Source organism: Balaenoptera musculus, chromosome 1 (genome assembly GCF_009873245.2).
Source record: "Balaenoptera musculus isolate JJ_BM4_2016_0621 chromosome 1, mBalMus1.pri.v3, whole genome shotgun sequence".
Classification (NCBI taxonomy): domain Eukaryota; kingdom Metazoa; phylum Chordata; class Mammalia; order Artiodactyla; family Balaenopteridae; genus Balaenoptera; species Balaenoptera musculus.
In genome coordinates, this window is record NC_045785.1 from 31,402,867 (window position 1) to 31,547,045 (window position 144,179).

The 144,179-nt window shown below is 42.4% G+C and overlaps 6 protein-coding genes and 1 pseudogene across 6 annotated transcripts; 2 read left to right on the forward strand and 5 right to left on the reverse strand.

Moving 5' to 3' along the window:
* Nucleotides 1-26,913: 26,913 nt before the first annotated feature.
* On the reverse strand, nt 26,914-42,234 carry RRAGC (Ras related GTP binding C). Its single transcript, XM_036849641.1, has 7 exons — nt 41,907-42,234; nt 39,994-40,197; nt 38,827-39,026; nt 36,130-36,244; nt 35,015-35,157; nt 32,585-32,733; nt 26,914-28,425 (listed from the first exon to the last, which is right to left on the reverse strand). Exons 1-7 carry the CDS (start codon nt 42,141-42,143, stop codon nt 28,274-28,276), a joined length of 1,200 nt encoding a protein of 399 aa, XP_036705536.1. The 5' UTR covers nt 42,144-42,234; the 3' UTR covers nt 26,914-28,273.
* Nucleotides 42,235-45,363: 3,129 nt separating this feature from the next.
* LOC118893989 (MYC binding protein) lies at nt 45,364-52,328 on the reverse strand. Its single transcript, XM_036849667.1, has 5 exons — nt 52,131-52,328; nt 51,864-51,936; nt 48,224-48,272; nt 47,854-47,983; nt 45,364-46,588 (listed from the first exon to the last, which is right to left on the reverse strand). Exons 1-5 carry the CDS (start codon nt 52,212-52,214, stop codon nt 46,544-46,546), a joined length of 381 nt encoding a protein of 126 aa, XP_036705562.1. The 5' UTR covers nt 52,215-52,328; the 3' UTR covers nt 45,364-46,543.
* A 1,153-nt stretch (nt 52,329-53,481) lies between these two features.
* GJA9 (gap junction protein alpha 9) lies at nt 53,482-55,869 on the reverse strand. Its single transcript, XM_036849648.1, has one exon. It carries the CDS (start codon nt 55,024-55,026, stop codon nt 53,482-53,484), a length of 1,545 nt encoding a protein of 514 aa, XP_036705543.1. The 5' UTR covers nt 55,027-55,869.
* A 5,054-nt stretch (nt 55,870-60,923) lies between these two features.
* On the reverse strand, nt 60,924-114,463 carry RHBDL2 (rhomboid like 2). Its single transcript, XM_036849654.1, has 8 exons — nt 114,353-114,463; nt 89,199-89,465; nt 84,503-84,651; nt 80,560-80,672; nt 68,362-68,462; nt 66,636-66,696; nt 62,249-62,310; nt 60,924-61,492 (listed from the first exon to the last, which is right to left on the reverse strand). The coding sequence occupies exons 2-8, from the start codon at nt 89,442-89,444 to the stop codon at nt 61,313-61,315; spliced, it is 912 nt and encodes a 303-aa protein (XP_036705549.1). The 5' UTR covers nt 89,445-89,465; nt 114,353-114,463; the 3' UTR covers nt 60,924-61,312.
* Nucleotides 84,785-85,858, forward strand: LOC118899757 (annotated as a pseudogene).
* Nucleotides 114,464-119,148: 4,685 nt separating the features above from the next.
* On the forward strand, nt 119,149-120,807 carry LOC118893978 (peflin-like). The gene is given in 1 exon segment (XM_036849659.1): nt 119,149-120,807. A coding segment is annotated over 1 exon segment (873 nt). The 3' UTR covers nt 120,022-120,807.
* An 11,663-nt stretch (nt 120,808-132,470) lies between these two features.
* On the reverse strand, nt 132,471-134,117 carry LOC118896013 (bMERB domain-containing protein 1). Its single transcript, XM_036853717.1, has one exon. It carries the CDS (start codon nt 134,115-134,117, stop codon nt 133,605-133,607), a length of 513 nt encoding a protein of 170 aa, XP_036709612.1. The 3' UTR covers nt 132,471-133,604.
* Between the last annotated feature and the right edge of the window lie 10,062 nt (nt 134,118-144,179).

Here is a 144,179-nt window from a genome sequence, read left to right on the forward strand (position 1 = left end):
AATGGAAAAATAAAATATGGGTTATCAGTTCAATGAAATATTCAGCCAGCACTGTCCCTAAGTGTACGAAGTGCTCTGTATCTGTATTGAACGAGTGACCAAATGGAAGGTGAAAGAATGACTTCAGCTGAAAGCCGTCCATCTACATTCCCCTGGGTCCCTGGAAAACATCTCTAGGCACAAGCAAAGCCCTACACTGAAGCATCATAGTCACCGCAGAAGGAACCCTGGTTCCCCCGCCTCCTGGCTGCGTGAGCTTGTGCTGCCCTCTTGGATCACGCTTACTCACCTGTCACAGGGTCGTCAGTGCCTGCCCACTTCCCTCCCAGGGCTGTGCGACTCAAATGAAGTGTGGCAGGTATTAAGTGCAATCTTCAAACTCAAGTGGCCAAGGAATCTTTTTTATTTTCTTTAAGTAAATATAAGTCCAGCTCTGAAGACCCAGCCCTCTAAACCATCGGAAATTTATCAGGCATGGACTGGGGCTCTCCTTGCCCCAGGGGTTGTTCCGGGATCCTTGGGTCTTGGGCAGCACCAAGCCTCAGAGAGGCCCTCTGGTCACTACCTGCCCTACTTTTTCCAAAGGACATGCCCGGGAGGCCCAACCTCACAGCCCCTTCAGCCAGACAGCTCTGCTACCCCCATGCCACATAGCCAGCCTTCTGAGGTTGTGTTGTCTCTCGTAGAAATGGGTCCCCGGGATCCCCTTGGAGGAACCCACTACCCTCTCCCATTCCAGGTTCATGAAGGCTCTGTCCTGTCTCTCTCTCTCAGTGCTTTCCAAGGCAATCCCTACTCTCTAAGATAGCCAGCATCACTTTTTCAAGGAGCTTTGGCTTTTACAGAACAGGAGCCCTCTCTGCAATCAGCTCCTGCTTTGCCCCGTGCAAGAGTCCCTGAGGCAGAGGAATTCGAAGGGCCAGGCTATTGGCTTGGAGCATAGGGATTGGAGAATAGGAAAAAAAAAAAAAAGTACAATGCATTCATATGTCAAAAATAGATCCTGCCACAAGCAGGCACCAAAAAAGCTCTAATAGATTGTGAAGGGCCATGCCTTGGGTAGGACTTACACAGCTTAAGTGGGGCTTCAGTTACCTCCACATGGGGACATCATTTGGGAAATGCCTGCCACGGTAGGCCATTAACAAATAATAATTTGTGGAAGGGATGAAAGAACAGAAAGGTCTGATTTCTTCAGTCCCAAGCAGCAAGCTTTTCTGACTTAAGCAGGGCCTTCAAAATCCAAAAATCAGGCTCTTGACACCCAGCATCGGCCTTTGGGCTCTCTTTGGTTTCCCTGTTGTTCTAGATCAGGGGCAGGATCTTCAGCCTGAGTGCCAGTGCTGACTGCCCCAAATGGGCTGCTACTTAGGAGAAAACATCTTGCTGAGCCATCCTGGGAATACCCACACCCATCCTAACATTGAACTAGTGCTTCCAAATGCCAGGCACCCTCCTCCCTTCGAGATGGTGTTTCACTTAATCTGCAGGAGAGTCCTACTGCACTCCTCTGTTGACACTGAGAAAACTATAGCACAAAGCGATGGGTTCAACCTGCATCTGTCTGACTCCAGAGGCTGTGTTCCTAACCTCCCTCACACATACTACCTCCAGTTGTTTTTAAAAAGTCTGGAAATGTACCCATGATGGGAGAAGCACATTCAGTAGCTTCTAGCAGGAGTCTGGGGAGAGGGTCACTCAGCACTGGCCCACAGAGAACCAGTAGGGGGCTGAGTCACAACAGCCCTCGTGTGTGCGATACTGGCCCTCACGTCTCGGACTGCCCTGTGGTTCTGGGGCTCAGAATACAAGATCAAATGCCCAGGTAGTCCAAAGCATGTCATACTTCTGTTCAAACATCTTCAAGGCTTTCCCATCACCCCCACAACCAGACCCCTTGGCCTTTTCCAATCTGCTGTGGAACAAGCATTGGTCTGGAGTCTGGCGATGTGAGCTTTGTTTTCTTCCTGGGATCTTGGCTTCCTCCGCTGTGAAATGAGCGTCCGCATCCCTCGGCCCTTCCAGCTCAAATGGCTTGACTCCATGGGTACCTCTGCAGCCTCATCTCCCAGAAAGTCCCTTTGCATTTTAACCAAAGCACTTTCCTTGCCCTGGAATCCTCATGCCTTTTCTCCCCTGGGTCTTTGTTTATGATGACCCTTCCTGTAAAATCTTCTTCCCTCCCATCTCTGCCCACCCAAATCCTCCTCGTACTCCTAGCTCCAGCCCTAACATCTCTTCCTCCGAGAAGCCTGCTCCGATCCCCAGAGGAAGCATCCCCTCTGAACTCTCCCAGCACAATGTCTGTGGCTCTCCCTTCTTCTTATGGGGTTTATGCCATCGCAAGAGGTACAATATTTTTTGGGTCAAGGATGCAGGTTTGGGGACTTCCCTGGCAGTCCAGTGGTTAGGACTCCGTGCTTCCGCTGCAGGGGGCCCTGGTTCAGTCCCTGGTGGAGGAACTAAGATCCTGAAAGCTATGTGGGGCAGCCAAGAAAAAAAAAAAAAAAAAGATGCAGGTTTTGAGTCAAACAGACCTAGGTTCAAATGCCGGTTCCCCAGACTGTTATGATCTTGGGCAAGTGACTTAATGGTGCTGAATTTCACTTTCCTCACATGTAAAATAGCAATAACGCAGCATCTCCCTCAGAGGGTCATGGTGAGGGTTAAATAAAATGATGCACGTAAGAGCTCAATAAATAGTTGGTATTAGTATTGTCTTTCTCTTGATGCAAGCTCCTTGAGGGCAGACATAGCATCTTCCTCATCTCCTTAGAGCTCAGCACAGGGTCCTTCCTGAACGTGGTTAAACATTTTTAGAATAAATGAAACAATCAGAAGTAGTTTCAGGCTGTACACCTATGTTCAGAGCAGCATTATTCACAACAGCCAAAAGGTGGAAGCAACCCAAGTGTCCATCAATAGATAAACGGATAAACAAAATGTGGTATTTACATAAAATAGAATATTATTCAGCCTTAAAATGGTAGGAAATTCTGACATATGGATGGATGAACCTTGAGGCCATCATGCTAAGTGAAATAAGACAGTCACAAAAAAAAATGACTATATGATTCCACTTATACAAGGTACCTAGAGTAGTCAAATTCATAGAAATGAAAGATGGAATGGTGGTATCCAGGGAGGAGGGGAGGGAGGAATGGGAAGTTGTTGTTTAATGGATACAGAGTTTCCATTTTGCAAGACAGAGAGCATTCCAGAAATTGGTGGCACAACATTGTGAATGTACTTAACATTATTGAACTGTACACTTAAAAATGGTTAAGATGCTAAATTTTATGTTACGTGTATTTTATCACAATTAAAACTAAATAAGATAAAATAAAATCAATAACTTGTTCAGACCTTTAAAAAATAGTACATTTAGCCTGAATCCCTCAAGAGTCTCAGTAGGAACAGAGCAGCTGAAAAGATGCGCTTAGAGTTTAAAATGTTTGGGTATAAAATCTGTTTTAATGTCTGTGAGCCACTCATATATACATATGCTCCAAACGAGCACATTTTTCTTCTCCTTTCTGCTCCGAAGGGTGACATAGAGATCATCAGCACAGGAGGGCTCTGAACGACCTGCTGATTACAGGATAATATTCATACAATGGGGTTAAAAGCACTGGCTGAAAAGTTCTTTCATAAAACCTGCTACATGAGAAGAGAAAATAATTTATGAGAACATGAACAATTAGCACTTTGTAAAAAAGAAATAATGCACTTAACTTGATCCCTATATTTAACATCTATTACAGATTATCCTCATGAATGAAACTCGACCTGGAAATTAACAAGGGATTTAAATTACATTATGCAAGCGAAAGATAGAAACCAAGAAGCCAGTGCACCAGCTCAGGACTTCCAATATGCGGCTAGGATGGCATCTGTACAATGAAGCCTGACCATTTCTTCACATTTCTCTGAGCTGCAAGATGTTGCTGCAACATATAAGAGCATTTGTTTCAGCCCCAAAATCCCATGATAAAAATCCCTAGGTAGCTGCAAGCACAAGGTTGGCACCCTTCATTTTTAAAAATAACTTCTAGGTCATTTTTTTACTGATAAAGCTAACCAAGAGATTCCCTTTAAAAGGATGTCTGCACTGCTTCTAGATCTGACTCTGGATCATTTCCATAGAACCATTCAAGTGAATCTATAGGGCAAGGCTAGATCAGAAATTGTATTCTGGGTCACCTAGTTTCCTCCAAGTTACAGAGCATTTTATTCCCCAAAATGAGCAGCTCAAAAGGTGTGCAATGGGTCTTAGAAAACAAGTGCGGACTATAGATATTTATGTGCGCTTTTTTAAAAATAGTTACCATGTACTGAGTCATACTCTGTGCTAAGCAACCCACAACCCACCAGGTCAGTTTTATTATCCCCATTTTACAAATGAGAAGACTGAGGCTCAGAGAGTTCACTTACGTTCACATGGGCACATCTGGGATTGGGACCCAGGTTCCTCTGTTTCCAGAGCTCACTGGCAGTCACTACCCTTTACCGTGGGGGGCAGAGATGATGGCAGAAGCATAGAAACCCTCAAAGAAGACAAGTACAAGTCCCCCCCCCCCGCCAACCCCTGGAATGCCCCAGAGCCTGTATCTAGAACCAGAGGCTGAGCTCTCTGTTTGTCTCCTGATACAAAGCATCCTGCTGCTTCCCAGGGGACATGTCAGGACCATGGGCTCTGATGCTGATTGCTAACAATTGCCTCATTGGGAGGAAGCAGAGAGCTTCCTGCCATCGTTCAGACCCCCTGCAAGATAGGGTCTTGTTCACAGCCTCATGGGAGATTTGGCTTTTTGTTGTTGTTGTTGTTGTTTTTTCTATCACTGTCACTCTTGCTACATCCAAGGTTTTCTGGTTATTGTTCCTAGTGCTGGATCTGGGCACAATTTACCTCTTTGCTGAGAGAAAAACTTGGCTCTCACAGTCCTGGCTTGGTGTGTGTGCATGCAGAGCCCAGCCTTCCCCATTGTTATCTTGGGAAAGAAAAAGCAGATGTTAACCGTTACCCCTTGAGAATTCACCTTGCTGTGCTGTAAAAGTCTGCATTATTAACATTCCAAAATCCTTCCACTCTTGTACGCATCTTAGATGGGAGTGAATTTTTGAGAATTCAAAAATGTGGAGAGGATGGAGGTGGCAGAATTTTATTAAATTGGCCCAGGGCAGTTTTGAAATTTGAAAGTTTCTCACTCTCCATGGCTCTGGGCCAACTCACAGCCAACTCGGCTGAGCAGCTTGTACAAAGGTTTCTCGTTGGGTAGCCCTCTCCATCCTCACAGAGGGTGAAGGGCAAGTACAGTGGGTACCCAGGGAGGACAGACTTGTCCAGCTCCAGCTGGGCACACTGGAAAGAGGGCACAGTGGCAAAGGAAGACACTCCATAAGACTTCACAGTAAGTGCATTAAATATTAGTTAAATTAATGGATCCTTTTTTTAAGACAAATAATTCTAAGGCAACTTCTCTTTTATATAAGCCAGCAATGAAACTCAGCGGTTTCTTCCTCCTCTGATCTGGCTGACCCATTGGAAAGTAAGAGATGGGGTTTTTTGTTTTTGTTTTTCACTCTATTTTGAAAAAAAGAGAAACAGGAAAACCAAACAGCCACTCTATTGCAAAACTGTAAAATAATTGTAAAGGGTATTCCACATACAAATGTGCTTTGCAGCAAAATAACTGCAAGTTTCTGTACAATAGAGCAGAGTGATTAAGTCCAGGGCTTTAAAATCGGGAGGACCTAGGCTGAGTTCTGTCCTCTGTTCCTTTCCAGCTGTGTCACCATAAGCAAGTTAATTAACCTCTGAGCCGCAGTTTCCTCCCCTGCCAAGTGGGGAATGACAATAGCACCTACTTATAGTCTGCTCAGAGGATTAAATAAGATAAGGGAGATAGAGTACACAGCACCTGGCACATACTAGGTGCCCAAGAATGTTAGCTGCCTCATATTATTATTTTCACCATCATTATTGTTGGTGAGGTCGTTTTGAAGTACACTGGCCCCCAGATGCAGTAGCATCCCATACATCCTGCCCTGAAGCCAACAGCTGGGATTGGTTTTGCATCATGAACTAGACCCAAGCAACTGCAAAATAAAGGCCCCTTCCAACAGGAAGAGTTTCTCCTCCTCAGCCTCACCCCACCCACACCCCCATGGTTTTGATCTCAGAATTCCCAGCTACTGAAGATTTACTAAGGACATTTGGGGGTAGGGAGAAAGAAAGACAAAACAGAGTCTATTCCTGTAATTAACTGCTTAACTAGAGCTTTCAATTAATGGAATAGTTTAAAGAAGAGAGGAATGGATACCCACCATCTCTGATCTGTCTTCTCAGAGGTAAGTTGTTCCCTAGCCCAAGCGCAAAGTGCCACCTCAAGGAAACACAGGTGAGTCCTGGAAGGAAGACCCACGTGGGTTAGTTGTAAATGGCGGGGTTGGGGGGTGTCAGCGGAGCCCGGAGGGGGAGATGGAAGTTTGCGCAAGACTGCCACAGATCGGGATGAAACCGAAAAGGATGGTCTCATTAACGCGAAGTAACCGGCCAAATTAACTGACCCAGGGTCCATATTCCCCGAGCATTTGGGGAAAGAGAGTTTGCCAAAAGCCGCAGCGCCCGGTGTGGGAGGCTGAGCGCAGCTCCCTGCAGAGGGAGCTGTGCTGGCGCTCCCCCGCCCGAGTAGACAGCCATCCATCACTCCGGGAGAGGCAGCGGCGGGGACGTGAACTCGGTCACCTCCTCCCCCTCTCTCCTCCCCAGCAGGCTCCGAGGAGCCGAGGCGGTGGCGGCAGCGCGAGGAACAGAACGCGCTGCAAACTGCTTGGCTACCCCTTTGCAAGACTGACGCCGCCGACACAAGTTTTTCCATTTCCCCAAACAGCCTCTCCGGCTGCCAATAAAGACGGCGGCTCTAAGCCCAGGCACGCGGTCAAAGGGGGTCTTATCCAGCGGGTTCGGAGAGGCCCTCTCCACCTGGAGCGTGCGCTGGGGCCTCCGGGGACACTCACCTTCCCCCTCTGTCTGCTGGCGGCCACGCCGGGGACCCGGGCCGATTGGGCGGCTGTGCGGAATAATTACCGAGTCATTCGATGGCGGGTCTGATAGGTGCCAGGTCCAAGTCCCCTTCGAAATCGAATTCCGCCGCCTTCTGCGTCCGGCGTGGGCAAGGCACGGTTAACGCCCGGGATCCTACATTCGCAAGGGTTCTGGGGCAGGTGTGCTGTGAGCCATTGTGGCCCAAGCCGAGTCGGGCTCCATTAGAGAGCGGCTCTCTCATGGAAATTGTGGTCTTAACAGAGGGGTATGTGGTGGATACCAATTATTCGCACCAATCTACACCGCCTGGCAGGCCCCTTTCCCTGCCTGACTGATGCGATCAGGGGATGTTCTCAACACCATTCTCTAACTCCACAGACCTGTCCTCATCAGACCTGACCTGCAGGGCCTGGATTGGGGAAGGCATGGCCTGGAGACCCACAGCGAGGAAAAACAATGCCCCTTCAATGCCTGACCCAACTCCTAGGACCTAATGACCCATGCATTCTACCCAGAAGCCTCAGATGCCTCTCAAAATCAATGCAAACTGCAGAACTTTGCAAGGACTGTCAGATCTAAAGTAGAAAAGTCATTTGAACAGGTCTTACGGCAGCAAGAGTCCTGGTGTGGGACACCTGGATGCCTGGGAGCGACCTTGACAAAGATCTTCCCCCTGGATCCTCAGTGTCCCCACCTCAAGTGCCATGATAAGGCCCAATTTCCCAGAACCTGAAGCAGATCAGGTCTGTCCCTGACCAGGGCATAAAGATGGCCGCTAAGCCAAGACAAATTCAGGTGGAGCCCCCTTCCTCCTAGAAAGCAGAGAAGCCACCTAGAGAGAAGGAACTCGACTGCAGAAGGGAGGGGAGAGGGTGTTTGTAAACCTCACCTGCCCAGGAGGCAGCTCCCAAAAGAGTAACACAGGACCCTGAAGGCAGAGCCCCTAGGACTAGGACTTGGATCCCCAAAGAAAGAGGCCAATGAAACAAATCCATGAATTCGTATCATACACTCCGGAGACATCAGGACGGACCCCAGCCCCCTGGGTCCCACCTCCCCCCTACTCTGGGAAGGACAGTGTTTGCCCCATCACCACGGCCACCTCCTCTGCACAAACAAACCTCTCTCTCCAGTGGCTGGGCCCAGGTCCCGAGGTGTGCCAGCCAATCGCTTTTCCCCAGAGGTGCGGCCGTGGGGATGGGGAAAGGAGGGGTGACTCAGCCAGCCACTGTGCGTCTTGGGTGGGGGAGCGTCGCCGTGGCTAAGAGGCCGTCAATGACTGAACCAGGGTCACTAGTGCGAGGCTCAGAACGCCCAAGTCTGGGGCCCAAAGAAGGGAGAAGGCTTAACCGTGGGCCACTTCTAAAGAGCCCGGATCAGGATAGGTCCGGTGGCACCCCTGCGGGCCCTGCACGCGCATCCCCGGCTGCCAGAGTTGAAAGCGCCGCCACCCCGCGGAGGTCCTGGAGCCCGGGCCGCTGCGCCCTCGCACCCCGCGCCGGGAGAGCCCGGAACAAGTCCCCGCTCATTCCAGGCAGGGGAGACTGGACTGCTTCCAGCAACCCTCTTCCTTTGGTCCCTTGGACTCTGTCACCCCGGGCTTGCGTGCCCACGGCAGCGCCTCCCACGGAGCAGCCCGCGGGGCCTCCGGCCGGACCCTCCTGAGCTTGGCTGCGGCCTCCGGTGAGGCCCCGCCGGCCGCGGCGCGAGGCGGAGACCAAGGCTGCCATCTAGCGGGCGCGGCGGGTGGGCGCCGTGAGGGACCCGAGCCGGGCCGGGGCGCCGAGGGCTCCCGGGGTCCACTGCAGCCGAGACGGGTTTGGAAGCCAAGCATTCGGAGCAAACTTCAGCACGAGCTGTGTGACCTTGGACAAGTCCCCGACCCTTCTTGAATCAAACCTGCTTTCCTGGTAAAACGGAGAGGGTACGATTTCTCCGCTCAGGGTCGTCGGGAAACACGAGACGGGGAGAGAGGCGCATCCCCCTTCCTCCAGGCCAGTCCTCCGCGCGCCCGCTCCACACCCCACTCCTGCCCTAATGAGTCTTGAGCAAACCCAGTCCCCCAAAGACGGCAGAAGAAGGCGGCGCCACGGAAAGCCAGCAAAGCAGGAATCCACACTGAACAGCAGGATCCTTTTCTAGGAACTGTAAACCCAGAATTGTAAATAAAATGCTAATGATTTATTCGTGCTCAAACTCCGGGGGCTGCGTCGCAGCTTTTGAAGACAATTCCAAGGGAAGCTTTCCAGGAAGGCGGGCCTCCCCGCGGCGCCTTCCAGGGCTCTCCCGGGGGCTTAACAGGCAGTAGTTCTCTGCGGAAAGCTCTGAACTGCCCTTGACTGAGCCCTGGATGGGGTTAGAGGAGGACTGGTCTTTTTCCTTCAGTCTACACCTGAGTCAGTCCCCCTCAGCACACATTCATCATTCATTCCACAAATATTTACCCATCACCAAGTACCCACCAAGCCCTTAGCTGAGTCCTGGTGGTCAGAACAGATGTAGAATTCACATCTGGTTGGGGAAGGTTGACTTAATAAATGATCCCAGAAATAACTCCATGCAAATTACAGTAAGTGCCTCAAAAAAAAAGAAAGAAAGAAAAGTATAGATTTTTAACTTCCAGGATGGATTCCATAAAAGTTCTGGAAGCTTCCAGGGGCTCTGGGGGGTGGGGCTGGGGGTTGATCCTGTAATGCGTGCGCCTTGAGAGTCCTAAATATTTTAAGGTATTTCTTCAACGGATGGGCTTTAAAACAAATGAACAAACAAACAAAAATAATTCAGCAAGATGCATATATACATCGGCTGCTGCCATGGTAGCCGTCGTGATGCCTGACCTGGCCGGGTAAGGCGGGGGTCACTGAGCCCATCAGACTGCTGTCCAGCCAGCCCAACCCACGAAGCAGCACAGACAGCCTCACTTTCAGCTGCTTCTCCCACCAAAGCAAGGAGGCTCAGAGCCAGCTGGAGAAGCTTCGGTGGCTACAAACCCTACAACTCAGAGCAGGAGACCTGGAGCAGCCTCACCCAGCTCTCCAGAGCTCCCTGCAAAAGCACATCGCAGGCTGTGTTTATTTTTAATAAGACCTCTCTTCCCCACATTCCCTTTTATGTAATTTCTTGAGAAATGGTGAGTTTCTGGTTAACACTGACCTTTCTAAGGTCTTTTTGAATATAAGACACAAACGTTACTAAGGATGATCAAGATTCCTGCCTCCGTCACTAAGCTGGTTTTTGCATTTGGGAGACCTCCGTCAGCCCACCAAGGAAACAGTTCCTTCATGACTGGTCACTGAAGACCCTTTTGTAGAGGAGATTCAGGCATCCTGCAGAGGGCTGCTCTGAAGAACCTTTATTCTTGCCTTCAGTGGACAAATGTTATTGATATCCTGCTGTGGACTGACTCTATACTGGGTCCTGGGAATGTAAGACAGATAAAACAGCTCCTGCCCCTAGGGGGCTCGCAGTCTGTGTCACCCTCCTCCTTTGCAAAGCAAGGAATTCTGGGATTCCCTTCCCTGGCCTGGCTGTGTGGAGATCTGGACCCCAGCACAAACCTGTGTCCTTTAAATTAGTGTATGTTTTGAGGGAATTCATAAAACAATCAGGTCCCTAAAGCTATTTTTTTAAAAAAAAAGGATGGCATATAATCAGGAGAGCCAGAACCAAAGCCCAAAAAACAACCTCTCTGGGGCACCCTTGTTCCAACTCCCACCCTCTAGGCTGAGCTATATCACGCTTATTTCACAGGGCTGGGTTCTGATAGGTTTCTTTAAGACAATTTCCATGTAAAAAAAGTACGAGCAATGAAAATGGATGAAATTCAGCTACGGGAAACAACATGGATGAATCTCATAATGTTGGAGCCAAGAAACAAGACACAAAAGAACACATACATACAAGATGATTCCATCTATCCAAAGTTTAAAAGTAAGCAGCAATAAGCTATTTGGGTGGGAACATTATGCAAAAATGCAAGGAAATGGTCAAGGTAGGATTACTTCTAGGAGGGAGGGGGTTGAGATAAGGAAGGGACATACAGTGGGCTTTGGGGGAGTGGGTAATACTCTAGTTCTTAACCTGGATTGTGGCTATAATAGTATTTGCTTTATAAATTATTTGTCAAATCGTGTCTGTGTTTTATTCACTTTTCTATGTATGTGTGATAGCTCACAATAAAAAACACACTCAAGAAAAAGGAAGAAAAGGAACGTCCAGCCTATTTTTTAAATGGATTATAATTTTTTCAAACAGAATTCTTCAGTTTGGGTGTCTCTACCCTGCCTGAATTCTCTATAACTGCTGTATCAACCTTCTGTTTGATTCTCTCATGTGACTGCAACAAGTTCTAATCCTGACTCAGCTTTATAGACACAGGGATGGGGAAGAGCTCAGCCCAGGAGACTTGACTTCTAGTTCTGACGAGTTACTAATTCACCATGTGACCCTGGGCAAGTGCCTTCCCTCTCTGGGCCTCAGTCTCCTCGAGGGCACAATGAGGGAGTTAGAGGAAATGATTTCCCCAGGCCTGTAGTTATGTGAGAGGTACCTAGTATGTTGGATGATGTTTTCTCTGTTCTAGAAACCCCCTTGCATCTCCCATGGGACCCGTACCCTGGAGCCAAGCAAATCCCACAGTGATGTCACATTGCAGAGGAAGTGAGTGGTGAGTGCACATCCTAAAAGCAAGGCCATCAAACACCCAAAGTGGCTGTCTGAAACTGCCACAAAGGCTGTTCCTGGGGGGTGGGCACCCCACCTCTCACCACTTCCCTGAATCCACACCCAGAGAATCACAGCACCGTCAGTTCTCAGATGCCTCCCCTTGGCGGAGGCAAGAGCTGCCTTTGGGCTTGATGGCCCTTGGGGACATGAACACCGCTAAAATCCCATTGATTAATCGTGTCCCACCCTTGGATCAATGGCTGGCATTAGACGAGCTTAGCACAGTTTTATTACTCTGACTGGCCTCTTGCAGATGTTATAGATGAAGAAATAAAATGAGGAGGAGAGGGAAAAAGGACAAAATCATTAGTCTGAAAGGAGCAAAAGAGCATCTTCTCTATTTTGTATTCAGATTTAGAGCTGTACTGGGAGCACACACAGCAATCCATTTTTATGCTGTTTCCAGAAGTTCAGTTCAGCCTCCTGACTTCCCACTTTACCTGATAGCTAAAATCCCAGGAGCATCTGGTCCATAGCTATGGCCAGCCTGGCCTCTGAAGCCATTCCAGGACCCCGCCAAACACCTAAGTTCCCATTCATTGATTCGTTCATTCGTTTCTCAAAAGGGCAGAAGGCTTTTGCCTGATGTAGGGAAACAGGCCTAACCCTCCACCAGATAATCCATCTTGAAAGGGTCTTATTTGCTCTGAAGGTACTGGTCCTTCCACAGGACTTGTAGAGAAACCTGCTACACACACAGTCGCCACCTTGCCAAAGCTTTGGTTCCAGCAGAGGAAACCCACGGCCTCTGCTCACTGAAGCTCTCCCGAGAGACGCTTTGAATTAAGACCAGAAATGCTTTTAAAAGACTTGGGTCCCTGGCTTCTAATGATGACCTCTTCCTTAATTTTGTGATGGCCTCATCTGCCTCCTTCCATCATCTAGGTAGCTATAAAAAGCTAAACACCTCCTACTAACCCCATTAGGATGAAAGCGGAGGATTTTATTATTCATATTTAATAGGAAGAGGCTCAAACTCCCCCAGGAAGTGTAAAAGGTAGGGTTTTGATGTATCTGATGTGGAGAGGTTGCAACAAAGCAGAACCCCGGAGAATGGGAAAGCCTTGTTGGAGGACGAACAGGAAAGACTGGGGTGACCGGCTCTGCATGGAAGGCAATGATCTCAGGCAGCGACCGACTCCTCCAAGATGCAGACTGATTTCAGAACCTGCCTGGGAATCCAGGAATAACCCGAATCCCCTAGAACACCATCTCCTGATAATTGTCTGTTAAACATTTGCAACTCACACACAAAGGTAACTAATCGGAATGGTTCCCTCCAGGACCACGCTGTTCATAACAGTAATAAAGCCCCTGCCACAGACAGCATCATTACCCAAACGCCATTAATGTCAATATTCATATCAAATGCCATCTGGAAAAGGAGCCTGCAAACCTAAACCCCTCCTACTCTGGGATTTTGCAGCCTGGTGGGGTGAGGGTGACCCACAACCCTCCTCCTCCGCAGCCTGATGCTTAGGACGGGCCTGCCTGGGAATCCAGGGCCCCGCCGGCAAGCTGATCCCAGGAGGGGACTGAGGTATACAAGGAAGAGCAGGACACGAAGGGTAAAAACATCTAATTTATTCACTGCCATTGACTTTTCTTCAAGTCTTAATTATGAAGATGCAACCAACTGCTCCTTCACATTGTCATAATAGGAAACTGATTGAGTATTTATACAAACCTCGAAGGGATCATTGTTTGGAAGAGAAACAGAACTTAACCGCCCGCCAGTCCTCGGGGTTGCCTTGCAGACAGCGTCATATCCAGAACCCTATACTTAAGTTGAAAGAGCTTTCTGCAGGGAGTAATTAGGTGACCCCAGAACACAAGTTCTTCCTGGAGAGGGAGGCTGGGTGCTTCGGGCACAGCTCAGCTCCTCCTCTGGGCTGTATCCTGTTTCCCCAGCCACTGCATCTGTGTCACTGGGTGGCCTTCTGAGAACCAGGGACCACTGGGCCATGAGGCCATCATCCCTGAGCGTGGGCATGTGAAGGCAAGGGAGAAGGAGGGAGCCTTGTAGGTGTGGGCTTGTCAAAGTGGTGCTGAGCACAGGCAGAAAGAAATACAGGAGCAGTCTTCAAGGAGATCCTCACAAACCACGCTGAACCTCATTTTTCCCTCTGTCAACTGTATCTATTATGATTATAAATATGTATAACTGAATCAATGCATACCTGCTGCACAGGGTTATGGTGAGATTTTTTTTTTTTTAAACCCCACATTTGTTTTATTTATTTATTCTTGGCTGTGTTGGGTCTTCGTTTCTGTGCGAGGGCTTTCTCCAGCTGTGGCAAGCGGGGGCCACTCTTCATCGCGGTGCGTGGGCCTCTCACTATCGCGGCCTCTCTTGTTGCAGAGCACAGGCTCCAGATGCGCAGGCTCAGTAGTTGTGGCTCACGGGCCTAGTTGCTCCACGGCATGTGGGATCTTCCCAGACCAGGGCTCAAACCCGTGTCCCCTGCATTGGCAGGCAGATTCTCAACTACTGCGCTACCAGGGAAGCCCAGCAGGCAGATTCTCAACCACTGCGCCACCAGGGAAGCCCCTATGGTGAGATTTTGAGTGAAGCAGTAGTGGTGCTGATGATGATAGTGATGATGTTGATGGCTACCATTTATTGAGTTTAATATGTGCCAGGTACAAGGCTGAGTGCTTCATGTTTTATCTCATTTAATCCTCACCACAATCATGTGAGGTTAAAAAGTATTGATCTCCATTTTATACAAGATGAAACAGAGGTTCAGAGAACTTAGGTAAGCTACCTAAGCTTACCCTAGCTAAATAACCTAGTAAATAAGAGAGCTGGAGTTTGAGACCAAATCTACCCAGCTCTAGTGTCCAAGCACTTGACCACTATTCTGCCCCCCTCCCAAAAGCATTTTGTAAGCTCTGATATACTGAGCACAGGATCTTGAGTGAGAAGGCCAGGTTTCCAGTCCTGGCTCCACCGATTCCTAGCCGTGTGACCTTGGGTTTGTCACTTTGCCTCTCTAGGTCACAGTGTATCTGCCTGCCTCACCGAGTGGCAGTGATGCTCTCAGGAGATGAGGTCTGAGACTAAGTGCTCTTCCTAATGGGTAAAGCACCGCACAGATGAAAAGAGCAGCCACGACGAGCCTCGCTCCTAGGAGAGCAGCGTGGACCAGCAGGAAACAGCTGGGAAGCAGTGCAGCAACTGCAGAGAGGAGTGGCTTTGGGGAAGCACCAGGGAAGGAGGCTCTGTTTGAGCCCAGTGTCTGAGGCAGCCTGAAAGCAGAATGACCGTTTCCAGCCACTGCGGGCTCTCTAGAGAGCAGACAAGGGCCAGGGAGATGTGAACTGGGCCCCAGGCGAAGGACAGGCCTTTGGTCCCTCAAAAGCCTATCTGGGGACAATGCACTCCCAGAACCAGGGGCCTGGACAGCGGGAACGGGAACATAATTGCCCTTAGCAGCAGCCGCAGCAGCTTTCATACTGAGACATGACTGGCTGGCAGCAGCATTTAGAACTGCTCTGACAGGTACTGTCTCAGGGAAAGTGAAAAATGTATCACAAGGCAGGAAGCTCTTCTCTAACCCCACTTGTAAATCCTTTTGCAAGAGATACAGGACTCAATAAAATCAAAAGACAAAACAAAAAGAAGTGAGCTTCCCAACATTGGAAGCATCCATGCACAGCCCACCAGGGCTGTCCCAGGGAGGAATTCCTTCATTGAGAGGGAGGTCTTCAGTCCCAGAAATGTACTTCTATAGCCACCCTTTGTAATCACCCAGCACAAAGTCTTCATATGGGAGACAGGGACAGACTTGGAGAGGAGACACAGCTATTTTCTGGAAGAATCGAAGTCTTTGACACCAATACAGTACTGTTCCCACTCTATGTAGCTCGTGTGATAAAGTCGAATCATCCCATATCCCCTTTCATTCCCTGCATGCCTCTTGGGGCCAGCATGGTGGACTCGTGCCAAGGATGAGGTAAGTTTGGAAGCCAGGACAGGACTGGGGTTCCCTGGCCTGGGAGAGCAGAAGACACCACTGCCAGAGGCGAGCAAAGTCAGAATGCAGCTCAGACTCCAGAGCAAAGAGACAGGTCCAGTGCAGCAGGTCAGGATCTAATGGGAAATCTGTGTAATTGCACCAAATACCAGCCAGCATTTAGAGCTCACCTTTACAGCCAATGAGGACGTGACTCGTGGCTTGGTCAGCCCTGTTCAAAAAAAGACCTGGGTAGGATGGGTGCTTGGAGTGAATAGGAGCAGTTCCTGCCACCAAGTACCCAGGTGCCAACACCCTGAACTTGACCACCCACTGGACCCTCTGAAAGCCTTGGGCACATCTTCTTTGACTCCAACCTAATACTGCAACCCTGGCAGAGGGAACTTTTTCCTTTTCTACTTTTCCCTAATGCATTCAGGCAGAAAAGTCATTAATACTTCACAAGGAATGAAAAATCAAAGGAGGAAGACAATTTTTTACTGTATTTTTTAAACATTTGGGTAAGAAAAGTCAGATGTCAATAAAAAAATCCCCATTTACATCTTTTAAAATACGAGCAATTAATATTTTCCACGGAGGTTCACGCTCCCTCTCTTCATTCTGTTTGCAGGGTATTGTTAAGCCATGCTTTGTAATTTGTTGCATGTTTAAATATTCAGTCTGTATTTCATTTGGGCTCCACATTTAATTCAGCCAACATGTTCATTTTAAGATCAATACTGTCATAACTATGTTGAAAAATTAAATTATTGTAACTTTATTTACATTTCTTAAAAGTACTGTGAAAATTATTCTTAACCAGGACCTAATCAATGTTAGAGTCTAAAAATATGCCACTCTGCATGAAGCTATAAAAAGATTAATGTACATTTTTTTACAAGAAATTAGTAGCTTAATGAAGTGGATAAAAACGCTGTCACAATTTTTATTGGATCTAAATTGCATAGTAGTGGAGGTACAGTAAGTGCCTTCTACATAATGACATAATGAGTCATGACTGGTGCTGGAAGGCTAATTTGCCCTTAACTGACACAAAACCAGGGAATTAACATCCCAGTCGCTCTACGCCAATAGCAGATGCATTATTTCATTGCACAGCAGGGTTTTTAACTAAACTCTTAACTGTAGAAATATTGATCTATTCTTCTGTGAAATGATGAAATTGGAATTTTTTAAAAGGACATCTTAAATTATGGCTGCTGCAGTGACATTTGTTTTCACAGTACCACGTCTGCCGACAGAGCAGATGCAACAAGAGAAGTTTGATGAGGTTCCTACCTGTGTCACAGAGTCTTTAGTCAGAGGAGAGAGGAAGGGGAAATTTCATATGAGAGCAAATGCTGGAGTTTGAGAAAATGACAGGCCGTCTACAGGAGCCCCAGTTCTGGAGAAAATGTTCTTGGGCATTGTCTCAGCCCATGAACTGGTTTACTTTGAAGAGTGTTTAGTGCTTGAAAGTTGTTTGGGGTAAAACATCACCAAAACAATGATATTCAACTTAAGTCTGAAATAATAATTTACTGGTTCAAGGTAGTCTGGGGGTAGTTGAAGGAGCTAGAAACCCTTGTAGGAGACAAGTATAAAGTTAGAGACACTGTACTACCATGGTTTCAATTTTGTCATACATTCATTCATTCTGCCTTTATTTATTGGGCACCTACCAAGTGCCAGAGATGGATAAATACAGTCACTTCCCTATGAGGGCTAATGATTGCTTCTGTCAAACAGTACAATGTAACATATTTATTTGTTTAATCAAGTGAATTAAAATTCATCTTGCTTTGAAAGTTTTGCCATAAACCTGGTACTAACGGCAGATACTTTGAGCTATCACAACCCAGGAATTTAAAAGAAAAAAGAACAGTGTACCGACCAGCAGATATACATCTGACACCTCTCACGTGTCTCTATTGACATTTTTGGTTAGCATCAAAAAATAATAATAAAGATTGGCAAAATCAGATTCTTCGTGACGGAGGAGCTGGGACACCAAACCTATTTATCTCAATTCAACAAGCTTACATTATGGTCATGATGTAAGCCTGGGCACCCAAAGTAACTACATGTGGTTGGATCCAGTGGGTCTCAACAACACTAACGGACAGTGAGTCACAAGGGGACAGCCTTATTTAATTGGTTTGGGATGGACCTGGTATCGCTATTTTTTTAAATCAGCCTCAAGTGATTCTAGAGTGCAGCTGGGGTTCAGAACCACTGCTAAAAAGGCATACAACATAACAACAGCAGAGACTGCTCAGACCACACTAAGTTGGAGGACTTGACGATCAGGCTCTGACTAGGAGGGAAAAGGAAGAGAGCCACACGTGGGCCAGGTGAGGAAGTACAAAAGAGGAGCAATTTGATGCACTGGAAACTGCAGACAATCAATTTAGTCCCCCTACTCTGAGTCTAGGACCATGCTCTACTGCATGTTAAAAACCACTAAACTTCTCTTCCTCATCTTCCCTTCAATAATTATAGGATATTTTTAAATGCATATATATATATATGGTTAATTATAAAAAGGATACATATTCATTGTAGAAAAATTGGAAAACACTGTTAAAAAGGTAAAAAAAGGAAGAGGCTTTTTAAATGTTATTTTAAAGATGTATAAGAATCAATCAATTTTAAACCATCCTAAAATTGACTGCTAAAGTATGGAAGATTCTGTCCTTACACTCTCATCCAGCATCATCCCTTGAAAAAAATGTCCATTTGATAAAGAGAAAGGGAAGCCCATTGTTTTTTTAATTTGCATTTCTTCTATTACTTGTGAGGTTTTATGGTTTGTCATGTTTTGGGCCTCTTCTTTGTGTGTGCATGCCACACACTAATATTTTTTCCTTGTTTTATTTTGGAATGTGTTTCTTACTGATTTGTAAAATTATATTAAGAATATTAACTTTGTTGAGAGTTCCCTGGTGGTCTAGTGGTTAGGATTCAGTGCTTTCACTGCCGTGGCCTGGGTTCAATCCCTAGTGATGGAACTGAGATTCCACAAGTCGCTCAGCGAGGCCAAAATCTATATATATATATATATACATACATATATAAACTTTGTCTATTACACATTGGCAAGCATTTTTTCTAGTTTAATCCTGTTTTGTTTACAGTACATTTTGACATAAAGAAGCTTTCCATTCTTACGGGGGTGGGGGGGGGAAACAATAAACAGAACTCCTTGTTAAAGGAGTTCTCTAGTATCTTTCTTATTTCTCCTCCATACCCTCTTTGAGTGTCGACAAGCCCCTGGGACTTGGAATTAGAAGATCAACATTCCCTTACCAGCTGTGTAATTCAGGGCACCTGACTTCACTTCTCTCTGAACCTCTGTTTTCCTTCACCTGCATCCCAACTTCTGTCAGGATGAAATTCAGCCACCACTCTAATGGCAAGAACTTTGCTATCCTGTTAAATGATACATCCTCAGGACCTAGAACAGAGCCTTGTACTCAGTAGGCACTCAGTAAATATTTGTTAAATGAGTGGAAAGCATCTGGCCTGGACCCTGACCCAGGGCAGGCAATCGGTACATAGTGGTCACCCACAGCAAGCCCAGACATCACTGTCTTGAACGGGTCAGAATTTGTATCTCCTAGTCCTGCCATTTACATTTTTTCCATTATTCCCCAGTAATGTATGTATTGAGTACATAGTCTAAGGACAGGCCTGTTTTGAGCACCCCTGGTGGATACGAAAGAGGGCTACTGCATAGACTCTGCCTTTAACTTAGTGATGGCTCTTGTAGGATTTCATTATACATATAGAATAATTAAAAGAGGAGATGAGATGGGCCAGAATGTGGGCCAGGAGTCTTACTGAGAAGTGAGATCAAGAAGAGAAAATCAGGACCAGGGAAATCTTGTTAAAGGAGGAGGTCCCCAGCAAGGGATGTGAAGGATGAAGACACTTCCGACATACAGAGATGAGGAGGCTGGTAAGGCCAGGTGGTAAACCATGATCCAGGCTTGCTTTGTTTCCTAAGAATATTGGCCTAATGTGCTACTTGACCACAAGGCAATTACATTTTATAATCATGATTTCCCTCACCGGGACTATTTTACTCGCTCATTGGCACTCACACCATCTGCTAACGTACTGGTTTCAAGAAAAGCTCTCCTTTTCCACTTAGAATTGGAAACCCAGGGAAAAAATGTGAAATCCAGAACACTCAGCCTAGTCAGGTTTTCATTTCTGTTCTAAATCAGCCTCCTAAGTGGTTTGTGTTCAGACTCACAACTGTTCTTCACCTTTTTGAGTGCAGACCCACTGAAGAATGAGAAGAAAAGCCAGGTTCATTCTGTCCAGTTGGTACATGTCATTTTGCACACAAATGCAGGAGCCCTCGAACCCCTGGTAGCCCACCCAATGACTCCTAGAGTCATACAGTGAACTCCTTGCATCAGAAGTTGGCCCCAAAGAGTATCCAGCAAACCCCAGGCTTCAAATTCTGTAATTATTATAATCTCCTTGGCCTGAAGAACATTATTTTTGGCATATTGCAACTGGCCACAAAATCTGAACCTTTCTGGTTCACTCCTTTCCAGAGATGATTTCCTTTCTCATTCACTACCTGCCTGAGTTCCTAGCTAAGAATCACAACCCACATAGTGTGTAGGTGTGTAAGTTAGGATAATACCAACTGCTATAACAAATCAAGTCCATTATCTCAAAGACTTCACATCAGGGACATTTATTCACAGTTTATGTAACATTCCAATGCAACTGTCTCTTGTTAGCAGATGAGCCTTGCAGAGTGTGTCCGGGAGATCCAGGCTCCTTCCACATCAAGGCTCTGCATTTTCAACACTGTTGCTGTGCTCATTGGCGGCCATCTGGCGGAAAGAAAAGATCTTGCACGGGGGATCGTGCATGAGAGGATTTTATGGGCTAGGCTTGGAGTGGTGTACACCACTTCACTCACATTCTTATGGCCAGAATTCAATCATAACCGTCCATAATTGCAAGGGAAGCTGGAAATGTTATTCCTGTGCCCAAGAAGAGAAAGCTTGTTTGGTGAACAGGTATCCTGCCTCTGCCACAATGGATGACTACAGCTACTCTCAAATTGCTCTTGGGCAAGCTGTTCAGAGTCCCCATTAGCCATTTTCCTTCCTCCTTTTGTAGACTCAGCCTCTAAGGAGCTCTGTTACTACCAAGAAGGCAGGCCTTTGCTCAGGTATCAGATAGATGGGACTTCAAGTTCACGTTCTGCCAGTAACTAGCAAGAGGTTCTTGGAAGTTCCTCTCTGGGCCTCAGTTTTCTTACCTGTAAAGTGGACCACAACAATAGCTCCAACCGCATGACATTGGCGGATTGCGTGAGAAGGCACAAGTAAAGCTCTGAACACGATAGCTGGCAAGTTGTAAGCAGTCAAATAGTCTAATACCAATGTTACTGCTAATAATAATTATAACAAAAATAATGCTATTACTATTATAGGCTAGTCCAGATTTTGAAAAGGAAGAATCTAAGAGACAAGCCGAGGCTTCTGTAAGAATTGAGATAAAATGTGATACAGGTCTGGCCTAGGATAAAATAAAAACGAATACCGGTGTTCAACACGTACTTTTATAACCATTATCTTGAATCTGAAAGAAATCAAGAATAAATCATTTCAGGATTTAATAATACATTGGGAGAGGAGAGTAAAGGACCTATAGAGTTGAAAATGGTCCTGCTCTCCAGTTCAGAGGTTTTTCCCAAGTCTTCAATACTCCTAGGCAAAATTAAGGTCTATTTGTTCTCACCCGTCAGGTCTCTCACTGCATTTCACATTTCGGTCTACCTGGTTTTCCTCTCACTGCAAGAATCATTCTGACTTCCTCCCCAGCGATCCTCCTTCCACTGATCTACCGTGGCCTTTGCTTAGTCCTGCCCCCACCCGCTCAGCGTCCTCTCTCAACCCTCAGCTCAGCCTCCTTCCCCTCCTTCCAGCCTCATCACTCGAGTTGTCCAGAGAACATCCCCACTAAGATCCTGTGACCCCCGACACTTAAATGAGTTCCTTTTTGCCAAATAGCCTGCCTTTCTCAATGATCCCATTCCCATCAATACCCTGCCACAGGGGTCATGTAGTGAGGAAACAGAGTCCAAGGAACCTTCAGTCCTAGAATCTTCTCTTCTAACCAGGAAGAACTACAATGCAGCAATAAAGCATCCTCCAAGCACAGAAATGGCAGGCAGCTCCAATTTCCAAACACAGCTATTGGGAAATGGTTAGGGCTCTAGGTTTACTTCTTAGCTCATCTTGAAAAACTGTAAAGCCAATGCCTTGCTGGGACAAGGCCCCAGTACAAAGAGTTCCACCATTGCTTTTCAGAATAAGATAGGCTCAAATAAATTAACATTCCCTTCTCAGCTGACTCATTACCTGGAACGCGAAGTTTGCATGCCTATTTGAATAGAGACAGGAGAGAGGACAAAGGAAAGAGTATATACAACTTATCAAAATGAGTGTACCAGCACGTCTCTTAAAAAACAAAAACAAGGGACTTCCCTGGTGGTCCAGTGGTTAAGACTTGTGCTCCCACTGCAGGTTTGATCCCTGGTTGGGGAACTAAGATTCTGCATGCCGTGCAGGCAAAAAAAAAAAAAAAACAGCAAAAAGAACATTGTAGAAGATTAATATTCCATTTTTACAGACCAAGCTTCTGTCTGTTCTGCAGGCTATGTTGTATTAAACCAAATTAATTGTCACATGTCTCCTGATATTTCATCACTTTAGCTCAAAAGATGCTTTTCTTATTTGAAGTGTAGTAGATTTGCAATGTTGTATTTGTTTAAGGTACACAGTAAAGTGATTCAGTTATACATACATACATATATTTTTTTCAGATTCTTTTCCATTATAGGTTATTATAAGATATTGAATATAGTTCCCTGTGCTATACAGTACATCCTTGTTGTTTATTATATATATAGTAGTGTGTATCTGTTAATCCCAAACTCCTAATTTATCCCTCTTCCCCCTTCCCCTTTGTTAACCACAAGGTTGTTTTCTATGCCTGTGAGTCTGTTTCTGTTTTGTAAATAAGTTCATTTGTATCATTTTTTCAATTCTACATATAAGTGATATTTGTCTTTCTCTGACTTACTTCACTTAGTATGATAATCTTTAGGTCCATTCATGTTTGCTGCAAATGGCATTATTTCATTCTTTTTTATGGCTGAGTAATATTCCATTGTATATATGTACCATATGTTCATCCATTCCTCTGTCGATGGACATTAGGTTGCTTCCATGTCTTGGCTACTGTAAGTAGTGCTGCTATGAACATTGGGGTGCATGCATCTTTTTGAATTAGAGTTTTCATCTTTTCTGAATATATGCCCTGGAGTGGGATTGCTGGATCATATGGTAGCTCTACTTTTAGTTTTTTAAGGAACCTCCTTAAAGAGGTTTTCCACAGTGGCTGTTTCCACAGTGGCTGCAACAGTGTAAGAGGGTTGCCTTTTCTCCACACCCTCTCCAGCATTTAGTATTTGTACACATTTATTATTTGTACATTATTATTATTTGTAGACCATTCTAACCAGCATGAGGTGATACCTCATTGTAGTTTTGATTTGCATTTCTCTAATAATTAGTGATGTTGAACAAAAAGTTGCTTTTTAAAGTATAAGGATCTTACAGTGGAAGTTGCAGCACTTTTCCAGAGACACGTTGGTAGTAACGGCTACTTGGGGGGGTCAGGGGGTAACTAGTTTCCTTCCACTCAGTTCCTCATTATAACTGTCCTTTTGCAATTTTCTCAATTATATTTTAAACAGTTCTGAAGATGCATTGATGTATCTAGTTCTTTTTACATTAAAATTTGTCTTTGTAGAACAAAGTCACAGCTGGGGCTTGTGGAGAGATGATATGCCCGTGGAAGGATAATGTGCTGAAGCCTTTCCTTTGCAGTGTTTTAGCTCTCAAGTGTGAAATAATTACAACAAACCTCATCTGAGGCAAAAGAAAGTGATGAAAGCAGATATTATCATTCAAATATGTGGCATTTCCTTCCATGGGAGTCTTTAAGAGTATACACATCTACAGCAGATGGCTTAGGGAACAAGTCGTTCTGCCTGCTATAGGCATGAGGATGGTGTGGTCTTCTTAAAGCCCCTTTGTAACCCGTAATCCATGAAACAAAGGATGTTATGACCTTCATCCTATCCAACCCCTTGTCAAAAAGCTGATAATGAATAGAAAAAGTGAAAATCACAAACTGCTTCACTTCCGATACAATGTCTCAAATCATCACTGAATATGATTTCAGGAGAAATACTCTAAGCAATCCTTTGGATCTCTAAGTTAAGTGTACACTTGGGTGATACAGGTAATTTAAACTTTCAGAACGGAGCCAACGGGCAGGAGCCGGAAAGCTTGAGTTTAAATAATACAACACCGCCACCTAGAGGTCAAGCACTAAGGAAACGGACACTGCAGCCAGACCGGGTAAAAAGCTAGACAAACTACTGCCCACACCAGAAAAGCATCACTGCCTTCACATGAAAGCTGCAATGAGGGACATTTAAATGAGCATGGGTTTTCTTCAACATACGGGATATTGGAGAAATGCTACAGATTAGAAAATATGCTTTCCCCATCACTACCTATAAGGACAGGTGATAAGCAAGTCATCAAGAAAGGGAGCAGAGAACAGACCCACCCATGTCAAGGTGCAGGGGAGGGGGAGTGGTTAGAGGGCTTTTGTAGAAGATATGGCATTTAAGCTGACCTTGGTAGGATGAACAGAATAAGCCAAGGGAAGCAGATTCCAGGCTGAAGGAACAGCATGAGCTACTCATCTCAATTGTGAAAATGCACAAGATTTCCTCTTATTTTACCACCAGTCCACTAATGGTTGTATTAAGACACTTGGGAAATGGAATCAAAATCCTATTTCCAATCCCACTGAAAATATTCCAGTAAAGTGTCCTTCGGTATATTTATTATATGCTGCTTGAATAGGCATTTCTTAAAACAGTCAAACTTAGGAACGTGGGATATAAACCAAGGTAAACAGATTTCTCTATTGCAGGTCTTTTCAGAGAATTTAATATTTGATTGTACATAGTAAATCTCCAAGAAGAGACTACAGAATGCTGTTTCCAAAATTTAACTATAGAATTCATTTTCTGCAAAACACTCCATGAGTAAACCCTCCCTCCCTACTAGGGAAGCAAGGTCAAGTGGTGATTTAAGGATGCAGGTTCTAGAATCAAACTGCATGGATTCCAATTCTAGCTCCACCACTCACTATTAGGCCTCTCCAGGCCTGTTTCCCCATCTGCAGATAGAATAGAGGACCTACCTCACCAGGTACTGTGAAGATTACGTGAGGTAATACACATAGAAACCACCTGAAATAATCTGTAGTAGTTGCTGTCCCTTCACGTCCCTCCTGTGTGCTCTTTACACGTCCAGACTCCCAACTCTGTAGGAGCAGTTCAAGGCAGATGCTATTAACAGAAATACGCTCCAGCTATGCTCAGCTGCCACCTGTAGTCCCTTGGAAGACTGTGTTCCTTCAGGGTCTCTGGGGGAAAGAAGGGGAGTGTTTAAAGTTACTTTGCTAGCTTAGGTGAAAAACAATAATGATATCCACTAATGAACCTCTTCTGGATATAACTGGAAGAGCAGTCAGCATTTGCAAAACAAAACAGGATAGAGAATCTTAACAAAGCCCACGAATCACACACATTAAGCTTGTGACAATCGTAATTTTATCTTTAAAATCACTTGTTTCTCTGTGTACACAAAGAATGCTAAACGTAGGAGGTAAATTAATACAATTCCAAATAACTTGAGCATTCTGTATTGGGACATCATTACATACGTGTCTGTGTGTGTACACAAGTGCATGTGTGAATGTGTGTATGTATGTGTGTGAACAGGAGAGGTAGTGGTATGTAAAACAGCTCAAACACCCTGCTGCAAAAGATTTAAAAGGTTTTATTTCACCATCTCTCCCAGCTCTCTGAGGTAGCCAGGTGCAGATAAACACCCATCGAGATGCAAAACATTTCAGGCAAACCCTCCTTGATAGTTTTCTGATTTTTCCATTTCTCTTTCCGAGTTGTCCCCTTTCTTCATTCACTTTATTTCTATTCCACCAGTTTTCACCTGTTCTCCTTAATCACTCCCTGAATTTATAATTTTCCATAGTAGTAGGAAAAAATATTTCTTGGGCACCTATGTGCCACGGTACACTCATCTTGAGGCATCATCTCCATTGAGCCAATGGGAGCCTGAGGCTGGAGATGAGACAGGCAGCACTGGGCTGCCAGGTCTGCAGCACAGGCCCCCACTTCACCACTAACTACATCTATGACTGGGTTGCCCCCTGGTTTACCCAGAACAGTGTAGTTTACACCCATTGCTCTGGCATAATTATCAATGGCATCCCTTCCGCTCTCAACAGTACCCTGATTTGGAGTTTAAGTTAACATGTTCATCCCATCTATTACCCTAAACAATGTTCTTTTACTCCTCTGGACTTCAGTTCCCATAATTTGAAAAAGGATACAGGATTAGATGGTATTTTAAGCTTTTTTTTAAATCTGTTTTTGTGATTTCCAATTGTTTTAAAATTAACTAAAGTAATCCAATCATGAAATTAAAGATCTTTCAACCTCTACCTCCCTCCTTTCTATAAACTGATGTATACTTTACTCCAACCAGTTGAGACCCAACCTAACTATGTAAGCAGAACTTACACTGAAGGGTCAATAATGAGTATCTCAGAAACCAGAAGAAATGAAAAATGAGCTGGAATCGGTACAAATTTTGTATACTGTATTCTACTCATCTCATCCCCTGAACCGCTTCCTGGTTTGGATATCATACATCAATTATGCCAGGCCCTGGATACTCCCCACCATGAGTGAGATCTGTTGGTATGAAACACCATTTTCACCTAGACCTCCTACCCTAAACAGAAATGGGCCAGGAGATGATATCTGGACACAAGGCATGAAATTCCTGCAACAGGACAGAACTTGGAAGTCCTGAAACATAAGGCATTTTAACCATATGAGGCAGCAAAAGAAGAAGAAGAAATGGATAATGACAGAGTGGGACAAGCCAATGTTCCATCACCCCAACCTTCTATTACCTTAGGCAAATAAAAAACTTATTCTGGAGTAAATACATTTATTGATACCCATTTTATATAGTTCAATGAAATAATCTATAAATATAAAAGCATTTTTTTTTTTTTGGATATCACCATGGTCCATGTAAATACTCAACAGTCAGAATCGTCTGCAGGAAGCACTCCAAGTCACACGGTTAGGTTTACAGACCTGAATATACATATTTCATTAAACAGTGGCACTTATGTACTCAAGTGGTCCAGTGGCTTTGGAATACATGACTACTGGGCATGTGGAGTAAAAATAACGTGTAAGTTTAAGTCAATGGAAAAGGGTATCAACCTTCAACAAAAAGAAACAATTATGAATTAATATCCTAGGTGAAGAAAGTACCACAGTTGACACTTGGCGTCAGAATACTGAAGACGGAGTATGTTTAACGACACGTCGTGGTGCCATGTGCTCTCTTCAAGTCCCAGTGGGCAGTCCACCAGCGCCTTAGGGTCATTCAGGATCAACAAAACAGCAATTCTTAAAGGATCTCGATAGCTCAGAATAAAAGGAATGTGGGGGCTGGTATCAAGTTTAAAGAAAAGTGAGCTACATAATTCAGTGACATAATGAGTTTCCCTCCTAAGAGGAGGAGATTGCGGGGAAAACAAATTTTTTTTTAATTCCCTTTGTTACAGTGATCAGAATCATTTATCTAACGTGGGAGCAAGAACCCAGGTATCTGGTACCCAAAACACAGGTGCAAAAATTTTCTTCTGTTTTAAAGTTTGTTCTTCAACACTTCCGAGGGAACTAATGCAGCGGCCACTGTTGAGCCTTGCTCTCGACTTGATGCAGCATAAAATTTTCTCATTTCTTCAGAAACAAATACAGGAATGTCCTTTGCTGCAGTCAGACCATGTGTCTTCTGAGTTAGCAAGCAAATGCATTTAGAAGGTCTGAGGTGTGCAAGGTCCAAAATTGAAATCTGAGAGGCAGTGTTAGAACTTAAGCAAGGCAGGATTTTCAGAGACTACTCAAATGAAAATCTAAGCGAAGCATATAAAAACTCAGTTCTTTCTATTATTTTCAACTGGTAATTGACAGTAACATTCTCTGGTAAGGATGGGTAAGTGATGTTATCTCCAGGTCCAAAATATCCCAACTACTTAAAGTAGGACCCCCAAGAGGAGAAAGACACTTGAGGTCTGTGGTCTATAGAATTCTTTTTTGCCATTTTTTTAAAAAAAAAGAAATAGTAGCTTCAGTTGCACACCACTGGTGAAGGGGTTTTCATCCAAATGAGAAACTCTACCCCTTGTCTCTAGTGCAACAGGCACCAGATTCCCACAAGCGGCAACTTCCATGTCCTGTAGCACGTGGCATCTGACCCTGGAGTGAAGAATAAGCTGGCACAGACCCCGACCACCGGCATTCAGGCTAGATGGCATTTCGTGGCGTGCCGTTGTGTGTCAACGCTTTCAGGCTGGGGGCACTGGTCTGGTGACCACAGCTCCTGTGAGAAGTCACACCCACCTCAAAAACCTCATGAATAGCTTTTCGGAAACAATGGAAGTTGTAGTCTATTAAACCTGCAGGAGAGAAAAAGGAGATCAGGCCTCCTGAATGTCAACTGTGAGACTATCTACTAGGAAACATTTGGTGACGGAAAAAAAATAATTGATATGTATTTAAAAACATATATCCAATTGAGGAATTCTTCACACTGGAAACATGATGAAGCGTATGCCCAAGTGTTAACACTGGTTACCTCTGGGGCCTGGAAGTGAACAGGGTAAATAAAAAAGCAATCAGAAAAAAAAAAGAAAAAAAAAAAGCAATCAGGGGCTTCCCTGGTGGCGCAGTGGTTGAGAATCTGCCTGCCAATGCAGGGGACACGGGTTCGAGCCCTGGTCTGGGAAGATCCCACATGCCGCGGAGCAACTGGGCCCGTGAGCCACAATTACTGAGCCTGTGCGTCTGGAGCCTGTGCTCCGCAACAAGAGAGGCCGCGATAGTGAGAGGCCTGAGCACCGTGATGAAGAGTGGCCCCCGCTTGCCACAACTAGAGAAAGCCCTCGCACAAGAAACGAAGACCCAACAGAGCCATAAATAAATAAATAAAAATTTTTTAAAAATAAAAAAAATTAAAAAATAAAAAAGCAATCAGGAAGACAAATTTGCTAAGAAAATTTACAATGAAATCTAAAGTGAAAGTAAAATACTTTTTGATTTATCAAGCTTTTCCTTTTACAAGTCTCTGAGGCAGCCAAAGAAAAGCTGAAGGAAACAGTTGGAACAACAGTTTTGCAAACTGCTCAGTAGAGCCATGGGGTTGGGAGGTGTCAGAGAGGCCCATCAGGCAGAGCCTCAGGAAGCCTGCTTCCCCTATAGGGGAGGTAAGGCAGCTCCGTCCTCATCTGCTTTATGAACTGGCTTCCAAGTAAGATTTTGGTCAAACAAAGGGCTCCCTACAGGTACATATGGACACATGACCAATTCTGGCCACTGAGATAAATTCAAGTGTGTGAGACTTCTGTGAAGTCTCCTTAAAAGGAAGACTTCCCTATTCCTCCCCATTCCTCCTTAATGTCCAGAATATGGATAAGATTGCTGGAGCTCCAGGAGCCATTCCAGATCACGAGGAGAACTTGAGAATAGAAGCCAGTGCTGAGAAGGGCAGAGCAGAAAGAGAGGACTTACATCCTCGAGGATACTGGGATGTAAAGACAGCACACAAGAAAGAAATCACAACAATCTGATGTTAAAATGACTACTGTGAAAGAAGTCCAAAGGTGGGAGAGCCAAGTGCAGGGCAAGAGCAGCAATGAAAGCTTCAGGTGTGAGGCAGAGCTCTGAGGATACGGGCAGGATTTAATCAGGCAGGAAAGAAGAGCAGAATCTCAAGACAACAGCAGGGAGCTGGCAATGAGGAAACACAGCACACAGGTGGAAAACAGGAAAGACACTGGTCTGGCTGGAGATAGGGGCAGAGAATTTTGGGGAGAAGTACTGGGAATGGAGTCTGAGTAAGCAGGTTAGAGTCAAATTACGGAGGTCCTTCAGATTCAGGAAAAAATAAAAGTTTTAATAAGTTCAACTACATTAAAACTGACTTCTATGCAAATGGTAAAATTAAACTGACAATCAAGGAAATGTGAACACTGGCTGGATATTTGATGATATTATGAAATCACTGTTAATTTTTTTTTTTTTTAAACACATCTACTGATGGTAATACTGCTATGCTTTAGAAAGCGCACTACCTCTTACAGACGCCTGCTGAAATCTGTATAGACAAAATGATTTGATGTTAGAGATTTGCTTCAAAATAACCCAGTAGGGAAAAAGGTATAGCAAGCAAATAAGAATGGCTATGATTTTGATAACTGTTGAATCTGGGTGATAGATAAAAAGGGGTTCCTCACATTATTTTCTCTACTTTTTTATGTTTGACAGTTTCCACAACAAAAGAGCAAAAGATAATAATTTAGTTGTGAGGAGGATATACAGCAAATAAGATTGACCATGTCTTGATGACTGTGAAAGCAGGGAGATGGGTACATGGAATTGCTGTGCTAGTCTACTTTTGTGTATATTTGAAAATTTCCATAACCAAAAGTTTTTAAAATTTTTAAAGATTAGAATGGAGAAAAATAAAGAACTCCTAAGAAGTACAAAAAAACACACAGTACAAAAAAGATAAAAGTATATGAACAGATAAATTACCAGAGAAGGCACCTGAACAGACATAAAAGGGTACCTGCAGTGAAAAAGATGCTTGCTCTAACCCGTAATTAAAGAAATAAAAACCAGAGCCAAATGAGATGCCATTTCACACCTACCAGACTGACAATAACTAAACAGTCTAACAATATCAAACATTATCAAGGACCTGAAGTGACAAGAATTCCCACAAAGCACTGTCTGGGGTGAAAATAAAGCCACTTTGGAGAGCAATTCAATAATGCCTAATAAAGCTGAAGACATATGTCCTCTATAAATTCCACTCCTAAATACTTATTACTCTTGAGAAATTCTCCATATGTGCAAAGGCAAACTTGTTCATGAGCATTTCTTGCAAAACTATTTGTAATCTTAAAAATCATCTACATGTCCAGCAAGAAGAATATAAATTGTGGTACATGCAATCCATAGACTACTGTGTGGCAGTGACAACTGAATGAACGAACTGGAGCTACATCTATCGATATGGATGAATCTCAAAAACAATCTTGAATGAAGAGAAACAAGCAAGTTGCAGAAGACAACTTACATTTGGACATTATTTACACAAAGATACATAATACCCTATATTGTTTAAGGATAGATATGAAGTGAAAGACTGAATCATGCACAGGAAAAAGAAAACACTACAACAGAGCGCAAGAGGGGGGTTTCAACTGAGAAACACACAGAAGACAAATATGTATTTGTCATGTTTCAGTTCTTAAGCTCAAAGGTGAATACTCACATTTTTCTTGTACCCAGAACACTTTGTATATCTAAAATATTTCATTAATATCAACATCAGTGAAATAATATTAATTCATTCAATATTAATTAATATCACAAAAACCCAGGCAGAAGAGCAGGGACTTGTTGCAGTGAATAACAGAGAGTTACTATAGATCCTTGAGTAGTTAAATAACATGATAAAAGGAATTTTCTGAAAACTAGTCTGCCTTTAGAATAAAAGATGATACATGCTGAGCCCTTAATATATATGTTGAATGCAGCACCACAGGCTGGAGGAATGAGGACCCGGATTGGAGTCACCAACAGTGGAAATGGAAAGGACACCCTAGAAACAGTTCCAAGAAACAAATGGTAAGATTTGATGAAAACTGAATGTAAACACAGGAAAAGAATGGAAAAAGGAAAACACAGAATGCCCTCTGTGAGATGATCTGCAAGAGCTTCATGGGCAATTACACCATACGATTACCTGACTGCACATAGCTAAGCTTGGGACACCAGAAAAATGGCATAACGAGTAACAGAAGTAGAGTAGCCGGGAGGGTCATGAAACAAAGGGGAAAATATTCATCAGTTTTTGACACCATGGACAAGATAAAATATTTAAGTGAAGATGTCTTACTAACAGCTCCAAACACAGGATGGAAACACAGGCCCAAGCCAGAGTTGGAGAGGTGAATTTTTCAATCAACTACACAGAGAAGATTAACTGAAGGCACGGATGAGATGCGCTGACCAGGAGAATTAAGTGAAGAAGTGAGCAGGAGACCTGGCTCTGAAGAACACTCAGAAAAAGAAAAACAGAAGAAACAGGACAGGTGGTCAGAGAAACAAACACAGAGAAGAACCCCGGCGAGTTCTGCTTTAGGGAAGCAGGGAGAAGCAAGCTTGAGGGAGGAGGGACTGACAGGGTCACATGCTTCAGAAGCCTGAACAGGCCACAGAATGAGAAAAGGCCACTGAATGCAGCAAGAAGGAGACCAGGTAACCTCTCAAACAGCCTCAGCAGACTGGTTCAGGTGGAAGCCAAACCGTAGGCAGTTAGACAGGTAATGGAAGGATGTAAAATCAGAGAGGCTGGAATAAAAAACTTGATTTAAAATAAAAGACCAGAAAAGGGCAGGAGAAAGTCTGCACTGTACGTGGACGGGAAGGTACAAAAGTAGTCTGAGCTGGTAAATCCTCTAACACTGCAATATTGTTTTTTCTTGCTTTCAAGAACCTAAGAAATTATGACAAAGAACGTAAAGAAAGCTTTTTAAAATGCATTACCTTTTCGTTCAAAACTTTCTTCCCTAAGGATGCAGACCAGTGCCAAAAATTTAGTCACCTCCTTTAAATACAAGACCGTTGTGTTATTCAGCTTGATGATGGCCATAGATTCTTTGTCGTAAGCACTTCCACTTCCATCTTCCTTTAACCTGTTTTAAAACAAAGTATCATTCATTAGAGGTTTCCCAACTCAGCATTTTGTCACATTTGCACAATAAGGCTTTCCACCCAGTTTCCTGAACATCTTTTTTTTTTTTTTTTTAACATCTTTATTGGAGTAGAATTGCTTTACAATGGTGTGTTAGTTTCTGCTTTATAACAAACTGAATCAATTATACATATGTTCCCATATCTCTTCCCTCTTGCATCTCCCTCCCTCCCACCCTCCCACCCTCCCTATCCCACCCCTCTAGGTGGTCACAAAGCACCGAGCTGATCTCCCTGTGCTATGCGGCTGCTTCCCACTAGCTATCTATTTTACGTTTGGTAGTGTATATATGTCTTTTGAGAAAGGAGAATGCCGGCTCGCCCTTATTGGAACAGAAGCTGTGTTTAGCTATGGGTGCCCAGCCCATGCTGCAGTATTCATTCCATGCGCTCACATCACCTTGTTCACCTAGGATGCATGGAACACAGCAGGTTTCCAATCTTCCCTCACACTAATTGGTGCTGACACCCTCTACAAATAAAGAAGGACCTGAAATATGAAAACTGCCATCAGTGAAAAAGGAGTAAATACAAAAACTAAAATAAATAAATACGGTCCCGTTCAAAAAACGTAAATCAAGAGTCAAGTAAGCAGGACTTCCTGGTGGCACAGTGGTTAAGAATCCGCCTGCCAATGCAGGTGACACAGGTTCGATTCCTGGTCCAGAAAGATCCCACATGCCACAGAGCAACTAAGCCTGTGCACCACAACTACTGAGCCTGTGCTCGAGACCCCGCAAGCCACAACTACTGAGCCCACGTGCCACAACTACTGAAGCCCGTGTACCTAGAGCCCATGCTCCGCAACAAGAGAAGCCACCACAATGAGAAGCCCGCACACTGCAACAAAGAGTAGCCCTGCTCGCCGCAACTAGAGAAAGCCCACGCGCAGCAATGAAGACCCAATGCAGGCAAAAAAAAAAAAAAAATCAAATAAGCAGCAAACTGAACTTCAATAAAGCATACTGAATTGCACCCATATATTGTGTTAAGAATAACGAAGTAACAGCTATTTCTCTTCTTTTTTATAATGTACTTTATCATATATAATGTAGTTTACAGTGTACCTTATACTGAAAATAAACTTTATAACTAAATTTGATTTTTTTAGTTATAAAAATTGGCTTATGAAAATTTGATTTGTTTTAAAGAAAAAGCGAATGTTCTACTCATCCATTTTTAAAATTAGGAATAGGAACATGAAACTTTTCTGCATAACCTACAGACAAAATCTCATTTTCACTGTGGAAAGAATAAAAACAAAGGAGAGCATATAATCACAAAACTGAAAGGGAGACAGGAATGCAAGACAAGAATAGACAGGTAAAGAAGAGGTAACACAAATGCATTCTCCTACCCAGAGGCAGCTGGACAAAGACACTGACAAGTCAGGCGGAGAGAGCAAGGTAAAGGGTAGGGACAGAGAGATGAAAGAGGAATTTAGACTAGGTAGAGCAGAGAGGAACAACAGATAAAGGACACAGGTATCAGAAAGCAAAGGTAATGTCAGAGCATCAAGAAAGTGCATTGTGAGGACTGACATTAATACATGAGATGAATCAGGGCTATTAGAGGCTGCAGAGGTTACTGGCTTTTGAAACACCAGTAAGTTCACCAAAGTTTTCACTTGTCCTCTGGGCTATTCTACAAAATCACTTCTTTGCCAGCTTTTACAAATTTCTGTATAGAGTGTGGTAAATTTGCATGAAACAAGAGTTTATATTTTAGAGACTTATTTTGGAAACTGAGATGTACAGGTCAAATGTTTATAAGTTCTTCTGACATCCAGAATTCTGATTTCCTTGTTTCTGAGCTTTCTGAAAGATTAAGGATCCCTCAGTTCCACAAAACCTGAGATTAAATTAGGAACCAGTACATACTTTGTTATTCAGAGTGTTTTAAATAATTAATCTTATTTATTGATCTAGCTAAGTCGCAGTAGCGAGAAGACACAGTACAAACCCCCCAAATAATAGCAGGTGAAACTTTCAGTGATAGTAAGTCTGGCACTAGTCACACCGCTCTCATCCACCTATTCCGAAGGAGTAAGACCCAGCAGCCCACCCACACAGAAATCATGCTCCAAGTTGAAGCACTACGGTCAGAACAATTCTACTTCATACAGTACTTGCTAGACGCCTCAGAAATTAATCCCCCTGACAAATCAAGCTGGTAGTCTTCCCCATATCTGAGATCTTGCAGAAATATATATGTACAACTTACCCATATATACAAGACACATCAATTACAACATCAATCATGTCACAGCAAAGTTCATACGACTGCATATCCACAGGAGAACTGTCCGTTGCAATGTAGATTTTGCTGACAACATCGAAGAGAAAAGCTTTTTCAATACCTGAATTCTTGAAAAAACAAAATTGAGTGTTCATTTTTTTTTTAAGAATCACAATTTGTAAACTTATCAAAGATCTTGAATCACTGATTAACATCCAAGAGCATTTTTAATTATACAACCTAAAACCAAAAGAGCAAATAGTACTTGCTTAGGAGACACTTCTCTTATCCAAAGAATAAAAGTGGAATTATTTCTCTGCTCTGATTTACTGACATAATCGCACCAGTCAAATTTGTTTTTTCTTCATCCTCTTTACTTAAATGAATTATTTCCTAAGACGCCGCACACACACCCAAAAAATTCTCCAAAAATCAAGCCATGCTACATTTTCAATAATCCTTTTTGTGGCAATAATCAACCTCTGATTCAAATGACCTTGCTACCAGAAAGGCTTGATGTGGCAATTAGCAAACCATTAAAGAATGTTTCACGTTAACATCTAGCATAACCCAAAAAGCTCAAAGAATTGGGGATCACTACACATTGAGTCCTTCAAAGAAATGTTTGGGAAATACAGTGGCTGAATGCTAAATTTATTGGAAGAATATCCTTTTTTATTAAGCTGAATCCTCAAAATAAGAAATGTGAAATATGACACAGATTATAGTTAGCAAGGAAAGGATCAATTTTTCAATGTGACCTCCAGTAAGGCAGAGATTAAGTCCAATTCCCAAAACCCAGTCTACCCTACTTTCTACTCTTCCTTCAGGAAACAGATACCATGAAGATATTAATTCAGAAAGCATGAGAAAATTTTTCATCAGGGCATTTTAAAACAAAAAAAGTGAGTATTAAGGAAAAAATTTAGAAAATAAGCCATTTTTTAAACGTTTTTATTACTTACTTTACATTTAATCGTATCATTAGTCCTTAAGCTTGATTCAGACTAATTCCAGCCATTTTTTGGAGAACTTGATAACACAAATATATTCAACAAAAACGGAACCAGAAACTACAGTGAATTAAATAGCTCACTTACTGATATAAAGATATTTAATAGATTTTCCAAGGTCGGTAGTTGTGGGATAAGTTTCTGCACCACCTTACTAAAGGCTTCAAATATTGAATGGTCATAGATACTAGTCAAATAAAAGCTGAAAAACACAACATAGTTTGATTAATTTGAAAAATCTTAAGTCCAGTGACAATTATCATGATACATAAAATTTTAAGTTTCTTAACATTTGATTTCCGTAAGTTCAAATAAAGCCTCTTTATCTTGTGTACCATCCCCATCATGCAAGATGACAAATGCAGTTTCCCCACCTGGCTTGTAGCTCTCCATCCCTTTATCGCATTTACACAGAGGGCAATTGAGGCAGTACTCAGGAAAGCATTTTCAGATGCAGAAACCTGAATATTCACCTAAGTCTTTGCAATCTGATCCAAAAACCTTGGTTTCTTAAGCCCATAACTGACAAAAACCAAGAGAAAAACCAAGAGGAAGCTCATAGGAGATAGGTGACATTTATTAAATAAGAATACAATACAGGTCTCTACTAAAATGTTACCGCTTCAGAAAGTTCCTTCCTGACCCCCCTACCTAAAATAGTACCCCTGTACCCATTACTTTCAACCCCTTTCCCCTAATTTGTTTTTCTTCACAGCACTGGTAAGTACTTAAAATTATACTATACATTTATTTATAAGTGCTTCTGAGCTGTCTCATTCATCAGAATATAAGCTCCATGAGGACAGAGACTCTGTCAGCCTTGCTCACAGCTGCAGGCCCACTACCCTGAAGAGTGCTCATAAACATCTGGTGAATAAATGAATGAATAAAACTGGAGCTTAGAATTTATGTAAATAACATATTAAGGAGGATGAGAGCAGGGGCTCTAGAGAGAATGGAACAGCTATCTGGAGGCCTAAGAAGATAGACAGTGAAGTAAATTTTGTAGATTTAACAAAACACGTATTTGAGAGAGAGACCTTTAACAATAACAGTGTGGTCTACTTTTACCTACTGTACCTACTTTTTCACTCAGGAAATACCTACTTTTTCACTCAGGAAATACCTACTTTTTCACTCAGGAAATATACTCTTCGTTATAAAGTTGTATCCATTATATAATTATAAACACAAATTACAAAGTCAGAGACACATAACTGTTTATATCACACTTTGTACCTAATTTAAAGATACTTTCAAAGAGCTCACCTAAGAAGCTAACCTAGATGGGGCTCTAATCTAGATGTTAGAACAACGGCACAGGTGAGACCAAGATGATCCCCCCACAGGCACTAGGGTCAAAGGAATATTTTAGCAGTGTGAGAAGGTCCTGCAGGAACTATGAGGCTTGGAGGCGGATGGGGACAGGGAAGAACCTCCAAGCCACAGGGCATTTTATAGTAAGCTAAGTTTCTGGAAATTGGAAATCAAATACAGCCTCATCCATAGGCCTGCTAGTTACTAACAAAGCTTAATGCTGTTAACAAGGCCTAGCGCCCCACAGAGAACTGGAAAAAGGGATGGTGCGTACCAGTGAGGTGGGATGCCCTGGAAAGGGACACAGACATGGTGTTAAGAGGATGAGAAGGGTTCCCATGGGCACTGGAGAACACAGGATAATCATGGCTTAAAATCCATCATTCGTGGTGGAAGAATAAGATTGAAGAATTTTATGGGAAGATACTTTCACTTTCTCCTACAAATACTGCTGAATTTTTTTAAAGCCTGAATTACTTGCACATATTTTAATCCAGGCTAGAGGTCAATGAGACTTTTCTATGTGGTTTCCTAGGAGAATAACAGAAAGATCTTGGAGCCAGAGGCACTAGAGAATATCAGGGGTTGAAAAATGGGGGTTGGCTTGAGCCTATAGAAAAGTCATTATAACAGACCAGGGATAAGGAAATAGCTATGGTTTGTCTCTCGCCTGCTTCCCCTTTAAGCTGTTCATATCATCAAAAGAACATTTTCTTGGGTACTTTTTATTAGTCATTTCTACCTAAACCATAAAAAAATAAATAAATAAGATGTAGGAAGTATTTCTTATACACTTTCAGAACACAAGTACACAAATCATCAATCCTATCTAGTAGGTGTTCTTTAATAATTTCTTAATATTTACTTATGAATCGGCAGTTCTTTAAACTTGAGAGTTCTTTAAACTTGATAAGATACACTCACTTAACCCAATTTTTAGAGATTCATAAAAGCATAAAGTGTTTTAAAAAACATAAACAAGATACATTAGAGTCCAGACTTTAAAGTGTACCCTCTTTAAAAGGCTCTTCCTACTGAAAGAGATACTGTGGAAGCTCAAGCTACAGACTTTTACAACAAATGCGACAGAGATTCCTTGAACTGAGGCAAGAAGGAAAATAATAATAATAATAATAATAATGAAACCAAGAGAGGGGAGCCCCAAAGCAGATTTATGTCATGAGGAAACAGCCTGACTCCAGTCTCCTGAGATGAATTTGTAAACACACCTACAGAAACACACTTCACATGACTTCCACCTCTGGGAAAATGCAAAAAAGGGGGAAAGTAGCTTCTCAATAACATCAGGCTCCCAAACCTGCTTGAATTCAACAACAAAGAGATCAAAAACATTACAGATTTGGGAAGGGTATACCGGTAACAGAGAGCTACGTGTTTGTAATGACAGAGATGGGAATACATTTACACACTTTTCAGGGCTCTCATATCAAACACACAGGTTGTTACCTAAGGTGGAGTTTTTCTAGCCCAGCATCTGCAAGGTCATCATTGGCCCTTTGATGAATGTCCCTCTGTGTTTCTATTTTGTGATCATCAGACAGACCATCAACTTTGTGAATAAAAACCTCAAAATTCATGTCTGGGTTAACTTTGTAGGCTTTAGAAACAGTAATGTGAAGTCTTGTTAAAGCCTCCATGTAGTCATCCTGTAAGTCAGAACAAAATATTTTTTAAAAAGAAATCTTACGTTAAGAAAGCCTCAAACTACCTCTTTCCCCAACCACAGAAAATATATTATCCTAATTATTCATAAATATTCAAACATCCAAATATATTAACTTATACCACTAAACAGATTTTCAATCGCTCAAGATAAAGAATTCAACTACCAAGTTAATGCTTGTAATTTTTAATACTGATAATATAAGGAAAGGAAATGGGAAATGGACACTTCTTCCCAAAAGAATTTTTAAAGTAATCCCAGCTCTGCCATTCATTAGATGTGTGACTTTAAGCAGGTTGCTTAAACTCTGTGATCTCAGTTTACTCATCCATAAAATCGGAATTACAGTACCTACCTCCCAGTTTTGTGAAGAAATTAATTAGGTCATGTATACGAAAGCATCCATTACAGAGCCTGTCACTCAGAAAGCATTCCTAACTAACGCTTAAGCTTAGAAAAAGTAAGATTCTTAAGGATGGAGACACGTCCCATCAGTCTGAGTGCCCGCCACATGCTAGGCCCTCAATAAGTGCTAGTTGGGCTAAACCCTACTTGGTCAACTAAAGAAACTATTCACTTTACTATTTACTGACTCAGTTCTCACATTCCTCCTTATATTATGGGCACTGATGAGACCTTTTCAGTGAGTGACATCACTACTGTAATAGTTAATAGAGTACAGCAATATCTACTATTAACAAAAACGGAACGCTGCTCACTAACTAGAACTCAGGGATATAAACCGTATCTCCTAGTCATCTGATATTCTGTACTTGTACAATGGCATGCCTGTTCCCAAAGCACCTCTGCAGGTACATCTCTTGCACTGTTAGGGAATCTACTGGCCAAGAAATAAGCTGCAAGAAGCACATGACAAATAAACAACTTTCCTTTGTTCCTACATCTTCCGTCACCAGAGAAGAAAAGTAAACAGTATCATTTCTAACTACCTGTGCATCAATGACATATATCAAAGCTCCTGTTCCCCTGAAGATCATCTCGTAGTCAAAAGTAGGGTCGAAAAAGTCCATTTGCCCAGGAAAATCCCATATTTGGAAATTCACAAAGGAGCTATTTGAAATGTCATCTTTGTAAATCTTGTTGGTACTTTCCAAAAAGAGGGTCTCGTTGGGTGACATTTTATGAAACACCACCTGTCAAAAGAAAGAAAACAATTTAATGACTACTCCACTTTTTATTTACAATACAGAACTCCACCCTGAATTAACATAATTTAAAGAACTTGATCCTACAGCAAAAATTTTAAAAGAGGTAAAAAGTGAATGGTGTATCCACTGGAACCCACTATCCTTTAACTTCTAACAGAAGACACCAAATTATTGAAACCAAATCACCAGAAAAGCTGAAACGTTTCTGCTATTTTTCTGTCTGTATTCAATACTAGCAGTAGCAATGTCTCTCATTTCAGTTTGATTTTTTTTTCTGTAAAACTATCAATTCTGCCAAAATCTGCTTTAAGATTATGAAAACTTACAGCTAAAGTTTAGGCAGTTTTGTTCACTGAAAACTTATCGGAATGCCCACATCAGGCTCTGAGAAATAATCAGAAATGAAACTGACTGGACCCTGCCCTCAATGGGTTTGCAGTCTTGTGGAAAAAATGAAACAAAGGCAAATTATACCAAGCAGAAAGTGACATATTGAGGGAGGAGGAATATATGTGGGGAGGGGAAAGAATGGGGGTTGACAGGGAAAAGACAGCTCCCAAAGAAATGGTAAAGGCAATTGTTAAGAATCACAATTATCACAATCTATACAATTCTAACACAAAATTTGCCTGTTACTTTCTAGATGAGGAAAATGGATAGTTACTCCCAAGGCTTAGTGAGTAACAAGTGAAAAGAATTAAAATCAGTTTGCTAAAAACCTACCATAAATGTACTCAGATTTTGCTGTAAAGGTAAAAGTAAGATAAATAAAACACAGTAATCCATTACATGTGGAAGAAGGCTACTTTTTAAAAACATCATGTCTACAGAATATCATGCAGAGATTTATTTTGGAGAGACCTCTGCAACAGAGTGGAAAGGGCAAAAGGCCAGGTATCTAGCATTTTATCGCCAGCTCACTTTGTGTGTAAGAGCGATGGCTGATGAAGGAGGTCAACCCTGCCTCTATTTCCCCCTCATTAAAAAGTGAGGAACCCTCCATCCGTTCCCGACATTCCCCAAGTGAAAGCACATGGACTGACAAAGGTCTGCAAATATTCTCCAGGTCTCAAGATTTTTGTAGCCACACACAAACGGGGGAAAATCACTAGTAATTACACTCACCGGGCCACAAGTACTAAAATAGGTGGAAGAACAGCCCCCAAATCCCACAAATGTCACAGTGAAGTCTCCTTCGTACTAGTATCAAGAGCAGGCACTACAAAGGCCAAAGAGTTAGTCACTACTCTTTCTGACGCTGCTCCCTGGGGCTCACCTGGGAAGCCCTGAAAATTCAGATCACCTGAAGTGAGAGACACAAACACAACCGGGTCCGGGGAGGGAGTGTGGGAAGTTCTCCAAGTTAGAACCGGGGAGCAAGTCTCAGTTTCGTGAATGGCACAGGGGCTGGGTCCCAGGAGGCGAGGTCCCAGGCGGTGCCACGGGCACCTGCCTCGCTCCGGCCACTCGGGGAGCGCGGGGACCCGGTCGGCCTCGGCTGACCTGGGCGTGGACTCCAAGATCAGGGTCCCGGCGAGGGCCGCGCCCAGGCTCTGCTCCCCGGAGGAGAAGAGAAAGCGCGCTGGGACAGCCCGGCCGCCGCCCTCCTCGGGGCCTCCCCCCCGGCGGCCACCCGCGCCCCCGGGGAGAGGAGGGAGGGGGAGGGGCGGAGGGGCCGGCGAGGCCCCACTCACCTTCTGGATGGAGGACTTGCCGCTGCGCCTGAGCCCCATGAGCAGAATCCTAGGCTTGGAGCTGTCAGCGCCCCCCGGGCCACAGCCTCCGCCGGCCCCCGCCCCAACCCCGCCGCCCGCGGCTGCCGCCTCCTCTTCTTCCTCCTCCACGCCGTAGCCGAAGTCCTTTGGGAACGAGTCCGCCGGGCCGTAACTGCCGGCGAGGGGCGTCTCCTCCGCCCCGTACTGCAGGGACATGGTGCTGGAGCCGCCGCCGCCCGCGCCCTGACAGGCCACGCCAGGCCGAGCCAGGCCGCCGCCTCCCCAGGCCGCCGCCGCCACCGCCCCCGGCAGCCGCCACCGCCATGCGGCCCGCCCCCCGGAGCCCGTCTCTCATAGGCTCGGCGCCCGGACCCGGCCCCTCATTGGCCGCCCGAGCTGCCACTCGGGAGCAGCAAGGTAGGTGGTGCCCGTCACGTGCCCGGAATCACCTGACTCGGAGCCGTGGAGGGGGGAGGAGGAGTCACGAGGAGGGTGGCCCGGCCCGACCGAGCCCTGAGCCCTCTGCCCTCCGCCCCAGCCCGCACTTCGGTCCTGCCCAGCCACGCACCTTGCTCCTCACCGCTCTCCTGCTTTCTTCCGGGCTCCGGAGGCCATCACAATGGGAGATGCTCTCTGGGCACTTGGGAGAATTGACTGTCCTACTACTACTATTGTGCTCGCCCAACCAATATTTATTGATGCCCGCGAAGTCCTGGGGCACAAGGGGCAAAGAACTGGAACCGCCTTGGACCCTGCCCGCCCTCAAGTTGCTTCAAGATTACTGGGGATCGGACCTCTGCGTAAGTAGTTTCCGTACGAGATATCAAATCGTAAGGTCAAAGGTACAGATTAAAATGCTCGGGAGTTGGGTGGATGGGAGCATCTCTAAGGAGCTGGCGTCTGAATAGTTCTAGAAGGATGGATATGGTTGGGATGTGCAAAGGTATGAAGGAGGAGCCAGCCAGAGAGGGCAAAGCCTCAACCAAGGCAGAGTCATGGGTGAGATAGTTCGTTCTAGCAGGTAACTGGACCCTGATAGGAAAGCAAGTGCAAGCAAGGGAGAATATCTTATCCCCTTTCTTCAGCAAATCACTGACAGTGAATACTCCTGCCACTTCACACTCATCAGGACCAGATTCCCCCTCCTCCCCACCCAAAGCCTACTTCTTCAGTAATTCTGTCCACCCATAGAACATTGCATCTTCTATGACCTCCTTCAGATCAGAAACCAAAGGAATGAATAAAGAAAGCAAACCAAAGCAAATGCTTATCACCAATATGTTTGGGAAAGCTAGAGGAATTTTTACTCTTTGGTCAGGCTTTGGAATTGGAAATTTGACAAAAGAGGATCCTCTTCCTGAAGGGGGCGTGGGTGGTGGTACTGATCTTCCAAGGAAACTAACTTCTTGATTATGAAGGGAAAGCATGTATGCAAATCTGGGACTTGGTTCTGTCTGAATGTCGAAGTTAGAGGTAGGACACATGCTTAGAGGTCATCTAGTCCAACCTCTCACCTAAAGAGAATCCACTCTACAGTGTCTCTGACTGATAGACATGCAGCATACACTTCAATAGATCCCAGGGAAGAGAGCTCACTATCTCAATAGGCATCCAATTCCACTGTGGTAAAATTTTGTTTAAAAGTCTCTTATTCAGGCCAAAAATCACACTCCCTGGAGCTTATATACCAGAATCTATAAGCAGTGGTCTTCATCTTTTTCACGACAGCATCTCAAATATTAGATTACAGTCTTCATTACCCACTGTCTTCTTTGTTCCACATTAAACATACTCAGTTCCTTCAGCCATTCCTTCTACAGTAACGTCCAATAGCACTTCCTCTGATGATAGAAATGTTCTACATCTACACTGCTCAATTGTTGCTAGTGTGACTGAGGAACTGAATTTTTAATTTTGGTTAATTTTAATTGCCAGATGTGGCTAGTGGCTAGTGGCTACCGTAATGGACAACACAGCCTTATAGTTTCAAATGCACTCTCCTTTATATGCAACTGAGCTTGTCAACATCCATCAAATGTCTGACACCTACAATGCAGTACTGACCAATACAGCCTTCAGAGTGACTTTTTAGCACCTGGACAATATTAATGCTTTCCAGAATGGAATTTTTTTTTTTAATATCCATGAAGTATAAGTGGTTCACACTGATAGTCACTGGAACTAGTACTTTGTCAGCAATCCTAGTGCCTAAACTTGTATAGCTACTTTTTTTAACCTAAATGTAAGACTTGACATTTCAACTTTTTGGCTTAGGCTGTGAAGTTTAGGTACTTCAAATTGTTGATCATTTTCAAGCTCATTTCAATATAGTCTACCAACCAGCCCTTCCAACTTTGTGGCACTTAGAGAATTAGCATTACTACCATCTGAGCCATATGTAGTCCTTTACAATTTGCAAGGTACTTTTACATCCATTATGTTTAATTTGATCCTTACAATACCTTGTGAGGTAGGCAAGATAACGAAATCTACATTTTATAGGTAAGGCAGCTGAAACAAACAGGAACTAAACGGATCGGATCCTTTTTTACTCCATTGAGCATCTTCTTGCATACTGTCTTCATCCAGATCCTTGATAGAAATGTTCAAGAGGACCTCCAGAGGCCAGGCTGACCCTGAATTCATAGCACTGACTGATACAGCAGTTTAAGCAGGTCAGTTCCCCCAAAAGGTCTGATTATCCAACCCACAGGTTGCCATTCTGTTCAAAAGGATGGTACAAGAGACAGTCATCTGACTTACATAAATATTAATACCAGTCCCACTGGGAAAAAAGCAAATGAGGGTTGGCTGCCAGAAAAAATTTCTACTTGCCTGTCCACAGAGGGACTGTCATACCAATTGCTTACGGAAGCCGAGTCTCCCTGTCTTCCAAAACCCCCATGGGGCCATGTTTTATTATTACTTGTGGTTCTTAGCACATCCTGTCCCACGCTGTAGTTGGTTATACACGTGGCTGATAGCTAACTTCAAGTCGTTCACCTTTGTAACACCTAGCACTCAGCCCACTGCTGTCCATGTAGGAGGCGCTCGAACGGGTAAAACATAACCCAATTCAAGTGAATGTTCTTCCAACTGTATCCGACTCCCCTCCAAAAACAAACTTGTGACTAGAAGAGGCACAGACCATTGCCACATTCCTGCCAACATGACTGATTAAAATGCCCTTATGATTGGCTTGGTCACAGTTTCCAGCAGGTGCTGAGGCTTTTGCTAGTTAAGCCAGCTTTCATTGGATTTTGTTTTCTGTGTGTTTTCACCAAAAAATAAAGATATTTCTCTAACAAGAGGGACAGAATACATGAAATAGGACTACTTCTTAATAATGCTAGTCAATCAATAAGGAAAATAAGTGATCAGTAACACAAAACATCTGACTGTAGGTCTTCCAAGAAAGGAAAAAGGACTAACAAACAAGAATATAGTGCTTTACCATTTACAGATCTTTCACATACATTCCATTTGACCCTCACAACAAGCCTGTGAGGTAGGCAGCACAGATATTATTCCCATTTAACAGATGAGGAAAGTGAATCTCCGAGCAATTAACTGATGTGCCCAAGGTTCTACAATTAGTAAATAATTTGTATTCATATCAGTCTTTGGCCTAAAAATTCAGCACCCCACCTCCCCTCATACTTGCCTACCTACTTCACAGGGATAATGAAGATAAAATGAATTCAAGGCTAGAAAAATACTTTGAGGGGAAAAAAGCACTATATAATTATACCCGCAAACTATAATTTTCCACGATATATGGCTCATTCCCCTTCTTGTCCCAGCTTGTGCGTGAACCCAGAATTTTATATTGCCTCTGTTCTGTGTTCAGCTAAGCAACAAGTAAGGCAGGGGAACAGTGTGATTCTCTTTAAAGTTATATAAATTACAATCAGGATAACTGCTATTATAGCAAGTTGAAAAACAACACAGAAAGGCCAATGTGCAACTGGGACCCACGGAAGCACACAGGAAAGCAAGGCAACATTATCAGATAGGGCATGATTGCATAGAAGGGAACGTGGTGTCAGAGTTCACACTGGCACACACACAGTTATCTAAGGCAAAGTGGTGGCAAAGAAGAGTCATTTGTTCCGCATTATATAAACAAGAGCAGAAGATTCATGAGACCCCATGCAACAGTATCTTATGTCACACAGATCTCTCCAGCTGCCTACAGAGAATATAAACAACACTGTCATCTTCATTTTAAAGAATGACTGTACCTGTGTTCATATCCTGAACTAAACCAAGGAATAGCTCCATGCTAAACTTCCTCGGCTAAAATACAACCAGTACCATCATTCCTAGTCAGACTAATAAACAGAATGTCTTTTAAGGTAATGAATTAGATGGCTGTGTTTAGATTTTTTTTCAGGATTCCCTTTTGATTCTCCTGCTTTTAAGACCCAAAGAAAGTTATATTGAGTTTTTATTGGTGATTCTAAGTATATGTGTTTATAACAGTTAAAGTGTGATAGGTGAATTTAACATATTAAAAGAGTGCTATAGCATCTGTTCGGAAAAGATTATATACTATACAAACTATTCAAGTCATACAAAACCATTTTTCAGTGTCTTTTCAACTGAGAAGAATCCTATTCAGCACGCTTCTCCTCCTGAGGTGGTTCATACTGAGCAAGCTATGGGGCAAAGACAGAGGAGTTTAGGTGAATTTGATTCTAAATTGGGTAAAAAACTTAATAGTAACAAAATGTGTTAACTATTATATTCAATTTAATTACTGAATCAGTAAGTTTATATTAAAATCCTATGCTTTCTAAACCACTCAGTGATTTTAATATTTAATATAATCAAACCTAGTGAAAGTTCTTTTTAAATAAACCTTTAAAATTACTGGGAAACTAAAACTTAATTCCCATTCATGACTGCACTACACAAATACTTGATATGCAATAATCTATATCCTCCCAAAGATGTTGTGGCTTATAGTAAGGTACTTTCTTCCTCTCCACCGTAAGTTTACTGAACTTTCTCCTAAAAAGCAGAAAAAAAGAATTATGTGACATATATTAATCTAGCCAGTCAATGAGGAGCAGCTAACGCTTTTGACTTAAAAGGTGCCAAAAAGTTGTGTGGCATCTACGCACTGTGGGATCTCAGATAATTTCAGACACTGAATTTTCTGTTATGCCGAGCTGGGGTCTGCTGCAACACTGCGCTAAGATTTGAGTTGTTCCAGTTAGCTGTCAGATTTGAGAAGCTAATTAGACTTCACTGTGCATTAGTTTCCTCACCTACAAAATGGTCTGTGCACCTGTGTCACTTATCTCACAAAGCTGAGAAGATAAAACACATCATGAGAAATGCCTAGAGTCAAGTGAAATGCATTATGTGATTCAGATGTGGTAAAACCTCAAAGACTTAAGAGCTGACTAGTTTGAACTTTATGAAAATTCTCACGGGAGCTTAAACAAAGAAAAAACTTCAGCACTAGACAAAATTAAGGGCAAGCAAATGTAGCAAGGTTAAGTGCAAACAAGTTTACAGAGTTAACACATTACAGGGCCACCATGTGACTACGCAGATTGTGCACTGCACAATCTAAGGGATTCCATTAGCAAAGCAGTGGCCCTGTATTGACCTATTAAGTCAACTACCTAAGACTCTAAGAAATCTCCATTTACTTATAAGCCACTAATCATTAACCAATATTTTCACCTTTTTGTTGATGAAGGTTCCCAAGAACCTCTTCTTGACCACACTTTGCTCATCCTATTTACAGTCTGCTCGTGGTTTTCTAGACAGGGCATCAGCTTGGCCTTGCAGTTAACTGAGATTGATATTCACCCGCCTCCCTCCCCTACTGTCCATTTTAGTGAGGTTTTGGTCATATAATCATTAAAGGTGACATTATTTTTAATATGAATTCTTTCAAAAATTTTACCTTTGTTTTCAGTTTTTTATTTTCTTCTACAATAGCTTCATATTTCTCTTTCATTTCTGCCAATTCTAGGCGAAGCAGCTCTATTTCTGGATTTTCTGGGGTAGCAGCTCCTAAGTGATGCTTTAAAAAACTAATATAAAAGTTAAGAATTTACTTGAGCTCAATGAAACTAATGAAATAGCCTTCTGAAATAATTCTCTGATGAGAGTTACCCCACCCTACCACAAATATTTACCCAGAGATCAAAATCCAAATACTCAAAGTAATTTTTTCAATAATCAAAAGTATTTTAAAGGTTAATATCTATGTGAAAAAATACGAGTTCAAAAAAATAAAGGCCTTTTTCTGACTTGAAAAATGAAAAGGATACTCCAAAGCACTATTAGGTTTCTCTGGTTCTTCATATAAGGCTACCAAAACTGCAAATCAAAAAGCAGAAACAAACAACAATTAAAGTCTTAAATTAAAATGGCTGAAATTATATTCCATACCCCAGTAAATATTGAGTGTCTATTATACACCACGCACATTGCTAGGACTGTCCATACCACGGTGAGCAAGACAGACAAGGTTGCTGCTCTCAATGAATTTACAGTCTAGTGCAAAAGATAAACAAGGAACTAGACAAAAAAAGACTATCAAGCAGCAATATAGGGTAATGGGTTATAGGAGCACATTGGAAGAACACCTAACTCAGCCCAGGGCACCAGGGAAGGCGTCCCCAAGAAAGAGAAATAAGACCTGAGACCTAGGCAATGGTTTCAGATAAAAAGGGAAGGCCAGGGGCAAAAGAACAACATATTGAGGAACTGAAAATTCAAGTGTGTCTAGATGGAGTTGTGAAAAGGGGGCCAGGAAAGGAAGCTGGAAAGGTGGTTAGGGAGGAGACTAGAGGATCCTGCAAGTTCAGTCGGGCCTTGGTCCTAAGAACAAAATGGCATGTAATTAAACAGTTATAAGCAGGGGAGTGACAGGATCACTCTTGACTCCTGTGTGGAAGACTGACACGTGGGACAAGGGTTTAAGGGCAGGAAGAGCAATTAAGAGGCTGATATGGTAATCCAGTTTAAAGAGGGTGACCTGGGAATTCCCTGGCGGTCCAGTGGTTAGGACTCTGCGCTTCCACTGCAGGAGGCACGGGCTCAATCCCTGGTCGGGGAACTAAGATCCCACGTGCCTCGTGGCGCAGCCAAAAAAAAAAAAAGGGAGAGAGTGACCTGCACTAGAGTGATAGAGGGATGAAAACAAGGTAGATACGTTTGAGATAAACTCTGTAGAGAATCAACCGGGGTATGGTTAACTGTTGGAAGGAAGAAGCTCTGAATTCAAAATGTTCTTCAAGAATGAAGTTTCACACACAACATGCTAAACAACCACCAACCAAAAACTTTACCAGTAATCAACATGCTCAAATCCATATTAAAATATATACTTTAGTGGTTTCATATCCAATAGTTCATGTCAGCACTACCTTTTCCATCTTATTATTGAACACATTCCTTCTAGGATATACGACTCAAGTAAAAATCTCTCTAAACCAGTGGTTAATTTTTTTGTGCACGGAACTCCTTGAAAACTCTGATCAAAGACAAAAAACTGTATCTACACACAAAAAAATGTGCATATCTAGACCCCAGTTTAAGGACACCTCATAAACCAACTTACATGCTTCCCTTTTATTTTTTTAGAGTTGTAATAACCCTTCAAATATAGACAGTATTAAAAAAATCAAATGGGCAACTAATACTAACAACTTACGTTAAGTTCTGATACTCTTCTAAACGTACTTTTTTTTGAGAAATTGGCATATTTACACATCACTACCCTCTCCTCTCCTTGCCTCTTCTTTCAGTGTTACAGTACACTTTAATTCCTCTACTTACTACCTTTTTCTTGAAACTATGTACTCAAGCTTGTTTCTTCTTCCATTAATTTCCACTGATCTCTACCAAATTCTAACTTTATAAGACATGAATACTCTTACCCTTTCTTCCCTTCTTCCCCTACCCTTTCTTTTAGCTTCTAAATTTCTGTCAGTGGTAGTTACAAGGTTGATAATTACAGAACATAATGTAAATGTCAAGTTTCCTGTGCTTTTCTATAGATGAAATATACTTCCTTTTAAACAGATAAGAAATCTACACCCAGTGTTTCCCTTTTTGCCTTAGCAGCCGGGATTTTTAGAGGTTGATACAGTGCTCAAAATAACTAAAATGCCTCTTCTTCCAAATGACTTATCTTTATCTTTAGCCATCCCTATAGCGTTTTAATGTTAGCGTTTTAATGTGGAAATAAGCTGGATAAAAATTATAAGTTAAATCTGTGTAAAGTACACAAAATCAAACTTTAAATAGATCATATCAGTAGATACTCTGTTGTCTGATGTTACTTAGGAGACTGGAAATCTGGGAAAGTTGAGGGGGAATACCAGTAGATGTCAGTAAGGGAAAAGAAGCCTCTAGTGGTTTCCAGTCTCTCATGAAGGAAAATCCATGTATGGCCACAAGGCTGAATATCTTCATTTACCTCCCACTATCGTCACTTCTCTGTCCTTAACAGTGTATGTTTCATTCACTCCATCCAGCCACTCTGGCCTCCTTACACTTCCTGAAACTCAACATTACACTTCATTCAGCTCTCTGCTCAAATGTTCTTAAGAGAGGCCTTGCCTCACCACCCTATATAAAATGGCACACCCATCCTCCTTATCCCCTTACTTCGCTATGTTTTTTTCATAACACTTACCACTGGTTGACACTATGGTTTATCTGTCTCCCCCAACTAGGATATAAGTTCATTTAGAGCAGGGACTTTTGTTTTCCCCCACTGTTGTATCCCGGTGCCTAGAAAAGACACCTGAATAAAATGGTTAAATAAATGAAAGAAGTGCGCTTGTGGAGTTTTTTGAGGTGGAGGAGGTCGATGAAATTCCAAGAGTCTGTGATACCTCCCCAGATGACAGCACAAGTGCTTTCACGTAGTCCCTTAAATGTTTACTGAAACTTATTTGCAAAGAGATAGGAAACTGGTACCTGAACCTAAGGTAGCAACTCAAAATTACCAGCCCATGCTTGGGAATTAAAAGCCCTGCATTCTGCTAAGACCCAGAGTTGTTATTCTCCCAGAATTTTCTCCTAACTTTTGCTTCTGGCCAAAGAGCGGTTTCCAAATTATTTCCCAGATACTTACTGTACTTCTTATGTGGACCCAGATCATCATCCCTGCCAACTCCTCTGTTCTGCACCCTTGAAAGTTCCAGCCAGTGAGTTGAGTGATACCTAACAGGCATTCGCCTTACTGCTTAGCTAATGAAATAAGCAGTACCCACACTACTTCTTGGAACCCCCCAGTTTCAAGCACCTTATTCATCTACTTAGATCTTAAACCCCAGAGTAAGAGATACAGTGTAACAGCTTCCATTTTTAAAAGTGAAAACAATATAACCGTTTTGATGTGCCCTCAAGCTCTTTAAACTGTGATTCTACTTTAACTGTGAAATCTGCACAAAGTAGGAATTGATATAGACTACGAAACGGGGTTCGGTTGAAAAGCCACAGCCAAACCGCTACTTCAGGGATTAGGTTCACTTAGCTACTTTATAGCCCGCTTTCAAACCTGGTCATTTCCCCACTTGCCCTTTGTTCGAAGGAAAATGTTTCTGTACAGGATTTTGAGGGCTCCGAAAAAAGTGTCAGGAGGGAGGAGTTGGGCTCTCAAGGTCTTTAGCAAACATGCTCACTGCGGCTGCTCAAGGCAAAGCAACGGAAGTTGGAGGAACTTCGCAACACCTGCAGGAGTTTCACTCCCTGCGGCGAGAGCGAGGCTACCTGACCCCGGCGGCGGCCGGCAGCCAGGCGTGAGCCGGTCCCCGCTGAACCCCGAGGCCCACCTCGCTGGACCCGGGACGGGTCCCACCTGTTCCCCTCCTGCCCCACGCCACGGCCCGTCTGGGGCGCAGCGCCGAGGAGCACGACGAGGTCACGAGGAACCCTCTCCTGGCCCATGCTCACCCTTGGTCAGCGTGTCCAGCACCCCCGACTTCTCCAAGTACCTCCGGAACTGCTCGCGCTTCGAGTCGGCGGCCTGAGGAGACACGGCGGGTCAGTGGCCGAAGCCCGGGAGCCGGAGCAGGAAGAAGGCGCTGGGAGTCCGGCAACGCCGCCTCCGCCTCGCCACCTCAAGCCCCCCAGATCTGCGCGCGCGCCCCCACACCCACCCGAGCCGACCAGCGGCTGGCTACCGCCCGCACGCCCCCAGCCACGCCGCGCCCCCCTCACTTTGTAATGGGCCATAGTGACAGCGGCAGCGGCGTAGCTGGCGCCGGAGACCGTGGCGGGCGGGCTCGGAGCAGCACTGCTCATGCGCGGAAGGGCGCGTGCGCCTGCGCACTTGCGAACCACGGGCCGGGACCGCCGGGGTGCGGCCCGTTTTCATGGCGACCAGGACGCTCTGAATGCCCCACAGTGAGCTCAGCCAAAGGAGGCTGCGTACGCCCGCCCCTCTGTCTAGCAAAGCAGCACTTCTCCTTCCTCTTCCGGTTCTCGCAGAGATTCGGTTACTTAGTAGGAGGCTGGGTTTTGGTAACTCCGGACAAGTGTCCAGGTGGGGCCAAAGATGGGCGTGGCGCCAGGGGGCGGGGCCTACTGAGCCCTGGAGCACTAGAACTCATTCCGGAGACTGGGGTCTCTTGACACCGAGAGTGGGCGGACCTGTCTCAACTAGGACCTCAGAAGCTCTGGCAGCGTGTGTGTGCTGGCTTGTCGATTCCCATCTTGAAAAAGGGCGCACTAACGAGGGCAACCCTTGGATTTCCAATGGCTGGAGGACTGCTTAGGATCGTCTGTTTGGGCTCCAGCTCTTATATTTGGAGTCTCCTTGTTTTGTGGCCAACTTGGTGTGGGCCTCCGGAGGGTGAGCAGTAATGTGCTAATAATAGCTAGCACTTTTGAGCGCTTACTGTGTGCCTGGCAGTGCATTAAACACATATGTTTCTTATTTTAATTCTCACACCGTCCCTGTAAGGTACGTACTGTTAGTAAACTGTCAAGGATAGATAACCAGTGAGTAGTAGAGCCAAGACTCCGATCCTGGCACTAAATCACGATGCTAACTATAAACTGGTGAAAGAAAGCGACCAATCTTTTTAGGATTTTATTTACCTAGATAGCAACATTATGATTATCTTCAAGACAGATCAGGTTGCAGTCTATAAAGAAACTGCGTTAAGTCCCAGGGGCAAAGTTTAATCAGTGTCCAGAAGTAAAAGATTAATAACCAAAAGAGGGAATTACATAGATTAAGAACAATCTCTGAAGGCTGTGCTCCCTTCAAGGAAAAACCTGGTTCCATTTAGCTTCGATTCTGACATGTGATTTTCCCAAAATTAGTGTTATTCTGAAGGGAGCCTGTAGAAAAGTAGTACTGACTTGGTAACTATGTCTTTGAACTTGAAACTACTCCTTCCCAATTCAGAATTAGAGCCGTTTTCCCTTCTTTAGATGGGTTTGCAGTTGTCTATCTGAACAGCTGGTCTGTAGAGCTGCCCTATCTGTTTTTTCTGTGCTCGACCATCATTAAGCTACTTCTTTGATAATGTAATACACAGAATGTCTAAAAGCCAACAGCTGTTCAGATCTGAAGGTCTGTGGGAGCCCGCCTACCAATGAGATTGTTTGTCAGCGACACTAAATGATTTGGAGGACAAGCAGTAGGGTTACTGCAGGTTCTGACCAACTCGGATTCAAAGGACAACCCTCCCAAAGAATCAGGAGTGTCTGGAATGTCAAGTGGATGGAAGTCTCCCTGTGAAGGAGGAAGGGTTCTGATTGTGCTCTCTCTGAGCTGGCCCTTGAGGTTACCTTTAGGAGGTAATGCCTGGTTTTCATTTTCTGCAGAGGGACCCCAGGCAGCACGAAGCCATTTCGGTTTCCAGGTGTAGTTAGCTGGCAGAGAGAAAGCTGTTTGGGATGACTGCCCCGTGTGGTTGTTCAGATCTATATCATCACCTGGAATAGAACAGTGACCTTTAGAGTAGTGGTTCCTTTTGCTGTCTTTGCCATCAGTTTCTCTTTTTCCCCTCAACTGGTTACCATTAACTTCTTTTCCAGATATTTTGTGAGTGTCTTCTTTATTACTTGAGTTGATGTTTTGAAGATGACCACAGGTAGTACTAAGCATGCACATCTCAGAAAGTAGCGTTTCCTGTTCATCCAAAATGCCTTTGTCATCATTTCCACTGTGATTATCAGGATCTGTCTGAAATGCAGGTGGATTTAAACCAGGATACGCTGCTGTGTGTGTTTGCTTTTCCACTAACAGACTGTAATCAGGTGCAAAAGAGAATCGTTTCAGTGAATTTGCAGATGTGTTTTGATATTTGGCAAGGTTTTGTTTTGACTTGGTGGTACAAAATTCATTATGTTCATCCTTCAATTTATATTGTCCCCAAAGCCCTCTTTTAATCTTTTTAAAACCTAGATGGAATATTTCTAGAACATTTAAGAAAAGTGAAACAGTAGCAATGGATTGCATAAATAATAGGAATATTGTCTTTTCTGTGGGTCTTGAGACAAAACAATCAATTATATTTGGACACGGGTGGCCGTGGCATTTAAATAGAGGGTCTAAATGAAATCCATATAAAAGATACTGTCCAATCATGAACCCAACTTCAACCACAGAGCGAGTGAAAATGTGTATCACATAAGTGCAAAGCAAGGTTCCTCTGAGTGGAGCTTTATTTAGTTTCCTTTGCTCAAGCTGACGCAGTTCTTGCTCCAATCTCCTCCGATCCCCGGGCATTTCAAGCTCTGCCTCCTCCAGTTCACCCCTCAGTTGAGCTTTCTTCATCTGCCTCTCCTTCTCCAGAACTCTCAGTTGGTACAAAGCATGGCCCATGTAGACCAGGGATGGTGAAGACACAAATATCACCTGCAAAACCCAGTATCTAATGAGGGAGATAGGAAAGGCCTGATCATAGCATACATTTCTGCAGCCGGGTTGTTCTGTATTACAGATGAAGTCAGACTGCTCATCATTCCAGACATCTTCAGCAGCTACACCCAGAACAAGCATTCGAAATATGAACAGGACGGTGAGCCACATCTTTCCAATCATGGTGGAGTGGACGTGAACTTCCTCCAGAAAGCCTCCAAGGAAATTCCAGTCCCCCATGTTTATTTAGTCAGCCATCTTAGCTCTGAACCCCATCAAATAGGAGGCAGATAAATTCTTCCATTCTGAAGGGTGTGCTATTTCTTAAGGCAAACCTATGGCCAAAATATGAACAAAGCGTCACTCATTCAGCATGCTGGTTGCTCTACTTTTTTCCCTAGAAAGTTGTAATAATCTGTTACCAAGAATATGTTTAAGATGTCAGGAATATAAAATCATTTATGTTTAGACCTTACAATGCAATGAGAAAAAAAAAGATACCTGGAGGAGGGGTGTATATATTCCCTCCTATGAAGAACAGAATTATAGGAATTCCTGTAAGAAAAGAGTCTTCTTACTCAGCTGAAGTTTGTTGTTTTATTTTTTTTAACTGAGAACTTTTGGAGAGGTTCCTAAAACTACTGACTTGATCTTACAAACCTATTAAGATTATTTTATATAAAAACTATAACCAAAGTCAATGATTTTAAAATCTCATTTATGCACAAAGGAAAAGGCATGTTTCATTTCATAATCCAGTAAGATACAGCATTTAAAGAAACCAAAAGAAACAATCTGGCTCTCGCTATAAGAATGTAGATTAGTTTTTTTAATCCACATTTAAATGTCTAAATTCTAGTTTCTTTCTGGCAGTTTTTGAGCATTTTCAGAAATCATTTCAGTAATATATTTATGAATATTTATGAAATTATTACTAACTTTGCTGTGAAAATTTTCCAAAAATTCTCAACTATTTTGTACTACCAGGTTGTTATTAGATATTGCTTGAAATAAATTGATCATTGGTATGGTGGTAGTATTATAGAAATTTTCATTATAACAGTATTTGACCTTTTTAAGACATGTAGCTTGCTTTGTGGAGGGAGCAGTGGGGCGAGTTATAATATAGATGCTTGGATTATGAGCCAGTAGGTTCCATATTAGAGTTGATACCCTAGGATATCTAAGAGAAAATATATCCCAAAGGAAAGAAAAAAAGAGTGAATGTTTTCATTCACTTTCATTTAACATATAAATGTATGTCCTATATCCCTTATAGAAAGGGAAATGTTACACAATCAAACAACATACTGGGATATTATAGCTACAAGATATGTTCATCACAAAAATCCTATGAGGTAGGTATGTTGTTCCCCCATTTTACAGACCAGGAAACTGAGGCACACCTTAAATTACCCAAGATCACACAGCTAGAACTGGTATTCAAACTCAATCACTGTGGCTCTAAAGTCAGCTCGTAACTGTTTTACTAAACTGTTATTTTTCCTCTCTAAGCACACTTGAAATTTTCATGAAAGAGATATTAAGAAATCATCTCTTTTCTCTTACAAGTTTAGTTATTTAAATTAGGTATGTCAAATAGTGAAAGTTTTGACTTTTTAAATAACAGGTTCTAGAGTCTTTAGTTCCTTTTTGAAAGCTTTATATAGTTCAAAAGACTTGCAGAAGCATCAAACTTCTAAAATTGTGTTGTATTCCTGAGATAGAGAAAATTTCTATTTGACTTTATTATGTTAATAGTACTATACTCTTTGACCCAACAATCCAAAGCATTTTAAAGTGAAGCAAAGATATTATTCTTGTTGTTTATAATAATCATAACTTGAAAATATCCAAAATAATTATCAATACAAGAAAGACTGTTTTGTACATATAAATAATAGTACATCCACAGTGTGGTACTATGCAACCAATAGAAATAATAAATATATACTAATATAAAAAGACATTGATATATCGTTTCAGTAACATTCACATTATAAAATATAGAATAATATGGCCCCATTATTGTAAGTTTATTTATATGTAGAGATGCATCCAATAAAGCCTAGGATATTCATCAAAATATTAACTGTGATTATCTCTGGGTAGTGTGATTACAACTGACTTAATTTTTTATAATTATATATATTTTAATTTTTTCTTTTACCATGAGCACTTTACTGTTAAAATCACCAAAAGAAATTAAAGTTTTTTTTTTTCCTTAAAGGACAAGTGCATGGTATTTCCTGAAAGAAGAAGTACTATTATTTAGCTTCAAATCTTAGGTCCTAAAGCTTTCATAGCAAATGACACAAATACTAATATACACAGATACAGTACTATAGAGTTCAAAAGAAAAGAAAAAATTTCAAATGACTCTTAATTAGCTAAGACAGAGAGATTAACACAGACCTTTCTCAGTTTAGGTAAATCTGAAGCAGATCATGCTTAAAAGTTATACCACAGCCATCTTCAGCTTAATCTCTGAATGTGTCCCTTTGCAGATGTAGAGCAGATTCAGTTTGGTTCAGTGCAGTGAGTGAGTCAGGCATCAGCTAAAATCCATCTCCCTGTCTTCATTCCTGCTTCTAAAACAGTGCTACCCAATGGAACTTTTTTTTTTAAATCCGGTGGAACTTTTTGCAGCAATGTTGGAATAGACTCCTTCTGCACTGTCCAATAAGATGGCCACTAGAAACACATAGCTATTGAGCACTTGCAACGTGGCTTGTGTAACAGAGGCACTGAGTTTTTAATTTTATTTAATTTTAATTAAATGTAAATAGCTACATGTACCTAGTGGCTACCTTATTGGGCAGCACACATAAAGAATATTTCCAACATTTCTAATACTACAGCACAGTTTAGGAGACTAAAATTATGAGCCCCAAATTAAGCTGAATAAATGGCTCCTCTATAATTCAGAGATGTCACATTTAAAACACCAGATGTTTGTGTGCTTTTTTAATGGTAACTTTACGCCCCGGGGAACCCAGAAAGACATCACTGTTTTTGGTAATGTGAACGATGTTTCTAGTACCAAAATAATCTAACTAGATAATAACTTCTTAGTCATCAGTCTTAATAATCAATGGGTCATGTCCGATTTCATAGTTAGATGAATCCTGTTTCTCTGTCTAGTTTTCTATTATTAACAATTACATTGCACTTTAGGTCATTAAAGATCTCTCTTCAGAGCTAGTGACCTAGTGGGTTGGCGATGGCAGATAAATATTTCTTCCCTGGGCTTCTTTGCCAACTATAGCTAATTTTCAAATTAAATGCAACCCTTTCATCAGGAAAATATATATATATATTCATATTTGTATATTATGTATTATATAAATTATATATTATGTGTAATATATAAATTATAAATTATTAGTAAACTTAAAAAACACTAAGCTTCATTAGTAGTCAGAGAAATACCAATTAAAATAAAGTATTATTTTTTAACTATCAAAATGTAAATTTTTTCAAGATTTATAATACCTGCTTTTGGCAAAAGTATGAGGAACCTGTTACTCTCATATGCTATCAGTAAGAATATAAATGGATACAGCTGTTTAAAAGGTAATTCAGAGTCTTCCCTGGTGGCGCAGTGGTTAAGAATCCGCCTACCAATGCAGAGAACACGGGTTCCAGCCCTGGTCCGGGAAGATGCCACGTGCCGCAGAGCAACTAAGCCCGTGCACCACAACTACTGAGCCTGCGCTCTAGAGCCTGCGAGCCACAACTACTGAGCCCGCGAGCCACAACTACTGAGCCCGCGTGCCACAACTACTGAAGCCCGCACGCCTAGAGCCCATGCTCCGCGACAAGAGAAGCCACCGCAGTGAGAATCCCGCACACCGCAATGAAGAGTAGTCCCCACTCGCCACAACTAGAGAAAGCCCCAGCAACAAAGACCGAACTGAGCCAAAAATTAATTAATTAATTAATTATTTTTTAAAAAGGTAATTTAGGGAATTCCCTGGTGGTCCAGTGGTTAGGACTTGGAGCTTTCACTGCCATGGCCCGTGTTCAATCCTTGGTCGGGGAACTAAGATCCCACAAGCCATGAGGCACGGCCAAAAAACAAAAAGGTAGTTTAAATCTATCAAAATAAACATAGCATTTCTGCTTCTGGATGCTTGAAATATCCATTCATTCATTCATTCTCAAAGACACACTGCACATACTAGGATGTTCACATAGCACTGTTGGTAATAATACAAAATCAGCACAACTTAAGTGTTCAATAGAGGAATGGTTAAATCAACTATAGTGCATCTTTATCATTAACAATTCAGAGAATAAAGATCTCTAGGAACTAACAGAAAGATCCCTAAGTCATATTATAAAACAAGTTACAGAACAATACATGTAAGTATGATCTCATTTATCTTGTTAAAAACCTTCATTTCCTATGTACATTTAAATAGCTAAAACAGCGAGATTAACCCAAACCTTTCTTAGTTTAGGTAAATCTGAGAAGCAAATCCTGCTTTGAGAAGTTATACCAAAGTCGTCTTCAACTTGTTCTCTGAGTTTATCCCTTGGTGGGTACAGAGCAGCTTCAGTGCAGTTCAATGCAATGAGTGAGTCAGCCATCAACTGAAAGCCGTTTCCCTTTCTGCTCATCCTGAGTCGAAAAAGGTCTAGGAGAATATACACCCAACTGTTGACAATGGTCATCACAAGGGAAAAGAGCAGGTTTGGGGTGGAAAGGTAAAAGAGTTTCTTTTAAGTTCTTTGTTTAACCAAGAACATAACTGTATTCTCATACTCAAATTTTAAAGAATTCTGAAACAAATCCCAGATCAGCTTTTCTCAAAATGCTAAAATACTACTTTTCTCACTATATCTAATTAAGCATGTATCCTCCTTTCAGAATACAGCAACATGTTTAGGTGGGTTTTAAATAAAACATGCTTATGATAAAAGAAGAAAAAATTGTATTTCCTGCATTCAGGTGACCTAAAACTACTATTCTGGAAAAAGAATGGCCAGCAATCTGGGTTCCATACAAGAAAAGGACACAGGCATCCCAGCTTTCAGATGACATTTTACCTTTTGTAAATACCCACTCATAGAAGAGCCACTAGCCACGTAAAGGATGAGAATCTTATCATAGATGAGACTCCAAAAAGAGTCCAGGTACATAGTGTGCACGAGAAAGATAGTTCCAGGTTCCTTGGGATCCTAGACACACTATTCAAATCTTTTTTGTTTTGTTTGGCTGAGTTGGGTCTTTGTTGCTGCACATGGGCTTTCTCTAGTTGCAGCGAGTGGGACTACTCATTGCAGTGGCTTCTCTTGTTGCAGAGCACGGGCTCTAGGCAAGCGGGCTTCAGTAATCGCAGCACGCGGGCTCAGTAGTTGTGGCGCAAGGGCTTGGTTGCCCACACTATTTGAATCTTAAACTAGAAATCCAGAGAATTCTTCTATAAGGTATTTCTACCATTCTTGGTACACCCTTAGAAATGTTTCTTCCCATACTCCCATGATATTTTTTAAAAATAAATTTATTTATTTGTTTATTTATTTATTTTGGCTGTGTTGGGTCTTTGTTGCTGTGCACGGGCTTTCTCTAGTTGCAGCGAGTGGGGGCTACTCTTTGTTGCGGTGCGCGGGCTTCTCATTGCGGTGGCTTCTTTTGTTGTGGAGCACGGGCTCTAGGCGTGCGGGCTTCAATAGTTGTGGTGCGTGGACTCAGTAGTTGTGGCTCGCAGGCTCTAGAGCATCAGGCTCAGTAGTTGTGGCGCACAGGCTTAGTTGCTCTGAGGCATGTGGGATCTTCCTGGACCAGGGCTCGAACCCATGTCCCCTGCATTGGCAGGCAGATTCTTAACCACTGCGCCACCAGAGAAACCCCACCATGATACAATAAACTTTTGGTATTTGGGGAACACAGCACTGATAGACCAGGAGGGCAGGAGAATATGGGCTGTCAAGTCATTACCAACCTTTAAATCCTGCCCCCTCTTAGACAAGTTACTTGATTTTTTTTAAGAGTTCCCATATCCTCCTCTCTAAGATACAGAGTAATAGCTGCCTTTCTGGGTTGTTAAAAAGATGAGCAATAATGCATATAAAGCACCCCAAACAGTGACTTATCGACTCGAACAGTGATGGAAAGTGATAATCAATAGTCTGACAGATGTGAAAAGTTTTTATTTTCAGCATAGAACATTATTTGTGGATTCTATCAAGCAATCTCTATAGTATACCCTCATAGGAGAGCAAGTCTCTTTTAGAGGATACATACCCTCACGCAGCACACCTGGGAAAGAGCCAATCTTTAGTTCTCACTTCCCTTCCCTTTTCTTTCTTCCTCTTCCCCCTCATGCACTCAGAAGAGCCCCTTCCTTAAACCCTAACTCCTTTTGTAAGCAGTCTTTGAAACTGACGACTTCAAGGGTGTTTTGTCCTATTTATAAAATTGTTAGCATTTGCTGGGACTTCTCTGTTTCTTCATAGAGAGTTCTCCAGTTTTTTCCCAGATGGCTCCTTTTATTAATTGGTTTGTGTTAGGGGCAAGTCAGTTCGCTGGGGATAGGAAAATGTTGAAAAACACAGCAAATAAGACGCAAGCTAAATAAGCTGCAATTGCTATCCAAAACCTTGGATCTTTCAGCAGTGCCTTATCAAAGCAGCTGAACACCGTATAACCAATGGACATTCCAGCAAATCCACCTGCAATGTGAGCTGCAAAAGACACCTTGAGAAAAAAGGGGGAAAAACGGGAATAAGTGAAGAAAATGTTAATTGCATATTTCAGCTGTTTAAAAAACAAATACCATCCCAGTCAAAGAGTCTTAAAAGTCTGAACGGCAAGGTGGTGAGACAAAAGAGACAAAAAAACTCCATGTGCACAGAGAGGAGATATTCCAAATCATGCAAAGCTAAAAAAAATATCAGTTCACTGACTCTGAGTACACAAGACAGAGCCATCATTTCTCTTTAATCTTGGTCATCATTGCGTTTAGGATGGTTCTATATAAGGCCAACCAAGAGAGTAAGAGTTGAGGTGCCATGAGGGATCTCTATAGGAGCATAATCTGATCGCACATAAATGGAATGTCTAAATTAAAAAATACACACAGATAGTCAAACGGAAACTACCAAATTCAAAGACCAATTTCAATAAAACTGGAAATCTTTATCAGTTTTCTTTTTATTGTAAATTCATCTGGACCCAAATTATTGCTGCTTTCCAATCTGCATTTTATTCTCTGTGAAGTCCCTTCACTCCTGTTTTTTGAAATAGCTACCAGCAGAGAACTAGAGCCAGTTGTCAGGGCTATGAGAGAGAGAAGTGAAAAGGACAATCCAAAAGGCTGATTTCCTCAGGAATTTTCTTAACTTCCAAGTGTAAAACTGACTGCCCTAAATCTCAGAATTGTTGCCCCTCTTTGGTGACCCTTTTTAGCTATTGATATGATAGGTAATATAAAAAATAATAAATTGAACTCACCGGGGACCCATTTGCAGGGACAAAGAACCTTCTGTAGAGAGCAAATCCCATGTCCGACACAACTAGAAGGGAAAACAGCCCAGTGAAGCCCCACGATCTCCAAAATAGTGTGCCAGTTTTTTTTTGGTTCCCCTCTAGCAATGGTAGCAACGTTTATTGAGACTTACTCTGTGCTAGGTACTGTTCTAAGAGTTCTACACGTACTAGCCTCCATCATTAATCCTCACAACAACCCCATGAAATAGGTACTATCATTATCCCATTTTATAGACGTATTGATCCAACAAGTATTTATTGATTATCTCCCATGTACCCCATGAAATAGGTACTATCATTATCCCATTTTATAGACGTATTGATCCAACAAGTATTTATTGATTATCTCCCATGTACCCCATGAAATAGGTACTATCATTATCCCATTTTATAGACGTATTGATCCAACAAGTATTTATTGATTATCTCCCATGTGCCAGGCACTATTCTAGATGGTGGAGATACTGCCGTGAACAGATCAGACTGCCTCATGGAACTGAAAGTCTAGTTGGGGAAGGCAAATGAATAAATAAAAAAATACAGTATTGTCAAATGGTGCTTAGTGCTATGGAGAACACACAAAGAGAAGAAGGAGAATTGGGAATGCTGGGAGTAGGGTGTGATTTTTAACTGGAGAGTCAGGGAGGATCTCAAGGAGAATATGGCATTTGATAGAGATAAGGGAGCAAGCCATGCTGACCTTTGAAGTAAGAGTCCTCTAGGCAGAGGGCAGTGCAAAGTCCCTAAGGCAGGACCATCCGTACCTGGTGTGTTTGAGGAATACCAAAGCAGTTGATCTGGTTGCATAGGTGGTTTTCAAAGGATGGTTCCCTGCCCCACTGGGGATCCCAGCATCACCGGGAACTTACTAGAAATGAAAATTCTCAGGCCCACCCCAGACTTACTGAACCAGAAACTCTAAAGGTAGGGCTCAGCAGTCTGTGTTTTAACAAGACCTTCAGGTGATTCTGGACTAAAGTTAGGGATAAAGTAGTAGGTGATGAGATCAAACAGAAGCAGATGCAGATCATGTAGGGCCCTTATGGACCATTGTAAGGACTTTGACTTTTACGCTTTGAAGCTTTTGAGCACAGGAGTGACATGTCTGATTTATGTTTTTAAAAGATGATTCTGGCTGCTGTATAGGAAACATACTCTAAGGAAGCAAAGACAGGAGCAAGCAAAGCTAATTACTACTACTGCAGCAACCCAAGTGAGGAATGACGGTGGCGTTTTATACATAAACCAAAACACAGAGGTTAAGTACTTGCCCAAGGCCGCCCATCTCAGAGGCAGTAGTGGGATTTGAACCTTAAGCAGTCTGACTGTGGGAGGCTTCACTCTCACCCACCACACTAATCGCCTCTGATTACCATCAGGAGTACAGAAGATGGGCCAAAAAAGGAAATGAGTCCACATCTTCTAATGGAACAGTGAGAGCCAGAACTTAGACATTCCTCAAATAAGTCAGACCTCTGATGCTAAAAGAGCTTCCAGGTTTCTTGGCTTAGAAGAACTCTGCCCTACATGTGCACTTGGAAACATCTCCTGCAGCTGTCACATTCCACACCCATCCCCCAATTCCCTGTGCTCTACTTAGTGAATGTCCTAGGAGAGAGAAAGACCTAGTCCTTGCCTTTGGGAAAACAGCATCAGGACCATGTGTTCTGGCTAGTTTCCCTTTCAATACAGTATTGACACTGAAGTCACTGGATACAAATTGAGGTCGAGGAGAAGTATTCAATGTTAATTTAGCTGTAAATGACTATCACACAAAATGCTGGATAAATGTGGCTATATTGTTTTTTCGATCATTTGCAATTCCTGATCCAGTTTAATAACGAGATAGGACTAGGAAAGTATAAGAAAACCACTGCTGGAAAACAGGGTTGACTTACTGGAGACAGTTACTTTGGTCTAGTCTTCCACCGTTGGAGACCTCCTTTCAAAAACTCTTTGTAACCCTTAGCCTGTCAATTTCTCCATTCAATTTCTCTCTTGTTTTGGCCCATTCTGACTTACATCTGCCTGGCCCTTTCTGCTTCCCAGGGGAGTTTACTTCTAAGCTGCTGCAGTCTCTAAACTGAGACCTGTCTTCCCACCTGAAAAGAAGCCCTCATTCCAATAAACCAAATCATTGTCTTCAATAAAATTTGACACTCATTTTAAGGGAGCTGCCTTTATATGGATTTTTTTGAAGGATGAAAATGTGAGATTTCCTGAACTTTTTCCGGGGAAGCTCAGTTGCTTTGTTAGAAAACAGATCCAACAAATAATGCTTAATGAAGGAAGGTCCTAGGGCCAATTGTCCTTCACAATTAGGAATAATATTTACCATTTAAAAAAAAAAAACTATACATTTTCCCAAGGAAACATGTTTAAAATTAAAATGTACTTGTATTTCATTAATCCGGAGTTTGTTCTAACTTCTCTCATTTTCAGTAGTAGGTAAACCAGGCCAAAGAACTTTTAGAAATGGCCTGTGGGGAAGGTTGATGTTAGTGTGTCCTACCTATGTTTGTAGGATATAATAAAAGCACATCATTCAGTGATTGTATTACTTACCTCAAGAACGACAGAATGTTTAAAGCAACTATACCCCAATTAAAAAAAGAAAAGAAAGAATGACAGAATGTTACATAAACTGTATTTGGAGATAACCCTGTGCATGAGGAAAGGGCTTTTACTCCAACATTAAAGGGCATTAGAGTATTAAAACCTTTTCCTCATTGAGGGTTTGAGGCTTATTTTACAAAAGTCATTCATAATTACCTGAAAGAAACAGATTGACTGATGACCCAGGTAACTTGTGTAAGAATATTTTTCTGTCTAAGGACTTGTCCCTTGGTTCTGGTTGTGACTCAGACGGCTCTGCCTGCACGGCAACTCTCCTAACTAACTCCCAGGCATCTGTCCTCCCTTCTGTGCTGACTAGTTTCCCTCACTTTTTGGATTTCTTATGGGGAAAAACAGTATATATGGTATGGTATAAACTAGAAACAAGTCACTTCTTTTCTCTCAGGATGAAATATTGTTTTTACAGCTAAATTGTTCATAAACTTAATTTAGTCTCTTTTTTGAACTCTTGATACCAATTTGCAGAATCATTTTTTCCTACTATGTGGACAGCCAAAAGCTTAGCCTGTATCAAGTGTCACTTCTGTCTTGGCCTTCAAGTCTGAGCCGACAGTCTGGCCCCAGGGTCAGCCTTCTCCCCGCACCCTCCATGCAGATACAGCTTCAGCAGGAGCAGATCCAGAAATACAAGTTACCAGCCCTGCCTTCACTCTTGTTTGCTTCTACTCTGTATGGCCTGCCACCCATCCAAAATCCTGACTTTCAGACCCGCCTAAAATTCCACCTCTTCTCCAGATTGAACGTACTTCCTAAGCTCTTTCAGCATGTAATTCTAGACTATCATTCTTGGAGATTTCCAAAGCCACATCAGTCATGCTCCTAGTTCCCTGACCCCTCTCTCCCTTCACCTCTGCTCTCATCCTCAATCCTCAGCCACCACTCCATGCTTATATCCTAGATCAGTTTTTTTTTTTATCTGAAATTGAGGAAGAAAATGGATTATATGAATGGTTTTCAAGCTTTCCCTTTCTGACAAAATCATACGCAGAATCTAACGTGTGAACAAGAAAAATCCAGTATATAAAACATAAATGACAGCAGAAAGTAACACAACATTTTAAATCAACTATACTCCAATAAAAAAAATTTTTAATAAAAAATTTTAAAAATCCAGGGGCTTCCCTGGCACCGCAGTAGTTAAGAATCTGCCTGCCAATGCAGGGAACACGGGTTCGAGCCCTGGTCCAGGAAGATCCCACATGCCACAGAGCAACTAAGCCCGTGCGCCACAACTACTGAAGCCCGCGCGCCTAGAGCCCGTGCTCCACAACAAGAGAAGCCACCACAATGAGAAGCCCGCGCACTGCAGCGAAGAGTAGCCCCCGCTCGCTGCACCTAGAGAAAAGCCTGCGTGCAGCAATGAAGACCCAACGCAGCCAAAGATAAATAAATAAATAAATATTTTTAAATATATATATATTTTTTAAAATCCATAAACGATGGTATTGTGGTTGAAGTGGACAAAGTGCCTCGAGCCCTGCTCTCTTGACTCCCTGCACTCCAGAAAGAAACAGAGGCACTTCTAAGAACCACCCACCAGGGTCTGTGAAAACTCCATTCACACCTTTCTGCTTAGGGCTGTGAAGCCGAACCATTCTTTCTGACTCTAGGCTGATGGTCATCCTACTTGTTAGTGTTTGGGAAATGTGAGAAGGCTTTCTGAAGGTTGAACCCATAAAATTGAAGGTGTGAAGTGTTCACAAAACACACTTACTTATAAGGACGATGATGAGTAGTCTGATAATTCCAAAGGCAGGAATCATTTCTCGAAAATTCTTGCAAAGAGATAAATAATAATATAAGCTATCTATTGGCAAATGAAACTTCAACTGTCCTCCCCCTTCATCTGCTTTATCATTTAAAATAAAGTGTGAGTGTCAAATATTTGCAAAACAAAGCATCGGTGTAACAGCCCAGTTTTCAAATGTATTTGGGAAGCACAGTGCTGGTGCACTTTGGAGTGAAAATGAAACATGGTATTAAATTCCTTGATATAAAGTAGGCACAATTTTATTAGCAGGAAATAATCTAAATATAAGTAATAAAAAATCAACACTTAATATGTCATAGATAGATAGTTAATGCATGCTGTCAAACTAAATCTGATGAAATATTTCCAAGTTTTTTGGTTAATATTCATTTGATACATCTTTACCCTCTTTCTAAGTAGGAGTTAGCAAAGACAACTAAAATTTAAGTATTACCTTTATTTTTTTAGATAATTCCAAAAAATTTTAAATGTCGGTCCAAAAACAACCCAGTTGGATTTTAGCTTTGAAAAATCTCACACCAGCTTGCAGTATCCTCGTGTGTTACTAGAGGACAGAGCAGACTGAGAAAGACACTCCCACTTCAGCCCGAGTTACCTCTCCCTTCCCTTTCAAGTTAACTCTCTTCCCAGAGAGTAGAGATGCTGAAATAGCTGGGTTTATTCTAAATCAATTATTTTCAAATTGTTGTGACCATGACCTACAGTAAGAAATAATTTACATAACACACATAAATCAAATAGTACTTATCCTTATTACACGTGATGTGTACTGAAATTTTTGTTTGTAAAGGGATTTTCACAATCCCTTCAGCTGCGTTCACAACCACTAATGGGTTGCAATCCAAAGTTTGAAAAACATTTTTCTAAATGACTTCTATTTTTTGAGCAGTTTTTTAATTGATTCATGTTTCTTCCTCCTAGAGTATCTTTAAAGCACACCTATGTGATTAAAGGGTTAATTTAGTCAGGATTTTAGCCTGTTTTAAAAAGTGGTTGGCATCTCACATACTATATCATGGGCGTGTAAAATGGTATGCAACTTTGGAGGCATTTATCAATGAAAATGTAAAGTCTTCACCCAGTAAATCCACTTCTAGGAATTTACCTGCAAAAAGAATCACACAAATGCAAAAAGATAGGTGTGAAAGAACATCCCTTACAGCATTATTTTGAAATGTGAAAAGCTGTAATCACCCGAGATTTCTTTTCAATTAAGGATTAAATGTCGGGATACAGCTATATAGAGCGTGATGTGGAGCACCTGAAAAGACTGAGCTGGATTTCTGTGTACTGCCATGAGTAGATAGGATACTTTATGTTAAGATGCAGAACAATATAAGGGTAGTTCCATTTTTATAGCATTACTATTGGTAGAATTTTGAATACACATAGAAAATGTCTGAAAGGATGTATATGAAACTGTTAACAGATACTAAATTGGCAACTTTGACTTCCTATTTTTCAATTTTGAATTTTATTTAATATTCATTATTTTTGAGATCGGGGGAAAAAATAAAGATAAAATATGAAAGGAAAACTCTTGTGGCCAAATGGAAGATGTGTTCTTAGTAAATATTGATAAATGAAGATCCCCTGAACCAAATACCAGTAATTGTTTTAAAAAAAAAAAACATTTAAGGTCCATAGATTCCACTCCCAAAGTTCTTACCACTAGAACATTCATGAAATAGCCTCCCATCAGAGCATAGACTCCTCCTGAAGCACCCACAAGAGATTTGAGTGGGTCAAAGATGGAGCTGGCAAGAGAGCCTAAAGAAATAAAACACAAAGAATCAGATATGACTATAAAAATCATGAAGGATAAATCTTTCTAATCTAAGGTAAAAGTTGGGGAAGCTTGGACAATTATATTAACAAACAACAAATTCACTTTGTCCCTTCCATACTAGAAAAGTATAGCTATGTGGGCTAACTCCCTCAATTTTTATGAAATATTAAATGTTCAATATGAAGACAGTATAACGGTGACAAAAACACAGGCTCTGGAGCCAGAATAACCAACTGTGACTTGAGCAAGTTTCTTAATGTCTCTGTGCCTTAGTTTCCCTGTCTACAAAATGGGGGTACTAATAGAACTTACCTCAATGGGTTGTCAGGAGAAGTAAATGAGTTTATATGTGCATCATGCTTAGAACACTCTGTGACATGTATTTTATACTTGTTAGCCATTGTTTCAAAATATCCTACATGTTCAGCCAAAACTATCAAAATACCTGAGACATTCCAACATTTTATTATCTAAAGGCTAGCTTTCTCATGGAGTCAAGATGTGGTCTCAGAATCCTTCTTAACATACTATTCAGTCACATTCACCAGGCAAGATGAAACCTATTTGCTAACCCAATCTTATATTGCCTGAACCAAAACAAGACTTTAGAACCACCTTATGAAACTCTGAGGTGTTCTCTCTGTACTGCTTAGTTCTATTACTCATTCTCTTGCCTTCAAGGCCCTCCTTCATTCCTTAGAATACAATACAATACAATACCTACTTTATGCAAAAAAGACAAAGTGTCTGACCTTAGGAATCTTACAAATGGATGAGCAAACGGTTATCATAAAATGCAGAATATAACAACTACTATGATTTTTTTTAATGTAATAAATTTGCCATGGAAGCATTTAGGGAAGAATGACTTTCTCAGCAGAGAGGTGGAAGCCCTGCTACTCTGAGAGGAGGGAGACAGCATTTTGGTTAAACTCTGAAGACCCTTTAAGATTGGACAGGGAAAACAAGGGGGAAGAAGGTCAGGACTTGGGGATCTGGAATAGCAAAGACATAGAAACAAAGTTATATGGATGACTGAAGATCAGTGAGAAGTAGTCCATTAGGATTAAAGCAGTGGTTTTCAAATGTTAACCTACAAACTAGGGCTAGGGTGGTTGTGTCTTAATCATGAGAAATTTATTTTTAAAATACAGATGTCCACTTCTGGCCACAGAGAAGTAACAAGGATAAAATTTTTCCTCCTGCTTGAAACAGCTGAAAGCAGTGGACAAAATACACGAAACAATGGTCTTCAAGATACTGGACATCAGATAACAAAGGACAGTGAATCCTGAGAAACAAGAAATAAATAAGATGAGTTGACTAATTGCCCAGCTTACTGCCTTGAGAGAGACTGTAGGCTGCAGTACATGAAGGGGGAACATAGGCAGATCACAGTAAACTTTAAGTTGATGAGACAGAGTCTAGAGTCTAGGTCCATATAGATCCAGGCAGCTAGAGTTCAGACTGCTTCCAAGTAACTTAACTGAGTTACAGAACAAATCTAAGGAATGTTTATAGGAATATAATAATATCCACCATCCAAAGATAAAATGTCTAGCATCCAGACAAAAATTGTCAGACATGCAAAGAAGCAGGAAAATATGACACATAATGAAGAGAAAAAAATTCAATTAAAACCTAACAAAACTGGGAATTCCCTAGCGGTCCAGTGGTTAGAACTCCAGGCTCTCACTGCTGAGGGCCTGGGTTCAATCCCTGGTTGGGGAACTAAGATCCCACAAGCCATGTGGCACAGCCAGAAAACAAAAAACAAAAACAAACAGACAAAGAAACCTACCAAAACTAAAAAAAGAGTTACCATATATGATACAGCAATCCCATTCCTAGGCAAATATCTGGAGAAAACTACAACTTGAAAACATACCTGCACTGCAATGTTCACTGCAGCACTAGTTACAATAGCCAAGACATGGAAGCAACCTAAATGTCCATCAACAGATGAATGGATAAAGAAGATGAGGTAAAAAAAAAAAAAAAAAAAAAAGAAGTGGTATACATACACAGTGGAATAGTACTCAGCCATAAAAAAAGAATGAAAACAGTGCCATTTGCAGCAACATGGATGGACATAGAAATTATCATACTAAGTGAAGTAAGCCAGACAGAGAAAGACAAATATAATATGATATCACTTATATGTGGAATCTTTTTTTTTAACATCTTTATTGGAGTATAATTGCTTTACAATGGTGTGTTAGTTTCTGCTTTATATGGAATCTTTAAAAAATGATACAAATGAACTTATTTTCAATAGAGAAATAGACACACAGGCATAGAAAACAAATTTATGGTTATCAAAAGGGAAGGGGGGAGGGATAAATTAGGAGTTTGAGATTAACATATACACACTATTATATATAAAATAGATAACCAACAAGGACCTACTATATAGCACAGGGAAATATACTCAATATCTAGTAGTAACCTATAAGGGAAAAGAATCTGGAAAAAATAAAAATATATGTATATATCTGAATCACTTTGCTGTACACCTGAAACTAACACAATATTGTAAATCAACTATACTTCAATTTAAAAAAAAAAATTAAAACTACCAAAACTGACACAGGTGTAAGATTTAGCAAGTAAGGGCAATAAATAATTATTACAACTATATTCTATATGTTCAAAAGTTAAATAGCACTATATAAGAAATGAAACAGGCTCAAATCAAACTTCTAAAGATGAAAACTATAATGTCTAAAATGAAAACATAAACTTGTTCAGTTGATTGGCTGATTAGACATTTCAGAAGAAAAGATTAGTGAACATGAAGACATGGCAATAAAACTATCCAAAATAAAACACACAGAGAAGAATATTTTTTAAAATGCATACAGCATTAATGAGCTATAGGTCAATTTCAAGCAGTCTTCTGATATGTATAATAATAAATACATAATTGGAGTCCCCAGAAAAGAGGAATGAAAGCAGATACAGAAAAAAATACTTGAAGAAATTATGGCCAAAGTTTTTCCAAAGTTTTATGAAAACTATAAACCCACAGATCCAAGAACCTCAACAAATCCCAAACACAAGAGACGTGAAGAAAAGCACACCAAGGCATAACAAAATCACATTCTCAAAACAGTTAAAAGTCTTAAAAGCATCCAGAACAAAAAGACATGCTTCATACTGAGAAACAAAGATAAGGATGACAACAGATTTCTCATTGGAAACAATGCAAATGAGAAAACAACACTAGAGCAACATTTTAAAGTACTGAAAGAAAAATACTGTCAAGATAGAATTCCAAACCTAATAAAATATATTACAAAAATGAAGGCAAAGTAAAGATTTTTTTTTCAGACATACAGAGGCTGGAAGAATTGATGACGAACAGACTCATGCTAAAAGAAATGTTAAAGGAAATCCTCAGGAAGACAAAAAAAGATATCAGATGGAAATATGGAGCTACACAAAGGAATGAAGAGCATTAGAAATGGTAAGGACGTGGGCAAATATACAAGATTTTGTTATTATTTAAATCTCTTTAGAAGTTCATTGTTTAACAGTTAAACTATTAGACTAACTACTAGGAATAATAAGTGAATTTATCAAGGTTGGAGGATACAAGATCAATATACAAAAAATCAACTGTATTTCTATGTAATAGCAATGAAAAATTAGAAGTAGAAATTTTAAAAATAGTACCATTTACAGTACATCAAAAATATGAAATATAGAAATAAATCTGACCCAAAAAATGTACAAGACCTAAACACTGAAAACTAAAAAAGATGTTGAAAGGAATTTTGAAAGACCTAAATAAATAGAAGTCCATACCTTGTTCATGGGTTGGAAGACTCCGACGTTGTTAAAATGTCAATTCTCCCCAAGTTGATCTAAAGATTCATTGCAATCCAAATCAAAATCCCAGTAGACTTTTTTGTAGAAATTGACAAACTGATTCTAAAGTTCACATGGAAATGCAAAGGACCTAGAATAACCAAACCAACTTTGAAAAAGAGCAGAGTTGGAGCACTGGCACATCCCAATTTCAAGACTTAATAGAAAACTACAGTAATCAAGACAGTATGGTATTGGTGTAAAGATATACAAATATATGAGGGAAACACAACAGAAAGTCCAGAAATAAACTCACATATATATGGACAACTGATTTTGACAAGATGCAAAGGCAATTCAGTAAAGAAAGGATTGTCTTCTCAACCAATGATGCTGGAACAGTTAGACATTTACATTCAAAAAAGTGACACTTCAATCCATATCTTGCACCATGTATAAAAATGGATCGTATACCTAGATGTAAAGCCTAAGATTATAAAACTTCTAGAACAAAACACAGAGAAAATCTTTGTGACCTTGGGCTAGGCAAAATTTCTTAAATATGACACTAAAAGCATAATTCCTAAAATTTAAAAACTGATAAATTATACTTAATCAAAATTCAAAAATTTGACTCTTCAGAAGATACTGTTAAGAGAATGAAAAGGCAAGCAACAGACTAGAAGGCAATATTTGTAAGTCACATATGTGATAAAGAACTTGTAATAGGGACTTCCCTGGTGGCACAGTGGCTAAGAATCCACCTGACAATGCAGGGGACAAGGGTTCAATCCCTGGTCCGGGAAGATCCCACATGCCGCAAAGCAACTAAGCCCGTGTGCCACAACTACTGAGCCTGTGCTCTAGAGCCCACGAGCCTACGTGCCACAACTACTGAAGCCCACGTACTCTAGGGCCTGCATGCCACAACTACTGAGCCCGCATGCTGCAACTACTGAAGAGCAAGTGCCTAGAGCCCATGCTCTGCAAGAAGAGAAGCTACCACAATGAGAAGCCCACGTACTGCAACGAAGAGTAGCCCCCCACTCGCCGCAACTAGAGAAAGCCCACATGCAGCAATGAAGACCCAACGCAGCCAAAAAAAAAAAAAAAGATATTGTAATAATAATATATAATAAGGAATGTAAAGGAATGCAATTCAATTTTTTTTTAATTTGGTTGCGCTGGGTCTTAGTTGAGGCAGGCGGGCTCCTTAGTTGCAGCATGTGGGCTTCCTTAGTTGTGGCAGGCAAACACTTAGTTGTGGCATGCATGTGGGACCTAGTTCTCTGACCAGGGATCGAACCCAGGCCCCCTGCATTGGGAGCACAGAGTCTTAACCACTGCACCACCAGGAAGTCCCCGTAATTCAATTTTTAAATGGGCAAAAGATTTAAACAGATACTTTACTGAAGAAGATATATGGATAGCAACTGAGCACATTAAAAGATATTCACCATCATTCTCATTAGGAAATGCAAATTTAAACCCAATGAGATACCTTTATATACCCAACAGACTGGCTAAAATTAAAAGACTGACCATACCAAGTGTTGATGAGTATATGGAGGAACTGGAACTTATGGTGGGGATGTAAAATGGTACCACTTTGTTACCATGCGACCTAATAATTCCACTCATAGGTATATACACAAGAGATCCACACAAAAACTTGTACACAAATGTTTATAGCAGTATTATTAATAAGAGCCAAAAAGTGTAAACAACCCAAATGTCCACCAAATGGTGAATGGATGAAGAAAATGTGGTATATCCATACAATGGAATGTGGTCCAGCAATAAAAAGGAATGAAGTACTTATACACGCTCCAACATGGATGAAGGATGAAAACATTATGCTAAGTGGAAAAAAAAGTCAAAAAAGATCATATTTTATGATTCCATTTATATGAAATGTGCAGAATGGGTAAATCTAAAGAGACAGAAAGTAGATTAGTGGTTGTCTAAGGCTGGGGAAGGGATTTGGGGTGAGGAGTGGGGAGTGACTGCTAATGGGCACAGGGTTTCTTTGGGGCACAAAAATATTCTAAATTTAGATTGTGATAAAGGGTGCATAACCCTGTAAATTAATTAAAAAACATTGAATTATACAGTTTAAATGGGTGAACTGTATGGCATATGAATTATATCTCAGTAAAGCTATTTTAAAAGTTTGGTACTTTCTTAAAAGTTAAAAGTAACCCCATGATAGAATCCAGCCATTCTATTCCTAGGTATTTACCGAAGAGAACTGAAAACATTTGTCCACACGAAGACTGTACACCAGTGTTCATAGTAGCGTCATCTGTAATAGCCCCAAACTGGAAACAACCCAAACAAACAACAAACAACAAACAACCCTGTTGTTTGTCCATCAACAGGAGAATGGATAAACAAATTGCTGTATATTCCCACCATGAAATACTACTCAGCAACAAAAAGGAATCAACTATTCATACACACAGCAACATGGACAAACCTCAGAATAATTATGCTGAATAACAGAAGTGACAAAAAAAAAAAGAATACTCCATGATTCCATTTATATAAAATTCTAGAAAATACACCTGAACCTATGATAATCAGTGGTTGCCAGGGGAAGGTGAGGGAGGGACAGAGAGAGGCAGGAAGGTGAGATTCCAACAGGTTACTGGAAACTGGGGGGGGGGGGCGGGGAGTAACGTTCATTACCTTGACTGTGGTGATAGTTTCATGGTTATATACACATATCAAAACATCAGCAGTTATTATATGTCAATTATACCTCACTAACCAGAAAAACAAAAGAACACAGATCCTAGGGCCATGGTCTCAGAGATTCTGATTCAGTAGATCTGGGTGGGATCTGAATAACTTTAGCTGTAACAAGCTCTCTAGGTGCTTCTGACCGTCAGTCAGGTTGGGGGACCCTGAGCGGAGTGCAGGCCGGCGCTCCTCAATCTTTACTAGTCACCTGTGGATTTGTTCAAATGCAAGTTAGTAGGTCTGGTGTGGGGCTCAAAATTCTGCGTTTCAACAAGGTCCCAGTTGATACCAATACTGCTAATTCAAGACCACGCTTTGCCAGGAGCAAGGGTAGGGAAACTAAAATGATGTTACATATGAAGGAATCTAGGAAAAAAGCAAAGCAATGGGAGAAATGGATGAAAGCGGTCAAAAGGTAAAAATAAAGTATTACTGCTTCCCTCATTTAAAAAAAAAAAAAAGCAAAGCAAGAAAGACACTGAGCAGGAAGAAACCTTCAGAGGTGATAGATATGTTTACAGCATAGAATGTGGTGATGAGTTCACAGGTGTATATTTATGTCCAAATTCATCAAGTTGTATAAATATGTACAAAATTTTGTATGTCAATCACACCTCAAAAGTGATTTTAAAAAAGTTTTACGTCGTCTCCCTCTAACCTCTTCATACATAATTTCTTTTTTTAAAACATAATAAAGAAGTTTATTCTTCCTTAAAAAAGAAGAAGGAGAAGGAGGAGAAGAAGAAGAAGAAGAAAAGAATGAAAGGCAGTGGAGCCAGACAGTGGAGGGTAACGCAGAGCAATCTTGGACATTTCAGCTTTCTATCGGCCACTGTAAATGTTTTAGGAAGGGTGTAATATGATCTAATCTGTGTTTGAGGAAGGTGACCAGCAGCAGGTGAAGGAGAGACTGGCATGGCAAAGAGATACCTGCCAAAAGTTATTGCAAAAATAGGCAGAGGATGGGAACAGGTTATTCACGTTCTCTCCTCTCTCTCTACTCTGAAACTGGGGCAAAGCTGATTCCACAGGTTGAAATCAAGCTGTGAGAGAAACAGGTATAGATGCTGGAGCCAGGAAATACAGGTGTGTGCAGGAACAGAAGGAGGAGGTGGAAGAACAGGATCCACAAAGGTAGGAGGGAAGTAGGATGGGGAGCTGCATCGCTAAGCCTGGCCAAGCCTATCTCTTTACCATGTCTCACGATGGTTTCCTGCTCTCTGTCCCCGCTGCTCTGGGAAGCAGGCACTGTTGTGATGGGTAAAATTTTGAGCACCACCATGGGTCAGATGGTGTCCCCCACCCCCCCGCCAAATATGTTGAAGTCCTAACCCCCCAGCACCTCGGAATGTGACCTTATGTAGAAATAGGATTGTTGCAGATGTGACTGGTTAAGACGAGGTCATATTGGAGTATGGTGGGCCCCTAAACCAACATGACTGTGTCCTTATAAGAGGAGGAGACAGGGACACATGAAGGGAGAACGCCATATGACAATGGAGGCAGAGGTTGAAATGCTGCAGCTGCAAGGCAAGGGACTCCAAAGACTGATGGCCACCACCAGAAGCCAGGCAGAGGCAAGGACAGAGTCTCCCACATAGGTTCCGGAGGGAGCACGGCCCTTGACATCTGGATTCAGACTTCTAGCCTCCAGAACTGTGAGATAATGCAGTTCTACTGTTTTAAGCCATCCAGTCTGTGGCAGCCCTAGGAAACTAATACAACTACCCACTGCAGTATAGGTAAATTCGCTTACAAATTACATGTATATATACCACTGCAGTATAGATATATTCACTTATAAATTACATGTATATGTACCACTACATGTATATGTGTTTAAAAACACAAAAACAGAATTTTAAAGGATGGGATATATTGGTTACACAATATTTTTAAATTATTTTTACTTCATTAATGATATAAAAAATTCTTATCAGGCAATAAAAAGACATGGAGGAAACTTAAATGCATATTACTAAGTGAAACCAATCTGAAAAGGCTACATACTGTATGATTCCAATTATATGACATTCCAATTATATGACATTCTGGAAAAGGAAAACGATGGAGACAGTAAAAAGATCAGTGGTTGCCAGGGGTTGGGGGATGGGGAAGGATGAATGGGTGGATCATAGAGGATTTTTAGGATAGTGCAGTTACTCTGTATGATACTGTGATGATAGATACATGTCAGTATACATTTGTCCAAAACCATAGACTGTACAATACCAAGGGTGAACCCTAGATTTCATGGACTTTGGTTGATTGTGATACATCAATGCAGGTTAATCAGTTGTAACGAGTGTACCATTCTGTTGATAATGGAGGGGGCTGTGCCTGTGTGGGGGCAGGGGATGAATGGGAAATCTCGATAGCATCCTCTCAGTTTTGCTGTGAACCCCAAACTGCTCTAAAAAATAGTCTTTAAAAAGAAGATCTTTCAGTGAGCAGTGTTATTAAATAAGCTTCATTATTTTTAAAAATCCTGGTTAAATATCATGACACAGAAATGCAAAGATATACTTCTAAGTTCAATTATTTTCCATGGAAGTTTTCTCTTAATCACTGTCATTACCAAAATATAAAATTTAAAAACAATGTCCAGTTTCAAATGGAAGAATTGCGTCATTGCCTATACTTATTCCAAATATGCAAAACTTTTGTTGTCATGTGGCGATTAATTCCCACCTTCCCTAACATCAGTCATTTGTTCTTGCAAACTAATCAGAAAGTGTTACAGTCAATAAGTTTAAAAACCCACTAGAACTCTTCACTGAGAAATTTTAAATCAATTGAGAAAATTGTTTCCTGGCTTTTTAAGTGTGAACTTGTGAGAGTTATTGCATCTTCTTCAGGAGCAAAATCACATAATGATGGAATGATTTCCATTGACCAGTTTTCAAAATGCCCCTTTCATAGCATGAGTATTTTTGGAAAAGTAGTTACATTATCACTCCTTAAGAGAAATATACTGTTATGTCTTTGAAGAGACATATTTTGTGTTTGTCTTTTCAGCAACATCTGTTAAGTAGCTTACTACTGAAAGCTTTTTGTTATCGCAGAAAAAAAAGAAAATTAGACACCCATCTTTATGTAAAAGAAAAATGCATAAAGTAATCTTTAAAATGAGCAAAAAGTGAGAGGAATCCCTCTCACTGATTTCAGGACTTATTATATAGCTACAGTGGTACTGACTATGTGGTATTGGTGGAGGGGTAGACACATTGATCAATGAAACAAAAAGGAGAACCCAGAAATTGTTCCACAAAACTACAGCCAACCGATTTTTGACAAAGGTATAAAAGCAACTCAGTGAAGGAAGAATAGTCTTTTCAACAGGTTATTCCAGAGTATTTGGATATCCATAGGCAAATAAACAAACAAAAAGAAAATCTAAACATCACACTTTATACAAAAACTAACCAACTCAAACGGATCACATACTTAAATGTAAAGTGCAAAACATAACTTCAGAAGATAAGATAGGAGAAAATATTCAAAACTTAGGGCTCGGTGAGGAGTTCTTAGACATGACACCAAAAGCTCGATTCATAAAAGGAAAACTTGATAAACTGGACTTCATTAAAATTAAAAACTTTTGCTCTGTGAAAGACCCTGTTAAGACAATGAAAACACAAGCTACAGACTGAAAGAGAATATCTGTAAACTACATATTTGATAAAGGACTGGGATCTGGAATATATGAAGAACTCTCAAAATTCAACAGTTAAAAAAAATCTAATTATTTAGATAGTGGGCAAAAGACATGAACAGACATTTCACTGAAGAGGATACACAGATGGCAAATAAGCCCATGAAGAGATGTTCAACATCATTAGCCATTAGAGAAATGCAAATTAAGACCATGATGAGATCACACACGTGCGAGCACAGCTAAAATTAAAAATAGTGACAGGGACTTCCCTGGTGGTGCAGTGGTTAAGAATCCGCCTGCCAATGCAGCGGACACGGGTTCGAGCCATGGTCCGGGAAGATCCCACATGCCACGGAACAACTACGCCCGTGCACCACAACTACTGAGTCAGTGTGCTGCAACTACTGAAGCCCGCGTGCCTACAGCCCGTGCTCTGCAACAAGAGAAGCCACCGCAATGACAAGCCTGCACACCACAACAAAGAGTAGCCCTGCTCGTGGCAACTAGAGAAAGCCCGCGAGCAGCAGCGAAGACCCAACCCAGCCAAAAATATTAATTAATTAATTAATTAATTAATTAATTAAAAATAGTGACAAATGGTGGTGAGGATGCAGAAAACTGAATCACTTATACAAACCTGGGAGGAAAGTAAAATGAAACAGCCATTCTGGAAAACATTTTGGCTGGTTCTTAAAAAACTGAATATACAACTACCATACAACCCAACCAACTTGCTCTTGGATGTTTATCCTAGAGAAATGAAAACTCATGTTCACAAAACTGTACTTATGTTTGCAAAAACCTGTACACAAATGTTTATAGCAACTTTATTTGTAATAGCCCAAAACTGGAATGTCCTCCAGTGAGTGAAGGATTAAACTTGTGGTGGTTTTCCATCCACACCATGGAATACTACTCAGCAATAAAAATGAACTATTGAAACATGCAGCAACCTACATGAATTTCCAGAGAGTTATGCTGAGCGAAGAAGGCTAATCCTAAATGGCTATATACTGTATTATGCTATTTATATAACATTCTTGAAGTGAGAAAATGATAGACACAGAACAGATTAGTGGTTGCCAGGGGTAAAGGAACATGTAAGGGGTGGGAGAGAAGAGGGTATGGCTGTAAAAATGCAACTGTGAGGAATCTTTGTGGTGTTGGAAATATTTTGTACTTTGTATCAGTGTAGATATCCTGATTAGGATACTGTACTATAGTTTTGCAAGCTGTTACCATTGTGGGTAACTGGTTAAAGGGTACATGGGACCTCTAGATACTTAATTTCTTACAGTGTAAATCTATAATTATCTCAAAATAAAAAGTTTAATTTTTTAAAGTTTCTAATAAATAAATGGATAGATAGGAGTTCTGATATTTTCTGCCCACACCCTAATGAATCATCTTTGGCACACCCTGTATGAGAGATCATTGGCATATGCTGCTAGGCCCAGGGGGATAGTCCCTACCCAGTCTTTGGGTCCCTTTAGCTGTTCTCAACATTCTCTTGAAGTTATCTTTCTTAAATGCAATCTTGATCACCTTGTTTCCCCAAATCATTAGTCTTGACAAATAAGGACCTTCTGGCTTTAGTCCTTTATCCAATATATACACCTGAACACCAAACTACTCAGTTTCCAATGGCGCAAAACCCTGTGTGACTGTGACGTACCTGAGAATGGGCATAAAGACCTCTCTATACCCTTATCTTATCTCTAATTAACGTATTTCCTAACTTATCAGGTACCCTAGCACATATGAGGAATGCAACAAATCTTGATTTAAATGTTTATTACCTTTGTTTATTACCTCCTAAGAGTCCAGAGGTGTTGATTCTGTGTTGCATTCAGAACACTAACCTGCGATCACTCCTGCCAGGTACACCAGCCCCACGCGGAGGCCTTTGTGGACCATTTCCAAGGGAATACCCAAAACGAGCTGCATAACAAGATTCCCCAGGATGTGCTGAACTCTGCAGAGACAAACACAGTTGTCAAACATTTTGACTAGCCCAGGCAGTTATTTCCTTGGGAGATTAACAGGCATTGATGTGTTGTTTCTAGTTAAGAACTTGCTTAACTTGAATTCCACTTTCCAATTTTTTTAGGCGACTTTTTTAAAAAATAAAATCTTACATGAAGCTTCAATATGTAAAGCAGATAAAAGGACATTTTAGAAGTACACTTTTGTTTTTTGTTTTGGCCACACTGTGAGGCACGTGGGATCTTAGTGCCCGGATTAGGGATCGAACCCGTGCCCCCTGCAGTGGAAGTGCGGAGTCTCAACCGCTGCACCGCCAGGGAAGCCCCAGAAGTATACATTTATTTTATAAGCTCTGTTTTACAACAATTACTGATAATGTCAAACAAAGAGCAATGAGGCTTCTTTAAGGAAAATAAGCTTGCAGTTACGGGGTTTAGATGACAACTGCCATCATATGTCAGCTTCAACATCTGCTTTTGTGTTGGTTGCACAGTAGTACTGAGAAAATACTAATTCACTCATGTTGAGTCTAAATGTCAATAGATTTTTTTTGGGGGGCTGCGTTGGGTCTTTGTTGCTGAGCGCGGGCTTTCTCTAGTTGCGGGGAGCGGGGGCTACTCCTCCTTGCGGTGCGTGAGCTTCTCATTGCGGTGGCTTCTCTTGTTGCGGAGCACGGGCTCTAGGTTCCCAGGCTTCAGTAGTTGTGGCTCGCGGGCTCTAGAGCGCAGGCAAAGTAGTTGTGGTGCATGGCCTTAGTTGCTCCGCGGCAGGTGGGATCTTCCCAGACCAGGGCTCGAACCCGTGTTCCCTGCATTTGCAGGCGGATTCTTAACCACTGTGCTACCAGGGAAGCCCCGAAATTTCAATAGATTTTTAAACAACCTTCAGGATGTTTAAAAATCCTGAAAACAACCTTCAGGATAGTCTTTAATGAAACAGAGATGGGAAGAGAAACTTCATTCCCAGTTCTACATTAAAGAGGTTTTTTTTTCAAGTTTACCAGAATGAAAAAAAAAAAGTTTACCTAGGAACAATAGCTAAAGTTGGTATCTCCCATGTACCATAATTTGCACATAACATTTTTGAGTACAGATGATTTTTATTATACTTTTTAAATTGGGAAAAATATTTTTAAGTGAAATTCACATTATTTTACTTGTCAAACCCCACAAGCATCTCTGGAGAATCTCTGAATGTAATTTAGCAAATTCCCACATTACAGTAATCCTTAATTTACTTGCCATGTAGCACAATGCTTTATTTTTTTTTTAAGAGATTTTGGGTTAAACCAAAAAGTTAAAAAATAACACAGGTGTTGAATCTTCCACAAAGTGCAGCCGCTTTCATATTAGTTTTAGGGATTGTGTTTTTGCATTCTAATTTACTTAACAGATATCCAGCAGACCATTGAAGAGGTTCTCTGGGCAAACCCTACAGAACAGATTACTTACCTTTAGGTGACATGTGCATCCAGCCACAACTATCACTGTACAAGCCATCTTCAAAGACATGTGAGAGGTAACACATAATTCAGCACAGAACAGTCTAGCCAGGACAGTTATACCAATCTTATGGAGGCCTCAGACATAAACAGGTTTTTGAAATATGTGCACCTTGTGAATTGGAACAAGAAGTTCAAAGAAAGCTATCCCATCCTGTCCTCTGGGAACAGTGTGAGGACAAAGTGACTAATAGCACGAAACCGCAAAGAATCACCCCAAGCACTCTTTCCGCTGCTCAACAGCTAGAGTAGAAGTGGCATAATGCTGAGATCCTATCATATACCCAGAAGAGAAATACTAATTTTTGTCATCCAAATTCTATGCACCCTTCAAGGTCCAACTTGAATGCATGTCATCTGTGAAGCCATCCCCATCCTGATCATCCCCTTTTTCTGTTTATATTTCTGTAGTTAATCCAACATCCATTTCTTTATCCCTTGTCTACCTCCTCTAGTGAGGGTAGAAGAGCTGGTATTGATTTTCCCAATCTCTCTTAGCTAGGGGTAGCCAGGTCACGTAGTCCTGGCCAATGAGACTCAGGTAGGAACACTGCTAGGAGACTTTTAAGAGAGCCTCTATCGAAACAAAAGGGATAGATGTCACCAGTACCTGGTACTACCTCTTCCCCCTTCCTGCTTTGAATGCAGAGCTACAGCAGCCAACTTGCAACCATGACAGAAAGGCGAAGGGAAAAGCAGAGATGTCAGCACAGGATCGAGTCTTGGCTTCATTAAACAGATGAACCAACCAGCTACCGCTGGGCTTCTTATATGGGCAAAAGATTTACCTACATTTGTTTAAGCCCCTGTTATATTTTCTTGTCACTTGCATCCAAAAGCATCCCTAATTTATACAACCCATATGTGACATGTCCTACACAGCCTTGCAAATTCTTTTTGAGTGTCTTACTATATGTGTCAGACGCTGTAAAAATTGTTAAAAGCATTGTCTCATTTAATCACAGCAACCTTATGAGGTAGGTACTATTACCCCATTTTAGAGATGTGGAAACTGAGGCACAAAGAGGTTAAATAATTACAGTATACTGTAATACTATACTGCCTTGCATTACTATTTAACTGACTGTTACCCCTTATAATTTTAAAGTCTTTGAGTGCAGAAGCCACATTTGCTTCAAACATACTTGTTAAATGGAAAACTAAAGTGTGGAAGTATCCACAGAAATGGAGCAATTGGTGATTTTGTCCCTAACTTGTCAAGCCTCTGAGCCCTGTGTCCTGCCATGGATCCCTATTTAGCCACTGGCCAGAGTTATCTTTCAAGGTCCAGGGCTGGGTAGGTTGCATACATGAAGTTGGCCTCATCTGACACCCCAGGAGTCCACCAGAGAGGAGGGGCCAGCAGCAAGCTGCTCACTGTCTGCAGTGGGCATGGTGAATCACGGATTCTGAGCAAGGTCATTGAAGGCTGTTAGCATTTAAGAAACTGTAAGCAGAGACTTCCCTGGTGGCACAGTGGTTAAGAATCCGCCTGCCAATGCAGGGGACGTGGGTTCGAGCCCTGGTCCAGGAAGATCCCACATGCCGCAGAGCAACTAAGCCCATGCGCCACAAATACTGAGCCTGCGCTCTAGAGCCCGTGAGCCACAACTACTGAAGCCTGTGCACCTGGAGCCCGTGCTCCTCAACAAGAGAAGCCACAGCAATGAGAAGTCCGCTCACCACAACAAAGAGTAGCCCCCACTCGCCGCCACTAGAGAAAGCCCACGGGCAGCAACAAAGACCCAATGCAGCCAAAAATAAATAAATAATTTTTTTAAAAAAACTGTAAGCAAAAATGGCAGGCTCTACATCACCTATTGCTTGTATTATTCTAAATGAACATTATTATACACTCATCGAAATGCTCATGAATTAATTTTTTAAGTGTTTGGCAGAGGTGGGGAGGATGGCACTGATGATTCACATTTTCAAAAGAACATTTAACAACATCACACAGCTTGAGGAACACACTTTTGGTTTGGTAACGATTTCTCTTCTCATTAATATTCCTACAGACATACCAATATTAGGCAGTTACAATGCAATACAAAGTACACTGGACCTAGAGTTAGCACTAATGGGTTGAGATCCTCACTCTACAACTTAGCTGTGTGACACGGAGCAAGAGTCTACATCCCATAAGCCTCAGACACGAAACAGCAAGAGTAATACATGCCTCCTAGGGTTGCCATGAGGATCAAACAAGATTATGGACGTGAAAGTGCCTGATCAATAATAAAGCACCGAACAAATGCTCTGGGTTACAATGACTTATAGTCACCTCTGACATCAGTGACTTAACTGTCAGTCCTTACCCAGCATGCACCAGCATGTATGAGATAAACCTCCAGGCTTCCTCCCTCTTCTCAGGACTGTAGATAAAGGGACTCTCCAAGATGCCCGTGTCCAAGGTGATCCACTGTTCCTGCGGCTTCCACACAGCATAGTAAATAAACACTGCCAGCTGACAGGGAGGGGCAGACACAGACGTTAACCACACCTTCTGCAGAGAGAGGCCCCATTAAAGTCCACGGGCACTACCTCTGTTTCAAACAATTAGCTCTCAAGAGGGCCACTCCCTAGCATGTGCTCAGAAGATGACAGGAATTCAATTCCCTGCCATATATCTGACCATACAACTGTGGGCACTTCCTCCAGCGATTAGGAGCAGCTGTAGACCAAACTGCAAAGAAGAATCTTTCGAACCCACTTTCCTCTCTTAAATACCCACTGCCCTCATCTTCCCAAACTCACTATTTGGTCGTTCATTTACAACTTAAGATGAAATTAAGTCACTGCTGGTTTCTGAAGAATAGAGGAGGGAAAGGGAAAAATAGTAACTTTACAGTGGAGAAACCTGGCAAATACGACCTTAACCAAGTGATGAAGGTTAATGTCACAGGGATGTCATGTGGATGTCCCCTATCCTCTGCTCCCTGACGTGATCTGATGAGAAGCGTACTTCACTTCTGTGGTCTTCCTCCCTCAAACCCATAACTTCAGTCTAATCACGAGAAAAACATCAGACAAACCCAGATTGGGGGACATTCTACAGGATACCTGACCAGTACTCCTCAAGACTATCAAAGCCATGGAAAGCAAAGACTGAAACTGGGAAGTGGACTTCGCCTCCCCAGGAGCGGTACGTCCGTGCACGAGCCTCACGGCTCTGCGGCAGCAGCACAGGGCAGCGGAGCCCGAGGGGTAGGGTTACGGGCAGGGGTAGGAGCAGGGGCAGGGGCGGGGCGGCTGCCGCCACGGCCGGGAGTCAAGGCACATTCGACGCCATCGTGATGGCGGATGAGAGGTTTCACGGGGAAGGGTATCAGGAAGGCTATGAAGAGGGAAGTAGTTTGGGTATGATTGAAGGAAGGCAGCATGGCACGTTTCATGGAGCTAAAATCGGATCTGAGATCAGGTGCTACCAAGGTTTCGCTTTTGCTCGGAGATGTCTCCTGCACAGTTGCTCCACTGAGAAAGACAGCAAATAGGTGAAGGTCTTAGACTCGCTGATTGCAATGATTCAGAAATTCCCTTATGATGACCCTACTTATGATAAACTTCACGAAGACTTAGACAAAATTAGAGGGAAATTTAAGCAGCTTTGTTCATTACTAAACGTTCAGCCCGACTTTAAAATTAGTACGGAAGGTTCTGGACTTTCATTTTGATGACAGACGAACAGACAAAACATCAAGGAACAGATGTTCGTATGTTAAGTGTTTAAAAATGTGATTAAAGGCAAAACAATGATGGGGGATTCAGTGTTTTGCAGGGAGGGTTCCAGCTTGGCCGGTGAAAGGGCTTCCTTCCCCCGAGGTCTGCTTGCATCGCCTCGGTGCCCCCCACAGGGCCCCTCCGCACAAGCCCGTCCTTTGTTGGGCCCTGTCTGCTCTGCAGTCTGAACACAGCCCTGGCAGAGCCCTAGCCGGGCTGCTGTCTCTGATCCAGGGTCCAGGCCGTTGGCTCACGGTTTCTCGCCACCCGGCAGGCCTGGCTGGATATAGACTCGGGTTGGCTCTGGATAGGATAAACCTCCCATTTATCCCCCCAGGCTTTGGTCAGTGCTCAGAGGGACAGTTTTTTTAAAAATGAGAGCCACAGGGTTGACACGAAGCAGGTTAATGGGAAAGAGTGATGGGTACTGTGACATTTATTGACCCTTGAGATGCGCCAGTGCTGTGACCTGCTTCTCATGTTTTATTTAGTCCCTTCAGGAGCCCATGAGGTGGGCGTTATTCCTGTTTTATAGTCGAGGAAACGGAGCCCCAAGAGACTGCCTGGTCCAAAGGCAGCGGGCGGCAGAGTTGGGAATCCAACCCCCATCTCCTGGTGCCCGCTCTGGAACCTGCGGTCGCACCCACAGGCTTGGGGTCCCTGCCCGCAGATCCCCACTGTGCCCCGTGGAGCCCTGGGGTGTCGTCTGTGGCCATGGACGTGGGCGTCTGGCTGAGAGGAGGAAAGGCCAGCCCTGTCCCCAGGGAGCCCAGACGTGCTCTTCCTGTGTCCCCGGGTGGATGGGGCTCTGTAGCATCAAAAATGGTCAAGGGGAGGGGATTTTAAGGCCACCGCTCTATGTGCAGAAACTTTGGAGCCTTACTGCAGTCTTCCTTTTAGTGTGAGTCCTCTGTCTTCTGCCTGGACTTAAAGGCATCGTCTATACATGGTGAGGTCCCGGCAGGCCAGTCCCCCGTGAGATGCGTGACTCCCGGGCATTTCTCTGCAAGTGATGGCCCGTGTCCAGGCCCCTCGGGCACCCCGGCCAGAGCCCTCTCCCCACCCGCTACTGGCCCAGGGAGCAGATCTGGAAGCCGTGAGTGAAATTAGCACACGGGTAGCCGTGAATCCACTCCAGATTTCAAAATCATTCCAGAGCATCTGGGTAGACTGTGCTCCCCTGGCAGCTGCTGGGGGGGTCTCTGCAGGGCCTGGGACGCTGGCCCTCACCATGTGCCGAGGAGGAAGAAACGGCTTCTAGTTGTTGGAGGACAAGACTCCGCCTTTATCCTGCTCGGCCGTCTTATATGTGTCTTGCTGTAGGTTCCTGGCCTGCAGTCCCAACCTCAGTTCTGCGGAGCCCAGGGCTGGGCACACAGCCTCAGATGTGCCTTCGTACAGACACCAGCAGCGCTCATCTCTGGCTGGTGGGATGAAAGGGCTTTTGTTGTCATTTTCCTGGGTGGATTTTTGTGTTTCCTAAACTATCTGTTTGGACAATGTATTATTTTTATAATTGGAGAAAAAATAAACAACATATTTTAAAGCAAAAAAAAAAAAAGACTGAGAAACTGTCACAGATCAGAGTAAACTGGGGGGAATGTGAAAACTAAATGCAGCATGATACCCTGGGTTCGAGGGTACAAGAGGGACAGAAAGAGGACACTACTGGAAAAATTGGTAAAAGCCAAATTAAGCCTGGAGTTTAGTTATTACTAATATACTAATATGAGTTTCTTAGTTTTGACAAATGTACTATGGAAATATAAGATATTAGCAATGGGAGAAATTGTGTGAGGGATATACAGGAACTCTCTGTACTATCTCTGCAAATTTTCTGTAATGCTAAAGTTATTCCAAAATAAAAAATTTGTTTTAAAAAAGAATTTCTTTTTTTTTTGGCCATGCCATGTGGCTTATGGGATCTTATTTCCCCAACCAGGGATCAAACCCAGGCCCCTGGTAGTGAAAGCGTTGAGTCCTAACCACTGGACTGCGAGGGAATTCCCAAATTTGTTCAAAAATTTTTAATTAGGGAATTCTCTGGCGGTCCAGTGGTAAAGAATCCACCTTCCAATGCAAGGGACGTGGGTTTGATCCCTGGTTGGGGAACTAAGATCCCACATGCCGTGGGGCAACTAAGCCCGTGCGCCACAACTAGAGAGAAGCCCGCACGGTGCAACAAAAAAAAAGATCTTGCATGCCGCAACTAAGACCCAACGCAGCCCCAAAATTTAATTAAATAAATAAAATAAATTTTTTTTAAAAATGGCTTTTGGCCTTCAACTGTAATTCTTACCCCCAGGTCTCCAGTCCTGGCCTACCCTGTAGATTTTAAACTTGCCAAGCCTCCACAATTACATGAGCCAATTCCTTAAAATAAATCAATCTCTCTCTCTCCATATACATGTGTATGTAGATAGATGATAGATGATAGATAGATAGATAGATAGATAGATGATAGATAGATAGATAATGTGTGTGTGTATGAGGGTGTATACATCCTATTGGTTCTGCTTATTTAAAGAATCCTGACTAATACCGTCCCTGATAAGGAAGTTGAGGCATCAGTGGGAATTAAGAGGATGACATTAGGGACTTCCTAATGGCCCTAAAGTCACACCCCACAGGCAGCCATCCTCTGTCAATTCCTTTATGAGACATCATGGTGTGGGAGAAAAAGCTGGGTGAGATGAGGCTCAGGAGAAGCCCAGTCCTGGCCAAATAACTAAGTATGTGGCCTTGGGCAAATCGCCCCACGTCTCTAGGCCTTGCACTCTTTTCTGGAAAACAGAAGGGCTGACTAGACCAGAGTCTGAAACCCACTACATGCTGCACATAGTAGACATCATTAGAGGATCCCATTTTTTTCCTACTGAGATCTGGAGGCAACCTATAATTCTTCTAAACATATGGCTCCTGATAGACCTTACCAATCAATCAAAGTTGGTTCATGAGATCAAACCAATTTGCAACCCCAAAATTATTTGATTTCTAAAGTCCCCACAAACTAAAATGAAACGAAACCACTAAAACTGTGGTCACTGCTGGGCAGGGGAGTTGTTTGAAAAATAAAACTCAACCCTTGGGTAAAAGTGACTGGGAACATAAGAAAAACCTGGGAAGGGAACTCTGGAGAGGGTGAGGTCAAGTTCTGTGTGTGCTGTACTTGCCGTCGCCAAGCTCACCTCTTACGTTTTCCAGTCTCTTATCTAGACCTGATCTAAAGCCCCAGTGTGTGTGTACAACTCCCCAGGGGTCCTTGCACCAGTGCCCACCACCCCGAATGCTTACCTCAGCAATGCTGATGGAGATGATGAACACAGGGGGCGGGAGGCAGTTAGCTCTTTCCAGGTATGTTCTTCGCATCGGTTCAGGAAGCATCCATTTTGAGACAATCCTCTGGACCTTTTTAGGCTTGAAGGGATCTTTACCTGCCCCGTACTCTCTCATTTTCTCCTCTTCCAGCATTTCTTTCATCTCTCTATCCCTATTCAGAGTCACATCCTCTTCCATCTCCAAATTATGAGCAGCAGCCATTGTCCTGGGTCCACCCTCCACCTGAAAGGGACATGAATGTCAGGGAAAAACAGATGACCCTATAGTTTTTGGGCCATGGCTCTTTCCTGGGCTCTCTGGCACAACCATTGGTTTCCAATGCCTTTCCTGTGTGTTAATAGAAGGCAGCTGAAGATCTGGTGCCCAAATACACGTAATATCCATACCCTTGTCACCAGTGTGTAATGGTGAAAAAGTACTAGAGTCTCCCCAATTGAGGGAGAGGACTCCCCAGAAGTCATTTATGGATTCACCTACTGACACCACCCAAAGGACGGACTGGAACTTTGGGATGGCAACTCTACCTCATATACCAATTCCTTCCCCTCCGCCACTGACTCTCAAAGCAACCATTAGTGTAAGAAGTAGCTTTGCCACGAGGTGATGTATCTCAGAGCCCAAACCACGCTCACTGCATAACTGAACTCAGTTTTGTCCAGCTTAAGTAAATAATCTCCTTTCCCTTCTCAGTTTCATCTTGCTTCTGCTCCCAGGCCAAACACAGATCTCTAGTTTCTGATTCAGAATCAAAAATGATTTACTGAGCATTGACTATATATCAGGTACTATGCTAGGGGCCCCATTATAGGTTAAAAAATTCGCTTCCCATTCCCCCCTCAAAAATGATTTAAACCCACATCTTCTCCTTCTAAATTATCAGTGTCCTTTCTAAAATGCCACCCTGCCCATTCTATAGCACTTGGGAGTTAAGTAGACCCTTCCTTACTGGTTCTCCAGATACAACATTAACATCCTCGCTAAAACACGCCTTCCCAACAATTCTCTGACATCTGACACTCTTGGCTGAGTTCCTAGTAATTTCCACATCCAGTATTCCCTTGAACTCAATCCTCAACATCCAAACACTCAAGGATTTATTCAACAGATATCTGTTGAACACCTACTCTGTATCAGGCCACCATCCCTATCCCAAAGTGTTTAAAATGTCATGAAGGAGGCTGAGGTCAACAAAAATTACACAAATAATTGTACAGTTACAGCTGTGCTAGGTGATACCAAGCAGATACATAGGTTACTGAGGCAGCATGTCTGTAACAGTGAGGCCTGCTCTACATACTCTTTCCTCTCCCTGTGTCATGGTGCTAGCTGTACTGTCCTTCTCCATTCGGTTTAGTTCTGTAATATTTTACTTCTGGTTGAACTCTTTAAATATTTCAATCAAATGTTTTCAGGTCAAAAAAAGGGGTGGGGGAGGCTCAAATATATTAAGGGAAAAAAATAATATTACCAGACACTACAGAGAGTACAATCCAATTTTTGTAAAAAGTAATATATTGTTACACAGGAAAACATCTGGAGAATTAACCATGATTATATCTGCATGATAGGATTTCACTAGATTTTTGCCCTCTATGCAGGAGTAGGTACAGATTTTGTGTACTCTGAAGCTTAAACAATTTGGGAGGGGGGTTTCTTTGGAAAAAATAATATAAAATTAAAATTACAAAATAAAAAAATTATAAATGTACACTGCTTTAGAAGGAGCCCATGCAAGTAGAAGTCTGAAGCTTAAGCTTTATTAGTTTCACAAGTAATCCAGCCAAAAGAATCCTAAAAAAGAAGAACAAAACAGGAGGTATCACACTCTCTGATTTCAAACTATATAAAAAGCCACAGTAATCAAAACAATATGGTACCAGCACAGAAACAGACAGACACATAGATAAATGGAACTGAATAGAGAGCCCAGAAATGAACTCATACTTATACAGGCAATTAATCTACAACAAAGGAAGCAAGAATATACAATGGGGAAAAGATGGCCTCACACCTCATACAAAAATAAACTCAAAATGGATTAAACACTAAAATGTAAGACCTGAAACCATAAAACTTCTAGAAGAAAACACAGGCAGTCTGCTATTTAACATCAGTCTTAGCAATATTTTTTTGGATATGTCTCCTCAGGCAAGGTAAACAAAAGCAAAAATAAACAAATGAGACTACATCAAACTAAAAAGCTTTTGCACAGCAAAGAAAACTATCAACAAAGGAAAAGGCCACCTACTGAATGGAAAAAGATGTTTTCAAATGATATATCTGACAAGGGGTTGATATCCAAAATATACAAAGAACTCATACAATTCAACATCAAAAAAACAAACAACCCAATTGAAAAACGGCCATAGAGAGAGATTGGTTCAAGATGGCAGAGTAGAAGGACATGCTCTCACTCCCTCTGGTGAGAGCACCGGAATCAAAACTGACTTCTGAACAATCATCGACAGGAAGACACTGGAACTCACAAAAAAGATACCCCACATCCAAAGACAAAGGAGAAGCCGCAATGAGACAGTAGAAGGTGCACAATCACAATAAAATCAAATCCCATAACTGCTGGGTGGGTGACTCACAAACTGGAGAACACTTATACCACAGAAGTCCATCCACTAGAGTGAAGGTTCTGAGCCCCACGTCAGGCTTCCCAACCTGGGGGTCCGGCAACGGGAGGAGGAATTCCTAGAGAATCAGACTTTGAAGGCTAGCGGGATTTGATTACAGGACTTAGACAGGACTGGGGGAAACAGAGACCACTCTTGGAGGGCACACACAAAGTAGTGTGCATATCGGGACCCAGGGGAAGGAGCAGTGACCCCATAGGAGACTGAACCAGACCTACCTGCTAGTGTTGGAGGGTCTCCTGCAGAGGCGGGGGGGGGGGTGGCTGTGTCTCACTGTGAGGACAAGGACACTGGCAGCAGAAGTTCTGGGAAGTACTCCTTGGCGTGAGCCCTCCCAGAGTCTGCCATTAGCCCAACCAAAGAGCCTGGTACGATCCAGTGCTGGGTTGCCTCAGGTCAAACAACCAAGAGGGAGGGAACCCAGCCCCATCCATCAGCAAACAAGCGGATTAAAGTTTTACTGAGTTCTGCCCACCAGAGCAACACCCAGCTATACCCGCCACCAGTCCCTCCCATCAGGAAGCTTTCACAAGCCTCTTAGATAGCCTCATCCACCAGAGGGCAGACAGCAGAAGCAAGAAGAACTACAGTCCTGAAGCCTGTGGAACAAAAACCACATTCACAGAAAGATAGACAAGATGAAAAGGCAAATGGCTATGCACCAGACGAAGGAACAAGATAAAACCCCAGAAAAACAACTAAATGAAGTGGAGATAGGCAACCTTCCAGAAAAAGAATTCAGAATAATGATAGTGAAGATGATCCAGGACCTCGGAAAAAGAATGAAGGCAAAGATCGAGAAGATGCAAGAAATGTGTAACAAAGACCTAGAAGAATTAAAGAACAAACACCTAGAAGAATTAAAGAACAAACACCTAGAAGAATTAAAGAACAAACAGAGATGAACAATACAATAACTGAAATGAAAAATACACTAGAAGGAATCAATAGCAGAATAACTGAGGCAGAAGAACGGATAAGTGACCTGGAAGACAGAATGGTGGAATTCACTGCTGCGGAACAGACTAAAGAAAAAAGAATGAAAAGAAATGAAGACAGCCTAAGAGACCTCTGGGACAACATTAAACGCAACAACATTCGCATTATAGGGGTCCCAGAAGGAGAAGAGAGAGAGAAAGGACCAGAGAAAATATTTGAAGAGATTATAGTCGAAAACTTCCCTAACATGGGAAAGGAAATAGCCACCCAAGTCCAGGTAGCGCAGAGAGTCCCACACAGGATAAACCCAAGGAGAAACACGCTGAGACACATAGTAATCAAATTGGCAAAAATTAAAGACAAAGAAAAATTATTGAAAGCAGCAAGGGAAAAACGTCAAATAACATACAAGGGAACTCCCATAAGGTTAACAGCTGATTTCTCAGCAGAAACTCTACAAGTCAGAATGGAGTGGCATGACATATTTAAAGTGATGAAAGGGAAGAACCTACAACCAAGATTACTCTACCCGGCAAGGATCTCATTCAGATTTGATGGAGAAATCAAAAGCTTTACAGACAAGCAAAAGCTAAGAGAATTCACCACCACCAAACCAGCTCTACAACAAATGCTAAAGGAACTTCTCTAAGTGGGAAACACAAGAGAAGAAAAGGACCTACAAAAACAAACCCAAAACAATTAAGAAAATGGTAATAGAAACATACATATTGATAATTACTTTAAACGTGAATGGATTAAATGCTCCAACCAAAAGACACAGGCTCACTGAATGGATACAAAAACAAGACCCATATATATGCTGCCTACAAGAGACCCACTTCACACCTAGGGCCACATACAGACTGAAAATGAGGCGATGGAAAAAGATATTCCATGCAAATGGAAATCAAAAGAAAGCTGGAGTAGCAATACTCATGTCAGATAAAATGGACTTTAAAATAAAGAATGTTACAAGAGACAAGGAAGGACACTACATAATGATCAAGGGATCAATCCAAGAAGAAGATATAACAATTATAAATATATACGCACCCAACATAGGAGCACCTCAATACATAAGGAAACTGCTAACAGCTATAAAAGAGGAAATTGATAGTAACACAGTAATAGTGGGGGACTTTAACACCTCACTTACACCAGTGGACAGATCATCCAAACAGAAAATTAATAAGGAAACACAAGCTTTAAATGACACAATAGACCAGATAGATTTAATTGATATTTATAGGACATTCCATCCAAAAACAGCAGATTACACTTTCTTCTCAAGTGCGCATGGAACATTCTCCAGGATAGATCACATCTTGGGTCACAAATCAAGCCTCAGTAAATTTAAGAAAATTGACATCATATCAAGCATCTTTTCTGACCACAACACTATGAGATTAGAAATCAATTACAGGGGGAAAAAAACATAACAAACACAAACACGTGGAGGCTAAACAATACTTTACTAAATAACCAAGAGATCACTGAAGAAATCAAAGAGGAAATCAAAAAGTACCTAGAGACAAATGACAATGAAAACACAACAAACCAAAACCTATGGGATGCAGCAAAAGCAGTTCTAAGAGGGAAGTTTACAGCAATACAAGCCTACCTCAAGAAACAAGAAAAATCTCAAATAAACAATCTAACATTACACCTAAAGGAACTAAAGAAAGAAGAACAAACAAAACCCAAAGTTAGCAGAAGGAAAGAAATCATAAAGATTAGAGTAGAAAGAAATGAAATAGAAACAAAGAAAACAATAACAAAGATCAATAAAACTAAAAGCTGGTTCTTTGAGAAGATAAACAAAATTGATAAACCATTAGCCAAACTCATCAAGAAAAAGAGGGAGTGGCCTCAAATCAATAAAATTAGAAATGAAAAAGGAGAAGTTACAACAGACACCACAGAAATACAAAGCATCCTAAGAGACTACTACAAGCAACTCTATGCCACTATAATGGACAACCTGGAAGAAATGGACAAATTCTTAGAAAGGTATAACCTTCCAAGACTGAACCAGGAAGAAATAGAAAATATGAACAGACCAATCACAAGTAATGAAATTGAAACTGTGATGAAAAAAATCTTCCAACAAACAAAAGTCCAAGAACATATGGCTTCACAGGCGAATTCTATCAAACATTTAGAGAAGAGCTAACACCATCCTTCTCAAACTCTTCCAAAGAATTGCAGAGGAAGGAACACTCCCAAACTCATTCTATGAGGCCACCATCACCCTGATACCAAAACCAGACAAAGTTACTACAAAAAAAGAAAATTACAGACCAATATCACTCCTGAATATAGATGCAAAAATCCTCAACAAAATACTAGTAAACAGAATCCAACAACACATTAAAAGGATCATACACCATGATCAAGTGGGATTTATCCCAGGGATGCAAGGATTCTTCAATATACACGAATCAAACAGTGTGATACACCATATTAACAAATTGAAGAAGAAAAACCATACGATTATCACAATAGATGCAGAAAAAGCTTTTGACAAAATTCAACACCCATTTATGATAAAAACTCTCCAGAAAGTGGGCATAGAGGGAACCTACCTCAACATAATAAAGGCCGTATATGACAAACCCACAGCAAACATCATTCTCAATGGTGAAAAACTGAAAGCATTTCCTCTAAGATCAGGAACGAGACAAGGATGTCCACTCTCACCACTGTTATTCAACATAGTTTTGGAAGTCCTAGCCACAGCAATCAGAGAAGAAAAAGAAATAAAAGGAATACAAATTGGAAAAGAAGAAGTAAAACTGTCACTGTTTGCAGATGACATGATACTATACATAGAGAATCCTAAAGATGCCACCAGAAAACTACTAGAGCTAATCAATGAATTTGGTAAAGTTGCAGGATACAAAATGAATGCACAGAAATCTCTTGCATTCCTATACACTAATGATGAAAAATCTGAAAGAGAAATTAAGGAAACACTCCCATTTACCATGGCAACAAAAAGAATAAAATACCTAGGAATAAACCTACCTAGGGAGACAAAAGACCTGTATGCAGAAAACTATAAGACACTGATGAAAGAAATTAAAGATGATACAAACAGATGGAGAGATATACCATGTACTTGGATTAGAAGAATCAATATTGTGAAAATGACTATACTACCCAAAGCGATCTACAGATTCAATGCAATCTCTATCAAATTACCAATGGCATTTTTTACAGAACTAGAACAAAAAATCTTAAAATTTGTATGGAGACACAAAAGACCCCAAATAGCCAAAGCAGTCTTGAGGGAAAAAAATGGAGCTGGAGGAATCAGACTCCCTGACTTCAGACTATACTACAAAGCTACAGTAATCAAGACAATATAGTACTGGCACAAAAACAGAAATATAGATCAATAGAACAGGATAGAAAGCCCAGAGATAAACCCACGCACCTATGATCAACTAATCTGTGACAAAGGAGGCAAGGATATACAATGGAGAAAAGACAGTTTCTTCAATAAGTGGTGCTGGGAAAACTGGACAGCTACATGTAAAAGAATGAAATTAGAACACTACCTAACACCATATACAAAAATAAATTCAAAATGGATTAGAGACCTAAATGTAAGACCAGACACTATAAAACTCTTAGAGGAAAACATAGGAAGAACACTCTATGACATAAATCACAGCAAGATCCTTTTTGATCTGCCTCCTAGAGAAATGGAAATATAAACAAATGGGACCTAATGAAAATTAAAAGCTTTTGCACAGGGGCTTCCCTGGTGGTGCAGTGGTTGAGAATCTGCCTGCTAATGCAGGGGACACGGGTTTGCGCCCTGGTCTGGGAGGATCCCGCATGCCGCGGAGCAACTAGGCCCGTGAGCCGCAGCTGCTGAGCCTGCACGTCTGGAGCCTGTAGATGAATGGATAAAGAAGATGTGGTGTGTGTGTGTGCATACACACACACACACAGGAATATTTCTCAGCCATGAAAAAGAATGAAATCTTGCCATTTGCAGCAACATGGATGGACCTAGAGGGTATTATGCTAAAAGAAATGAATCAGACAGAGAAAGACAAATACTGTATGATTTCACTTATATGTGTAATCTAAGAATCAAAACAGGGACTTCCCCGGTGGTCCAGTGGGTAAGACTCCAAGCTCCCAATGCAGTGGACCCAGGTTCAATCCCTGGTTGGGGAACTAGATCCCATATGCATGCCGCAGCTAAGAGTCCACATGCCGCAACTAAAGATACCTCATGCTGCAACTAAGACCTGATGCAAGCAAAATAAATAAATAATAAATAAAAATTAAAAAGTAAAATTAAAAAAAAACAAATGAACAAACACAACCAAACAGAAACAGAAGTCATAGATACAGAGAACAAACAGGTGGTTGCCAGAGAGGTGGTGGTGGGAGGAGGTGAGAAAAAGGTGGCAGATTAAGAGGTACAAATTTTCAGTTACAAAATAAATGTCACAGATATGAAATGTACAGTGTGGGGAATACAGTCAATAATTATGTAATAGCTTTGTATGGTGACAGATGACAACTAGACTTTTCATGGTGATCATTTTGAAATGTACAGAAATAACGAATCACTGTGTTGTATACCAGGAACTAACAGTGTTGTAGGTCAATTATGCTTCAAAAACAAAGTCATACAAAAAGAGTTCAGATTTGTGTCTACCAAAGGGGTGGGTGGGAGGGGGAATTAGACGAAGGTAGTCAAAGGGTACAAACTCCTAGTTATAAGGTAACCAAGTACAAGGGATGTAATGTACAACATGATAAAGATAATGAACACTGCTGTACGTTATAAATGAAAGTTGTTAAGACAGTAAATCCCAAGAGTTCTCATCACAAGGAAAAAAATTTGTTTCTATTTCTTTAATGTTGTGTCTATATGAGATGACAGATGTTCACCAAACCTACTGCGGTAATCATTTTGTGATGTATGTAAGTCAAATCATTATGCTGTACACCTTAAACTTAAAAAAAATAAGATAGAATAAAAACAAAGTCATATCTATGAGACCTTTGCTGGACCCTAAAGTCTCAAGCACTGTACTATTTCTTCCCTCCCCTCGTGGCCTAGTGTCTTGAAGGAGGAGTTTGTATCCACTAAACATCTTATCGTCTGCATCCCCCATTAAAACTGCTCTGCTGAGTTATGCCCTTAAAACAAGTCCGCTTCAGTCGTGATGTGAGTCCTAAGGAAGTGTGCAGAGCACCCCAGTCTCTTCAAAGCACATCCTCATGCAAATTCTCACGTACTCCTCCTAACAATCCAGGAAGAAAGAAGACAAGCAGTATCTTCCCAATTCTCATCTTCACCCTTCCTAACAGAGCTTCCTGTTGCAATCCCTTCATCCCTGCCTTTCATCCCAACCATATTCCATCGCCTGGCTTCCTTCTCCCACTCCCCAGCCACAGGCCACAGAGGATCCTCTGCACACTTCAATGACTCTGTCGTGCTACAACTGGACTTCTCTAACGTGGTGGAGAAAGACACAGTGTCAGGGTCACTAGAGGGCAGGTACACAGGCTAGACAGACCTGGAAAGTGGTCATGTCTTATTTTTATGTGCAACCCCAGACAATAGCCCTGGACCTGGGAACATGAGCCATAGAATGGGGGTTGCCAGGGGCTGGGAGACAGAGGGAATAGGGAGTTATATGTTTAATCGGTACTATACAGAGTTTCAGTTTGGGAAGATTAAAAAGTTCTGGAGATGGATGATGGTGATGGTTGTACAACAGTGTAAATGCAGTGAATGCCATGAATTGTACACTTAAAAATGGTAAAAATGGTAAATTTTATGTCATGTATATTTTACCACACACACAAACACACACAAACTAAACAATAATATTAAATTTTCAAGGTCACTGTGAAGACTAGATAGATTATACTGTTTGTCACCAGCATGGGCTTAATCAACGGTATCCAATGCTACTGATGTTTTCAGCTTAGTTCAGTGTATCTAAACTTCCTAAATGGCCCAAAATAAAGTTTTTCACTGGAATTTTTTTTTAAAGTCATGAGCCATAGAGCCAGATGACTGGGATTAAAACACAGCTCTACAACCTATCAGCTGTAAAGTAACCTTAAGTAAGTCACTTAAATTCTCTGAGCCTCAAAGTACATTTTTAAAGAATTGTGGTAAAATAAACATAAAATTAACCATTTAAAAGTGTACAATCCGGTAGCATTAAATACATTTGCAGTGTTGTGCAACCATCACGACTATGTAGTTCCAGAACTTTTTCATCACCCCAGACAAAACCCCCATACCCATTAAGCAGTCACTCCCCATTGCCCCCTCCCTCCAGCCCCTGACACCCACTAATTTGCTTTCTGTCTCTATGGATTTACCTATTTTAGATATTTCATATAAATGGAATCATAAAATATGTGGCCTTTTGAGTCTGACTTCTTTTACTTAGAAAAGTCTTCAAGGTTCATCTGTGTTGTAGCATGTATCAGTACATCATTCCTTTTTATGGCTGAATAATATTGCATTGTATAGATAGATATACAAACAAAACCATATTGTTTATCCATTCATCTGTTGAAGGGCATTTGGATCGTTTCCACATTTTGGCTACTGTGAATAGAGCTGCTATGAACATTCCCATACAAGTTTTTATTTGAATACCTGTTTTCAATTCTTTTGAGTATATACCTAAGAGTGGAATCACTGGGTCATATGGTAATTCTATGTTTAATTTATTGGAAAATCTTCAGATCCCATTTTAAAGTCAGGATCATGATAGCACTTACCTCATAGCATTATGGGGAAAATTATTTGAGACAATGCATGTAAAGCACTTAGAACAGTTTCTGGCACATAGTAAACACTCCACAATTATTAGTTATTACTGGCTATGGATGGATGGATGAGTGGGTATGTGGATGGATGGATGGACAGATGGAAGGGATGGGGCTGAGTCTGGGGTCTATTTTCACGCTGCAAGTTACTAGGAATCAGGTCACAATTCATTTTCAAATGTATTCCATTAGGCAAGGTCCCACATTACAATAGGTTATATCCAATAAATTTAGGGAAGAAGAGAATTCCCCTTTTATTTATTTTTCCCCAGTAACTTTGCTGAAAATAAAGGCTTCTTACCTCCCACTCACCCAGCCTCCCAGGGTCAGACATTAAGTCTGTAGAAATAACTATTTTATTAATTTTCCTTGCACATTGATGATTATTTATAGTTTCTTTCATGTCTCATAAATGGCAAAACGAGTATGGATTTAAGATCAGCAGCTCTTGGGCTTCCCTGGTGGCGCAGTGGTTGAGAATCTGCCTGCCAATGCAGGGGACACGGGTTCGAGCCCTGCTCTGGGAAGATCCCACATGCCACGGAGCAACTAGGCCCGTGAGCCACAACTACTGAGCCTGCGCGTCTGGAGCCTGTGCTCCGCAACAAGAGAGGCCGCGATAGTGAGAGGCCCGCGCACCGCGGTGAAGAGTGGCCCCCACTTGCCGCAACTAGAGAAAGTCCTCGCACAGAAACGAAGACCCAACACAGCCAAAAATTAAAAAAAATAAAATCAGCAGCTCTTAAACACAAATATTAAGGCATTTTTAAAAATAAGTTCAATTAGGAGTGATTAACATTGTGCTAATAAGCCCTATTGTAAATTTAAATATCATACATGATCATTTCATGAGGAAAGTTCCACATTGTGAATAACACAACTTTATATCTATAAAAGGAGCTAGAAAAACAAGGATTACATTTCCCCGCAATTTTTCTCTTTTTTTCCAGATTTCAAAATTTCCAGAAATGTTACGACTTCAAGCCCATCATTTTAGGTATTTTAGTGAAATATGTTTCCTGTGCTGCAAAGGTATCTGACCCATTCAGTTTAGCTAAGACTCACTGTGTGTCTGCTTTCTTCCTTGGCACGTGCAGTAAAGGGATCTGACGTCTAGACCTACCTACTGTAGATTCCAGAAATAGATGAACATGTTGGTAGTGATCGTGGCATTTTGATTTGACCTCTCTTCTTGGTCAGACACTGTCACGCTCTGACTTCCGTACCTGTCTGCGTGCCTGTTCCTTGAGGACAGAGGCCTCTCTCTGGTTCATCTCATCTCCAGCATCTAGTGCTTGATGTTCACAGGTGCTGCTTCTAGTCTGACATTCCCCATCCCTGCCATTCCTGTTTATCTTCTGCATCCACACCTGAGTTTCTGAGCACAATTCACCACATTGGAAACATTACTGACCAGACTGGCAACAGTGAAAAAGACTGATTCATACTTACAAGGCTGTGTGGAAATGGGTGCAGTTTATGAGGTGTAAATTGATGCAGCCTTTTCACAAGGCAATTGGGCAGTATCTATAAAATATGAAACGCGTATACCTTTCAACAGAACCTTTCTACTTCTAGAAATCTATGCTACAAATGTATTTGAGCGAGTACTCAAGGCTATCTTTCAAAGATGTCCAGAGCAGAACTATTCAGAGTAGTGAAAAATTACAAAGAACCTGAATGTCCTTTAATCGGGTTGTTGTATTTTCTGATAGTTCTACTTCTTAGGTAGTTCATCCTTACACTGTGCTGAAATCTGCTCACCAGCCCTTCTGCTCCTGGGTCCAAGGTTTCCCTCTCTAGGGCCTCACAAAGCAAGTCTAATCTAATATCATGTCATTAATTGTGTAGGTGTGGCCTGTATACTCCATGGGTTCTATAGGTCATAGTTGGGATAGAATATCTGAATTTTCTTGATTACCAGAATTTTCAGAGGCTCAGTTTGACAGCACAAGAGCCTCAAAACAAGCCAGCAATGATTACAACACATTATAGTCTCACAGAGATATAAAAACATTCACGGCTATCAAATTATTTACTTGGTCACTCTCATCACAGTGTTACTCATTGAGTGAAATTGTTTACTACACTGACTGTGCTTTCTTACTCATTAAGCAAAGATCATGCAGGTTTCTTGAGCTTTCTTTAATGTTGACTTGATATTATGCCTCACCTCCTACCTCTTATCTGCAGCAAGTGGCTGCCAACTCTTTGTTGAAATACACACACGCGCGCACACACACACACACACACACACACACATTCAGATCAAAAGTGGGTGGCACTGCCGTGAAATGTTCTCATCCTACCCTTAGGGAACAACTGGGGGTAGATTGTTAAAAAGAATGTTGGAAGAGTAGAAAAGACTCATAGCCTTCTGGTTAAAAATGGAGACGTTCAAGAACCAAAGACCTTCCCTTCAAGCTAGAAATTATTCTTAAGAAGAGGAAAAGTGGAAAGAACTTTCCTACTTCCTGACCTTACCTGCTACAAGCATTGCTCGTGTTACAAGTCATGGAGCCAGTGTGTTGGCCAAGGATTGGAAAGAGCAGGCTGTGCTCATTTATCCAGAACAATCATCTGCCTTTAAAAAAAAAAAAAAATCTGTAGCAAAAGAGATTTCCATAAGAAGATTTAGGACTCCCCTGGCAGTCCAGTGGTTAAGACTCTGCACTTCCACTGCAGGGGGCGTGGGTTCGGTCCCTGGTGGGGGAACTAAGATCCCGCATGCCACGTGGTGTGGCCAAAAAAAAGATTTACACAGGAGACTCGACATTGGCAAGGGATTTTTCCAAAGACCTTTTAGGTGCCCTCATTCACTATATACTGATATGGACAGAGTAAAGGGACAAAGTAGATAAATAGCTATTTCCACCAGAGGATTGTAAGTAAAGAAAAAATTATGGGAGACCCTGTAAGTTAATGATCATTCAAGAAAGCAGGTTTGCTTAACCATAAAACCAAGTAGGCTTGCTTAGCAGCAAAACCATGCTACAGAAGCATGAGACATGCCCCAAAACAATAACACAATGGTGGCATGAGACCCACATCCTGTCCAGTGAGCTCAGTAAGTTAACGACCCTTAGGACATGCTCTCTGCACACCTAAAAAACAATAATGTATGGAAAGGTGACATTTCAAAGTGAAAGACCCTCATTGTACTGAGACCTGAAATAATTTTTCCATAGTGCCATGACAGTCCCAGCTTGACCACATAGGGACAAGAAAACCCCCCGCTCCAACATAGAGGAGGAGCTGATGATGGAAGCGTGACGTCTACTCAAGAATGAGGAAGGTGGTTTTTTCCCCCTCCCCACTTTTCCTTTGATTATAAAACTGTAGCTCACTAAGTTCTTCCAGCACGGCACCTTCTCACCCGCCCGACTGTAAGCATCACAAGTGTCCTATTCTAATAAATCACTTCTTATCTATCACTTTGCCTCTCGCTGAATTCTTAATGTGCTGAGACATAAAGGACTGGAGGTCCTCAGAGCCCCCCGAAATGCCACCTAGCAGTTTCAATACCACATAGTGTCTCCCAAAATTGTTATAAATTATAGCCAGAAAATTTTAAGTCAATGACTTCCATAACTGAGCAGGACCCTATGGGGCCTTCCCGGGACAGACCTCTCCCTCATATCCTCTGCTTTAGCTCCTCTCTGAAGTACCTGGATAATAGTATCTGATGCACATTTCCTGAGTTGTTTTGCAGATGCTAAAACACCCACCAAATGGAAGACGTTAACTACCTGATGATCATGACCACATAGTCCCCAGGCCTACTGGAGCCTAAGGATTGATAATGTTAACTCCTGTGATGCCACCCTGTTACCTCACCATCAGAGAATTGTGCACCAGCTAATCACATACCTTGGGTCACCCCTCCCTCACCTTGCCTTTAAAAAATGCTTTGCTGAAACTCATCGGGGAATTCAGGCGTTGTGAGCACTTGCTGCCCTGGACTCCTTGCTTGGTGCCCTGCAGTAAACACTGCACTTTCCTTCACCAAAACCTGGTGTCAGTAGATTGACTTTAGCGTGTAGGTGAGTCAACCCCGGTTTGATTCTATAACACTTCCACCGTATTCTTCTGATAACACATGTAATGGTCATTTGTCAGTTTTCTCGGCGAATTCCTCATCTCATGAATCTGGGTGGGCAGCAGGGACCACTTCCCAGTACAAAAGCTAAAAATGCTCAGTACTCACTTTTCCAGGTCCTTAGGCAGCTAGAGCTCAGGTATGTGACCTAGGCTTGAACAATCAGCTGCATTCGCTTAGAATTTTGGGGACTGGAGCTGGGGATGGGGAAGATTCTGACAGCAGTGCACTTTAAAGCGGTGGCAGCAGTATCTGGTGTCCATCCAGCCTTGCCATTGGAGTCAGTGTGGCACCCAGAATCCAATGCCAGCTGTGTCTTTGATGCAGGCTGAAGCAATGAGCATGCAACAGCGACAAGGGGGCTGTCTTTGCCTACCTGGCTCTGTGATTTTGGTGTACTTGTAGGTGCCTGGTCTCCGTGTGTTTCTGCTTATTTCCCAAACTTTGCTTCCTTCCAGTGATTTTGTGATCTACCATGATATTGTGATATACTAAGAAATACATATTCGGTCTTCATCCCCAGCTCCAGGCACTGATCTCCTAAAACCCTTGGAATTTCCTGAATGATAGGGGTGAGAGGAGTATCTTTTGTTATTCATAGTAAGTTTTTTTCAACTGTACTTGAGTTTATGCTAATGAAGTGATTCTTAGAAGGTGGGACCTGGTTGCCAGAGGAAACAACCATGTGATTAGAGGGTTGGAACTTTCAGTCCCCACCTGTGGGACGGGGAAAAGGGCTCGAGATTGAGTTTAATGACCAGTGGTCAATAATTTAATCAATCATCCCTATGTGATGGAACCTCCATAAAAATCCTAAACAAATGGGTTTGGAGAGCGTCCAGGTTGGAGAACAGATCAAGGTTCTGGGAAGGTGATGCACCCAGAGAGGGTGCGGAAGCTTTGCGTCCCTTCCCCTTGCCCTATGCATCTCTTCCATTTGGCTCCTCCCGCGTTGTAATCTTTATACTAAACTGATAATAGTAGGTAATGCCCTCTCCTGAGTTCTGTGAGCTATTCTGGCAAATTATAGAACACAAGGGGGGGGAGGTCACAGAAACCCCGAATTTATAGCCATTTGGTCAGAAGCACCGGAAGCCCAGGCTTGCAGTTGGTATCTGAAGTAGGGAGCAGTCTTGTGGGACTGAGCCCTTAATCTGTGGGGTAGCCAGTGTCAGAATTGCATGGTGTGGAAAACCCACACATTTGGTGCCAGAAGTGTGAGTACGATGAGCAAAATAGATTTTGTAAATTTTACTACCCAATGGGCATTCAATAAAATTCATTTACTGGTGTAGTCAGCCAGAATCAGAATCAGAATCCCTTGCAACCAAGGACCTAACTACTACACCTGAATAGCCAAGAAACTCTTCTAAACTCTATCTGGGGTCTTCCTGTTGCAAGCTAAACTCATTTCTTGTTCTGTATCTGGGAGACACAGTGTAGGGACAGCACAGAACTAGGGGATCTGTTTTTCGGTCTCACTCTGCCACTTCCGGGCTGTGTGACCTGGAGCAAGTCCCTTCCCAGCTCTGAGCCACAGTCCTCTCACCTGCACAGGGAACACTGGGGACTAGACCAGCAGTTCCCCACACTGGCTATGCCTTAGAATCCCCTCAGGCATTTGTTTTTCAATATTTGCTTTTATACAGATTCCTGGGCCCCAGTCCTGAAGAAACTAATTTAATAGATTTAGTAAATTTCTGACACTTATACCAGTGAAGTGGAGGCCTCAGCACCTTTGAGAACCACAGACAAGGCTCTCCAAGGTCCACTCCATCTCACAATCTCTGTGATCTTCCAACGGAAGGCAGACACAGTTTTATTGCTGTATTCCTCATGCCCAGAAAGTTCCTGGTGCACAGGTGTTCAGAAAATACTTGTATCTGAGTAAAAGGTAAACAAACTCTCTGCAACTTTTATGTAAATCTAAAATTGTTCCAAAATATGAAGTTTATTTAAAAGAATACTGGAAGGAAGAAGGGAAGGAGAGAGGAATTGCACATACACCACGTTAACTAAGAGTTTTATGTTACTTTATATTGAAAAGCACCTCCCCTCACACTTTTCCTCTGCACACGCCCTCCCCTCTCCATCATCATTCTGCCATCACTGAGCTGTCAGAGGAGACCTGCAGAGCCACCATACCGTAGGGGTTACAAAAGGGACTGTCACCTGTCTTTGAGGAGCACCAGTCCTTGTGCTTGGCACTGTGAAGACCCGAGTTCTACTTCGCGCAATATCTTACAGAATTATTGTAAGAATCAAATAAAAGAGTTGCCATAATAGTGAGCGCCTACTGTGTGCCAGGTTCTGTGCTAAACACTTTACGAGCACTCACTTCATTGCTGCTTACAACAACCTTGTAAGGTGGGATAATAACATTCCCATTTTATGGATAAGGAAACTCAGGCTTCCGGAGTAACTTGCTCAAGGTCATACAGCTAGTGAGGAGAAGGCTAGGACAGGAGCCTTTGAAGGTGTCTGACTCCAAAGACCCCGTGTGTTGCTCTGCCCTGTGATCTCTAGGTAACAAGTGTTCAAGAAGTGTGCATATTTATTTTGATTCTTTTCATCCCATCCTTCCCTCTTCCCTAACCTCCCTCTTCTTCTTCCAGCTCCCCAAACAGGCCCAGACTAGACCCTGAGAGTTCCCAGATGGGAGCTACAGAAGAACTGGCAGGCAGGGCTGGGAATCCCCACCACTCCCATTACTGCCACAGGGACTCAAGATGGAGACAGGCGTCCAGGAAAGGAAAAGGATTTGATTCTCTGAGAACCCGAGGACTAAGTCAGGCTCACCTTCCCTTCTTCACCTCACTCAGGAGAGCGCTGCCAAGGGCACCAATCTTAGGACAACTCCTCTTTGGCAGAAGAGGCTTTCGATCAATCACTTGTGCTGTTTCCCAGCTGCATTCAAACAAGTAGGTTTCAAACATCTGAATTGTGTTTTTTTTAAACAGCTGGCCCACCCACTCATTGGTACCAGGGAGGCCCTTGCAGAGGCCGAGTCCAGCCTTGATGTGGCCAGGGTGCCCAGGAGGCTGGGCGACAGACTAGGCTGCGTGTACCCAATTGCTGCCCAGTTGGGCCTAATGGGGAGACTTTTGGTGGTGTTGCTAGGCAACCTGGTAATTGGAGAAGCCACATTGGCCTCGGGGCCACAGAAACTAACAGCCTCCTTCATCACACTGCAAACCATTATTATGCCCCATCCCAGAGGCCTGCAGCAATCACTCTGTGGTTACAGCCTGAAAGAGTGCTTTTTTAGCTCCAGAAATTAAGAATCAGCTTTTCAAATTTATGGGTTTGTGGTTGTGGTTGCTTTCTTTTTGCTACATCTCTGAGGATACACCTGAAACAAATAGGCAAAGGATTTTAAAACAAAAAAAGAAAAAAATGCCTTTGCAAACCTCCTTTTCCAAAAGTTTTCCTTCTGAAGCAAAGCACACTTGCCCTCGATTGTGAGGGCAGCTAAGGTAAGGAGGGAATCCCACAGTTGTGGCTGCGGTTCCGCGGGTGGGGGCACCAGGACCTTGGTCGTGTACAAGACCTCTCAGTGGAATAACTTCTTTGTGTCTCTCCCATTCAAAGACAATAGCGATACCTCCCCTTCCCAATCCACAGAACCACTTTCACTTGTGGGGATTTGTTTGTTGGTTTGTTTGTTTGTTGTTTTTGTTTGTTGTTTTAATTTTCGGCCATGCCATGCAGCTTGCAGGATCTTAGTTCCCCAACCAGGGATCGAACTTGGGCCTACGGCAGTGAAAGTGCTGAGTCCTAACCACTGGACTGCCAGGGAATTCTCATCACTTGTTTGTTTGTTTGTTTTTTAAGATTTTTCTTTTTGATGTGGACCATTTTTAAAGTCTTTATCGAATTTGTTACAATATTGCTTCTGTTTTATGTTTTGGTTTTTTTGGCCACGAGGCATGTGGGATCCTAGCTCCCCGACCAGGGATTGAACCCGTACCCCCTGCGTTGGAAAGTGAAGTCTTAACCACTGGACCGCCAGGGAAGTCCCACTTATGTTATTTTGATGAAGCCTCCCAGCTGCCTTGTGAAGAAGACACCATTTTTATTCCCATTTTACAGATGAACGACTAAGGCAAAAAGAGGCACCCATGACTGCACACCTAGTCACAGCAAAGCCAGAGCAAAATCCCATTCTTCTGAGGCTAGATCCTGAGCTGCTCTACTATACCCCACTGCCACCCCACAGAGCTATTTAAGATATTACATATATTTGTATACTCTATTATAATACGAATAATAGTAATAATAATACGTACTGGTGTAGAGACAAAAACTTCATCTTGTATCTCATGCTATCCTCAACACATCATCCTTATTGATTGTGGTCAGGCTTTCAGAGCTGCCTCATGTACACTAAGGAATAGAGTCTGGAAGAATTCCCAAAGACAGACACACTATTTAACTAGATTAATGACCTAGCCCACCAGAGCACGGCGCTCTGCAACAATCCTCCTTAATTCAAGGAGTTGGCTCTGTTTGATGACATTATGATACTATTTCAGTCCCTTAAGTAAGGAGGCAGAATCGTTGCTTTCATTAGATATTTCCAGGTATTTTTCAAAAAGGCTTTCACTGCCTCATCTACAATGTTTCTTAAATAACGGTCCATTGATAATGACCAACTGTGCTGATCTGCACAGGACTAGGGATTTCTTGGGATATGGGACTTAGGGTGCTAAAATCAGGATAGTCCTGGGCACACCAAGGACAGCTGGTCACCACCTACCTCAGAATCATCTGGAGAAGTCAGGTGAAGATGGCTGGTTCTAATCCTAGGGCAGTAGTTCTTAACCCTGGATACACATCAGAATTGTCTGAGGAGACTGTAAAACAGTGTTGATGTCTGAGCTCACCCCGATCAGTGGAATTAGGGCCTCTGGAGCTAGGGCCTGGGCACTGGGATTTCTTAATATGCAGCCAAGACTCAAACCCCCTGCCCTAGAGATTTGGATTCTGGGCTGGGGTCTTGCCCAGGAATCTGCCTGTCTCTTTAACAGCTTCCCAGGGGATTCTCATATACACTATGGTTTGATAACCAATGAATTCTTATGTGATGTGTGACTTCATTGGACAACATACCCTGAATGCCTTGTATATGTTAGGCTCTAGAAACACAAAGAAAAAAACAAAAATAAAACCACTTCCTGTTCCCCAGGCCCTCCCTATCCAGTGGGGAATAAAGACTATAAATTGTTCCAACACAGTATACAGTAGTCCCCCCTTATCCACAGAGATACATTCCAAGTCCCTCAGTGGTTGCCTGAAACTGCGGATAGCACCAAATCCTAGACATACAATGTTTTTTTTCCTATAGGTACATACCTATGATAAAGTTTAATTTATAAATTAGACATTAAAAATAATAACTAATAATAAAATAGAATAATTAAAACAATATACTGTAATAAATTTATGTGAATGCAGTCTCTCTCCAAATACCTTATTGTACAAATTTAATGCCTTTTCCACCTTAATTAAGCACTTATCACGCTCTGTGGCTGTAACTTTTGCAGTTTGAGGTGAGACAGCAAAACTAGCACGAAGTTCTTTTTCCTTCTTCACAGACAGAAGATTCATTTTTACCATAGATCTTAGCAACCTCAGCAACGATTTTTTTTCTTTCCTTATTTACTTTTTTGGCCACTCCATGCAGCTTGTGGGACCTTAGCTCCCCTACCAGGGATGCAGAGTGCCCCTGCAATGGAAGCAGAGTCCTAACCACTGGACTGCCAAGGAAGTCCCCATTTTTCTTTCCTTATTAAGTCGAGAACTTTCACCTTTTCACTTAAAGGAAGCACTTTATGGCTTCTCTGTGGCAGATCCAAATTGCCAGCATTACTACTCTTGTGCTTTGGGGCCATTATTAAGTAAAATAAGGGTGACTTCAGCATAAGCGCTGCGATACCTCAACTGATAACCAAGACTGCTACTAGGTGAATGGGCAGGATACACTGGACAAAGAGATGATTCACATCCCGGGCCAGATGGAGCAGGACAGCTCGAGATTTCATCAAGCTATTCAGAACAATGCACAATTTAAAACTTATGAATTGTTCATTTCTGGAATTTTCCATTTAATATTTTCAAACCAAGGTTACCTCAGGTAAGTGAAACCAGGGGAAAGCAAAACCGCAGGTAAGAGGGCGAGACTACTAAACTGTGGTTTAGATTTAAAAGTGGGTCAACATCATCACGGTAGTTGTGGTTATTCAGTTTCCAGAAGCCCAGTGTGGCAGATTAGAGACGGAGCATATTACTTGCCATTCCTCCAGTAAAAGGTGGGTTTGTTTCCCCACTTTGAATCTGGGCCAGTCCTGTGACTGGTTTTGACTGATAATGCGCAGCAGAAGTAGTGCTGGGCACCTCCCAAGGCCAGGCCTGAAGAGATCTGCAGTCCCACTTTTGTTCTTCTTAGAATGCTCCCTCTTTGAAGCCTGACACCATATAAGAAGGTCAACCTACACTGAGGCCACCATGCCATGAGGAAGCCCAAGCTACTCACACGGAGAGAGAGGCCACATAGAAGAGCACCAAGGTGCCAGACCTATGAGTGAAGCCTTCTTGGACCTTCCAGCCCAGCTCAGCCACCAACTGAATACAGCCAAGGGAATGACCCCAGCTGACGCCACATGCAGCAGAACTGCTCAGCTGAACTCAAATTCCAGACCCACAGAATCATGACAAAATCAAATGGTTGTTGTTGGAAGCTACTACGTTTCATGGTGATTTGTTATACAGCAATAGCTACCAGCACTCCTCAGGAGAACTAGAAGACGACATGACATCCCAGACCATTCTGCCTTCCCATTAACACTGTTCATCTTCATACCCCTCAGCAGGGTAGACTGCAGGTGTCTCACCTGCCAGAGCCTCCCAGTTAGTCTCCATCTCTGCTTCCACTCCTGCCCCCCTTCCAAAATAAAACCAAACCATAAATCAGAGTACGTCAACTCTCTGCTTACAAATCCTTCAGCGGTGTCCCATTGTCTTCAAGATAAATACAGGATCCTTAGTATGGCTGATAAATGCTGCGTGACCTAGCTCCTGCCTTCTTTGTAGCCTTCTACCACTCCCCCAACATCTCTGTGCTGCTGCCACGGGGCGTCTTCCTGTCTCAGGCACACACCAAGCTCTCTCCTGCCTCAAGGCTAGCTCCTTTTCGGGCCTCTCTGAAGTGGCAGGCCAACCTCCGCCCACCCCACATTCGCTATCATATCCCCCTGCTAACTCACTTCTAGTACTTACCACTATCTAAAAATATCTGGTTTGTTTATTTGTTGTCTGTAAGCTCCAGGAAGGTAGGAAATGTTTCTTTTTTTTACTCCATCTAAAGGTGCTTACTAAGTGTTCGCTGAATAAACCATCAAGTAAGTGGAAGAAGGAAGGAAGGAGGAAGTTTGGGGTCATAGAAAGAGCACTACAATTACCGCACTCAGAAAACCCTGGTTCTGGGGCTTCCCTGGTGGCGCAGTGGTTGAGAGTCTCCCTGCCAATGCAGGGGACACGGGTTCGAGCCCTGGTCCGGGAAGATCCCACATGCCACAGGGCAACTGGGCCCGTGAGCCACAACTACTGAGCCTGCGTATCTGGAGCCTGTGCTCCACAACAAGAGAGGCCACGACAGTGAGAGGCCCGTGCACTGCGATGAAGAGTGGCTCCCACTTGCCGCAACTGGAGAAAGCCCTCGCACAGAAACGAAGACCCAACACAGCCAAAAATAAATAAATAAATAAATAAATAAAAAAAAGAAAACCCTGGTTCTTGCTCCGGTTCTGCCCCCTGCTTACCTCCAGGCAAGCCACTTCACCTCACCTGATCAGGATCCCCACCATGATGTGCCTGGCGGGTGATGCTATTTATGCCATACACCTGTAGTCTTCATGTTTTTTGCCCATGAATCCCCATAAGAATTTTGCACAAGCTATGTTACTCTCATACATTTTTAAGTCAACAACTAAAATTATTTCTCACAAATTAAAATTGGTTCCAAGACAGAATTTTCTGGCATAGTCTTTATTAGAGACACGCTTTAGATGTATCTTCATCCAAGCCTTGGAGCTACAGATTTAGCCTGTTCAGTTTATGGAAAATGTCTACCATACAATCCAATTGTCAAAACCAGTCCTCACTGTCAAGCCAGTGAGTCAAACCAGAATAATTTTCTGTCTATGAGAGAATCCACCTTCATTTTTTTTCTTGTTGCCTTTAATTAATTAATTTTGTATTGAGTTATAGTTGACTTACAATATTATGTTAGTTTCAGGGGTACAACATAGTGGTTCAAAATTTTTATAGATTATATCCATTTAAAGTTATTATAAAATATTGGCTATATTCCCTGTGCTATACAATATATCTTTGCAGCTTATTTTTCACAGAGTAGCCTGAACCTCTCAATCTCCTACCCCATCTTGCCCTTCCCCCTCCCCCTCCCCCTCCCCTCTCCCCACTGGTAACCACTAGTTTCAGCCTTACTAAGCCCCATGCAATTCCAGCTCCCACCCTCCACTAGGCCTTTTCAGGAGCATCTCCTTCTGCTAGAATATCTTCTCTCTCTAATTTGTTCTGGGAAAGGCCTAACACTGTCTTCAAGACTATCCTAAACCTCCTCCGCAAAGCCTTATTAAGCATCTACCATGTGCATGCCATGGTGCTAGGCACTGGATGCAGTAGCGAACAAAGCAGACATGGTAAAATTAAATGCCTCTCTTAGTCCCCTCAGCAACCTCTGCTCCTGTCTAAGGTACAGTTGTCTTCTTTGTATTATCACTGTCTCCTCCACAAGGCTGTGAAAGCCCTGAAGATAGATTCTTAATAGGGATTCTTCATCTTTGAATCCCTATTATGGAGCCCACAGAATGCGTCAATTAATGTTTGTTGAATTCATTTACTCACAAAGGATTCATTGAACATTTCTCTATCAGGGACATATAGGGTGCTTGTTATAAACTGTGAACACAGACATGGTCCCTGCCCTCTTGGGACTAACAGAGCACTTGACTGAATGAATGAAATATGAATGAGTGAATTAATAAACGAATCAGGGAAGGAGTGTGCTCTTTCCCACTTGGATGAAGCAGCCCAGAGCAGGAGATGTACAGGAAGTGGGAAGCCAATGTCTAGGAAGTTGGGGGAATCCTGATGCCCTTTTGTTCTTTCTGATACACAGAAGCTTGAAGGACAGCAAGGAGTTAAACAAAGCCCATGGAGTCTAGAGTCTGAGCTAGATTTGAATTCTGGATGCACTACTTATTAGCCATGTGACCTTAGGCAAATCCCTTTGTTTGTTTGTATCTTCATTTCCTCATCTGTAAAATGGGGCTGTTAATAATGTAACAGGGTTATGATTAAATGAGATTATGCATTTAAAAGCCTGTAACTTGAGGCCAGGCAGAGTTGGTTTTAGGAACTGGTAGTTCCTATCTTTGGCTCAGTGTGAGTATGCAAATTCAGAAACACAGCAGGAGAGCCTTCCTTTCCTTCCAACTAGAGGTTCCAGCCCTGGCAGGTGTTCTTACCTCAAACCGGCAGGAGGCACTTTCCCTATTCAGCCCCTCCCTTCACCACCACCTTCTTCACTCCCAGCTCAGTGTTTCCAGGTCTGCCTAAGTGCCTTCAAGGCCACGGGTGTCTGATACATCTTTATAAGATAGAGAAGGTGGCAGTTAGGGAGGGGCATGGCAGGAAGGGGGCCAAAGAAGAAGGAAAGAGTAGAGATGTTTCTTGAGGCCCCACTGTGTGCCTGGCACTCGGCTTGGTGCTTGACATGTACCTTCTCATGTCATCTTCATAACAATACTATTTAGAGATACGGAAACTGAGGCTCAGGAAGAGGTGGGATATAAATCCAAGTGTGTCTATGACTCCAAAATGAGTTTCCACTCTGCCACGCTGGCCACCAGATTATAGACGATCACTACACATTTGTGAAATAAATTTCAGTTTTCTTATTCCCAGGAAGAGAGGAAATTGTGTGTCCCACCCCAAACTAACCCCACCCCTACCCAACCCCAGCCCTACCCACCAGAGAGGATCCAGCCACTTGCTCAAAGAACGATGAATAAACGAATGAATAGTAACAGATGAAGGAGTGAACAGAATCCCTCAGACACCCGTACCAGGAAGGAGGAAACAAATAACCTTGGAGACTTGCTGTGCAGAAAGAAGCCAGAGATGTCTCCCCTGGCTGTGGTCTCCGGGGCAGAGGTCCGGCAGCACAGGAGGACTAGCATCTGGCTCAGCTGGAGGGAGGAAAAAACTGGGAGGCAATGGGATGAAGGGAGAGAAAGAAGGCCAGTGATTGACCAGCGCTGGGAGGGGCAATGGCATTACCTGGTCCTCCGGCCATGGGGGAGGGGGGTGAGTCAGAGCCAGCCCCCTGACTCCTGGCCCAACGTGCTGCCAACTTTTAAAATGAAAGTGGCAGGATCCCAAGCGGCCACTCGTGAAGGCTACTGCGGAAGGAGGCTGCCAAGGGGCACCCCACGGTTGGCTCTGGGCCTCGGGCTCTCCCCCAACCCGCCAGACAGAGGGACCCGGTCCACCAGCTACCAGCTCACGCAGCTTACCTCGGGGAGGCCAAGGGCCGTTCCAGGCAGGACAGGCTGCTCCCCGTGTTCCAGGCCAAGGGACTGCCTCAGCTGCCCTGAAGCTCCCTCCCTGCCAGGCACTCCTAGGTCCCTCCCCAAACTAAAATCCTCCGCACAGGTTCCCTCCGACCCAGCCCCCGGGGGAGGGAGCCCGAGGAAATCCGCTCCCAGCCCTGAGACGGGCCTGGGCCGGTCCAGCCAGCTCGGCAGTCTCAGCCCTGGGCTGGCCCTGGATGAATGAGTTCTCTCGCTCCGCCTGCCTGGGTCTGAGCCAGAGAGCCTGTGACCGCCCCTTTGCTCTTTCTCGTTGGCCGAGGCCCTGAACTCCGATCCTCTTCCAAGTCCTACCCTCCTGGGTCTCCTGCCCGGCGTTCTTAGCTCTCTGGGGAAAGACCTCAGCAGGAGGACTTCTTTCTTTTCCCGCCTTCCTATTTCCTGATTCTTCTCACTGGCTCAACTCAACAAGAAGCCGGAGGGCAAGAGAGCTTATTGATGCAATCCACAGGGGTCAGCGCCCCAAGACACGGAGCAAGGCAGAGCCGGGTAGAGAGAATGGATGGTGGGAGGGCGACTAAGGAAAAAAAAAAAAAAAACAGTCTTCCCTCCTGTGTTTCTCCGTTACTCACATAGGACTACCACACAACACTTCTGACACCAGATGTGTGGGTTTTCCCCACACCAAACAATTCTGCAACAGCAGCTGGGTGTCCTACAATTTATCTTAGTTCTGACATGATCTACCTGAAGAGAGTGTCAGATCCCACAGGTGAAGGGCTCAGACTGCCCTCCACTTCAGAAGCCAGTTGCAAGAAGTAGGTCCCCAGCTTACCCAAAACTTCTGTCCGATTTAGCTACAGATCAGAGGTTCTCGTGTTCCCTTCCTGAGATATATAGGGCGAGGTCTGGGAGGGTCCCAAGCACAGGAGTTTCTGTCCCCGTGGAGTTGGGATGTACCACCCCACCGCTAGGTGGATGTGTTTACCAACCTGGAAGGTCCCCGAACCCCCGACGACTGGGATTTTATGCAGGCTTCCTCACGTAGGCACGATCAATTATCAACTCCATTTCCAGCCCCTCTATCCTCTCTAAAGGAGTGGAGGGAGCCGGGTTGAAAATTCCAGTGTTCTAATACTGGCTGGGTTTTCCTAGTGACCAGCTCCCATTCAGGAGCCCACACAGAGCGGCCTTGTTCGAACAAAAGATGCTCCTTGTACTCTTATCTGGACTTAGGAGTTTACAAGGGTTTTAAGAGCTCTGTGTCAGGGACAGAGTCAAAGACCAAATATTACAACAAAAAGATGCTTGCAGCGCTCTTATCACTTAGGAAATTACAACAGTTTTAGGAGTTCTGTGCCAGGAACCGGGGGCAGAGACCAATATATGTATTTTCTAGTATCTCACAGAGGGGAAGCAAACAGCTGGGAAGAAGATATTTAGGAGTTGCACAGAAATAGCAGCTGAAGCCCTGGGAGTGGATGAGATCACTCAGGGAGAGAGACCAGAGAAAGGAGAAAAGGAAATCTAGGACAGGACTCTGGGAAACACCAAGGGACATGCAGAGCATAGAGCAGGGGAAAGAAAGAGGAAAGGCCAGTAGTGAGAGCCAAGGATTTGAGTCAGTTCGAGCTGCTATAACAAAATACTATAGACTGGGTGGCTTAAACAACAAACATTCATTTTTCACAGTTCTGGATGCTGAGAAGACCAAGATCAAGGTGCTGGCAGATCAGTGTCTGGTGAGAGCCCTCTTCCTGGTTTGTAGATGGCCACCTTCTCGCCGTATCCTCACATGGTGGAAAGCAGAGAGAGGAAGCAAGCTCTCTGTTGTCTCTTCCTAGAAGGGCTCTAATCCCATCATGAGGGCTCCACCCTTATAACCTAATTACCCCCCAGAGGCTCCATGTCCAACACCATCACACGGGGGCTTAGGGCTTCAACACATGAAGTGGAGGGAGAGGGAACACAATTCAGTCTATAGCACCAGGCATCCTGTCCACTACAGGGATTGAGCAGGAAGGTCATAAAAGCAGATGAGAACTGGAAGGGACAGAGCAAGTAGGCTGAAGTGGGGAGGGGTGGCACTTGGAGATGCCCCAAAGCACTAGAACCTTTTGTCAGAAGCTTAAGGAAGTTGCACCCCATCCCTATTTTCTAACTAAAGTAGGTGGCAAGGTCACCTGTTCGGAGTTAGAGGGAAAGAGGTTCAACCAAAGATTGAAGGAAATTGTCAAATGTTTGAAAAAACGGTTAGGATGAGAGAAACATGACCAAAGTAATGTAGAGGCTCACAGAGGGGTGGTGAGAACCCAATCAGAATGACACAGATTAACAAAGAGGCAAGAGTGAGGGGCCCTCAGGGAGTGAGAAACCAGGGAAAGCAGATACTGTCCTGAGTGATATGACATTAAGATCATTGCGAAATGGATGAGACTCGTGGGGAATGCCACCAACACCACAGGCTCCCAGGACTGGAGGGAGTTTTCCCGTAAGACAGGAACTGTCTACAGAAAGAAGGTCCTGCTCGAAAGGACCGAGGGCAGCCATAAAAGTGCAAAGAGCATCTGAAGCCAACAGTGGCAGTGCTGGGTCGCAGAACTGCACAGGGACAGTGGCTGTGCCTGGTCAACTCCAGTACCCAGTTCTCCCCACCAAGTAAAGCAGGACCCAAGCTGCCGAAGACACCACTCACTGAGCAGTCCAACCCTCCAACCAACCTCCCTTGTTCTTCTTTCACCCTCAATGAGCTGCTTCCTGATTGTGATTTGGCTTCCCAAGCTGTGTGATTTCAGAGAGCAAAGGTGTCTGCCCACACCCAACACACACATAAGTTAGGGAGCTCTCAGAGAGCAAAGCCTGTATCTAATTTATCTCTGTGTCCCCAGCACCCAGCACAGGGTTCGGCATTGAGTTGGGGTTCAAAAAGGTATTTGAAAAACAGATCTGGGGAGGGCTGATGTACTCTTAAATACATTTTGTAAATTAATAAATTCTCATTCAGGGTTTGTACATTGGTTGCTTATGATCTCATTCATGTGGATCAGTACCTACAAATCACTTCGGTTCTGAAATATTGACAAGCTCATGTTTCTAAGCTTGAAAAATTCAGAGCCTGACCTTGGACTGTGGTGAACGCCAGGGTCATATCCCCACTTTTAAAAATTTATTTTGTTGAAGTATAGTTGACTTACAATGTTGTGTTAATTTCTGTTGTACAGCAAACTGATTCGGTTATACCTATATACTTTTTCATATTCTTTTCCATTATGGTTTATCACAGGATATTGAATATAGTTCCCTGTGCTACACAGTAGGACCTTGTTGTTTATCCATCCTTTATATAATACTTTGCATCTGCTAATCCCAGACTCCCAATCCATTCCTCCCCCACCACCCTTCCCCTTGGCAACTGCAAGTCTGTTCGCTATGTCTGTGAGTCTGTTTCTGTTTTGTAAATAAGTTCATTTGTGTCATACTTTAGATTCCACATGTAAGTGATATCATATGGTATTTGTCTTTTTCTTTCTCTTTTTTATAAATTTATTTATTTTTATTTTTATTTTTGGCTGTGTTGGGTCTTTGTTGCTGTGCGCAGGCTTTCTCTAGTTGCAGCGAGCAGGGGCTACTCTTTGTTGTGGTGTGCGGGCTTCTCATTGCAGTGGCTTCTCTTGTTGCGGAGCACGGGCTCTAGGTGCGCAGGCTTCAGTAGTTGTGGCACGCGGCCTCAGTAGTTGTGGCTCGCGGGCTCTAGAGCACAGGCTCAGTAGTTGTGGTGCATGGGTTTAGTTGCTCCGCGGCATGTGGGATCTTCCCGGACCAGGGCTTGAACCCATGTCCCCTGCATTGGCAGGCGGATTCTTAACCACTGCGCCACCAGGGAAGTCCTGTCTTTCTCTTTCTGACTTACTACACCGAGTATGATAATCTGTAGGTCATGTTGCTGCAAATGGCATTATTTCATTCTTTTTTATGGCTGAGTAGCATTCCATTGTATACAAAGATCATGGCCCTCTGGGGTCAGTGAACCAGCCTTCTTTGTAAAGCACCACACCTAGCACCATCCCTCCTCACCCAGCCAACATCATGAGACTTAGAATATCTTTTCCCTGGGAATTCCCTTGCAGTACAGTGGTTAGGACTCTGTGCTTCCTCTTCAGGGGCCTGGGTTCGATCCTTGAACGGGCAACTAAGATCCCACAAGCCTCACAGCCCAAAAAAAAAAAAAAAAAAGTATCTTTTCTCATTTAGATTTTGCATTTGAAATTTCTACAACTGTTTGTGTGGCTTTTTTCCCCCCTCCTACAGCTATTAGCTGCTCTGGCAAAGAACATAGTAGGGTGGTAGATAGTAGGGTGGTAGGACTGATTCGGGTTTGGGTGCTACAGGAAGACAAGGGCCAAGTATCTTTCCAGCTCACCACACCCAGCTCCTCCCCACACCATCCCTCAAGACTTTGGCTGTCATATATGTAATCCATGCCCAGCATTGGTCTCAGTGACTGGACCACAGAAGGAGGACATTTGACACAGGCTGGGCCAGTTCGTTTCCTTTTCCTAAAAATTGGCCGTAGGGGAAGAGAGACTCTACTCTGTCTCTTCTTATAGGTGTAACTAAAAGAAGTTAACCTGGGAGCTGCAGAGAGCTCCTTGTGTGGAGATGCGGGGTAAAGTAAACTTTTCTTGGAACTCTGAGCTTGCCACAGTGTACGGAGAAAATTCCAGTCTTTCCCCCCCGTGTGTGTCCTCTTCTACTCATACAGAACACTTCACAGAGTCGCCATGGCCAGCTACCCCTACTGGCAGGGCTGCCCAGGAGCTGGAGGACAAGCACCCGGAACCCCTCCAGGTAGCTACTACCCCGGACTCCCCCATGCTGGAGGGCAATATGCTAGCGGGGTACCCCCTGGTGGCGGATATGGAGGAGGTCCTGCCCCTGGTGGGCCTTACGGACCACCAGCTGGTGGAGGGCCCTATGCACACCCCAACGCTGGGGGGCTCCCTTCTGGAACTCCGGGAGGACCATATGGTGGTGTGGCCCCAGGGGGCCCCTATGGACCACCACCTCCATATTCCTATGGTGCCCAGCATCCCAGGCCTTATGGACAGGGACCACCTCCTCCCGGTGGCACCGCTCCCAATGTGGATCCCAAGGCTTACCCCTGGTTCCAGTCAGTGAACTCCGATCACAGTGGCTATATCTCCATCAAGGAGCTGAAGCAGGCCCTGGTCAACTCCAACTGGTCCTCATTCAGCGACGAGACATGCCTCATGATGATAAACATGTTTGACAAGACCACGTCAGGCCGCATTGATGTCTACGGTTTCTCAGCCCTGTGGAAGTTCATCCAGCAGTGGAAGAACCTCTTCCAGCAGTAAGACCAGGACCACTCGGGCTCCATTAGCTACACAGAGCTGCAGCAAGCTCTGTCCCAGATGGGCTACAATCTGAGCCCCCAGTTCACCCAGCTCCTGGTCTCCCGCTACTGCCCGTGCTCCGCCAGTCCTGCCATGCAGCTAGATCGCTTCATCCAGGTGTGCACCCAGCTGCAGGTGCTGACCGAGGCCTTCCGGGAGAAGGACACAGCTGTGCAGGGCAACATTCGGCTCAGCTTCGAGCACTTCGTCACCATGACAGCTTCTCGGATGCTATGACCAGCCCATCTGTAAAGTGGGGAGTGCACCAAGGGACTTTTCCTGGTGCCTAGGGCGGGAGAAGCATGTGGGCCTCTCTTCATTTCCTGCCCTTCCTAGAAAAAGAACTCTCCCTTGCCTGATTCAGCATTGTTCCAAAAGAGGGCTGGGGGTCTGCATCATAGCCACCAAGTAGTGGGGAGCTGGGCTGAGGCCACACAGGTAGGGGCCTGACCTAGGAGAGGACTGGAAATTGAATGTCCTTTTACATCCCTGAGTATTTAAATGGCACAGCCTTGCGCCAGGTGCAAGAGATGCTGGTCATTGCAATGGGGTTAGTGTCCAGTCAGCTGACTCCAGCCTCTAGCTTTCCCTTCTGTGCCCTGACGCCAGTGGTAAGTGTTCATCAGCCTCTTACCATTAGCACCTGCATTCCCTCACCCATGCTGTCTTGTCAGATGAACCCAGTTTCTCCAAAATGGAATCTGACCAGGGTGAGAGATTTGCCCATGCGACCAGTGGCTTGGATTCCACCAGCCACAAGTCCGTGTGTGCTGACTTCTAGCTGCCTGCTCAGGGAGCTTGGGCAGTCTGCTCTCTGGGCATCTTTGGCCAGGCTACCCCTCTGCAGCTTGGACTCCTCATACTTGCCTGCCATCCTCTGCTTGGCTTCAGTCCCCAGGGGACAAGTTGCTACCTCCCACTGCCAATGCTTTTGTGTGTGTGTGTGTGTTTTCATTTGGGGCCAAAAGTTTGGTGCAACTGTAAGCTTCAATACAAGAATAAAACTCTGGAGTTCCACATTTTCCACCAAAAAAAAAAAAAAGAACACTTCACTTCTGACACTTCCGGTCATCAAATGTGTGACCACCAAGCAATTTTCTGTGACACCAGCTGGGTGTCCTACAATTTAACTCAGTTCTGACACTATCTCCCTGAAGAGAGTGTCAGATCCCACAGGTGAAGGGCTCAGTCCCACGAGACTATCCCCACTTCAGATGTCAGCCAGTCCCAAGTAGTGGGTCCCCAGGTTACCCACAACTTCTTTTTTTTTTTAATATATTTATTGGATAATTGCTTTACATTGTTGTGTTAGTTTCTGCTGTACAACAAAGTGAATCAGCTGTATGTATACATATGTCCCCATATCCCCTCCCTCTTGAGCCTCCCTCCCACCCTCCCTATCCCACCCCTCTAGGTCATCACTAAGCTTCGAGCTGATCTCCCTGTGCTATGCAGCAGCTTCCCACTAGCCATTCATTTTACATTTTTACCAACAACTTCTATCCACTTGGTTACAGATTGGAGGTTCCCACATTCCCCTACTAGGGTTTGATTAATTTGCTAGAGTGGATCACAGAACTCAGGGAAACACTTATATTTACCAGTTTGTTAAAAAATATGATAAAGGAGGGGCTTCCCTGGTGGCATAGTGGTTAGGAATCTGCCTGCCAATTCAGGGTACGCGGGTTCGAGCCCTGGTCTGGGAAGATCCCACATACCACGGAGCAACTAAGCCTGTGAGCTACAAGTACTGAGCCTGCGCGTCTGGAGCCTGTGCTCCGCAACATGAGAGGCCCGCGCACGGCGATGAAGAGTGGCCCCCGCTCGCCGCAACTGGAGAAAGCCCTCGCACAGAAACGGAGACCCAACACAGCCAAAAATAAATTAATTAATTAATTAATTTTTAAAAAATATATGATAAAGTATGCAGATGAACAGGCAGGTGAGGACATATAAGACGAGGTCTGGGAGGGTCCCAAGAGCAGGGGCTTCTGTCCCCATGGAGTCAGGGTGCACACTCTCCAGTACATGGATGTACTCACCAACCTGAAAGCTCTCAGAACCCCGTGTTATTGGCATTTTAAAGAGGCTTACTGGGCTTCCCTGGTGGCGCAGTGGTTGAGAATCTGCCTGCCAATGCAGGGGACACGGGTTCGAGCCCTGGTCTGGGAAGATCCCACATGCCGCGGAGCAACTAAGCCCGTGAGCCACAACTACTGAGCCTGCGCGTCTGGAACCTGTGCTCCACAATAGGAGAGGCCGCGATAGTGAGAGGCCCGCGCACCGCAATGAAGAGTGGCCCCCACTTGCCTCAACTAGAGAAAGCCCTCGCACAGAAACGAAGACCCAACACAGCCAAAATAAATAAATAAATAAAAGTGAAATTCTTAAAAAAAAAATAAAATAAAATAAAGAGGCTTACTTATGTAGGCATGATCAATTATTAACTCCATTTCCAATCCCTCTACCCTTACTAGAGAAGTGGGGGTGGGGAGGTAGGGCTGAAAATTCCAAGCTTCTAATCATGGCTTCGTCCTTCTGGTGACCAGCCCCCATCCAGGAGCCCACTCAGAGTCACCCCATTAGAAACAAAGATGCTCTTATCACTTAGGAAATTACAAGGGTTTTAGCAGCTCTGTGCCAGGAACTGGGTGCAGAGACCAATACATATGTTCTATTATCTCACACGCATCCTAACACCTACCACAATGTATTTAAAGTACCTGAGTGTGTGTCTTTCTCTTTCCCTGCTAAAGGGCATGCCCTGAGATTATGAGTTCTTCAAGAACAGTAACCTTCACTGTTTCATCTTTGTATCCATGCAATTATGCCCCAAATCTGACACAAAGTATGAAACAATGAAGGTTTGCTGAACTTTCAAACTGGGCAACATAAATGAGGTTCCCACCTTTTCCAGGTGAAGGCTCCCTCAGCCACTAGCAGGTGTCAGGACATGTCTCTGTGGCTTCTGGCCACCAAGCTACTTGTCTGATCCATAGTGAGTGGTAAAAGTACAGGTGAGTCACTAGAGGTATGCAGAGTGACCACCTGGACAGCTCTGAGGCCCTAGTGTGCCAGGCTCTAACAGGAAGCAATTTAAACTAGGCTGCAACAAGTTACTCATTGTATTCTTCCAGATTGCATGGAGCATGTTCCCCAAATGCTGAGTTCTTTCCTCAATGTGTCAGATGAACTGCAAACATAAACCTCCCAACAAGCTTTCCTTATGGTTTTGTTTTGTTTTGTTTTGTTTTGTTAAGTTTTTTGGTTTTTTGTTTTTTTGATGTGGACCATTTTTAAAGTCTTTATTGAATTTGTTACAATATTGCTTCTGTTTTACATTTTGGTTTTTTGGCCAGGAGTCATGTGGTGGGATCTTAGCTCCCAGACCAGGGATCAAACCCACACCCTCTGCATTAGAAGGCGAAGTCTTAACCACTGAACTGCCAGGGAAGTCCCTTCCTTATGGTTTTTAGCATTCTATGTCTAAAGGAAAAATAAGTTGTTAAAAAGATATTTGTTTATGAAAAAAGACATACCATTCACAGAAAACCCAATACAGCAGAACTTAAAAACAAAACAAAACAAATATAAACAAACAAAAACTAGATAAAATGTAAAGAAATCTCTTTTAAGGCATGACTGACCTTGACTGGATGTGAGGAATCCCTAAGAGAAAATAGCAGTAAGCAATTGTGAGAATCGTATTTGCCCCAGTGGCATATACAGATTCCTAGTGATCCAGCATCTGTGTTTTCATGGGTTATGGAGGTAAGGAAGCCTGAGTCTAAGGAGAGCAGAAAGTAAAATCAGAAGATAAGGCTGAGCCTCTCCAATCCCCAAACCACTAATATCCTCGTGGGCAGTGGGTAAACTAAAAACAAAAACCAAAAACGGGGGGTGGTGGGGATGCAGGCCTATCTTAACTTGGATCAGCGTAAAGTAAAAATTAAACAAACAAAAAACTCTCTCTCCTGAGAATTCTCTATCCTGAGAATTCTCTATCCCATACCTCCACTCATATATATTTACCTAGGGACATACTCACTTTAGCTGTGTGACCCAAAACACTCCAAGATGAAAATTTAAAGTGTTTCTGGATTGGTAGGACAGACAGACATCTGGGAGAAGCAAACCCAAACTTCCTCTTGAAGAATATCATTAAATCCAAGCCTCAAACATTTTCCCACAAAGTTTCAACATGACTCACAATTTTTTTAAAAAGTCTCTAACTACACAAAGAAACAAATGCCTACAAGCAGAAGCAACCAACTAGAGAATCATACTCATAAAGATCAGATATACTGCTATTATCAGCTATAAACTGTAATTTTATTATGTTTAATATGTTGAAATAAATTAAAGAGGGAATTAAAAGTACAACCAAGAAAAAGTAAATAGCAATGACAATAAGTCTAGGCAAATAACAAGAGATTCTAAAAATCCTCGATGTTTTCCCTTGTTTAATTTCACTAGAGAAATTTAAGAACCCTTGAACTGCCAGAAAACCAACAGCAGGGTAAATGGAAGGATTAATATATGGGGCATGCTGCCTGGCTGAGATCACAGTATTGAAGTTCACCATGCCACAAGTTACAGAGATTGCTGAAGGTTTTAATTTAGAACTGCTGATCTTGGTAAGTTTCTCAGAACTTTTTTGTGAATAAAATATACATAACATAAAATTTACCATTTTAACCATCTTTAAGCGCACATCTCATTGCTTTTTAAGTCTTCTTTTTGTTTTTAAGTTTCACTATTATGACTTTCTATTTATTTACTCTGCTTGTATTCATTTGGATTCCTGATTATGAATTGATATTATTAATCAGTTCTGGAATATTCTTACAATGACCTTTTTGAAGAGCATCTCTCCTCCAGTCTCTGCTATCTCCTTCTGGATGGAACTCTGATTAGATGGACACTGGATCTTCTTACTGTCCACTCTTTGTCTTTAAACTTCTATTTTATATTTTCTCTCTCTTGGTTTCTGTGTTGTATTCTTCGTAACTTCTTCACGCACAGCTTCTAATTCACTAAATCTTTCTTTCATTTTTAATCTGTGATTTAACCCATCCAATGGATTTCTAATGTCAGTTATTACATTTTTTCCTTCTGTACATTTTATTGGATTCCTTTTCAAGTCTGTTTGATTAGTTTTGATAAATTTAATTGAATATTTACATATTAATGATCGTGAGGAGTATGTTAAAATATCTTACTATAATAACACATTTATTAACTTCTCCTTATATCCCTACACTTATTCAAACAACTTAAATAACATAATTAGCAAGCTTGATCTAATGGACTTAAATAGAACACTGTACCAATCATTCCAGGAACACAAAAATATTTATAAAACTTGACATATTAAGTAATAAAACAAGTGTCAAGACATTTCAGAGAAATCATATCATACAAATCACATTTTCTTATCACAATATAACTAAGCTAAAGATTAATAACAAAAAATCGACTTAAATGAAATATCTAGAAAAGGAAAATTCATAGAGACAAAAAATAGAATAGAGGTTACCAGGGGTGGGACTGAGGGGTGGGGAAGACATGGAGTTATTGCTTAATGGTTATAGAGCTTCTGTTTGGGGTGATGAAAAAGTTTTGGAAATAGATAGTGGTGATGGTTTTACAACATCGTGAATATAATCAATGCCACTGAATTGTACATTTAAAAATGCTTCAAATGGCAAATTTCATGTTATGTATATTTTACCAGAATAAAACATTTAAGAAAAACCCTAAAAAGATAAATAAAAACAAAACAAAAAATATACCTGGAAATTTAAAATACATATTTCCAAATGACCAATGGTCAAAAAGAAATCATCATGGAAATTAGAAAATAATTCACAATATTGTAAATTGACTATACTTCAATAAAAAATAAATTAAAGAAAAAAGAATACACTTAAAACCAAACTATTATGGGGCTTCCCTGGTGGCGCAGTGGTTGAGAATCTGCCTGCTAATGCAGGGGACACGGGTTCGAGCCCTGGGCTGGGAAGATCCCACATGCCGCGGAGCAACTAGGCCCGTGTGCCACAACTACTGAGCCTGCGCGCCTGGAGCCTGTGCTCCGCAACAAGAGAGGCCACGATAGTGAGAGGCCCGCGCACCGCGATGAAGAGTGGCCCCCGCTCGCCGCAACTAGAGAAAGCCCTCGCACAGAAACGAAGACCCAACACAGCCATAAATAAATAAATAAATAAATTTAAAAAAAAAAAAAAAAACCAAACTATTACAGGCCAAAATTTTTGGCATGCAGCAAAAGTAGTACTTATAGAGAAATAATATATTTAAATAGTGCATTAAAGATCTATTGCTATATAAATGATTACCCCAAAACTTAGTGATTTAGTTTTAGCAACAGACATTTATTATCTCTTATACTTTCTGTGGGATAGAAATTCAAGAGCATCTTGGTTGGATGGTCCTGGCTCAGAAACTCTAATGAGGTGGCAGTCATCCGAAGGCTTGACTGGGGCTAGAGGATGCACTTTAAGGTGCCTCACTCATATTGTCGGCAAGTTGGTACAGGCTGTTAGCAGGAAGCCTTCATTCCTCTCCTTGTGGACCCCTGCACAGGTCTCCTTGAGTTCATACAACATGGTGGCTGACTTACCCCAAAGCAAACAATCCAATGTACTTAGGTGGAAGCCACAATGCCTTTTATCATCTAGCCTCAAAGTCACACATCATCACTTCTACCATCATAGAAACCAGCCCTGATTCACTGAGGGAGGAAACTACTCAAGGGTATGAATATTAAGTGGTAATGACCCTTGAGGGCCATCTTAGGGGCCCACTACTACAAATAGTGAAATATTAAAAGCATTTTTTCTTTAGAATCAGAAATAAGACAAGAATGCCCATCATCACCATTTCTACTCAATATTATGCTGGAGGTGATAGACTGTACATTAAAAAAAGAAAAAGGGGAATTCCCTGGTGGTCCAGTAGTTAGGACCCAGTGCTTTCACTTCTGGTCCCGGGTTCAATCCCTGGTTGGGGAACTAAGATCCCGCAAGCTGCATGGCATGGGCAAAAAAAAAAGGAAAAGTAAAAAAAGAAAACTTTTTTTTTTTTTGGAAGAATTGGAAAGTAAAAAACAAAACAAATTACATGCAGGTAATATGCTTACTTATATAGAAAACCCCCCCCAAAAAAACTACAAGCAATTTATTTGAATTAATAATTTAGGAAATTTATCAGCTTTATGATCAATATTCAAAAGCCAATTCAATTGCTACATACCAGCAATTAACATAATATAAAGACCTTTAAATGATATCATTATAATATTTTAAGAATATATCATTAACTATATTTTTGAAAACTATAAAGTACCTAGGACAAATCTAACAATATTTTCCATAATACTGTTTAGATTTTATATATACACACATATTTATACATACACAGATATCTATATCTATATCTACGGCTGACTCTTGAACAAGGAGGGGGTTAATCAGCATATAACTTAGTCAGCCTTCCTTATCTGTATAAGTGGATCCTGGAAGTTCAAACCTGAATTTTTCACGAGTCAACTATACATTCATATATGTATATATTTTTTAGTTATTTTTATTTATAAAACAACTACATAACATGAATGGACCTAGAGATTGTCATACTGAGCAAAGTAAGTCAGACAGAAAAAGACTAAAACCATATGATATTGCTTATATGTGGAATCTAAAAAAAATGGTACAGGGACTTCCCTGGTGGTCCCGTGGTTAAGAATCACCTTCCAATGCAGGGGATGCAGGTTTGATCCCTGATTGGGGAACTAAGATCCCACATGCCACAGGGGAACTAAGCCCACACGCTGCAGCTATGGAGCCCGTGTGCTCTGAAGCCCGCACGCCACAACTAGAGAGAAATCCGTACACCGCAACTAGAGAAGCCCGCGCGCTGCAAGGAAAGATTCCGCAGGCTGCAACAAAGATCCTGCGTGTCACAGCTAAGACCTGACACAGCCAAATAAATAAATAAATAAATAAATAAATAAATAAATAAAATAAAAAAATAGAAGTTTAAAAAAAGATGCAAATGAACCTATTTACAAAACAGAAATAGAGTCACAGATGTAGAAAATAAACTTATGGTTACCAAGTGGGAAGCGGGAGGGCGGGAAGGATAAATTGGGAGATTGGGGTTGACATATACACACTATTATATATAAAATAGATAATTAATAAGAACCTACTGTATAGCACAGGGAACTCTACTCAATACCCTGTAATGACCTGTATGGGAAAAGAATCTAAAAAAGAGTGGATATATGTATATTTATAACTGATTCACATTGCTGTACAGCAGAAACTAGCATGACACCATAAATCAACTATACTCCAATAAAAATTAATTTTAAAAAATAACTATAAAAATAAGTAGGAAAAAATGAAAAAAATCAAGATAGTGGCCATTCTGATGTAGAGGGAAGAGTTGGGATGGGGGGACAAAACACATTAGCAGCTACAAAGAGACTTTTAATATTACTTCTTATGCTTGGTAAACGTTCTTTTTATTTTTAGTATTTTATCACCATGAACAATTTCACTGTAAACATCTTGTAATGGACTGAATTGTGTCCCTTCCCAAAACTCATATGTTGAAGTCCTAACCCCAATGTGACTTTATTTGTAGATGGGTTATTTAAAGAGGTAATTCAGGTTAAGCGAGGTCATAGGGGTGGGGCCCTAATCCAATGGACTGGTGTCCTTACAAGAAGAAGCAGGGGTGCAGTGCACAAGAAAGGCCATGTGAGGACACAGCTAGAAGGTGGTTGAATACAAGCCAAAGAAAGAGAGGCTTCAGGAGAAACCAAACCTGCCAGCACCTTGATCTTGGACTTCCACCCTCCAGAACTGTGAGAAAATAAATTTCTGTTGTTTAAGTCACCCAGTCTGTGGTATTTCGTTATAGCAGTCCAAGCAAACTAATATACCCATTATTATACATTTGTCTTTATATATGAGTGCTTTTATTTGTATAGAATAGATTTTACAGGGGTTGGATCGATGGTTGCATATTTTTAATTATAGAAGCTGCTGCCAGGTGGCTTTCCAAAAAGAACTTAAAAAATTTACGTTTATGACAGCAATATGTAAGGGTTACTTTTTCCTCAAAACCCCTCCAGTAATAGGTGCTATTGATCTTTTTAATATTTACTGGTCCAATGGGTCTAAAGTAGTATTTCATTGAACTTTAATTTACATTTCTCTAACATGTCAGTTTGAACATCTTTTCAAATGGCTGTAGGTCATTAAGATTTGCGCCTCTGTGAATTATCTCTTCCTGTCTTTTGCTCATTTTAAGTGGATTATTCTTTTCTTTTCTTATCAGTTAGTGAGATCTTTATATTATAAATATTAATTCCCTATGCATAAGCCCAAAATTGAAAATATGTATTTTTCTAACCTATTTCTCATCAATTAATCTGTTTACAATTTTTTAAGCATACAAAAGAGCTTAAGGGCTTCCCTGGTGGCGCAGTGGTTAAGAATCCACCTACCAATGCAGGGGACACATGTTCGAGTCCTGGTCCGGGAAGATCCCATATGCCACGGAGCAGCTAAGCCCTTTTGCCACAACTAATGAGCCTGTGCTCTAGAGCCTGCAAGCCACAACTATTGAGCCCACGTGCCGCAACTACTGAATCCCGCATGCCTATAGCCCGTGCTCCGCAACAAGAGAAACCACCACAATGAGAAGCCCGCTCACCACAACGAAGAGTAGCCCCTGCTCGCCACAACTAGAGAAAAGCCCATGCACAGCAACGAAGACCCAATGCAGTCAAAAAACATAAATAAACAAAATAAATAAATTTATTTTAAAAAAAGAGCTTTATTTTTACATGATAAAATATGTCTGGGCTTCCCTGGTGGCACAGTGGTTAAGAATCTGCCTGACAATGCAGAGGACATGGGTTTGAGCCCTGGTCTGGGAAGATCTCACATGCCACGGAGCAAATAAGCCCGTGCACCACAACTACTGAGCCTGCGCTCTAGAGCCCATGAGCCACAACTACTGAGCCCACATGCCACAACTACTGAGCCCCTGTGCCACACCTACTGAAGCCCACGCGCCTAGAGCCTATGCTCCACAACAAGAGAAGCCACCGCAATGAGAAGTCTGTGCACCTCAATGAAGAGTAGCCCTTGCTCTCCGCAACTAGAGAAAGCCTGCATGCAGAAACAAAGACCCAATGCAGCCAAAAATAAATAATAAAATGAAAAAATAAATTTAAAAAAATATATGTCTATCTCTTCCTTACAGCTTCTGCATTTCCAGTATTGGCTAGGAAGATCTGCCTAACTCCTAGATTGTTCATAATATCTCCTGTTTTCTTTGCAGGGTTCTATGATTTCATTTTTCTACTGCCATTTTTTTTGCAGTTTGATAAAATTTTAAACTTTTTTTTAATTGAAGTACGATTAATTTACAATGTTCTGTTAGTTTCACCTGTACAGCAAAGTGATTCAGTTTTATATATATATTTTTTTCTTTTTCAGATTCTTTTCCATTATAGATTATTACAAGAAGAATTTTAAACTTCTATTTATTCTATGTGCTTGAAGCAGACATAATTATCTCTGAAAGTTCTGAATGACAAAATTGACAATGGGGTGTTCTGCTTGAGAAGACTGTATCCCATAGGTCATTTCTCTTTGGCCAGTGTCCCAAGTATATTCCACAGATCCTAGTCTCATTAGATGATCCCGAAAGAAGGGTTTCTTGGTTAATTAAGTGTAGAAAATGTTTCATATTATAAACTGTCCCTTGAAGAGTCACAGGGCATGTCAGCATCATAAGGCTCTAACAAGTCCTGTAACAAACAGACACGTCTGTTCAACTTTGCTTCACCTAACACTTCCCAAGCTTGGCAGACCTCTTTTCTGTAACATTTCCCATTATGCCTGCTAACATGTTCATCCTCCAAATTATCAATGCCCTCTAGAAATAGCTTTGGGGACTAAATAGGATATTTCTTGCCAAATTTACTTACAAAATAAATGTACTGTTGTTTAATACATCTTATGGGATAAAGCTGGAGAAGGAGATTTTGTTATATTGTTACAGGTCACATTATGGCTAACTTTCCCCTGATTACCATTCTTCTTCTTCTTTTTTTTTTTAAACAACACAAATTTATTATCTCCGTTTCCACGTGTAAGGAGTCTGGGTACCGGTTAGCTGAGACCTCTGCTCAGTACCTCACAGTGTTGAAGTAGGATACCATCAAGGTGTCGAAGGGGGATACAATCTTATCTGAAGCTCACTAAATGTTGGCAGAGTTCATTCAGTTCCTTATGGTTGTCAGACTGAGGTCCTTGTTTTCTTGCTGTCTGTCAACTGAGGGCCGTTGTCATTATTCTTGAAAATGGAGATTATATTAATTATCTATTGCTATATAACAAACTAACCCCCAAATTTAGTGGCTTACAGCAACAATAAACTACTATATCTTGGAGTGTTTGTGAGTCAGAAATTCAGGAGCAGCTTGGCTGGAACATTCAGGATCTTTCATGAGGTTGCAATAAAGATGTCAACTAGGAACTTCCCTGGTGGTCCAGGGGGTAAGACTCCACAATCCCAACGCAGGGAGTCCAGGCCCAATCCCTGGTAGGGGAACTAGATCCTGCACACATGCCGCAACTGAGAAGTCTGCATGCCACAACTAAGACACAGAGCAGCCAAAATATAAATAAATAAATGATGTTAACTAGAGTAATAGTCATCTGGAAGCTTGACTGGGATTATAGGATCTGCTTCCAAGTGGCAAGGTGGTGTCAGCTGTTGGTAGGAGGCCTCAGTTCCACTCCATGTGAGTATCTCCCAGGGCTACATAGTGTCCTCATAAAATAGTGACTGGCTTCCTCAAAAGCAAGTTACCAAAGGGACCAAAGCAGAAGAGACAATGTCTTTTATGACCTATTCTCAATAGGTTCATACTATCACTTTGGTAGAATTCTATTGATCTCACAAGTCAGTCTTTATCAAATGTGGGAGGGGACACACAAGGGCATGAATATCACAAGGCCAGGAATGTTGCTAAGAGAGTAAATCTTAAATGTTCTCACCACACACACACAAAAGTAATTATGTGTTATATATTAGTGACATATATGTGTAATTATACATCACTAACATTGTGATAATCGTTTTGCAATATATAGGCATACCATATCATCAAGTTATACCCCTTAAATTTATACAGTGTTATACAATCAGATCTCAATAAAGCTGGGAAAAAATTTAAATAATAAATAAATATCACAAGGCGAGGATTATTGGGCGCCATCTTGGAGGCTGCTACCACAGAGATGCTGAACTATTTTTTTTTTTTTAATATTAATGAAGAGTGTTTAATGTTTACAAAGAGCTTTTAATGATGTGGCAGAAAGATAGTGATACTATGATAAGTGGAAAAAGAAAACTGTTATAGAATGGTACAATAGGATGCCAATCATGAAAAAAAATTCATAAAAAAAGACAGAGAGGAAATATACCAAAATGTCAGAGTGGCTGGAGGAATGATGGGAGTTAAAAAAACAAAAACACTTCTTTATACGTTCTGTACTTTTTAAATGATTAACTATGTACACGGGTTACTTCTATAGTCAAGAAAACAGTAAAAACTTTAAAAATGCTGTGTACGTGGTTTCCATTTTTATTTTCTCTGATGGATGATTGCACATCAGCAAATCTTGAGTTATGCTAACTACTTAGGCCGGTCACGACACACACACACACGTACAGAGAGGTCACATGGGCTGTGCCGGGCTGGCTGTAGCAAATGTACATCAAGTTACACAGGTGGAATTGTTAGGCTGGTTAAAATACACCACCGAATGATGGGACACGGTTGGGTCAGGCCGCCTCTCCTGCCTGCCATTGTTGTTTGCGGAGGTCTGTGTGTTAGGCTGGTGAGTGGCGTCCGGCTGGCACTCCGTCCATCCGGTGGCCCCCGGGGGTGGAGAGTGCCTGGGTCAGCATCTGCTCTGGGTCCCTTCTCATCTGCCCTTGCCTCGAGTTGGAGCTCCCAGCTCTCTGCTACCTCTCCCAAGTACTAGGTGTGCTTCAGCCGGGGCCCCATCCCCACTCTGCTCCACACACCTGGGACAGACGTTGCAAGGGAAGGAAGAGCCAAGAGCGAACGGACACACTCCTGATACAAGCCGTGCCCAGACACAGGAGGGGAGGAAGCGGGAGATGTGACCACGACACCACACACAAGCTCAGTCTTTACAGATGGGCCCTCTGTGTCTCCAGACACGTGGGCTGTGTGGAGCCCTCCAGGGCACAGCCCCTGGGAGAGGACAGATCGGGGGTGGAGCCGTTTGGGGCAGCCTGACAGCAGAACTAGGAGGGTGGATGGGGGATGTGTCCAACATGGTGCTAGACTGTTGAAAAGTCACGACTATACACACCTGGGGATCATGCCCCCTCCCAGTTCATTCGCACAGTGGGTTAGATACAGCTAGATAGAAGTGGAGATATACTTTTTCGAGGGAGGACCTTTCCTGGTGGTTGGATAAACAGTGAGACAGACTCCTGGGTTCGGCATGCTCTGGGGAGGGCCATGCGACGGTGAGGGACTCCCTATTGCTACACTCTGTACAGGGCGGCCGGGCCTGCCCGCCGCACCCACGGCCCCTGGCGGCAGTCATGGGCTTGCCTTCAATCCCTTCCGCCTTGGAGAGCTCTTGGGCCCCGGTGAAATGGGGGCTATGAAGACAAGAGGGTGGGAGGGGGGGTCCCCATGGCCCCGGGGGCACCCCATGTGGGGGCTACATGATATTGCACTGGGTGGCCCCGCAGCAATCCTTGATGAGCGCCAGCCCCATCTTGGCTACCGTGGGCTTGCTAGGTGGGGGCTCGGCTTTCTTTTCTGCTCGGGAGCTGGCTGGAGATTTGATTACTTTGTCTAGAGGTTTTAACTTGATTCTCAGAAAATCGGCCATTTCCTTGTCTTCTTCTTGCTCCCTTAGCCGCTCAACCTCTGCATCGTCCACCAGGAAGTCCCTCTTCTGCACCAGTTTGTGGATCTTCTGGATTAGCTCGTCCTCTCTCTGCTTCTGCAACTTGTTTTTTTCTTTTTCTGGGATGGCGACCAAGTTCTGCAGCTCCTGCTTCAAGTCCATGATGTCGTTGCAGAGCTGGATGTCATCCATCATAAACCTGAGCGCAGACTCCTGCCGGACCAAGACTTCCCGGAGACGCTGGATTTTCACCATCTCCAGCTCGATCTCCTCTGGCCTCATGGTTGTCTCTGCCATGGAGATGATGTCCAGCTGATCCATGGAGGTTCAAGAAAACATTATTCATAACAGCCATGAAGTAGAAACAATCCAAATATCCATAAATCCATGAATAAAGAAATGGTGCAACGGCATATTCATTGTTCTCATGGCATATTAATCTGAACTATTTTGAAAATAAATGTTTCCCTCTCACCTCAGTCTCTGACATAGTAAACTGGAAATTAATGTGTACATACAACTGAATGAGACTAAAGAATTAAAAAGAGGGATTTCTGTGGTGGTGCAGTGGTTTAGAATCTACCTGCCAATGCAGGGGACACGGGTTTGATCCCTGGTCCGGGAAGATCCCACATGCCGCAGAGCAACTAAGCCCGTGTGCCACAACTACTGAGCCCGAGCTCTAGAGCATGCAAGCCACAACTACTGAAGCCCACACACCTAGAGCCTGTACTCTGCAACAAGAGAAGCCACCGCAATGAGAAGCCCGCGCACCGCAATGAAGAGTAGCCCCCACTCACCGCAGCTAGAGAAAGCCCACGCACAGCAACGAAGACCCAACACAACCAAAAAAAAAAAAGAATTAAAAAGATTGAGAGCTAATGAAGGTCTGTTGAATTTTCTTGACAAATTACTATTGTTCAAGCATTCCTTGAAGCTCTGTCTTGATTGTACCTTGAAGGGAGGCTCTGCTCTCATTTTCTATTAGCAGATTATTCATAAACAAAATGGGTTCTGTCTATTCTACCTTTGGGCAAATGTGCACCATGTCTTTCAAGTTTGTGGCTGAAGAAATAAAAACTAAAACAAAGCAAAACAAAAAAAATTTTACTAGACTTATGGTATGCAAGTTACATGCAAAACAAAGCACGGTAGAAGTATCCCAGGAAGCCAAAGCAACCTTGAGAAAGAAAAAAAGGAGCTGGAGGAATCAGGCTTCCTGACTTCAGACTATACTACAAAGCTACAGCAATCAAAACAGTATGGTACTGGCACAAAAACAGAAGTATAGATCAATGGAACAGGATAGAAAGCCCAGAGATAAACCCACGCACCTATGGTCACCTTATCTTTGACAAAGGAGGCAAGAATATACAATGGAGAAAAGACAGCCTCTTCAATAGGTGGAGATGGGAAAACTGGAAAGCTACATGTAAAAGAATGAAATTAGAACATTTCCTAAAACCATACACAAAAATAAACTCGAAATGGATTAAAGACCTAAATGTAAGGCCAGACACCATCAAACTCTTAGAGGAAAACATAGGCAGAACACTCTATGACATAAATCACAGCAAGATCCTTTTTGACCCCCCTCCTCGAGAAATGGAAATAAAAACAAAAATAAACAAATGGGACCTAATGAAACTTCAAAGCTTTTGCACAGCAAAGGAAACCATAAACAAGATGAATAGACAACCCTCAGAATGGGAGAAAATATTTGCAAATGAAGCAACTGACAAAGGATTAATCTCCAAAACACAAGCAGCTCATGCAGCTCCATATCAAAAAAACAAACAACCCAATCCAAAAATGGACAGAAGACCTAAATAGACATTTCTCCAAAGAAGACATACAGATTGCCAACAAACACATGAAAAGATGCTCAACATCACTAACCATTAGAGAAATGCAAATCAAAACCACAATGAGATATCACCTCACACAGATCAGAATGGCCATCATCAAAAAATCTATAAACAGTAAATGCTGGAGAGGGGGTGGAGAAAAGGGAACCCTCCTGCACTGTTGGTGGGAATATAAATTGATACAGCCACTATGGAGAACAGTATGGAGGTTCCTTAAAAAACTAAAAATAGAACTACCATATGACCCAGCAATCCCACTACTGGGCACATACCCTGAGAAAACCACAATTCAAAAAGATACATGTACCACAATGTTCACTGCAGCACTATTTACAATTGCCAGGACATGGAAGTAACCTAAATGTCCATCGACAGATGAATGCATAAAGAAGATGTGGCACATATATACAATGGAATATTACTCGGCCATAAAACGAAACCAAAATGAGTTATTTGTAATAAGGTGGATGGAACTAGAGTCTATCATACAGAGTGAAGAAACTCAGAAAGAGAAAAATAAATACCATATGCTAATGCACATATATGGAATCTAAAAAAACGGTACTGATGAATCTAGTGGCAGGGTAGGAATAAAAACAGAGATGTAGTGAATGGAATTGAGGACACAGGGGGCAGAAGGGGAAGCCTGGACGAAGTGAGAGAGTAGCACTGACATATACACACTACCAAATGTAAAATGGATGGCTAGTGGGAAGCAGCCGCATAGCACAGGGAGATCAGCTCGATGCTTTATGAAGATCTAGGGGGCTGGGACAGGGAGGATGGGAGGGAGGCTCAAGAGGGAGGGGATATGGGGATATATGTATACTTATAGCTGATTCACTTTGTTGTACAACAGAAACTAACACAACATTGTAAAGCAATTATACTCCAATAAAGATACATTAAAAAAAAGAAGAAGAAGAAGAAGCTACCCAGGAATTTAAAGCTTATCAGCATCTCAGAGTCCTCAAGCAAATTAAGCCTAATAATCCTTCCTTGTAGGCGATTTTGTGCATGTGTTAAAAAACAAAAACAAAAACAAAAAAAACAACCAAGTGTAGATCAAGGTCAATTGCAATGATTACTATAAATTTTTTCTGGACGAGACCTGATAATATTTCCCCGTTTAGATCATTTGCTTAACAATTTCAAGGTAAGTAAAGAACTAAAGACAATTTGGTTGCAGAACATTTAGATTACTCTGACTGATGTACTCTGATTCTCACCCACCTATTTACCTTAATTCCACAGATTTTATCTCATCTGAATAAACTTGAAATTTAGTCTGAAAAAGAAGGTTTTCCAGACCATAAGCCTAATTATTTGATGTTTCTTTCATTTAAAGGTCATTTAGGTTCCTCCTTAATAATAATCACAAGCACTTACAGAGTACAGATTTTGTGCCAGACACTATTCTAAGAGTTTTTACATATATGTTTACTCATAAATCCTAAAACATAGAAGATTAAGTGATTCTAGCTGGTGGGTGGCAGAATCCAGATAATCTGGCACCAGATCCTGCTTCTCCTTAGCCAAGTATTGATCAAGGGTTTTCACATCATGTTTTATGTAAGAAGCATTGGTTGCTGTGGTGGATTAAAGACGACTACAAATTCTTTGTCACTGTTTCCATTGAGAGGTAAAGCTATTTCCTCTCTCCTTGAATTTGGGCTGGTCTTGTAATTTGCTTTGACTAAAAGAATGTGGGGGGATTGATGCTGTTTAACTTTTGATGCAGGGATTACAAGATCTCTAACATCTACTTCTGGTACTTGGAACACTTCTTGGAACCCAGCTGGCATGCTCTCAAGATTGTGGAGAGGCCATGTGAAGGATGACGGAGAAACTCTGGTCAACAGCTCCAATTGTTGAGCTCCCAGTCAACTGCCAGTGAGATGAGGGAGCCATCTTCCGATGTTCCAGCCCATTTGAACCTGGCATTAATGAAGCCCCAGCTAATATCATAAAGGAGAGAAGAGCTGTCCAGCTGAGCACAGTCAACTCACAGAATTGTGAGAAATAAATAGCTATGGTGGTTGTTTAAATTCACTAAGTTTTAGGAGCATTTGTTATGGAGCAATGGACAATCAAAATAGTTGATGATAATAGAATCCCCCCCACCCCATGAAGTTAAATGGCAACCAGCTAATTTAAGGCTTAAGGAAATTTGGACTTTCCTGCTGTAGCAGTGGTTAAGAATCCGCCTGCCAATGCAGGCGACATGGGTTCGAGCCCTGGTCTGGGAAGATCCCACATGCCGCGGAGTAACTAAGCCCGTGCGCCACAACTACAGAGCCTGCGCTCTAGAGCCCACAAGCCACAACTACTGAGCCCACGAGCCACAACTACTGAAGCCTGCGCGCCTAGAGCCTGTGCTCCGCAACAAGAGAAGCCACTGCAATGAGAAGCCCACGCACCACAAGGAAGAGTAGCCCCTGCTCACCGCAAGTAGAGGAAGCACACAGCAATGAAGACCCAAAGCAGCAAAAAAAAAAAAAGTCTTAAGGAAATTATATTGCCAGGAAACGAAAACAAAATAAAAACTGAGATCTATTGTGCAACCCCTAAGGCAGTCTCCAGTCCCAAATATTTTACCAGTACAAGGAGTGACACTGAATCGAAACAGCTCCCTGGAGAGGAGTCCTCTCCTATCCCCCTCTCAAGGAGTATTTCTGAAGGATCCTGGACAAGGAAAATCTCTTCATGGTCATAATCCAGGATGACCAGATTCTCTAACCAAGGAATTTACTTACTGGAAGGAAGTGACCTCTACATACAGCTGCACAGGTTGTTCAGTGCACACCTGCTATCATGTGAATGGTACCCTCCAGAGGTGTAAATGTGGTGACCTGGTCAGGAAAATGAGTTAATGAATGAACATCTATGAAATGTGTAGGCCTTACCATATTCTATCAGGGCTTGGAATAAATCTGTATGTTGTATCTTATCACCCCCCTACTTTTTCTTTTTAATTTTATTTATTTATTTATTTATTTTTGGCTGAGTTGGGTCTTCGTTGCTGTGCGCAGGCTTTCTCTAGTTGCGGTGAGCGGGAGCTACTCTACGTTGTGGTGCGCGGGCTTCTCATTGCGGTGTCTTCTCTTGTTGCGGACCACAGGCTCTAGGCACACGGGCTTCAGTAGTTGTGGCATGTGGGCTCAGTCATTGTGGCTCGCGGGCTTAGTTGCTCTGCAGCATGTGGGATCTTCCCAGACCAGGGCTCGAATCCGTGTCCCCTGCATTGGCAGGCGGATTCTTTTTTTTTTTTTTTTTTAATTTTATTTATTTATTTATTTATTTATTTATGACTGTGTTGGGTCTTCTTTTCTGTGCGAGGGCTTTCTCCAGTTGCGGCAAGCGGGGGTCACTCTTCATCGCGGTGCGCAGGTCTCTCACTATCGCGGCCTCCCTTGTTGCGGAGCACAGGCTCCAGACGCGCAGGCTCAGTAATTGTGGCTCACGGGCCTAGTTGCTCCGCGGCATGTGGGATCTTCCCAGACCAGGGCTCGAACCCGTGTCCCCTGCGTTGGCAGGCAGATTCTCAACCACTGCGCCACCAGGGAAGCCTGGCAGGCGGATTCTTAACCACTGTGACACCCATTTTCCCCCTTTTTAAAATGAGAGTTTTAATTGATGACTGTACTAATTTGCCGGGGCTGCCATAACAAAGTACTACTGACTGGATGGCTTGAACAGCAAAAGTTTATTTTCTCACAGTTGTGGAGGTTACAGTCCAAGATCAAGGTGTTGGCAGAGTTATTTTTTTCTGAGGTTCTCTCCTTGGCTTATAGATGGCCATCTTCTCCCTGTATTTTCCCTCTGTGTATGTCTGTGTCCAAATTTCCTCTTCTTGTAAGTCCACCAGTCTTATTGAATTAGGGCCCACCCCAATAATGTCTTTAATTACCTCTTTAGACACTATCCAAATAAAGCCACATTCTGAAGTACAGAGGATTAGGTCTTCAACATATGAATTTTTGAAGACTATAATTCAGCCCACAACAAGGTCATGCTGTTTTTCCTGTACTGTTTTATATATGGTATATTGCTTATAGTTAAATGTATCATTTTGGCCATAAGTTGTAAGATCTGAATCTGATTGAGATTAGACATCACCTAGAGATTCGGTACTCAGAAATGGATTCAATAACTAGGTGTAATTTTGGATGTGAATGTGCTTGAAGTTGTATATGGTTTAATTGCATTGTATTACATACGGAATTTTTGGAAAAGTATGTGTGGGAAGAAAGAGCACGTGTGTGTGCCTATACATATGTGTGTATGTGATCGTCAGGTGGACCATAATAAATACCTGTGGTATTGCACATCTAGCACTTTTCCTTTGTTTTGGACACTAACTCCTCCCTTCTCACAATTCATATGACTCCCATGGGAGATACCATATTTTTACATAATCACATCGCTCCTGGCCACAGTTGATTGGTCTGGGGAGGGCATTTCATTCTAGTCAGGCCAATTAAACTCCTTCTCCAGGATTTTTCAGGCTTGAATTGATAACGTTCATCCTTCTCCAGGGGTGGAAGTTGTACATTGAAAAAATTAGGACCTGCTAGTTACATTCCTGCCATGTAGAGAAAGCCAGTTACCAATGAGAGAAAATGAAGCCAATGTGCTAAAAACAAAGCAAAACAAAACAAAAAAACAGAGACAAAATAGGGAGGGAATCCTGCAGCCCACCTGTATTCCTAACTCTCCTCTAGGCAACAGATTTGATGAGCCCAAAATATTTTTCCCATTTTGCCTAATATGGTTTGTATTGAGTTTTTCGGGTTTTTTTACAACCAAAAGAATCCTTATCAATACAGTATGTGATGGTCAGTTTTATGTGTCAACTTGACTGGCTAAGGGGTGCCCCGATTAAACATTATTTCTGCATTTGTCTGTAAGAATGGATGGGACTTTCTGTATGAGATTAGCATTTGAATCCGCAGTCTCAGTAAAGTGGTTTGCCTTCCCAAATGTGAATGGGCATCATCCAATCCATTGAGGGCCTGAATAGAGCAACAACATGTAGAAGAAGGAGGAATTCATCCTTTTTTGCTTCCTACTTGCTTGAGTTGGGACATCTCATCTTGTCTTCTCTGGCCCTCAGACTGGGATTTAAACAATCAGCTCCCCCGGTTCTCAGGCCTTTGGACTTGGACTGAATTACATCACCATCACCGGCTTTCCTGGGTCTCCAGCTTGTAGACAGCAGATTGTGGGACTTCTCAGCCTCCTTAACTCTATGAGCCGATTTGATGTATCTATTCTTCTCCAAAGAAGCCTGACTAATATAAGTAAGATACATGACAGCACAGGTGAATACATGCTATCACTTATTACCATACTTGTGTTAACACAAAGTGTGTTCCTTAAACTGCAAATCTTGCTAGCAAAAGCCCTACCTAAGTGGGGGGATTTGTCTTCTTTATTTGTATCCATCTAGATTCTTAATTTTAAACAACAGAAACGAATTCTGCGTGTTTTAAGCAGAAAAGAAATTTATTAAAAGGATATTAAATAGCTCATAGAATCAGTGGGAAAGCTGAAGAGAAGACTCACATTCTAGGCCACACAATGAGAAACAGCTAATATCAAGGTGCAGAACTGGTCTGGTGATAAGGACACCACTGCCATGGCTACAGAACTCTGGACATGAAGACTGTGCCGATGATACAACCAGTGTTCAGTACTGGACTGACCACTACCTCTGCAGCCACTGCTTTTCCAGGAAGTGATCTTCCTGAAACCAATTTTTCTAGCCAGCTTTGAGGCAGGTGTGTTGGACTGGCAGAGCCTTGTCCACATGCTGATGCTCTAGCTGCAAGGGATGTGGAAAGGAAGTTCCTAGCACTTCAGCTTTTGTAGAAGATGATTGATAGGCCCCATAGATTAGCTTCATAACCGAGAGAATTCCCCAAATGCAGGACAGGGGGTTCCAATGCAGAGGGCCCTAAAGAAATGTCAAGTGTCCACTACACCCTTAACCTTCAAGACCGCCCCTGTCAGGGACATCAACTTGAGACTGGCCCCATATACCTCGCAGAGACTGCTGCAAACAAGACTCACAAACTGTAATGATCTATGCTTAGAGCTGGTTATTGAATGGGAGTTGATTTAAGTCAGGCACAGTTTTCACCAAGAAAACTGTTATCTCTGCCACATCAGAAAACTGGGGAATTAGGAAGTTGTTGTCCCAACTATTGGTTCTGAGAACCCAACAACTTAGCCAAGATGTGGGGAAGAGGAAGCCACTGCCAGAGTGATGACACCTTAAATCCTCACATGCTGCCTCACTTCTCCCCCACTTAACTCAGTTCCAGATTCAACAAGCCCCTTAGGCATGCATCGGGGAATTTAAAACACATCCAGCTGCAAGGAGGTTTGGAAATGTAGTTCTAGCTTTCCAGCTTCTGCAGTATAGGGAGTCAGGGTAGGAGGGGACTGGCACATATGTGGAGATAGCTATCTACCCTCTCTGCCTCAGATACTACCATTCCACCTTTATTCAATCTCTGAATGCTACTTTTTAAAAAAATTAATTTTATGCAAAGATGCTTAATATCACTAATTATTAGACAAATGAAACTCAAAACTACAATGAGGTATCACCTCACACCAGTTGGAATGGCCATCATTAAAAAGTCTACAAATAACAAATGCTGGAGGGAGTGTGGAGAAAAGAGAACCCTCCTACAATGTTGGTGGGAATGTAAATTGGTGCAGCCACTATGGCAAACAGTATGGAGATTCCTTAAAAAAACTAAAAATAGAGTTACCATATGATCCAGCAATCCCACTCCTGGACATATACCCAGACAAAACTATGATTCGAAAAGATACATGCACCCCTATGTTCACAGAAGCACTATTTACAATAGCCAAGTCATGGAAGTAACCTAAATGTCCATTGACAGATGAATGGATAAAGAAGATGTGGTATATATATACAATGGAATATTACTCAGCCATAAAAAAGAATGAAATAATGTCATTTGCAGCTACATAAATGGACCTAGAGATTATCATACTAAAGGAAGTAAATCAGACAGAGAAAGACAAATATCATCTGATATCCCTTATATGTGGAATCTAAAACAAATGAACTTATTACAACAAAGAAATAGAATTACAGACATAGAAAACAAACTTATGGTTAGCGGGGGAAGGGGGAGATAAATGAGGAGTTTGGGATTAACTTATACACACTACTGCATATAAAATAGGTAAACAATAAGGGCCCACTGTATAGCATAGGGAACTGTACTCAGTATCTTGTAATAACATATAATGGAAAAGAATCTGAAAAAGAACACACACACACACACACACACACACATATATAATAGCTGAATTACTTTGCTGTACACCTGAAACTAACACAACATTGTAAATTAACTATACTTCAATTTTTTTTTTTTTTTTTTTTTTTTATTTATTTATTTTTGGCTGTGTTGGGTCTTCATTTCTGTGCGAGGGCTTTCTCTAGTTGTGGCAGGTGGGGGCCACTCTTCATCGCGGTGCGCGGGCCTCTCACTATCGTGGCCTCTCTTGTTGCAGAGCACAAGCTTCACACGCGCAGGCTCAGTAGTTGTGGCTCACGGGCCCAGTTGCTCCGCGGCATGTGGGATCTTCCCAGACCAGGGCTCGAACCCGTGTCCCCTGCATTGGCAGGCAGATTCTCAACCACTGCGCCACCAGGGAAGCCCTACTTCAATTTTTAAAAAATTATTATTTTTAAAAATATTTATTTATTTATTTGGTTGCATCGGGTCTTTATTTATTTGGTTGCAGGCGGGCTCCATAGTTGTGGCATGTGAACTCTTAGTTGCAGCATGCATGTGGGATCTAGTTCCCGGACCAGGGATCGAACCTGGGCCCCCTGCATGGGGAGTACGGAGTCTTAACCACTGCACCACCAGGGAAGTCCCTAAAAATTATTCTTAATAGGCAATACATTCACATAGTAAAACAATTCAAACACTGTCAACAGTATGCAATGAAAAGTACCCTCCTCTATCCTCCAATCCTGCAGTTTTCCTCCCAAGAATAATTGACTTCTACCAGTTTCCTGTTTATTGTTCCAAAGATTATCTAAGGGTATGTGAATGTACACCTCTCCCTTTTTGTTTTACGTGTATGGAGTATAAAATACACACTTTTTTTCTTATCTACTTTCTTTAAATTTTTTTAAATTTTAAAATAAATTTATTTATGGCTGCGTTGGGTCTTCGTTGCTGCGCACGGGTTTTCTCTGGTTGCGTCGAGCGGGGGCTGCTCTTCGTTGCAGTGCGCGGTCTTCTCATTGCGGTGGTTTCTCTTGTTGCAGAGCACGGGCTCTAGGCGCGTGGGCTTCAGTAGTTGTGGCTCGTGGGCTCAGTAGTTGTGGCTCACGGGCTCTAGAGCGCAGGCTCAGCAGTTGTGGCGCATGGGTTTAGCTGTTCCGCGGCATGTGGGATCTTCCTGGACCAGGGCTCAAACCTGTATCCCCTGCATTGGCAGGCAGATT

Bases quoted from the DNA above. Each gene is read 5' to 3' on its own strand.
- RHBDL2 (XM_036849654.1), bottom strand. From the start codon at position 89,444: ATGGCTGCTGCTCATAATTTGGAGATGGAAGAGGATGTGACTCTGAAT. The intron at 84,652-89,198 runs GTAAGCATTCGG...CCTCCCTGTCAG, and splicing joins TCTCCATCAGCATTGCTGAG to CTGGCAGTGTTTATTTACTA. The intron at 62,311-66,635 runs GTAAGTGTGTTT...TTTCCCTTCTAG, and splicing joins ACTCATCATCGTCCTTATAA to TTGTGTCGGACATGGGATTT.
- RRAGC (XM_036849641.1), bottom strand. From the start codon at position 42,143: ATGTCCCTGCAGTACGGGGCGGAGGAGACGCCCCTCGCCGGCAGTTAC. The intron at 36,245-38,826 runs GTAACAACCTGT...TGTGTTTTTCAG, and splicing joins CTAGAAAAACTCCACCTTAG to CTTTTATTTGACTAGTATCT. The intron at 32,734-35,014 runs GTAAGTTGTACA...GTTTTAAAACAG, and splicing joins GATGTGTCTTGTATATATGG to GTTAAAGGAAGATGGAAGTG.
- GJA9 (XM_036849648.1), bottom strand. From the start codon at position 55,026: ATGGGGGACTGGAATTTCCTTGGAGGCTTTCTGGAGGAAGTTCACGTC.
- LOC118896013 (XM_036853717.1), bottom strand. From the start codon at position 134,117: ATGGATCAGCTGGACATCATCTCCATGGCAGAGACAACCATGAGGCCA.
- LOC118893989 (XM_036849667.1), bottom strand. From the start codon at position 52,214: ATGAGCAGTGCTGCTCCGAGCCCGCCCGCCACGGTCTCCGGCGCCAGC. The intron at 51,937-52,130 runs GTGAGGGGGGCG...GTGTCTCCTCAG, and splicing joins TCACTATGGCCCATTACAAA to GCCGCCGACTCGAAGCGCGA. The intron at 48,273-51,863 runs GTGAGCATGGGC...TTTGATTTGCAG, and splicing joins GCTGGACACGCTGACCAAGG to TTTTGGTAGCCTTATATGAA.